We start from the raw sequence: 126,470 nt of genomic DNA, 5'->3' as shown, positions 1-126,470 counted from the left end.
ATGACCTTTGCTTTGAACAGCCCCCCCCCCATGTCCATCCACAGACCCACACTTTTATGCTTCCCTTGGTAACGGAAGAGGGGAAAGGACTCTGACTGATTCGCTAACTCTGCTCTGTCCTGTTCCCCCTTCGTTTCTCTTTAAGCCAATTCACAAACCAACAACTCACATTCTGACCACTAATAAGGAACAATATGTTGCAGATATTCCCGCAAACTTATTGTGCTCTTTTCGGGATGCAGAAATGGCATGAGAAGATGTGGTCTATATATTTGCATCATTTATTACTCGTGATAAAGATAAAGAAGCTATTGCACTGCGCTGGAAAGAATATTACCAACATCTCCGTAACTGCAATTCCCCCGCAGCTGCTGAGGTCCTCTCACAAATTCCTCAAAAACAAGTTAGAGATGAGCTTGCAGTATCTCCACATCTGGGAGAGTTGTGCACAGCTATTAACCAAATGAAAAACAACAAAGCCAGCGGACCTGATGGGATACCTGCCGAGGTCTTCAAAGTGGGTGGAATTGGACTTGCACAACAACTTCACAAGCTCATCGAAAAAATCTGGGAGAGAGAAGATCCCAGCAGATTTCAGGGATGCCAAAATTATCAATCTCTTTTAAAAAGGTGACAGAAGTGATTGCGGAAACTATCAAGGCATCTCTCTATTAGCTGCGGCCAGCAAAATTCTTGCAAGGATCTTAGTCTCTTAACAATACCCGAGGTGACCCTTCCTGAACCCCAAAATGGTTTTTGGCCTTCTAGGGGGACAGTAGACATGAATTCCATCGCTCGACAGCTTCAAGAAAAATGCAGAGAGCAAAACCAAACTCTGGATATGGCGTTTATTGACCTGACTAAGGCTTTTGACACTGTAAAGCGTAATGCCCTGTGGACTGTCCTTCTGAAAACTGGCTGCCCAGATAAATTGTGGACATCATTCGGCTCCTCCATGATAATATGACAGCAACAATCGCAGATAACAATGTCTCTCAAAGTAAACCATTCGAAGTGGGATCAGGTGTTAAACAGGGTTGTATTATCGCCCTAACTGTATTTACTATTTTCATTGCCATAATCCTACACTTTGTCAAAGGGAAACTCCCCACTGGAGTAGAAATCATATACCGAAGAGATGGAAAGCTCTTCAATCTGAGCAGGCTGAAAGTAAAGTAACTTCCGTCCTAGAGCTTCAGGATGTGGAGGACAGCGTAGTGTGCGCACGCTCAGAGGATGACCTCCAAACAATCCTAAATATCTTCACAGAAACTTATGAAAAGCTTGGCCTATCGCTCAACATCCAAAAAACCAAAGTGCTGTACCAACAAGTACAAAATAACATTTCTGCAGCACCATAAATACAACTCAATGGCGTAACGTTGGAAAATGTTGATCACTTCTCCTACCTGGGCAGCTATCTTTCCACAAGGGCCGACACTGATGCCAAAATCCAGCATCACCTGAGCTCTGCGAGTGCAGCTTTCTCCAGATTGAAGTCAGTGCTGGATTTACATATAAGACAAACAAGCTATAGCTTAGGGCCCCACTCAAAAAATTTAAAGGAAAAAACCCTGGATGTACATTTCCAAAATATAAGATAAAAACCAAATGTAATAAAACCTACATACAGCTCCTTTCTAGATATAGAGTGCCTACATTCTGCTCTTTATAATTATTAGTAGTTTGCATCATATGATTGTTTCACATTATAGCAAGTTTCTAGAGCAGGCATCCCCAACCTGCGGCCCTCCCTTGATCCCTAGCTAACAGGACCAGTGGTCAGGGATGATGGGAGCTGGAGTCCAAAACATCTGGAGGGCTAAAGGTTGGGGATGCCTGCTCTAGAGACTAAATAATAATAATAATAATAATAATAATAATAATAATAATAATAATAATAATAATTTATTATTTGTACCCCGCCCATCTGGCTGGGTTTCCCCAGCCACTCTGGGTGGCTTCCAGGCTTCCAGCAAAGATTAAAAATACATTAAAATGTCACACATTAAAAACTTCCCTGAACAGGGCTGCCTTCAGATGTCTTCTAAAAGTCTGGTAGTTGTTGTTCTCTTTGACATCTGGTGGGAGGGCGTTCCGCAGGGAGGGCGCCACCACCAAGAAGGCCCTCTTTGTAAATGGTGTTTCTAAAGGAACTTTTGTTATTGCCAAATGCCAATGTGTTTGCATTATTAAGTTTGTTATGAATAAAAAAATCATTTTAAGTTAGAGCTTCATAATTATTTGACTCTTAACATGCTTCTTAATTGTATTTGACTCTTAATATACTTCTTCTTAGTTGTATTTCAGTTCAACAATGACTTTGGTAAAATACATGTTTTGTGATGTGCCTTAGATACCCATTACGCCAGGGGTCAGCAAACTTTTTCAGCAGGGGGCCGGTCCACTGTCCCTCAGACCTTGTGGGGGGCCGGACTATATTTTGGGGGAAGAAATGAACAAATTCCTATGCCCCACAAATAACCCAGAGATGCATTTTCAATAAAAGGACACATTCTACTCATGTAAAAACACGCTGATTCCCGGACTGTCTGTGGGCTGGACTGAGAAGGCGATTGGGCCAGATCCGGCCCCCGGGCCTTAGGTTGCCTCCCCATGCATTAGGTCCATCAATGATCATCTAGTATATATTCAACACACAAAAACAGCGGCAATTTGTTGTGGGCAAAGGACAGCTGGACATAGAAAGGGCCCCATTCCCTTCAGGAGTTCCTGAGGGCCACATCCAACCTCAATCCGGCCCTGACTGAAACGCAGAGCATTTGAGGACATTCTCAGGGAAACCGCAATGCACCTTTACCAGGCTATTGTGCTACTCACCTGAGTGTCTACTTGTGAAACATGGACCACTTCTGAACGCCATCTCCAGCTCTGAAAGATCCCGCCAACGTTGTCTCTGAAAGATTTGCCCGGTCCAACGCCAGGTGTCCGCCATTCCTGAGGGGGGCAGGCAGGCTCTCCCACCTGCAGCCAGGGATGGCGGGGTCTTCATGTTTCTCTCTCTCTCCGAGAAGGAGAAAGCCTTCCTGGAGGGCCAGTTTGATGAGGATCTCCCTGTCAGGAGTTCAGCCTACACTCGAGTAGGACCCTGGCAGAGACACCTGCCCGACTGGCATGTTCCCTCCCTCCTGGTCGATTGTTCAGGAGCTTCATAAGCTTTATTCTGCCCGAACATCACAGCGACCAATGCCAACAAACATCGGCACACTTAGGGATCCGCAGAGTTTGCGCATCATGCGCATGGCAGACCTCAGCTGTAGCCTTTCTAGGCCTTTTAAACCATGGGTAGGAAAATGTTGCACCCGAGCAGGGACGAAAAGGAGCCAAACGACACCAAGGGGTTAAATCCAGAGAAAGAGCGTTTTATTCTGCCAACCTGGGTGGGCAGAGGAGCAAGTGTGATAAGTCACAAAACCAGCACAAAGTTCACAGCCATTGCACATAGTTTATATCCCCTTCCAGTTCCCTCCCCTTTTCTCCTCCTTCTTCAAGAGTCCTGCCCATGAGTTCCCCTGAGCATGAACAGAAAGCTCCTGTCTTGGGACCATTTTTGGACTTTTCCCAGAAAGGGGGTGAGAGGGTTTCAGTGTGTTCCAGTTGTTTCATTCTTGCGCTTTGGCATGGTTCCCCGACAGAAAGCAAGTTGCAGTGCGGTTCTTTAGCAAGGCCAAAGGCTCTCAGAAAGGCCTGAGAAGACAAGGGGCTCTGTTCTCTACCTTGTTGCAATCTTTTTTTTTTAGTTACAGCAAGCGCGGAGTGCTTAGCTAATGCTTTTTGTCTTAGAGGAAAATGCAGTTTTTCAAATGCTTGAGGCGAGGCTTTTGAGGCCTGGCTGGGGGCGGGGAATTCAAAGACAGTTTTAGGGCTTTTTGGGGTAGCAACTCATCATTTTGGCTAATCTACTTTATCTACATCTAAACACACAGGGAGCACTGCAACATGGCTCCCTCTCTCCCCAGCATCAGACAGCAAAGAGAAAAAGGACAATAGTCCCACTTCATGGAACACAAACATGCTGTCTCCGTCCCTTCCCACTCGGTGGAGTCAAAACATATAATGTCATGTGAAAGGCAACAATCCCATGACTGCAAACATGGAGCAGGAATTCTAACACTCCCCTGGGCCTGGGCCTCTCCTTCGCCCGGTTTCCTGAGGGAGTTTCCCTCTTGGCTGCTCCCCCTCCCAGCTTCTCCTTCATTTCTCTTTCTCTCCCTCTTTCTCTTTCCCTCCATTGTTTGGGGGCAGCTGGATTCCCCCCCTGGCCAGGCCGGCCAGGAGGAGCCCAGAGAGGCGGCAGGGCCAGGAGGTGGCCTTTCCCGCCCTTTCCCGAAAAGGCGGGAAACGCCATTTTGTTTCTTCTAGAGATGTGATGGCGGCCCCTGTGGGCCTCGTGGCTCCTCTGTGCTCTCTCCTCCCGGCTGAATGATGGCGGCACCTTCGGGTGCCAGCGCTCCTGGGGTGTCTGGCCGCCTGGCCGCCCTCCCTCGGCATCTGCGCGCAGGATGGCTTTGCCTCAGGGGGCACCTCTCTCCTCGCCATGTTGGCACAATGGAGGAGGCCGAGACCCTTGGAGATGCCAGGCCTGGGGGGATCCTCCATGTTCTGCACCAGAAGAGGCAGCGAGGAGGGAAAGGCCCTCTCTGAGGCCTAAGAGGGATAATAATAATAATAATAATAATAATAATAATAATAATAATAATAGGGCCCTTTTCTCCTCAGAGGCGGAGGGTTCTCTCAGGGGAGTTTGACCCCCAGACCCGCTCCCTTTGTCCCACCAGAGTCAAGGCAAGCCAGGGCCGAAAGGGGGCTTTCTGTCCCCGGGGTCCAAGGCCCAGTTGGGCACCCCTGGGTGCGTCTTTGCGCCCATACACACGCAAAGAAACACCCCGCAACACGTTTATTCGTCAAGGGCGTAAAAAGGAGGTATATCATCTGAGTACAAAGGAAGCCTCGGAGCAAAGGGGAAGTGAGCATCCCTTCCAGGCAAAGCAAATTGTTTGTCCAAAGGAGAACTTCCAGGGGCAGTAAAAGTCTATCTGAGGTCAGGTTTCAAATGGGTTTATTTGGTCACAGGATCCTTAAAAGACGCCATTTCTCTCAGATCAGCCAAGACCCTCTGGTCTCCTTTTAAAATGGTTCCCCCCCCCCTCTGAGGCTTTTTGCCACCCCCCCCCCCTTTGTTCTTCCCTTTCAAGGAGTTTTGGCGTGTAAATTTACTCCCAAGTAAGCTTCACAAGCTTTATTTTTGTCTGATTACGCGTTTGAGGAAATGATAGTTTGGTAGTCCTTTGCGGTTCCACGTGAGGCGAAGAAATGCTTTTTGTGAGTCTGAAGCAGGAAGGGCCCTTTGGTCCCAGTCCTGGCTGGCCAGGGATCTGCCTGGGGCAGGGAAAAGGCTCTCCTGCGGGTGGATCACACAGAGCCTGTGAGAGGGCTCAAGCTGAGCTCCTGAAAGGGATCAGAGAATGGCAGAGCCGGAAGGGACCCCAAGGATCAGGCATGTCCAACAGGCAGAGTGCGATCTACTGGTAGATCTTGGGGTACTCCTGGTAGATCCAGGACGATCTCTGGGCCCTCAGCGATCTTTTTTAAAAAATGTTTATTTATTTATTTATTTATTTTTTAAAAAAGCTCAACAAATTCAGCTTCCAAAAATTATCTCAACCCCAAAACAGATCACTGCCAGTTTTTGTTCTTTCAATGGGTAGATCACTGCCAGTTTGTTTGTTTGTTTGTTTGTTTGTTTGTTTGTTTTACAATGGGTGGATCACTGCCAGTTGTTTTTTGGTTTACAATGGGTGGATCACTGCCAGTTTTTTATATACTGTGAGTAGATCGCAGTCTACTGGGATCTGGACGTGGCTGGTAGTCCAGCGGATTCTCTTCCTCCGTTCCCCTCCAGAATCTCTTTCTCCCGCACAGTAGCAAACCCACAGGGGATCCCGTCTTCAGTGGGAAGAGCCATGCAGCCGGGAGAGAAACCCTGGCTAGACCCCGACCCCCCAACCTTCAGGCGTAGGGGAAAGACAAGGCTGGATACTCCCCTTCAAACTCGGGGTCCCAGAAGCCCTTTCTCTGTTCCTCCCACTCAGGTGGTAGTTCAACAGGAGAAGTCGCTCCCGCTCCTCATCCCAGACCCTCCCAGTGTCCCCATTTTCCAGGGATGTCCCTGATTTAGAGAAGCCGTCCCAGTTTCTGATTTGATCCCGGAATGTCCCACTTTCCCTTAGGACGTCCCTATTTTCATTGCAGAAATGTTGGAGGGGATGGAGTTATCTGACCCCCTGAGCCACCCAGAGTGGCTGGAGAAACCCAATAAGATGGCTGGGGTATAAATAGTAAAATGATCATTAGGGATAATGTTTGATGTTTTATTGTGCTTTTAATATTCTGTTGGGAGCCGCCCATACTTTATTGTTATTATTTATACCCTGCCCATCTGGCTGGGTTTCCCTATTTCCACTGGAGAAATGTTGGAGGTATGTAATCCCTCCAGGTCTCGGGGGGCCACTGCAGCCCAGTGGGGGGACGGGACTCTGGGGAACTGGCATGGGTTGTAATAATAATAATAATAATAATAATAATAATAATAATAATAATAATTTATTATTTATACCCCACCCATCTGGCTGGGTTTCCCCAGCCACTCTGGGCGGCTTCCAACAAAATATTAAAATACAGTGGTCTGTTAAACATTAAAAGCTTCCCTAAACAGGGCTGCCTTCAGATGTCTTCTAAAGGTCTGGTAGTTGTTGCTCTTTTTGACATCTGGTGGGAGGGCATTCCACAGGGCGGGTGCCACCACCGAGAAGGCCCTCTGCCTGGTTCCCTGTTACTTGGCTTCTCGCAGTGAGGGTTGCCATATGTTTGTATTTTCCTGGACATTTTAGCAATTTCCACCCAGACTCTGTTTCTGAATGCCAATTCTGGCTATGTCCGAGAAATTTCAGACATATGGCAGTTCTAATTTACATGTCCCTTTAACATTCAAACTTGGTTGGCAGTTTATCTGTTCAGGCTGGGTCACATTCCACTAAGGAGTTGGGTTTCCCATCAGGCTATGGCGAGTCTGATCTTTCTTCTTCTCTGGCGATCCCTCATAGATGAGTAAAATGGTCTTCCATGAACATGCTTGTAACAGTAAGTGACTGCGGAGGCCAATTCTGGATCCACACGTCCTTCCACTGTGGGGACACAGGTTTCCGGGTGGGAGTTGATCACATGGGTTTGCCAAGCGTGTGTTCCTCTTAGCACATTTCTGTCTTTCGGCCTGAGTTCGAGCGTCTTCAAAACCCACGACACCTATGACACCTTTGGTAAAGGCTGTTCTTCAATTGGAGCACTTGCAGCCCAGTGTTTCCCAGTTGTCGGTGTTTATACTACATTTTTTTTAGATTTGCCTTGAGGCAGTCTTTAAACCTCTTTTGTTGACCACCAGCATTATGCTTTCCATTTTTAAGTTTGAAATAGAGTAGTCGCTTTGAAAGATGAAAATCAGGCATCCGAACAACATGACCAGTCCAACAAAGTTGATGTTGAAGAATCATTGCTTCGACACTGGTGATCTTTGCTTCTTCCAGTACACTGGCATTACTTTGCCTGTCGTCCCAAGTGATGTGTAACATTTTCAAAGACACCGTTGATGGAATCTTTCAAGGAGTTGGAGATGGCATTTATAAGTGGTCCATGTTTCACAAGCAGAAAGCAAGGTTGGTAGTACAATAGCTTTGTAAACAAGCATTTTGGTTTCCCTGCGAATGTCCCAGTCCTCAAACACTCCGCACTTCAATCAGGAGAAAGCTGCACTCACAGAGTTCAGGTGATGCTGGGTTTTGGCATCAATGTTGGCCCTCGTGGAAAGGTATCTGCCCAGGTGGGAGAAGTGATCGACATTTTCCAACGTTACACCATTGAGTTGGATTTGTGGCGCTGCAGAGGGGAAATTTTGTACTGGTTTGTGCAGCATTTGATTTTTTTTATGTTGAGCGATAGGCCAAGCTTTTTGTAAACTTCTGCAAAGATATTTAGGATGGTTTGGAGGTCATCCTCTGAGCGTGCAAACACCGCATTGTCCTCCGCATCCTCAGGCTCTAGGACAGAAGTTATGGTAACTTCACTCTTTGCTTTCAGCCTGCTCAGATTGAAGAGCTTTCCATCTGTTCCATATATGATTTCTACTCTGCTGGGGTAGGATCAACAAAGTGTAGGATCATAGAAATGAAAATAATGAATAGAGCTGGGGCAATAACAACCCTGTTTAACACCCGATCCCACTGTGAATGGTTCACTTTGAGAGCCATTGTTTTCTGCTATTGTTCCTGTCATTATCACAGAGGAGCCAAATGATGTTCACAAATTTATCTGGGCAGCCAAATTTTAGAAGGACAGTTCACAGGGCATTACGCTTTACAGTGCTTATGATGGAGGAGTCCAATGGCTCATTTAGGCCAATGGCTCATTGCCATTCCTCATCCTGTTCTCACAGTGAACAACCCAATGTCTCCATCAAAAGCCCTGGCTGGACCTGAGCACAACAGCCCTCTCCCCTGTGGAGGCAGAGCAGGACTTTGGGGGCTTGTAGCCTTTTCAAGCTTTATGCACCCCAGTTCTTTGAGAAGGTGTGAGCAGCTCCCTTGGGACCCTCCGGTCCTGCTTCTCTAGTTTCCCACTGTGAGCTACAGGGTGTTGGACTAGTTGGGACTTTGGTCGGATCCAGGTGCAGGTCTCTCTCCGGAAGTCCTGTGCAAATTTTCAGGCCAAACATGCCCCCCCTATTGATTTATGCCAAATGTTAGAGCAGCATTGCAAACATGTTTTCCTCCAGCTCTGCAGCTGCTGCTTGAGGATTCAAGACGCCAGAAAGTTATCTAGGTGAGATTTCTTCCACTTATAATTATCAAAATCATAGTGATTTCTTCTTCTAAAAGCCCAAGAGATGTTTCTGGAGATTGCATCAGAAGCACCAACAGCATGACATTATTAATTGTACCGTGAGTGAAAAAGAAAAAGTTCTTGCAGATAGTATTTCCTGTGTTGGAGACAGACTGAGTGAAGACTGGAGCAGGTGAAGGGCTGGGGGGAAGAGGGAAGCCAGAGCTGAGCCCCACCCACCCCAGGAAAGCCACTGCAACTTTGGTCTTGCAAGGGTCTTGTGATTCTCCTGCTTGGCTGGGTCAGGAAGGAAGAGGAGCCACACGTAGCAGATGTGAAGGAGGCAGAGCCAGGATGAGATCCCTGCTGCTCCTGCTGCTAATTCAGTCCCATGGAGTTTGTGTGAAGCAGAAGGCAAAATGCCCCTTGAATCTGATCAGCGATCAAACTGATGCTCACAATTACTTCCGGCCTGGAGACTTTCTCATTGGTGGAATCGTATCTCCAAAATATTTTCAAGAATATGATCCCTATGTCTTCTCCCAGACACCCTTCACCAGGATTGTGAAGTAAGTAATTCTTTACAGAAGGATGTCAAAGTCCTTAAGCATCCCTGGTCCCTATCTCTGAAGGAGAGAGCCCCTTTCTCAAGATTGAGGAGTCTGGGGTCCTCCAGAGATCACTGGATTACAACCACCTCTTGCCTGCCTGATCCTTGGCCTTGATGGCTAGGACTGATGGGAGTTGGAGTCCAGGAAAAGATTTCCCCCAAAGCCTCTCCCAGTTCCTTGCATCTTCCCAAGTAAAATACTCTCCTTCTCATGCTACTGGATTGCTTTTGGAGGTTGGTGACACAAGAATGCAAGAGAATCAGGTCAGGGATCACAGGGATCCCCTGAAGTTTCCCACCTGCAGGAAGGAGGTGAGGCTGGCATGAAACTCAGGCGGTATTCAAGGTTCCAATATTTGATTTATTACTATTCTATTGGTACAATTTATAAACTGCCTAGTCAGAATTGCTTTTAAGGGATGCAGTTTTGAGAATGAAATGTTAAGATCCTCTGGGTGATGTTTGTTGGCTGAAGAGAGGGAAAGATATGCTTTCTACAAAATGAAGAAATAAAAAAAATAAAAGCCAGGAGACTCCCATGCTATGGAGTCAGATCTCTTAAACATGAGCAATTCTTCTTCTTCTTCTTCTCCTCCTCCTCCTCCTCCTCCCCCCCCTCCTCCTCCTCCTCCTCCTTCTCCTTCTCCTCCTACTTCTCCTTCTTCTTGTCTCTAATTCTCTCATCCTCATTTCTAAGTAAAGAAGTTTTGACATCCTGGACTCATATTGTGCCTAAGCCACTGGTCACCCTGGTCAAAACACACCCCCTACTTGACCCCCATTATGCCTTCTGAATAAGAGCTGGGGAATGTGTACAGCCCCCCTTTGAAGGACCCAAACCCCTGAGGCAAAAGAACAGGCAAAACATTTGCAGCAACTTCCCAGTATTTCACAAATTTGGGGGGAGGGAGATTCATTTTCTTACTCTGTTTTATTCTCTCGAGTACCTCTACACTCCTGGATTGGAGAACAAATCTCCAAATCTTTATTGTATAATGGGCAGGAAAGGGTTGGATATAAATGCAATAAGATAATTTAATAGAGACTAATCTTTGTGGATAATATTTTGTTATCATTCACCTGTGAAGAGGGTTTCAGTCTTTTAAATTGGTCCATTCATTGCAGCGATGCATCTAAGTTCTACTGGCACATCTTCTCCTTCCTGTTCACCATCCAGGAGATCAACCAGGATCTCAGGCTCTTACCCAACACCACCCTTGGCTACAACCTCTATGAGAACTATTTTGATGCCAGGATGACTTCAGATGCCATGCTAGAGCTGCTTGCAGGCAGCGGAAGAAACATTCCCAATTATCACTGCGGAGAAGAGAATCCCCTTCTGGCTGTTCTTGGAAGGAGTGATTCTGACATCTCAAAGGAGATCTCCACCATGTCAGGCATCTACAAAATCCCACATGTATGAATGGGACAGAGGGCATGGAGGGACAGAGTAGGAAACTCTACTTTCTCCTGGGGGGAGTTAAGGGGGGAAACCCTGAGCTATGTGCTGGCCATCAGGCCAAGGCTTCTCCCACCTGCCTTGCCCCACCTTCAAGCCCTGAGCTGCTGCCATGGACATGATCTGCATGTGCCTTTTAGTGAACTGAAACGAGAGAGAGATCATGAGTCATGCGGTGGGGAGACTGGGTGCATGAATTCAAGAGTGCTCAGTTCATTTCTGGTTGCTGGTTTGTTGAGAGTATTAATATTGTTCCATAGATTATACATACGGTACTATTTTGTTAACCATATAATGTTACTTTTGTTGAAATTGTACTGTTGTTTTGTTAAGAGTGTCTTATAGAATATAATTGTTTTACTGATGATTTGTAAATTATTTTATATTAATTATGTTGCATTTGTGATGTTCTATTACGTTTTTGCTGTTCATGAGCCGCTTTGTGATTTTGTAAATGAAAAGCAACACAGAAATATAATAAATGAAGTGAAATCCAACACTCTTTTTTGAATGTACTGAGCCTTTTCCTGCTTGGCCCCCACCTGACAGGGAGGGAGCTGACAGGCAAAGTACTGGCAAGGGGAACCAGGCAGGCAGGGAGCATCTTTATCCCTTCACTTCTTAATATCAAACGAAAGAGACAGAGAACCACAAAGTATGTTCCCTCCCGGCTGGAGCTGTTGCCCAGTGTGCCCCCTCCTCCTTGCCCCAGCTTGCATATCAGACCCCTCCTGCTGCCTACGGTGGCGGCCAAGGGACCCCTTCTGCCCCCTTCTGGGTCGTTTTCTGCTCTGTGATGTGGGTGAAACGCCTGGTTTTAGAGGAAGGAGGAAGATCTAGCAGGCTCCCAAGGGACCTAGTCTCAACTGGCTCTGATCTTGTCTCCATTGCATCTGACTCCTGTCTCTCTTCAGGGCTGGTGAATCTGCTACCTTGCCCTTCTTCCTCACCTCCCAACATTCCCCAGCTCTTTTCTTCTTCTGGGCTGTGTCCTTTTCCCACCACCACAAACCTGGCTCCATGCTGTCTTCCTCTGCCCCCTCCCTGGAAGACTCTTGAGGGTCTCCACCTCTTCTTCTCATCTGAACAGTTCCTGACACCACCAGCTGTTTCGGAATAAAATTCGCATTAGCCCCACCAGCACAACTGTGGTTAGATATTAATCATTTCAGATTACTAAATATCTACTCCCTTCCTGAAAGCAAAACAATTACTCTTTCCTTTCCTCACCAGCTCAGTTATGGCTTCAGAGCCCAGGTTCTTGAAGATAAAACACAGTTCCCTTTCCTCTACCAGATGCTCCCCAAAGAGGAAAGTCAGTACCAAGAAATAGTGGAGTTGCTCCTCCATTTCAGATGGACGTGGGTTGGCCTCTTGGCTCCAGAGAATGACAGTGGAGAAAGGTTTGTGAGCATTATGACACCTTTGATGATCAGAAGAGGCATCTGCATTGCCTTGTCAAAAATATTTGCAGAAGAGAATTTAATTCCACTGATGAACCCAAGTGAATCTTTTTCCAGATGGAGACAAGTTGGGGTATTTGTTTGCTATGTAACTTATACAGTGGAAATGTTATTAATAATAGAAGTATGTACGGATCATGAGGAGGAAATAGGGGGGAAAGTCTGGATCACAACAGCTTTCCTGGGCATCAGCACTGGCTTGACTTTCCCTCCTACACTCTTCCAGCACATTCATGGCTCTCTCTCTTTTGCAATTAAGACCAGAATAAGTAGCACCAAAAGTGGTTATGATGAATCCCTGTCCAGTCTTCTTATCCATTTTTTGGATGAAGCATTTAACTGTTCATATGCAAAGCATGTTTTATCCCTGAAAGGCCGGATAAGATGCAGAGAGATGGAGGAACGGGGGGCTTTGCCCCAAGGGGAGATTGAGAGAGTCCTGTCTGCCGACAGCTATGGCACTTACATCAATGTTCAAGCGGCAGCCCAGGCCTTAAATGCTGCGTTTTCATCTAGACCACGGCGGATGCTGATGGTGGGAAAAGGACCCAAATGGGAACAGGGAAGGCTTCAGCCATGGCAGGTATTTCCTTAGGCAATTTGTTTTTTAAAAGGAAAATTATTTTATTGTATTAATCTTATTTATTATTTGTATTAATTTTATTTTGAAGAGCCACTTGCTCCAAGTGAGGAACAATAAATTGCTTCTGTTTTCCCAGTCATTCCAGCTCCACCCTTTCTTAACAGAAATCCAGTGTTTGAATACCTCCAGGGGCACAATATGTTTGGATGAGAATTGGGAGCTGCCTCCTGACTTTGATATTCTGAATTGGGTGATGTTTCCCAATCAGTCTCGTGCTCTAGTGAAGATTGGCAGTATAAGGAGAGAGGCATCTACTGGCATCAAGTTCACCATCAACCCAGAAGCCATTGAGTGGCCTGAGAAGTTTCACAAGGTAGGGGATGTTACCGAGGAAGAAGGCTAGGAGATCCTGCTCATGCTCTTCCTGGAGCCTCTTTTGCCAAATGACCTTATAAGGGGGACCAATGGTGTCCTTTCCACCCAGTTTCAGCTGCCAGCGCTGCTCCTTCTTGCCACAGCAGCTGAGAGGGGAGAGGAATCTGGAGGCTCAAGAATGTGCTAGCGCCCAGGCATCCTGAGAAAAGGCAGACTATGTTTCCCAGCCAGGTCCCTCTCAGTCCACCTGGGGAGGAAAGAAAGCAGCACCCAGCTCTCTTCTCTTCTCCTCTTCTCCCTCCCCCCTCTCTCTTTCTCTCTCCTTCCCACACCTTCCACACACCCCAGCATCAAAGGAGGCAGGTTTTTTGTAACCCCCCAAGTCTTACATCCCGGCGTGTGCACCCTGTGGTTTGACATGTGGGAGAATCCTAAGTTTGGCAAAACCACATTAGAGATCTAAACAGCCAATAGGTACAATAAAACCTCAAATATTTAATACTTCTCTGTACCAGGCTGCCTTCTAAATGTCAGCTAGTTATTTATTTTCCTGACATCTTATGGGAGGTTGTTCCACAGGGAGGGCGCCACCACCGAGAAGGCCCTCTGCCTGGTTCCTTGTAACCTTGCTTCACAGGGAGTGAAGCGTCATAAGGCCCTCGGAGCTGGAACTCAGGGTCAGGGCTGGAGAATGGTGCTTCTATGCAGAAAGTGGATGAGGCCAGGGGGACAAGAGATCCTATTGGGTGATTACCAAACTATGTGGGTGAAATCCAGACACACAAATACCCCTAACACTTTCTCCGCAATGCATCTTCTCCCCCTTCCTTATAATTTTATTGATTTTCCATGCACCTTCTTATCTTCATGGTTAGGCCGTGCCTCGTTCCAGATGTAGCAAAATATGTCAACCTGGATTTGCAAAGGTGGTTCCAGAAGGAAAGCCTGTTTGCTGCTATGCTTGTGATCCTTGTGCGGAAGGAACCATGTCCAACCAAGAAGGTGGGTGAGAAGGATTACAAGAGAGGGACCATTTTGATCTCACTACCGGGAGCATTGCATGGAAGCAACAGAAAACTGTTTGCCTTAACAAGGTCAAGTTCAAGAGGTGTTTCTTCAGGATTATGCAGAAAACATAGAACGCAGTTGGTGTGGAGAAGTCTTTGCCTCTCAGTTGATCCTAGATGACCATTTGTCAGGGCCTGGGCAGAGGAGGAATGGTGGAGACTGCCTCCCCCTTCTGACCAGAGAAGATGAAGACAGTTCAGAAGGGACCTCAGAGGCAGATGAGGGGGAAAGCTGGGAAAGAAGGGGAGAGGAGGAGGAAGGGGAAGCACCAGGAGGGTGACGGCTGATGGACACAATGTTTTTAGAAAGCCTTCCTGAACCCCCCTCTACCAGAACCCAGCAAGCCTTGAAAGCCGGAGAGCAAAGAGCTCAAAGGCAGAGGGCAAATATCAGGACCTGTAGAGTGGAAGAGATGGGGGGGGTGGAGATTCACTTGGGATGATGCCTTTATCCAAGAGGCTGGGTTCTATAGCCTCTCTCTGTATATACTGAATAAAAAATGGGTGGTAGGAACATCCCTTGTCTTTGTATGTTCCTGAGCAGAAGGAGTTGCTGGCAGCCGCCTGACACAATGTTGCTGCAGTGAGCATAATGAGAAAACCTTTGTGCATCACCTCTGCCTCCTTTGAGGAAATGTAAGATGTAAGGGTGCCCTTTGCAAAAAGGGAACAAAGAATTTCTTGCCACTCTTTACCTCTGTACACATTCTTATTTCCAGAGCACAGGTGGTCATGGATGTAAGGGATGCTGAAGCCACTCTTTTCCTCTCCCTCAGATGCAGAACATTGCACCAAATGCCCAGAAGATCAGCATCCAAACAAGGACAGAGATCAATGTGTCCCCAAGATTGTGACCTTCCTGGCTTATGAAGAACATCTGGGGATCACCTTAGCTTCCATCATCCTCTTCTTATCTTCTACAGCAGGCATTGTGTTAGGAATCTTCATTAAATACAAAGAAACCCCAATAGTCAAAGCCAACAACCGGGACCTCTCCTACATCCTGCTTGCCTCCCTTCTGCTTTCCTGTTTGTCCTCCTTCCTCTTCATTGGGCAACCAAGAATAGCGACCTGCCTTCTCCGACAAACGGCCTTCAGCATCATCTTCTCCGTTGCTGTTTCTTCTCTCTTGGCCAAGACCATCACGGTGGTGCTGGCCTTCCTGGCCACAAGGCCAGGGAACAGGGTGAGGAGATGGCTAGGGAAGAGTCTGGCCAACTCCATTGTCATCTCCTGTTCTGGTGTGCAGGTTCTCATCTGCACCATCTGGCTGGGCTCTTCTCCCCCATTCCCAGAGCCCGACATGCACTCCCAGGTGGAAGAGATCATCTTGCAATGCAACGAAGGCTCTGTGGCCATGTTTTATGTTGCCCTCAGCTACCTGGGCTTCCTGGCTGCCATCTGCTTCACGGTGGCGTTCCTAGCCAGGAAGCTGCCTGGCTCCTTCAATGAAGCCAAGCTGATCACCTTCAGCATGCTGGTCTTCTGCAGTGTTTGGGTGTCTTTTGTGCCCACCTACCTGAGCACCAAGGGGAAGTACATGGTGGCCGTGCAGATCTTCTCTATGTTGGCCTCCAGTGCTGGGCTCCTGGGCTGCATCTTCCTCCCCAAGTGCTACGTTATTGTGCTGAGGCCTGATCTGAATACAAAGGAGCACCTGGGAACAAGGACTTAAGATGTCATCAGATTTGTATAGTATTCCATGATGATTCCATGAAAGGAAACACACATAGTTGTTTTTGGATTAACGTTCCATCGATATAAATCTCTTTTAATTTTGCATAAATCATGAATGATGAAAATGAACCTATAATAACTGCTATGGCTACAAGCTCCTTGGACTTAAATCAGGAAGGTGGGAAGAGTGAGGCCAATGTTGGAAAATTCTAGAAGAAACATGAAAACAGTCTTAAACAAGTTGCTAGGCAATGGAAAATTTCCCCAACAACTGTTGTCCTTATTAGGGCATGTGGGTCTGGGTCAGTGTAAATGAGCAAGTGAATAGGTCAGCATTCGGTCTCTAGCTGGATGGCTAAAAGAAGAAAAGATTATATTGCTTTATTTGTTTTTATTTATCAGTGACCAGTGTAAATAGAAAAGACTCTGAGAAACAGAACCAAATGGTGTCTATTCCTGTAATGAGAATTTCTCTAAAAGATAGCTGGAATGCTGCTGCTGCTGCTACTGTAAAGAAGTAAAAGATGCAGAAAAAAATTTCTGTAAAAGGAACTCTGCTGCAGAAATGAAAACCCAAGAGTAGATGCTCACGCACCAGCAAGGTTATGGGCCCAGTTCCGAATCTTCCAAATCCGAATGTCCCAGAACCAGATGTCTCAATACTGGATGTTCTAGAACTACATGTTCCAGAGAATCCAGAGTACAGAACTGTGTGAGCTCTACATGGGGTGAGCTTTGTGGTTACAGAAAGTCCTGCTTGCTTCAGTTCCAGCCTCTCAGGTTCTTTCTCCTGTCTCCTGGTCTGGAGCAGCTGAAAGAGTTGCAAAGACGGCTCAAGGTCCGCAAAACACTCAACTTTTTTTTAAGAGTGTGTCAGGGACTGGGCAGGGGCATGGAAGGGAGGGATGGTGGAGACCAACTCCTCAGGCTGAACCTTCCAGAGAAGAAGAAGACAGTTCAGGATTAACAGAGTTTGAGGGCGATCACAGCTCAGAGGCAGATGAGGCGGAAAGTTGGGAAATAATGGGAGAGGAGGAAGAAGAAGAGGGGGGCAGCTAACAGACACAGTGTCTTTAGAAAGCATTCCAGACCCCCCCTCCCAGAACCCGGCAGGCATTGAAACTAGGAGAGCAGAGAGCTCAGAGACAGAGGACACATCTCAGCAACCGTAGTGATGATGCACAGTGGGAGAATGGGGAGGGGGTGGAGACTCATTCGGAGCAACACCATTACTCCAAGCGGCTGCGTTTCTAAGCCTCTCTGTGTGAATTACTGAATAAAAGCATTGGAAAGAACTTTCACTCTCTCATTTGTTTCTGGCAACCTACCGTGGGGGATTGGAACCTCGGGTGCCTGACATTTCCTGCCCTTTAGCCGGTTTCTGGAGCACCTCCTCAGTTTCCTGTGCATCAATGCAGCTATTCTCCCCTGTGCCATGTGCTCTTCTGTCGTCCACAGTGTCTCTCTCCCCCTCAAGTTCTAGTTGGAACCTTTCCTGAACAGGTCCGCAAGACTCTTAGCAAACACATTCTTGCCTACTGCTTTGAAGCACAGCCTTGAGTCCTACCTCAAGGAAGTGGAGACCATGATCCTACCGGCCTAATTTATCTTAGGGCAATTCTATATTCTTATTCACATTTCTGTCTTCTAAAAGGCGTTCATGGTAGCAAAACACGGCACAATTCTGAAATCAAAACACAGTAACACTAAGAAGAGCCAGCTTGCTGGATTAGGCCAATGGCCCCTCATCATCCTGCACTCTGTGCTCACAGTGGCCAACTGATGCCTCAGCTGAGAGTCCTGGCTGGACCTGAGTGCAACGGACTTCTCCCTGGGGAGGCAGAGCACAGCCATCTTGGTTAGGAGCCTTTTAAAGCTTTAACAACCCCCCAGCCCCGTGAGAAATTGTGAGCAGCTCTGGGGAGGCTCCTGTCCTGCTTGTCACATTTGCAACTGTGAGATGCAGTGTTGTTCTAGTTCAGCCTTTCTCAACTTGTGGGTCCTCAAATGTTGTTGGACTATAACTCCCTTCACCCCTAGCTAGCAAGGCCAGAGCTCAGGGATGATGGGAGTTGTAGTCCAACCACATCTGGGGACCCACAAGTGGAGAACCTCCGATACAGCTGCAGGGCTCTCCTTAGGTCCTTGTGAGCAGTGTTCAAACTTCCCTCTCCCAAACACAAACATTGACCTATGCCAAACTTTGGAGAAACATATTGCAAACATGTTTTTCTCCAGCTCTGCACCTGCCGCTTGAGCCAGACAAGAGGCTAGAAAGTTATTGAGGTCTTGAACCGTCTTCCACTTATAATGATCATAATCATAGTGATTTCTTCTCCTCAAAGCTCAAGAGATATTGCTGGAGATTGCCTAAGCATCAGAATCCTGTATAGGGAATTTTTAAAATGTTTTATGCTGTATTGTTTTTATAGATGTTGGAAGCCACCCAGAGTGGCTGCAGCAACCCAGTAAAATAGGTGGGGTATAAACAGTAAAGGGGAAATGGGACATCCCTATTTTCATCAGAGAAATGTTGGAGGGTATGTAATCCCTCCAGGTCTCGGGGTGCCACTGCAGCCCAGTGGGGAGACTCTGGGGAACTGGCTGAACTGGGGTCCTTCCAGTCCAACCCAGACAAGATATAGAGGGAGCTCTTGGAATGAATGGAGTGAATGACAGTCTTTTCTTTCCTTTTTAGGCTTTCTGGGTGCTACAGTGGCCTGAGGAAGAGACAGCCCCCCCCATCTCCTGCAGGGCCCTTGAAAGAAAAACCATGTAAGCTCTTCCTGCCGCAATAGCTAAGCCTGCCTCGGTTTCCTTCCCCGAGGCCTTTGAGGAACCTGGGGATGCGGAATGGGGAACCCCAAATAGAGCTTAGGCTTCTGGCAGATGGGGAAAGAAGCATTACATGGTACCGTATTTTTCGCTCTTTAAGACACACTTTTTCCCTCCTAAAAAGTAAGGGGAAATGAGTCTTATGGAGTGAATGCAGGCTGCACGGCTATCCCAGAAGCCAGTATAGCAAGAGGGATTGCGAAAGCAGCGATCCCTCTTGCTGTTCTGACTTCTGGGATAGCCGCGTGAAGCCTCTTCAGGGCTCCCCCTGCCCTGAAGAGGCGTGGTGTTGCTTTTGCTGAAGCCAGAACAGCAAGACGGATCGCTGCACAGCGAAAGCAGCGCTCCCTCTCGTTGTTCTAGCTTCTGGCTTAGCCCCTCAGTCCCTTCCCCCACCTCCCAGAACAGCCCCCAAGAGCTATGTTCCCTTTAAAGAGTTGTGCGGAGTGTGTGTGCGGCTCTTGGGGGCTTTTCCCTTCTCCCTCAAGGGGAAAAGCCCCCAAGAGCCGCACATACGCTCCAGGTGGCTTGTGAAAGGGAGCGCTGAGCAGAGCCTGGGATGCATACAGGCTCTGCTCAGTGCTCCCTTTAAAGAATATTTTTTTTCTTGCATTCCCCCTCTAGGTGCATCTTATGGAGCGAAAAATACGGTATCTTTCCGGAGAAGTTTATGAATCGCCTTGAAGGTCCAGTGCTTGATCCACCATGGAACCAGGGGGCGGGGGCCTAAAAAAAGGAGTGGAGGGAAGCTGAGATTCTCTTGGTCCTCAGAGGACAAACATTGGTGTGTGCAGAGACGCCTTGAGAGGAGATGGCACCATGGAAACCCTACCGGCCTTGGGGGGGCCCTTGCAGCTGGACTGCATGGATCCAGACCCCTGCCAATGGGTCCCTGGAAAGGAGCTCTTTGTGTGGGTTGGGGTCTCTTTGCCCCCTTCTTCCCCCTTGCCCTTCTCATCACCACACGGCATCTAGACCTCATGAGCCTCTCCCCTTGATCGCTATTCCCGTTCCTTTTCTAAAACCTCCCATTTCTTGAGATGCTGATTTAGCCTGATTGGAAATTTCCAACCCATAGAGCTACGGTGCCTTTGTTGGGGTGGGAAGAGGACAGGACGACTCTGGTTTGGCTTCCTGCGCTTTGGGCTCCGCTGGGAAACTGCCCTCTGAGGAGGACAAATCCTGGGGTCTGCTACTTAAAGCATTTCCCAACTTTGCCAGAGTCTAGCCCTGCAGATCCCTGGATCAGTCAGAAAACAAGAGATTTCAACCAAGCCAACCAAGCAGATCTGCAGCCAGAGGCCTAAACCTTTATTTGTTGCAACAAAGGTCTCAAACTCGAAGGCGAGCAAAGCCCAAAACAAAGATTACATGAGATTTTTTAAGTTCCCCCAATTTCCCATAATACATTTCACACAGTGTCATCAAAACATCATGGATATGTCACAGAAGAGGAGTGATGTCAGGCAGAAATCTGAGGTCCAGACATGCCCTTCTCAATCACACGTTGTTACAACACGTATCTCACAAAGACAAAGTATTTACATCAGGATTGCCATATCTCAAAGAGTAAAAATCCAGACACAAAAGCTATTGAGTTTGTTTTGCAAAATCTCAAAAAAATGGAAGTTGGAAGCTATTTTTAAGGAAATTTGCCAAAATCTACACTACTGACACGGGTTCCCATATGTCCAAATTTTCCTGGACATTTTAGCAATTTCTGCCCGGACGCTGTTACCGAATGCCAATTCTGGCTATCTCCAAGAAATTTTGGACATATGGCAGCTCTAATTTACATGTCCCTTTGACCTTCAAACTTGGTTGGCAGTTTATTTGTTCAGCCTGGGTCACATTCCACTAAAGAGTTGGGTTTCCCATCTGGCTATGGTGAGTCTGATCTTTCTTCCTCTCTGGCGATCCCTCATAGACGAGTAACATTGTCTTCCATGAACATGGTTTTAACAATGAGTCCATAAGTGACTGTGGAGGCCAATTCTGGATCCACACGTCCTTCCACAGTGGGGACATTGGTTCTCGGGCAGGAGTTGATCCCGGTGAGGATTTGCCAAGCGTGCCTTCCTCTTAGCACGTTTCTCCCTTGTGTCCTGAGTTCGAGTGTCCTTAAAGCCTATGACAGCTTTGGTAAAGGCTGTTCTCCAACTGGAGCCCTCGCAGCCCAGTGTTTCCCAGTTGTTGGTGTTTATACTACATTTTTAAAGATTTGTCTTGAGAAAAAATAAAAAAATTCCTTCCAGTAGCACCTTAGAGACCAACTAAGTTTGTTATTGGTATGAGCTTTTGTGTGCATGAACACTTCTTCAGATGCATGCACATGAAAGCTCATACCAATAACAAACTTAGTTGGTCTCTAAGGTGCTACTGGAAGGAATTTTTTTATTTTGTTTTGACTATGGCAGACCAACACGGCTACCTACCTGCCTTGAGAGAGTCTTTAAACCTCTTTTGTTAACCACCAGCATTACAATTTCCATTTTTAAGTTCGGAATAGAGGAGTTGCTTTGGAAGACGATAACCAGGCATCTGATCAACATGACCAGTCCAACAAAGTTGATGTTGAAGAATCATTGCTTTGACACTGGTGATCTTTGCTTCTTCCAGTACACTGGCATTAATTCGCCTGTCTTACCAAGTGATGTGTAACATTTTCAAAGACACCGTTGATGGAATCTTTCAAGGAGTTGGAGATGGCGTTTATAAGCGGTCCACATTTCACAAGCATCCAGTAAGGTTGATAGTACAATAGCTTTGTAAACAAGCGTTTTGGTTTCTGTGCAAATGTCCTAGACCTCAAACACTCTGCACATCAATCAGGAGAAAGCCGCACTTGCAGAGCTCAGGCTATGCTGGATTTTGGCATCAATGTTGGCTCTTGTGGAAAGACAACTGCCCAGGTAGGAGAAGTGATGGACATTTCCCAGCGTTACACCATTGAGTTGCATTTGTGGTGCTGCAGAGGGGATATTTTGTGCTTTTTGGTGCAGCACTTTGGTTTTTTGGATGTTGAGTGATAGGCCAAGCTTTTTGTAAGCTTCTGCGAAAATATTTAGGATGGTTTGGAGGTCATCCTCCGAGTGTGCGCACACTATGTTGTCCTCAGCATACTGAAACTCCATGATGGAAGTTAATAATAATGATAATGATAATAATTATAATTATACCCCACCCATCTGGCTGGGTTTCCCAAGCCACTCTGGGTGGCTCCCAACAGAATAATAATAATAATAATAATAATAATAATAATAATAATAATAGCAATAAGAGATCAGACATTAAAAACTTCCCTAAACAGGGCTGCCTTGAAAAAATCAGGTAAATTTATTTCTTTGACACCTGATGGGAGGGCGTTCAGCCTGCTCAGATTAAAGAGCTTTCCATCTGTTCGATATATGATTTCTACTCAAGTGGGAAGTATCCCTTCAACAAAGTGTAATCTGGTCCCTCTGTTGGGACCAGGACACCTGGTTTGGTAACTGGGAGGGGTATCCTGAGTACGCGGTGGTCCATCTCAGAGATTATGGCAAACTGTAAGCTGCCCATGTCATGGTTCTTGTCTCCTCCACCACTGGAATGAGGTGAATCGGTCTAATGGGTTTTTGTGTTAATTTATTCAGTTTCCCTGTAGACTAATCTTGTACAATATTGGGTGATATTGTGAACTGCTATTTTCCTTTAGTTCGCTTTAGGCCATGGCGGCAATTATCACCTCACTGGGGAGCCACTTGCCTGGGATTTGCAAGGTCTGGGCTCAGGTTTTGCAGATGCAACGGTTGCAGAGCCTGCTAGAATTAATCTTCTCCAGTCGTGGCCACTCTTCTGTAGGCAGATCTCATATGTGATTGGCCAGCTGTCCATTAAATTTTGTTTTATTTAGTTTTCAAAAGGTTACATACTTTACCATCAAGAATATTTTTAATTTATCCATTGACCTGCTCTCCCTTCCTCCATGAAGTTCCACGTTTATCCTTTAATGCTGCATATTTTAACTTCTAACACTCCACATGTACAACCTGAGTTATTAGCCTTAATGTCTTTCTACTGTTGCTTATATTTCAAATCCTACTCACGTTTTCATGCAATTATAATGGTTCTTTCGCTATTCTATGAAAGATTTCCCATCCTCAAAGAATGTTTCATCTTTTAAGTTTTGCTGTTGGCTTTGCCAGTTCTGCACACTCCCATCATTCTAATAAGCCATTCTTCCTTTGTTGGAACAACTTTCTCTTTCCATTTTTGAGCATAAGAATGTATGTCATTGCATACATAAACAAATTAACCAACTGTTTTGGTATATCCTAACAGTTTCTATAATCCCTAAAAGAAAAGCTTTTTTGCAAGTCCACCACATTTGGAATGTTCTTTCTGTTGTTTTACATTTCCAACACACACTCAACTTTGTTTTATACATTTTGGCTAATTTATTTGCTGTCGTATACCATCTATAAATCTTCATATAATTTTCTCTTAGAAGTATAGCAAGCTGTGAATTTCCCACAAAGCCAGTTCTAAATTACGTCTTAAGTCTCTTGCCCAATGTATCATTACTGCTTTAACCAAGTCATCCTTGGATTCCCATTCCAAAATTATACATTTTTGAAATTAACTTCTCATTATCTTCCAATGGACTCCTTTCAAGCCATTCACGATACCTTTCTTAAATATTTTGTTAGCTTGATAATATTGGAAGCAGTCTTGTACTCAGTCCTTGATATCTTCTAGTTTAAAACCAGCATCAGCAAAAGTCAATATATCTCTAAAAGTACCCCGTTTCCTTTCCATATGAGTTTCCTTTTGGGTACTTGCTTTGATGGGGGAGAGCCATGACAGTGTTTTTCTTCCCAACAAATTCTCACCCAAACACCATAGAGACCATGGGTAGGCAAACTAAGGCCCGGGGGCCGGATCCAGCCCAATCTCCTTGTAAATCCAGCCTGCAGACGATCTGGGAATCAGTGTGTTTTTACATGAGTAGAATGTGTCCTTTTATTGAAAATGCATCTCTGGGTTATTTGTGGGGCGTGCCTGGTGTTTTTACATGAGTAGAATGTGTGCTTTTATTTAAAACACATCTCTTGAGTTATTTGTGGGGCATAGGAATTAGTTCTTTTTTTCCTTCAAAATATAGTCTGGCCCCGCACAAGGTCTGAGGGACAGTGGACCGGCCCCCTGCTGAAAAAGTTTGCTGACCCCGATATAGACTCTTTCTTATACTATGATTCAAAAAGTCTTTATGAACCTTTATTTCAGCATGCCAGTTATGCATGTCATCCAAATTGCCTACTGTATCCTTCCAAATCTAACAGCCTGACATTTTTAGATGTTACCCATTCTGTTAGCCAACACAAACAGGAGGCTTCATAATATAATCTAAGGTCTGGCAGTCTTTGAACACTTAGAAAAGCATGGCTTTCTCAAAAAATAAGTCATGCCAGATGAATCTCTTTTCTTTCTTTTTAATAAAGAGTTACAAACTTGGCGGATCAGGGGAATGCTGTAGACATAGTGTATCTTGATTTCAGTAAGGTTTTTGACCAAGTCCCCCATGATATTCTTGCGAGGGAACTGTTAAAATGTGGGTTGAACGAGGTAACTGTTAGGTGGATTTGTAGTTGGTTGACTGACCAAACCCACAGAGTTCTTGCTAATGGTTCCTCATCATCCTGGAAAAGAGCGACTGGTGGGGTAACACAGGCTTCTGTCCTGGGCCTGTTGTTGTTCAAAGTCTTTTTAAATAACTTGGATGAAGAAATTGAGCAGATGCTTATGAAATTTGCTGATGACAAATCTGCCTTAGTCAGACCACACCTGGAATATTGTGTTCAATTCTGGGCACCATGATTTAAGAAGGATGTTGACAATCTGGAAGGTGGGCAGAAGAGGGCAGCCAAGATGATGGAGGGTTTCGAACTAAGCCTTACGAGGAATGGTTGAAGAAACTGGGTATGTTTAGCCTGGCAAAGAGGAGAATGAGAGTAGATATGATAGCCATCTTCCAATATCTACAGGGCTATCTCGTGGAAAAGGGAACAAGCTTGTTTTCTCCTGCTCTGGAGGGTGGGACTCAAACCAATGGCTTCAAGTTACAAGAAAGTTCTTCCTGGTGTTAAAATCTCCTTTCTTATATTTTTGGGTCCAACCCTGTGGAGCAAGAGAAAACAAGGAGAACGAACCACCAATTTGCAACTTGGAGGCTTTTGAAGTGGAAGTATATGAATTGCTTGCCAACGTCTTCCAAGCATCAATAGCAACCTCATCATTGTTTCCAAATTGCTATTGACCCTCCTCCCAGACGTGTCAGGGGAAAGCTATTCAACATCTATGCCAATGACTTGTACCTTGCGTATATAGTATGAAGAAATATTGGCCCTGAGGGTGGGCTCCATGGTATTGAGCAAAGGTTGACTTATTTGCTGGGATGCCGAAGGACAAGAACACTGCTGCAATCCTCAACTGCATACTAATTAAAGTTTCTTAGAATTAATTTCATACACAGCCATCGTTGGTTTTCTCCCTGCTGTGAGTTATCTGGTGAGCAGTGAGATGCGACTTCCGACGGAAGCTCTTTCCACATTCCAAGCACTGGTACGGTTTCTCCCCTGTATGAATTTTTTGATGGGCCATGAGACTTTGCTTCCAGGTGAATCTCTTTCCGCACTCTTGGCACTGAAATGGTTTCTCCCCGCCATGAATACGTTGATGACTATTGAATCCTGTGCTTGTATTAAAACTCTTTCCACATTCGAGGCATTGATATGGTTTCTCTCCGGTATGAATGGTTTGATGGCAAGCAAGATGGTGACTGCGATTGAAGCTCTTTCCACATTCCGAGCACTGATAGGGCTTCTCCCCTGTATGAATTCTTTGATGGGAAGTGAGTTGGCTGCTCTGACTGAAGCTTTTTTCACAAAATGAGCACTGGTAGGGTCTCCCCCCTGTATGAATTCTTTGATGGGAAGTGAGATGGCTGCTCTGACTGAAGCTCTTTTCGCAAACTGAGCACTGATAGGGTTTCTCCCCTGTATGAATTCTTTGGTGGAAAGAGAGACCGGTGCTGTGACTGAAGCTCTTTCCACATTCCAGGCACTGATACGGTTTCTCTCCTGTATGAATTCTTTGATGGGTAATGAGACTTTGCTTCCAGGTGAAGGTCCTTCCACATTCCAAGCATTTATACAAGTCTTCCCTGCTGTGAGTTCTTTGATGGTCAGAGAGAGTGGCGCTCCGATTGAAGCTCTTTCCACATTCCAAGCACTTGTAGGGTTTCTCCCCTGTATGGATTATCTGATGGGCAGCGAGATTGGACCTCTGACCGAAGCTCTTTCCACATTCCACACACTGATATGGTTTCCCCCCTGTATGAATTCTTTGGTGGGAAAGAAGATGGGCTTTCTGACCAAAGTTCTTTCCACATTCCAAACACTGATATGGTTTCTCCCCAGTATGAATTCTTTGATGGGCAGTGAGATGGCCACTTTGACTGAAGCTCTTTCCACATACCAAGCACTGATAAGGTTTCTCCCCTGTATGAATTATTTGATGGGCAGTGAGATGGGTGCTGTGACTGAAGCTCTTTCCACATTCCAGGCACTGATAGGGTTTCTCCCCAGTATGAATTCTTTGATGGGCAGTGAGATGGGAACTCTGACTGAAGTTCTTTCCACATACCAAGCACTGATACGATTTCTCCCCTGTATGAATTCTCTGATGGGCAGCGAGGTGGGCACACTGGCCGAAGCTCTTTCCACATTCCAAGCACTGATAGGGTTTCTCCCCTGTATGAATTCTTTGATGGGAAGTGAGATGGTGGCTGTGACTGAAGCTCTTTCCACATTCAAAGCACTGGTAGGGTTTATTCTCAATGAGATTTTGATGGGAAGTGGAATTGGAGCTCTGACTGAAGCTGACTTCACACTCTGAATATTGATATGTCTCCTCCACTGTGTGGACTTTGTCATCGTCTTCCTTGTTCTTAATTTCTAATTCATCACCACCTGCAACGAAGAGAGAAATGGATTAGAACCTCAGGAAGACAAGGAGCCCTGAACTTCCGGTTTACCGCGTAATGGTGATGGATGGCGATTTCGCTTTCTCCTAAGCAGCTCACTCGTCACGAGAGTGTTGGGAAACGCACTGGGGCACTGTGCATCCCATAAACACCCAAAGGATTTATTTAGGTTCCGAAGGGTCCAGCATTGGATGCGAGCTCTCTCTCCTGTTTCTCAGCTCCGAAAGAAGTCGGGGGTGGGCTGAGATCGAGGCGCAAACACAAGGCAGGTGAGAAGCCTTGAGCTCCATCCAGCAGCGGTAAATCTTCCATTTAACTCCTAGCAGATTGGCAAAAATGTATAAATAAAAAAACTCATGCTGGAAAAGTAAAGAAAAAGAAGGTACTTTTACCATATGTGGGGGTCTTGTAAGAGAGTAAAAGCTTACATTGAAAAAAATGTTTACGATAACTTTTAATAAAAACCCAGCTGCTTTTCTTCTAGGGGTAGTAGGCACTGAGGTTCCAAAAGACCAAAAAAATTGCTTATGTATGTCACAACTGCAGCTAGAATTGTTTTTGCCCAGAGATGGAAAGGAGATGAAGTGTCAGCCAAGAAAGATGGCTGAATTAATGGACTATGCCAAAATGGCAAGGTTTTTATTAAAGATTGGGGGAAATTTGTGGAATATCTGGAAATAATAAGCTCACTAGCAGGGTTATCGCAATACAAGCAGTTAAACATATTAAGAGAAAATAAAGAATAACTAAAAAATGGAATAATGTAGAAAATGCAACATGAAAATTAAAATTAAAAAGGAACCACAAAAGGGGAGGAGGGAAGTCAAATATATGCATATTGGAAATGTATGTGATTTGTGTTTTGTCCGCATAGTTAAAGCTATGGTTTTCCCAGTAGTGATGTATGGAAGTGAGAGCTGGACCATAAAGAAGGCTGATCGCCGAATAATTTATGCTTCTGAATTATGGTGCTGGAGGAGACTCTTGAGAGTCCCATGGACTGCAAGAAGATCAAACGCATCCATTCTTAAGGAAATCAGCCCTGAGTGCTCACTGGAAGGACAGATCGTGAAGCTGAGGCTCCAGTACTTTGGCCACCTCATGAGAAGAGAAGACTCCCTGGAAAAGACCTTGGTGTTGGGAAAGATGGAGGGCACAAGGAGAAGGGGACGACAGAGGACGAGATGGTTGGACAGTGTTCTCAAAGCTACCAGCACGAGTTTGACCAAACTGCGGGAGGCAGTGGAAGACAGGAGTGCCTGGCGTGCTCTGGTCCAGGGGGTCACAAAGAGGCGGACACGACTAAACAACTAAACAATAAACAATCTGTATGTCTGTGAATTTTTGAAAAACCGAAAAATGAAAATTATAAAAAATACAATTTAAAAAGAGGAAAACATGGAGCCCCATATCAATGAACGATGCTTATTAACATGAATTGTGATAGAGGAAGAACAAAGGAGTTAGATGCAGAGTCTTTCTACAGGGTTGACGGCCTTTGCTGACTGGCATTAATAGGCAAATCTATGGGAAACTGAGATTTGAAAAGCCAGGCTCTTATCTGGGATGGATTTTGTTTGGCCCAGTCATGGAATTCAAGCCATCTCCAATATCAATCATGTCTTTGGCCAACCAAAAAACTGGCAAGAAGAAGCAGCAAACCCAGGAAACCAGACAGAAGCTGCTTCAAGTTCCCTCACCGCCCTGAGGCCTATCTTTAAAAAGGCCTGGGCAGTACAGACCAGCCTGATCATGGTTTAAAAAGGCAAAACTGGAGGAAGAAGATGACCAAAGAGTGGATACCCCTCCATTCAAGGTTTGATGTGGGGGTGTCAGCATCCCAGATTTTCACAGGGGGAACTGTGGAGCTCCAGCAAAATCTGGGGAGTTCATCACCTAGAGATATGTATGGAATTTCAAAGCGGGTATTGTGATCCATCAGGGGGCCTTACCCAGAGAGTCCAGGATCCCATGATGTTCCTCCATGACTTCCTCATGCAGAGCTCTCTGGTCAGGATCCAGCAACGCCCATTCCTCCTCTGTGAAATGAACAGCTACGTCTTCAAAGCACACCAGACCCTTTGAGGAAAAGGAAAAGGATCTTCCTCTTAGACAGCACACTGATTATCGACTACATATGGCTGTTTTCTGCCTGATCATTGCTTTGTTGTTTTCATGGAATTGCTTCACATTTCAATTATGCTTAATGTCTTAGAACAGGGGTGGGCGAGGTTTACCGGCCAGGGGCCGGATCACTCCCACGGAGACTGTCTGTGGGCTGGACTGGTGCATCACGACGCCGGAAATCGCGTCTGCACATGCCCAGACGCCGAAAATCGTGCCTGCGCAGAAGCAATTTTCAGCGTCTGGACATACGCAGACGTGATTTCCAGTACCTGCGTGTGCGCAGACGCAATTTCTGGTGTGCTTGGCGAGTCCCCGCACTGCGCTGGTTTAGCGCAGCGTGCGGTGCACTCGCTAAGCAGGCAGCTCCGTTCAGGGGCGGCTTGTGGGCCAGTAAAATGGTCTTTGTGGGCTGCATCCGTCCCATGGGCCACACGTTGCCAACCTCTATCTTAGAATCATAAAATCATAGAGTTGGAAGCGACCCCCAAGGGTCCTCTGGTCCACCCCCTGCAATGCAGGAATCTCAGCTAAAGCATCACTGGCAGATGGCCACCCAACCTCTGCTGAAAAACCTCCCAAGGGAGACCAGTCCACTGTCCAACAGCTCTTGCTGTCTTAATGGAATTCATTTATTGTGTGTTTTAATGATGGGTATTAACCTTTGTGGGACGCGGGTGGCGCTGTGGGTTAAACCACAGAGCCTAGGGCTTGCCAATCAGAAGGTCGGCTGTTCGAATCCCCGCGACGGGGTGAGCTCCCGTTGCTCGGTCCCTGCTCCTGCCAACCTAGCAGTTCAAAAGCACGTCAAAGTGCAAGTAGATAAATAGGTACCACTCCAGTGGGAAGGTAAACGGCATTTCCATGCGCTGCTCTGGTCCGCCAGAAGCGGCTTAGTCCTACTGGCCACATGACCCGGAAGCTCTCCGCCAGCTCCCTCGGCCAGTTTGAGCGAGATGAGCGTCGCAACCCCAGAGTTAGTCACAACTGGACCTAATGGTCAGGGGTCCCTTTACCTTTACTAACCTTTGTGTAAATGGGTGCAACTCCACATTGCCTTCTTCAAATCATTCTGCCTGCGGAAGCATTGCTAGGCGGAAAGATCCCCCCTGTTTTTGGAAGGGAGGGACCCTTCCAAGGAATCGGGGGACACAGGCAGAGGGCGGAGAGCAGGGGGAGCCCCGTGAGGGGAATCTGGAATCCCAATTCTCTTCCTTATTCTCAGCACAGAAACCTTTTCAAATGGTGTTTTCATCCTTCGTTGAGGGCAGTTTTGACAGAAGCCAAGAGGAGGAGAGAGATTCGTTCCCCTGGCAGCCCCCCCCCCCCGGCCTCTTTCCCTGCAAGGCTCCTTCCTCTACCTGATCTGTTTCCACAGCCGCTGCCTCCTCTCTGCTGCCAGGAGAAGATGGACTTGGCGGTCTTGCTGGCATCCTTCTGTCACCTGCGAGAGAGCAAGGTAAGTGGAGAGCCCTGAATCTGTCTCTCTCTCTCACTTCAGACGGGCCTTAGAAAAAGAAGTCTCCCCTGCTGACTGCATTTTGACGTTTGCACCCACTTCATATTTTAGTTGGGCAAAACTAGCTCTCGCCTCCTTTGGGCTCTTGGTCCCAAGCGTCTTCCACAAAAAGATTAAAAGAACCCACAGATTAGTTTCAAAAGCCACAGAATGTGACCAAACAGGGGGACAGGAGACCCTGATTTCTCCTTACCCAATGGCCTCTCTCTGTTGTCAGATGGAGTCCTCTCTGCCTCAGATGAGTCTTTTCCCTGAAAGAGCAGGAAGGGTTCAAAACAGAGAATGGGGAGAAGGATTAGAAAAGGAACAGCAGAAGCAAACAATTTAGGGGTATCAGATATCATTCCTTGAACGCTTTCCAAAAAAAGGATGGGCCATTAGGAGAGAATTTGGGTATACTCTCCCTCCTGTTCAGAGCCCCTTGGGAGTATCCAGAGGAAAGTCTCTCTCACCTGCTTCCTCTCCTCTGCCTGACTCAGGAGGAAACCTTCAGCCAGGGCCACCGCCTGGGAACTGGTCTCTGCTCCACATTCCCTCACCCAGCTCTCCATCTCCGCTGGAAGGACAGCCAGGAACTGCTCCAAGATGACCAGGTCCAGCATCTCAGCTTTGGTGTGCCTTTCTGGCTTCAGCCACTGATGGTAAAGGCGGTAGAGTCTTTTGCAAACTTCTTGGGGTCCTTCAGTCTCCTGGTAGCAGAACTGCCTGAACTGCTGGCTCTGGAAATCTGAGCTGTGGGGGTTCTCCTCATCCAGTATCTTCTGCACTGAGGTTTTCCACAACCCCCCATTTTGGATGGCCTGGCCTCTTCCTGCTTCTGGGCCAGTTGACTCTTGCTCATCCAAGAAGTCTCCAAGAGATCGGAAAGAATCCCTTTCGTCTTCTGCTAAGTTCCACCTGTCCAAAGGAGATGTGCTACCAAATCCTACAAAGCAAATACATTGTTCTGTTCTAAAACCGGTACATGGTCAGGAGAAGAAAAGTGTTCTCTCAAGAAGCATTGATGAGTCTTGAGGAACCAGGGCTGGACTGCACCACAGCCAAGAAGAAGAAGAGGAGGAGGAGGAGGAGGAAACGTAGAAGGGAATTTATAATGCAAAACGCAGAGGCAACTGAAGGGATTTCTGTGAGGTGACACAGCCTAGTTGCTCCTGCCTTTCAGTGTTTTCAGTCAGTGAATGAAGTCAGAACAGTGACTGACGAGTTAGTCATTTGCACCGATTGTGCTTCATTTCCTAGCACCTGGAATCCCCAACATTCTCAATATACACTACCGGGGTGAGGTCCCTTTTTCTTTATTCTGAGGGCTATATATTTAATTTCTTAAGGGCCATGTGGGCGGGGCCAAAGCAAGTACAGTAGGAGTCGCCCTTCTTTATGGGCAACCAAATTGGCTTTAGCATAATAACCCAATTTTTATGCTTATCAAGTGATCTACAAATGACATGAGAAGACTCGGTCTATTTATTTGTATGCTTTATTCGTCTTACGACCCTTGTTTATAAAACCCAATAAAAAGTGTGGTTGTTTTTTTTCTGAAAAGAAAAGAAAAGGACAAGACAGACACCCCCAGGCCGCACCTGCACTGCATCTGCAAAGCAAGATCCACTCGCTTTAAAGAGCCATGGAATTCCTCCAAAGAATCAAGGAATTGTAGCTTGTTAAGGATGCAAACAAGGGACACGGGTGCCGCTGTGGTCTAAACCACAGAGCTCAGGGCTTGCCGATCAGAAGGTCGGCAGTTCGAATCCCCGCGATGGGGTGAGCTCCCGTTGCTCGGTCCCTGCTCCTGCCAACCTAGCAGTTCGAAAGTACGTCAAAGTGCAAGTAGATAAATAGGTACCACTCTGGCGGGAAGGTAAACGGCGTTTCCGTGCGCTGCTCTGGTTTGCCAGAAGCGGCTTAGTCCTGCTGGCCACATGACCCAGAAGCTGTACGCCGGCTCCCTCGGCCAATAAAGCGAGATGAGCACCGCAACCCCAGTCGTTCGTGACTGGACTTAACTGTCAGGGGTCCCCCCCCCCCGAGTGGGTGAGCAATCCGTCCTCCTTCTCAGGGAACTCTGGGCAGAGGGGGCTTGTGGGAGAGGGTCTCCCTGTAACTTAGCACTGGGCAGGGGCTGCCTCTCCCCCCCCCACAGTACAGCTTTGCTTCCTTCCCCCCTTGGGTGGCGAGGCCTCCAAAGGTTCTCAGCAGGGCTTCCTGCTCACTTTCAGAAGATCCTCTGGACACCTGTGAGGCTGCATGTCTGAACGGGAGCAGATGCACCAGCCAACCACATTTTAGTTGTGCAAAATTACATCTCGCGGGATTCCTCTGAGCTCTTGGCCCCAAGGGTCTTCCCACCAAAGAGTAATCCAGGGATTAGTTTCCAGAATGTGACCAAACTGAGAGAAAAAACCTCATCCTCCTTACCCAGCGGCCTCTCTCTGGCGTCCAACGGAGTCTTCTCTGCCTCAGAGGAATCCAGGCTCCTTTCTGCAAACAGATCCTTTCCCTGAAAGAGCAACAAGGATTCAAAACAGAGAACAGGGAGAAAGATTAGAAAAGGAATGGTAGAGGCAAGCACTTTAGAGTTAACAGACATCATTCCTTGGATGCTTTCCAAAAAATCAGTAGAGGATTTTGGGATATTTGCCCTCCTGTTCAGACCCCCTTGGGAATATCCAGAGGACAGTCTCTCTCACCTGCTGCTCTGCCTGCTTCCTCTCCTCTGCCTGACTCAGGAGGAATCCTTCGGCCAGGGCCACCGCCTGGGAACTGGTCTCCGCTCCACATTCCCTCACCCAGTTCTCCATCTCCGGTGGAAGGACAGCCAGGAACTGCTCCAAGATGACCAGGTCCAGCATCTGATCTTTTGTATACCTTTCTGGCTTCAGCCATTGACAGTCAAGGCAGTGGAGGCGGCTGCAAACCTCACGGGGTCCTTTGGCCTCCTGGTAGCAGAACTGCCTGAACTTTTGTCTCTGCACATCTGAGCGGAGGGTGTCCTCCTCACCCAGGATCTTCTGCACAGAGTTTTCCCACAATCCTTCACTGCTCCCAGTGTTGATGGCATGGCCTCTTCCTGCTTCTGGGCCAGCTGAGTCTTGCTCATCCATCCTGGCTCTCAGGAAGTCTCCAAGATATCAGAAGGAAGCCCTTGTTCTTCTGTCCAGTTCTATCTGCAAATCCTACAAAGCAAATACACGTGAAATTGAAACACGGTCAGGAGACGAAAGAGGTCCTTTGAGCAAGCGTGGATGAGTCTTGCTAGGAACCAGGGCTGGGCTGCAACACAACCCAGACTCTGAACTTTCTTTTACAAAAAGGGAAAAGGAGAAGCCAGCATCTAGCTCTCTTAGAAGTAAAGTTACTATGCAAAATGTGCAGCAAACATAGGGAATTTCTGTCAGATGAATCCGCCTGGTTACTCCTGCCTTTCGGTGTTTTCTCCACCGTCTCCACCCCCATCATTCTGCCCGGACGCTGAGGTCCAGCGCCGAGGGCCTTCTGGCGGTTCCCTCATTGCGAGAAGCAAAGCTACAGGGAACCAGGCAGAGGGCCTTCTCGGTAGTGGCGCCCGCCCTGTGGAACGCCCTTCCAGCAGATGTCAAAGCGATAAACAACTACCTGACATTCAGAAGACATCTTAAGGCAGCCCTGTTCAGGGAAGTTTTTAACGTGTGATATTTTACTGTATTTTTGGTTTTTATGGAAGCCGCCCAGAGTGGCTGGGGAGGCCCAGCCAGATGGGCGGGGTATAAATAATAAATTATTATTATTATTATTATTATTATTATTATTATTATTATTATTATTATTATTATTATTTTCTGTCAATGAAAGAGGTCAGAACTGTGATTGACAAGCGAGTCATTTGTACAGGATGTGCAGGACACTGGGCACTAGGCTAGAGGGGGGGTCCTAACCCTGGAGTCCTTTAGGGCTGCTCTCCCTCCCACCCCCTCCCGGAGGCTCATTTCTTTTCTTTTCTTTTTTGTTTTAAAATAGATGCATTTATGCCAGGAAAGCAAACAAACCAACAATCAAACATACAATCAAATAAACAAACTATAAATTGACAGACAGTAGCAATATATGAAACAACACAATTCTTATAACTAACATCCTTTGTACTCCCAATTATGTGAACGATTGTAAAACTTGTAAAACAAGAAATTGCAAATTACTTCCAATTAGTCTCGCTGTACTTTATCTGTATACTGCACAGTTATATATTTCTTATATAGTTTCTGTTAACTTCCCTACAAACTTATATTTATACAATGCAAGGTTCAGTCTAATTCTGCCAAGAAGTTTCCTTTTATACCGTAATTTTTAAAGTATTCTTTAAAAATTCTCCAATCCTTATAGGCTATTTGTTTTGTTTGGCCTCTTATCCTTCTTGTTGTCTTTGCTAGCTGCAGGTATTCTCCCATTAGGATTTGCGTCCGCCGTGTTAGGTATTGCTCTATTTTCCCAATTTCTTGCTACTAAGATTCTGGCCACTGTTATCCCATACATGAACAAAGTTCTTTTCGATTTCCCTTTTTCTTTTGGCATTATACTTAATAGAAATATTTCTGGCATTTTTTAAATGTAAATTTGAATAATTTTTAAAGTTCTTGATATACCGTATTTTTTGCTCTATAAGACTCACTTTTTCCCTCCTAAAAAGTAAGGGGAAATGTGTGTGCGTCTTATGGAGCGAATGCAGGCTGTGCAGCTATCCCAGAAGCCAGAACAGCAAGAGGGATTGCTGCTTTCGCTGCGCAGCAATCCCTCTTGTTTTCCTCCTCCAAAAACTAGGTGCGTCTTGTGGTCTGGTGCATCTTATGGAGCGAAAAATACGGTATGTTATTCCAAAATACGAAGATGTCTGTACACTTCCACCACATATGCAAGTAAGACCCAATTTCTCTATTACATCTCCAACGTATAGGTGATCTATTCTTGTACATTTTAGCAAGTTTTTCTGGAGTTTGGTGCCATCTGTACATCATCTTCATTATATTCTCCCTGAGGCCGTAAATTTTATATCTCCCCCCCCATAATTTCCCCATTGTTCCGTGTAAATATTATAACCCAGGTCTTGTGCCTATTTCAGCATTACTGCTTTCACTTGCTTGTCCTTTACCTCCCATTCTAATAGTAGATCATATATCCTTGAGATGTATTTTCCTTTACTTGGTATCAATTCTTTTTCAAATTTTGATGTTTCTTTTGTAAGACCTGTTTATTTATCCATGATTAATCTCTGGTGTATTTGAAAATACTGCAGCCAATCCGTCAAATACCCTTTAATTTCTTCATATTTTCTCAACGTGGGTTCATCCTGCTGTCCTTCTAATAATAACTGGTATGTGGTCCATTCTCCTTCCATATTCTTTTTCTTAACTGCTTCTGCAGGTGAGGTCCACAGGGGGATCTTGAAGGCTCATCTCTTTCCTGCTTCCGTCTCATTTTCTAGCCCTGGGAATCTCCAGCACATTCAAGACACACTACTGGGGTGGCATCCCTACTCTGAGGGCCAGATAAGAAGCCCCCGAGGGCCAGGCCAAAGGGCAGCACGAAAAAGCGGGTGCAGAAGGGGCTCACATTCCCACTGGGATTGCAAGTGACCCTTCCAGCTCCGGCTCCTTTGCCAGCCAGTCCCCTTGGCTGGGTTCCCTTTCTTTATGAAGGGCATTTCTTTCCCCCCCTTTTTCTCCAAGGAGCACCCAAGGGTCTCCCCCTCCTCACTGAATCCCACCCCCATTACAACCCTTGAGAACACATTTAATTCCTGTTTCAAAACAGCTGCATTGGTGGTCCCTTCATTTCCAGGTCCAATTCAAAGTGCTCACAGGAGGACTTCACTGAGGCCCCCCAATATGTGAAGAATCCCCTTCTTCCCTACAGATCCTTTTGGCTGTGAAATTTGGCGGGGGGGGGGGCTCTTGGTAGCTTCACCCCCTTGAGAGTCTTGGTTGGCCCAAGAGAGGGCATCCTGGGGGCAGACCCCCCGTGGGGGATTCCCTCCCCACACAGGCACCTCCCCCTCTTTCCCAAGGCCTCTGACAACGGAGGACCCAGCCTATTCCGCTGATTATTATTTGTTTTGACCTTTAAAAATATTTTAAAATGGTTGCAATCTGCTCTGGAACAGTGGTAATAGTAGTGAAAATACCAACAAACAATAATAATAGTAACATAAAGCCTCGAGCATGGAAGAAAATAAATAAAGCCTCAGGCGTTTGGCTGTGCGATGCTCAGTGTTATCTGTTAACTGCTCTGTCCTGTTTGCCCTTTTTCTGCTTTTGCTTAAACCTAATCATGAAGCAAGAACTCAGACACTGCCTGACCTCTAATAATGAACTATATGTTGCAGATATTCCCATAAAGCTATTGTGCTATTTTTGTGGTGTGCAAATTACAACAGAAGAGAATATTTCTTTGTATCCTTCATTTGTCATGATTCCCTTGAACCTTGCTATAAAGCTCAATTAAGTTATTCCAAAAAGACAACACACACTGCCAGCCCCCCCCCCCCGGGCTGCATCTGTAAAGCAGGATGAGACCCCTTTAATGAGTCCATAGAACCACAGGAACCGTAGTTTGTAAAGGGAGCTGAGCGCTGCTGGGAGAGGTTCCCTTGGAGTGGCTAGGCAACCGTCCTCCTTGCCAGGGAACTCAGGAATTATAGCTGGTGGGAAGAGGGTCTCCCAGTAACTCTCAGCACTGGGGGGGGGCTGCCCCTTTCACCCCCATCCCTCCCAAGGTTCCCTCCCTTCCCAGCAGGTCTTGGATTCCTTGGGTAGGGAGACCTCTGGTGGTTCTCTGTTCAGGGCTTCCTGGTCAGTCTCAGAAGATCATTTGGACACCTGAGAGGCTGCATGTCTGAACGGGCGCACCTGGGTCAGCCAGGAGTCTGGATAAGACCCCTGCCTGATGAATGGGTGGTGGGGAAAGATTTCCTTCTAACTGGAGGACAAGGGAGGGTTCGCTTACAACCGGAGGAACTCTGCATCAGAACATGAGCCCTACAGGATCAGGCCAAAGGGGCCCCCTCTTGAGTGCCCCCTCCTGTTCTTACAGGGGCCTCTTCTGGGAAGCCCCCCCCCCCGCAGGACTGGAGTGCAAGAGCCCCTCTCCCCCCCCCCCGCCTGGCAGAGCCTGGCCCTTGTGCTTTGCAGACCCCCAAGTCGCCCTTTCCTCCTCCATCGAGTTCCAAAGGTTTAACTCTGCCCTAAAGGAAGCAGCTCTTTCTGTTCTCCATCTTCCAACAGCCTTTCTCGACTGACTGCATAGGGGGTTTTATTCTTGCGTATATTTTATGTCCAGTTGTTTCTCTCCGGCTTCAAATGCCGTTCATAAATGTGACAATGCCAATAATAATAATAATAATAATAATAATAATAATTAATAATAATAATAATAATAATTTATTTATACCCCGCCCATCTGGCTGAGTTTCCCCAGCCTATTTCTGAATGGGCTTCCTTTCCTGCCGCTATCCGCCCCCCCCCCGAAAGATCCCTCCCCAAAGGGGCCAGCAGCAGCCTCTTTCTCGATTCCCAGGCAGACGAGGCTGGCCGATCTGCTGCCCCTGACTTGGGGGTCTCCCCATGCATGAGATGGACGCCCCCCCCCGCCATGCATCTTCCCCTGGGACCCCCCCTCCCCTCTCCCCAATGCACCCAAAAGGGGAGCAGAGAGAAGACTCACCGGATCCCCGGAGGCGCCTCCTTTGCAGAGGAGACAAACCCACCGCCGCCCCCCCCTTGCAAAAAGGGACTTGGCTGGGAGGGAGGGGCTGTTGCTTTGGAGGACCTGCCCCCCCCAGCCTTGACTTCCTGTCCCCTCTAGGAAGGCAGCTCCGTTCCTCTTAACCCTTGCCAAGCCGTGCGCCCTCAGATCACCCTCCCGGGCGCGCAGCCAGAGGAGGGCATTCATTTTGGGTCAAGAGAAAGACTTGCGACCAGCTCAGCATCCCTGGGCATCAAATTATGCCAACCACAGGAATAATCACCCATGTAAAAACTTCAGATTACACCCCCCCGGCCCCCTTGGCAGCAGCTCCTGGTGCCAAGCAGAGGTGGTGAAGCTGCGTGCCCGGTTCAGCTGGGTGCCAAGGGCAGGCGGCTGAGGATGCTTGGAGAGGGAGGAGGAGGACCCTCATCCACTCACCTGCCCCAGGAAACACCTGCCCCGGGTTACCTGGCAGCTCCCCCCTACCTGGAACCCCTGGGGAAAGACCAAAAGCTTAAACCCAGAAACAATTCTAATGCCAAGGGCCGCTCCGGAGCATGTGCAGAGTGCGGAGCCTTTTCACCCACCCCTCGATCACCACCGGCCCTGCGGGTGGGGAGCCAGGCGCCCTCCTGGTAGCTGGGCTACAGCCGCCATCCCATCCCTGGAGTTGGGAATCTGAAGCAGGGGGAGGGCGCCGGTTGGGCAAGGCTGTCCAGGTCTGCCCAGCAGCCACGCAAAGGCACTTTGCCCACCCCTAGAGGCACTCTCTTCCCGCTCCTGAGCCACAGTCGCTGCTGCCCAGTGCAGGATATGGCAGCTGCTCTTGCGCTTGCCCCCTCCGGCTCTCCGAAGCAGCGGGTTGGACTAGATGACCCCCGGGGTCCCTTCCAAGCCGGCACTTCTGCAGACTCCCCCCTGCAGCCCCGGGCGCGCCTTTCTGCCCGCGCTCTTGCGCACGGAGCGGCGCCAGCCGGGAACTGCAGTCCGTCTGCGGGCACGAGCGGGGAGGCGCGGGGGCGCGCTTGCAGGGGGGATTCTGGGAATTGTAGTCCCAGCCCGGCCGGGAGAGGAAGGAGGGCGGCTGCCTCCAGCCCCCCGGGGTCCCAGACGGAGAGCCATGCAGAAATACGAGAAGCTGGAGAAGATCGGAGAGGGTGAGGAATTGGGGAGGGGGCGCGCAGCCGGGGGGGGGGTGCATGCAAGCGGGAGGGGGGGCGTGCACCCGGGAGCAGGAGAGGGCGATGCCGGGGGCTTCTCCTTGGGAGGTTTGGGTGGGGGGGCTGCTTCTCTCCCCCCCCCCGCGATCTGTGCTGCTGGTGCCGGGTGGGGCGAGGAGAGGACTGCTTTGAGCCTGGGGGTGGCGGCCTCTGCATGCATGCAATGCACCCCCCCCCCGAAAAAACCCCTGGAGGAAATTGGGGGGTGTCTGGTGCAGGCTGGGGGTCCAGCGGCAGGAAGGCGTGGCAGCTGCGCCCCCGTCCTGGCCAGGGGGGCTCCTCTGCAGGGCTGGGGTGGGGGGGGGGGCCTGCAAAGCGCTTGGCTCCAGGAATCAGCGAGACCCTTTTGTGTTTCTCCCCCCCCCCCCCCCGCCAAAAAAAAGGCACCTACGGGACGGTGTTCAAGGCCAAGAACCGGGAGACGCACGAGATCGTGGCGCTGAAGAGGGTGCGGCTGGACGACGACGACGAGGTGGGGAAACCCCCGCGACCCCCCCCCCCCGTCCAGCTCGCCTGCGCCGCCCTTGGGAGCCGGGACTACAGCTCCCATCATTCCCCGCGCGCCTGGTCAAGGGCGGGGGATTGTGGGAGTTGTAGTCCCGCAGCCTCTTTCGGCAGGGGATGCTCTGCGCCCTCCTTGCAGATGCTGCGGGGGGGGGGAGGCGCCTCGGTCCTTCTGCATGCCGAGCAGATGCTCTCCCCCCATGAAAGGAGAGTGGGGTGCTGGGCGGGGGAAAAGCGCCCCCCGACTCCTGGGATTTGCATGCTAAGGGACCCCCTCCAGGGCAGCTGCATTCTGCAATAATAGGGCCTTCGCGGGGGGTTTAGCCTGGGCTGTCCGCACATCCTTCTGCTTTGCTGGTGATTCGGTGAGAATAAAACGTAGCATTTGCGTAAGAAAAGGGGCAGGATCCTTGCAGGAAGTTCCTTGACTGGAAAGGAAGCAGAACCCCGGAATATTTGCAGGAGTAATAGTAATAATAACAATAACAATAACAATAACAATAATAATAATAATAATAATAATTTATTTGTACCCCACCCATCTGGCTGGGCTTCCCCAGCCACTCTGGGCAGCTTCCAACACAATATTAAAATACAGTAATACATCAAACATTAAAAGCTTCCCTAAAGAGGGCTGCCTTCAGATGTCGTTTAAAAGTCTGGTAGTTGTTCTCGTTGACATCTGGTGGGAGGGCATTCCACAGGGCGGGTGCCACCACCGAGAAGGCAAACAACACTGAGCTTGGGGGTCACATTTGAGCACCCCAATAGCATCCCAAATGCTCAGCAGAAAGGGTGTTGGGGTGGGGCTGGGGGGTGGAGGCCCCCACACATGCTCCCTGCATTGCCCTTGGCAGAGCAGCCTCGCCCTCCAAGGTTTGGGGCAGGTTTCTGAGAAGAGTTCCAAGTTCCCTTGTTAGTTCCCAAACTCCCTTGCTTGGGAGCCATAGGAAAGGGAAGTAAGATGTTCCTTAGCCACTTCTGGTGGGTGGGGGGGATTCCCTGTCTTCCCTGTCCCCCCTCCCTTGCCTGCCCATTGTGAATGAATCAGGGGGTGGGGGTTGAGGCCGGCAGTGCCCCCTGACTCTTTCCCCTCCCTCCTCCTCCTCTTTCAGGGGGTCCCCAGCTCTGCCCTGCGGGAGATCTGCCTCCTGAAGGAGTTGAAGCACAAGAACATCGTCAGGTGAGCCGGTTGGGGGGCTGAGGCTCAGCTCTGGGGTGGAGAAGGGCAGGGGGCCGTTTCAGAGCTTATTCCTTGCACTTAAAGACCACCTTTTCCTCTCCAAAAAGCTCAGGGTGGTGCAAATGGATCTCCTGCTCATTTACCCTATTTTTCGCTCCATAAGACACACCTGACCATAAGACGCACCTAGTTTTTTAGAGGAGGAAAACAAGGGGGGAAAATATTCTGAACGAAACAGTGGGTGTATGATTTTTGTGGTTCATGCTTTGGCCACAGACGTGTGATCTGATGGTGAGTTTGGGGTAGCCCAATGCAAAAATTCTGAGGATCCATGTGGATCCGTGCTTTGTAACCACGTTTTCGCACCATTGCAGCCCCAGGCAACAGTAGGTGGGTGTTTTTTTAGTGCAGGCTGTAGCCATGGACATGCAATGCGATCTGATGGTGAATTTGGGGTGACCCAATGCAAAAATCCTGAGGATCCATGGGCTTTTACCTCCCCCCTCCCAGGCAGCCTCCGCTAGTGTCCCTTATCTCTCTTCCGATTACACCAATCAGCTGTTTCCTTTCAAGACCCCCTTCCCTCTTGTTTGCCTTATTGTCTTTTCCTTAGCTGGAGCAGTTTTTTGCTCCTCCTTTTCTTCTAATTTCTCTCCTCATTGATATAGTCTTTCTGTCTCCTCTCATTGCAAGTTTGCTGTCTTTACCTCCCCAGGCAGCCTCCTTTATCTCTAGCGTCCCTTATCTCCCTCTCGATCGCTTGCCAATCAGTGGCTTTGTTTCAACACCCCCTTCCCTCCTTCAAAAAAAAAAGCATGATCTGCCTTTCTCCCCTGGGCAATTCGGCTCCAGGGACCACACATTTGCTCCATAAGACGTACAGACATTTCCCCTTACTTTTTAGGAAGATAAAAGTGCGTCTTATGGAGCGAAAAATACGGTTATCCCCAAAACAGCCCTGCAAGGTAGGTTAGTCTGAGAGACAGGGGCTGGCCCCCCAAGTGACCCACTGAGCTTCATGGCCGAGTGAGGGGATTTGAGCCCTGGGGTCCCAGTAAAATGCTCTAACCACTGCACCACACTGGCTCTGAAAGAACCCACACCCTGGGGCGCTCCCTCATTTTGGGCTCAGCTTCCAGGGCTGACTCAACTCTGGGCTTGAAGCTCTGGGTGCCTGTGGGTGGGGGGCGAAGGAGGGGCCTGAGACCCCGGCTGCATGTCTTAGAGGGGGTGAGCTGATCATTTCCCACACAGATCCCGCATGGAATCCTGCCTGTGTCATTTACGCCAGTCACAAAGAGAAGCATTGAATTGTTGGAAGGGACTCTAGGGGTCATCTAATCCACCCCCTGCAAGGCAGGACTCTCAGCTGAAGACTCCATGAGGACAGATGCTTAGAAACCTCCAAGGAAGGAGAGCCCACCATCTCCCGAAGGAGACCATTCCCCTGTCAAATCTCCTTTCCTGCAACTTGAAGCCATGGCTTCGTGTCCCACCCTTCAGAGCAGGAGAAAACAAGCTGGTTCCATCTTCCTTGTGACAGCCCTTGAGATATTTGAAGATGGTTCTCAGTCTCCTCTTTTCCAAGCTAAACATCCCCAGCTCCTTCAACCGTTCCTCATCAGGCTCAGTTTCCAGACCCTTGATCACCTTGGCTACCTTCCTCTGCCCACATTCCAGCTTGTCAACATCCTTCTTAGATTGTGGTGCCCAGAACTGGACACGATATTCCAGGTGTTTGTCTGATCAAGGCAGAATAGAGTGGGACTATGACTTCTCTTGAACTGGACACTAGACTTCTGTGGATGCAGCCCAAAATAGCATTAGGGTTTCTTTTTGCTGCTGCATCACACTGTGGACTCATGTTAAGCTTGTGGTCCACTAAGAGCCCCTAGATCCTTTTCACAGGTGGTAAGCCAGGTGTCAAGGTCCGTATAGTTCAAGCTATGGTTTTCCCAGTAGTGATGTACGGAAGTGAGAGCTGGACCATAAAGAAGGCTGATGGCCGAAGAATTGATGCTTTTGAATTCTGGTGCTGGAGGAGACTCTTGAGAGTCCCATGGACTGCAAGAAGATCAAACCTCTCCATTCTGAAGGAAATCAGCCCTGAGTGCTCACTGGGAGGACAGATCCTGAAGTTGAGGCTCCAAGACTTTGGCCACCTCATGAGAAGAGAAGCCTCCCTGGAGAAGACCCTGATGTTGGGAAAGATGGAGGGCACAAGGAGAAGGGGAGGACAGAGGACAAGATGGTGGGACAGTGTTCTTGAAGAGACCAGCATGAGTTTGACCAAACTGTGGGAGGCAGTGGAAGACAGGAGTGCCTGGCGTGCTCTGGTCCAGGGGGTCACAAAGAGGTGGACACGACTCAACAACTAAACAACAAGAAGCCAGGTGTCCTCCATTCTGCATTTATTCCCCACCCTTTTCATCCAAGGAGCTGCAGGTGGTGTCCGTGGTTCTTGTCCTCCTCCTCCACATTTAACCCCCCCAACAATCCTGTGAGGTAGGTCAGGCTGAGAGTAAGTGAGTAGAGGAAGCGCACACCATTCACTGGAGCCCCTGTTTTCTCTGCCCCCCCCCAGGTTGCACGACGTCCTCCACAGTGACAAGAAGCTCACGCTGGTCTTCGAGTTCTGTGACCAGGTAAGGAGGGAAGGGGCAGGTGGCTGTGCTCAGATTTCGCAGGGAGAGCCCTGCAGGGCTGGCTCCGTCCTGTTCCCACAGTGGACGGGCAGGTGCCCCCCAGGGAATCCCCCAATCAGGAGAAGGGGACAGGATCCTGCGGGGCTCTCCCTCGGTCCTCCTGTGTGGCGAGAGAGAGGCAGCAAGGGCATCTGGGGGTCCCCTCTTCATCCTGAAAATTTGGGGGTGCCTCTTCCTGGGAGACCAGCCTGTTTGGGGGTCTCCTGGCCCTGCTGCTGACCCCCTGCCTCCCCCTCCTGCTTTCTGCTCCCCCCAGGACCTGAAGAAGTACTTTGACAGCTGCAATGGGGATCTGGACCCAGAGATTGTTAAGGTGAGGAGGGCACAGGGTGGCCCTGGCAAGGGGCTGAGTGGAGGGGTGGGGACAGGCGTCCTTGTGGGGGGCAGCTGGTGCTCCGCCCATCCCCCATGGCCAGGCTTGGGGTCCTCACACCAGCCTCCCCCCCCCACTCTCTCCGCAGTCCTTCATGTACCAGCTGCTGAAAGGTTTGGGGTTCTGCCACAGCCGGAACGTCCTGCACAGGGACCTCAAGCCCCAGAATCTCCTGATCAACCGGGTGAGTGTTGGGGGGCCACATTGGGCAGGCAGGGGGAGTTGGGGGGGGCAAGACCCAGCGTGGCTCCTGCAAAGACCTGCCTGTTTCACCTTTCCAGATATGGGGGAGACCTGGGAGGGGCTGTGCCCTTGGACTTCCCAAAGGTCTCCTTCGGTCTGCTTATTATGGGTTGCCATCTTAGCTGTGTTCCCTGCATGGCAGGGGGTTGGGCTAGATGACCCCCTGGGGTCCCTTCCCACCAGCAAAAAAACCCAGGATTGGTGCTTTCTAATGTGCTCATAAAAAATAGGAGGTTTGGGATGAGCAGCGAAGGGGCCAGATCTGCCCACGATCCCATTTGATTTAGGGGGGTGTCAGGGTACACAGTGGGGGGGGGGTCGTCAAGCTGCAAGGGACTTCCAGGGAGTCTCCAGGTCTAGGGAACATTGTCGGTTTGGGCACCATGGGGATTTCCCCTTCCTTCCCTGGGGCCTGGGCAACGTTGCCCCTCGTCCGGCTCTTTTTCCTCCGCTGACCACCTACCTTTGCCAACAGAACGGGGAGCTGAAGCTGGCAGACTTTGGGCTGGCGAGGGCCTTCGGGATCCCCGTGCGCTGCTACTCGGCCGAGGTGAGGAGCAGGGCTGGGCGGGCAGTGCCCGTCCGTTGGCACAGGGGACAGCGGGACCTGCCCCCTTCCCTCCCTTCCTCGCCCCTCCTCTGGGCCACTCGCTCTGCAGAGCCTCCAATTCTCCCTGATTTAGAGAAGCCGTCCCGGTTTCTGATCTGATCCCAGAATGTCCCACTTTCCCTTAGGACACCCATGTTTTCATTGGAGAAATGTTGGAGGGGATGGAATTATCTGACCCCCCACCTGAAGGCAATCCTGTATAGGGAAATTTATTTCATGTTTAATGATTTATTATGTTTTTATATGTGTTGGAAGACGCTCAGAGTGGCTGGGGAAACCCAGCAAGACGTGTGGGGTATAAATAGTAAAATTATTATTATGGAATGGGACGTCCCTATTTTCATCAGATAAATTTTGGAAGGTATAGCTCTGGTCTTTCTTCCCCAGCCCAGCCTGCAGAAACCAATTAACCTGTGGCCTAATAATAATAATAGTAATAATTTATTATTTATACCCCACCCATCTGTCTGGGTTTCCCCAGCCACTCTGGGCAGCTTCCAACAAAATATTAAAATACAATAGTCCTTAGATATTAAAAGTTTCCCTAAACAGGGCTGCCTTCAGATGTCTTCTAAAAGTCTGGTAGTTGTTTTTTCCTTTGACATCTGGTGGGAGGGTGTTCCACAGGGCGGGTGCCACCACCGAGAAGGCCCTCTGCCCTGTTTCCTGCAACCTCACTTCTCGCAGGGAGGGAACCACCAGAAGGCCTTTGAGGCCGTTTAGGGCTTTCAAGGTCAGCACCAGCACTTTGAATTGTGCCTGGAAAGTACTGGGAGCCAATGTAGGTCTTTCAAGACCGGTGTTATATGGTCTCAGCAGCCGTTCCCAGCCCCCAGTCTTCTTTGATTTTCCTTCCACCCGATTCCTGCATCGCAGGGGCTTGGACTAGACCAACCCTTTGATTCTCCCTGCTGCCCCACAGGTGGTGACGCTCTGGTACCGCCCCCCAGACGTCCTTTTTGGGGCCAAACTCTACTCCACCTCCATAGACATGTGGTCTGCTGGCTGCATCTTTGCAGGTAAGGGGGGTGCCTTGGCACGGGGGGTGGGCAGAGGGGGTGGGCAAGGGCTCTGGGGTGCCACTGACCTCTTCCTCTCTCCCCCCCCAACAACCCAGAGCTGGCCAATGCTGGGCGCCCCCTCTTCCCAGGAAATGACGTGGATGACCAGCTGAAGCGGATCTTCCGATATCCTTGGCACTTGGCATTGCAAGGGGGTGGAGGGGGGGCAAGTTGGGACTGAATTCAGGGGGTTGAACTAGATGACCCCTGGGGATCCCTTCCAACTCTCATTCTATGGGTCTATGATTAGGGAAATTCCCCACTGGACTAGAAATCATATATGGAACAGATGGAAAGCTCTTCAATCTGAGCAGGCCGAAAGCAAAGTGTGAGGCTACCGTAACTTCCCTCCTAGAGCGTGAGGATGTGGAGTACAATGCGGTGTTTGCACGCTCAGAGGATGACCTCCAAACGATCCTAAATATCTTTGCAGAAGTTTACAAAAAGCTTTGCCTATCGCTCAACATCCAAAAAATCAAATGCTGCATCAAAAAGCACAAAATATCCCCTCTGCAGTACCACAAATCCAACTCAATGGTGTAACGTTGGAAAATGTCGATCACTTCTCCCACCTGGGCAGATACCTTTCCACAAGGGCCAACACTGATGCCAAAATCCAGCATTGCCTGAGCTCTGAGAGTGCGGCTTTCTCCCGATTGAAGTGCAGAGTGTTTGAGGATCGGGACATTCACAGGGAAACCAAAATGCTTGTTTACAAAGCTATTGTACTGCCACCTTTGCTGTCTGCTTGTGAAACATGGACCACTTATAAACGCCATTTCCATCTCCTCGAAAGATTCAATCAACGGTGTCTCCGAAAAATCTTACACATCACTTGTGAAGACAGGCGAATTACTGTATTTTTCACTCTATAAGACGCACAGCGATCCCGCATGCTGTCCTGGCTTCTGGAATTCAAAAAAAAATTTTTTTTTCTTGTTTTCCTCTTCCAAAAACTAGGTGCGTCTTATGTTCTGGTGCGTCTTATAGAGCGAAAAATATGGCAATGCCAGTGTACTGGAAGAAGCAAAGATCACCAATGTCAAAGCAACAATTCTTCAGCGTTAATTTTGTTGGAGTGGTCATGTTGATCAGATGCCTGGTTACCGTCTTGCAAAACAACTCCTCTATTCCAAACTTAAAAATGGAAAGTGTAATGTTGGTGGTCAACAAAAGAGGTTTAGAATCATAGAATAGAATCATAGAATCATAGAGTTGGAAGAGACCACAAGGGCCATCGAGTCCAACCCCCTGCCAAGCAGGAAACACCATCAGAGCACTCCTGACATATGGTTGTCAAGCCTCTGCTTAAAGACCTCCAAAGGAGGAGACTCCACCACACTCCTTGGCAGCAAATTCCACTGTCAAACAGCTCTTCCTGTCAGGAAGTTCTTCCTAATGTTTAGGTGGAATCTTCTTTCCTGTAGTTTGGATCCATTGCTCCGTGTCCGCTTCTCTGGAGCAGCAGAAAACAACCTTTCTCCCTCCTCTATGTGACATCCTTTTATATATTTGAACATGGCTATCATATCACCCCTTAACCTCCTCTTCTCCAGGCTAAACAGGCCCAGCTCCCTTAGCCGTTCCTTATAAGGCATCGTTTCCAGGCCTTTGACCATTTTGGTTGCCCTCCTCTTAAAAACTCTCTTAAGGCAAATCTTAAAAATTGTAGTATAAATACCAACAACTGGGAAACACTGGCCTGCGAGCGCTCCATTGGAGAACAGCCTTTGCCAAAGGTGTCCTGGGCTTGGAAGACGCTCGAACTCAGGACGCAAGGGAGAAATGTGCTAAGAGGAAGGCACGCTTGGCAAAACCACACTGATAACTTCTGCCCGGAAACCAATGTCCCCACTGTGGAAGGATGTGGGGATCCAGAATTGGCCTCCAAAATCACTTATGGACTCATCGTTAAAACCGTGTTCATGGAAGACAATCTTACTCGGCTGCGAGGGATCGGATAATAAAATAAAAGGGAAAGCCCAGCAAAGCTGTGATTGGCCAGCTGGGGACGGGGGTGGAGAAGGTGTGGATCCAGCCCTCTTGCCCTGGGCGCCTGTTTCTTGGCCTCAGGAGCAAGCAGGGGAGGGTTTTGCAGAATCGTGGAGTTGGGAGGGTCTCCAAGGATCATCTAGTCCAACCCCCTGCAACCTCCTCCCATCTGGGACAGGCGTCAAACAGAAGCCCCGCCCCTCTTCCTTTCCTTTGAGCAAGCGCAGAGTTCTGGACACACAGGCCTTTGCGCTGAGGTTCCTGCACCACAGCGGGTTGGACTAGATGACCCCTGGGTCCCTTCCAGTTCTGCCATTCTGTGATTCTGTGGGGGGTTGGGAGGGGTACATGGCTGAGCCGGGAGATGCAGAGGGGTCTCCCAGTTGGCAAGGGGTCCTTAACTCTCCCTCCACGCTGCTGGGGACTCCGACTGAGGAGCAGTGGCCGGGGATGACCAAACTCCCAGACTACAAGGTGAGAAGACCCTGCTCCATCGCCCTGCTGGGTGGGGGTCCACCCCCATTGCACACCTCACCCACTTTCTCCCCCCCCCCAGCCATACCCCATGTATCCTGCGACGACTTCCCTCGTCAACGTGGTGCCCAAGCTGAACACGACTGGACGGGACCTGCTCCAGGTGAGTGCTTCTCCCCCCCTTGCCCCCTCCCTCCCTGCAGGGGGCTGGAAGGGGGTCTCTCCTGCCGGCATCTCTCTTCCCCTTCCTTGCAGGTTTTTCTGCCCTCCATCAGGGATCCTTGAGCTCCCGCTTTGAGGGGGTTGGACTGGATGACCTTGGGGGGGCCCTTTCCAATTCCACGATTCCTCAGAGGGTGGCGCCGGCCTCTCCTTCCATCTAGGGCTCTCCACAGAAGTGGGGCAGCCGTCCCTCAGGGATCCTTCAGCTGAGATTCCCGCATTGCAGGGGGCTGGACTGGATGACCTCTGGGGGTGCTGTGACTCTGAGCTCCCCCTCTTTCTTTGCCTCTCCAGAACCTGCTGAAGTGCAACCCGGTGCACCGGATCTCGGCAGAGGACGCCCTCCAGCACCCCTACTTCACAGATTTCTGCCCCCCCTAAGGGGCCGGCGTCTGCGTGTGTCTGGTGTGGCCAAAGGGTGGGGGTGCATGCAGCCTCCCCCCCCCCGCCAGTGTACCAGTCCCCCTGCTGGAACTGCTGGTGCTGCAATCCTCACGGGACCATTTGGGATATTGGGGCGGGGGGGGGGGAGGCTGGCCCGGTTCTCTCCTCTTCCTCTTCCCGCCCCCTTTGCCTGCCCCCCAGCACCCTCTAGTGGGGGCCCTGAGCAGCCCTGGAGGACTGGGACACCTGTCTCACCCTGTGACTCTTTTATGACTCCCATAAAGCTCTTCTTCTCTTTCTCTTTCTCTCATCTGTATTGCGACCCCCCCAGCCCCACTCTCTGGGCAGGGGGCCTCCCTCCCCCCTTCCTGGGGCAGCCAGAAGAGGGCTCTGTGTGTTCCCCCTGGGTGGGGGGGGACTTGCTTTGCCCCTCCCATCTCCAGTGTCACCCTTGGGGGCTCTGCCTGGAGGGGCTCAGGGCAGCGTTCATGGGGAGGGGGGAACAGAAGAAAGGCTGTGCTGGATCAGGCCGGTGGCTCATCAGGTCCAGTCAGAACCTCGGGGTCCAGATAGACTGCCCCTGGCCCTGGAGGTTCCACACAAACGTCAGAAGAGCCTGAGCACAGGATCAGGCCAAAGGGGGCCCATCTGGTCCAGCCTCCTGCCTGCTCTCAGACAGACCAGGTGCCTCTTCTGGGAAACCAGCAAGCAGGATTCGAACACAAGAGCAACTCTGGGCCAGAAGGCTTTGATTGCCATCTCCTCCACCAACTTGGCTTCAAAAGCCGATGGAACAAATTCATGGAGGAGAAGGCTATGGACGACTATTAGCCACTATATTATTATTATTATTATTATTAATTATTATCATTATCATTATTATACCACCCTTCACCTGTGCTCTGCCTCCAAAGTTGGAAGGAGCAAATGCTGTGCATTCCAGTTGCTGGAAACCCGAGGACAAGAGCGCTGCCCCTGTGTTCGAATCCCGCTTGCAGGTTTCCCATCGTGAGCACCTGGGTGGCCCCTGGGAGAAGACGAGGCTGGACTGGACGCGCCAGACTCTTGCCACAAATTCCCCATGAAGGTGTCCAACCCTCTTCTAATGGCCTCCAGGTTTGATGGGCATCCCTGCCTGCTGTGGCAGGGAGTTCCACCGATTAACTCTGCCATTCTCTCCCAATTCTTCCACCTTCATGGGATTCCCATGGGAGTTTTCGCGTGAGGAGAGAGGGAGAGAGCTTTCCTCCTTGCTGTGTATAATTTCCTAAACTTCTCCCGGGTCCCCTGGATTCTCCGTCCTTGGAGATTTTTCAGCAGAGGTCGGAGGTCCAGGATTCTTCAGCTGAGATTCTTTCCTTGCAGGGGGTTGGACTAAATGCCCTTTGGGGGTGCCTTCCAACCCTACAATTCGATTCCCTTGCCTTTTCTCTCAGCTAACCCCTCCAACTACCCCTGTGGCCCCCTTTCCCCTCTGGCTTCTCTCAGTCCACACACAGAGCCCCAAAGCGCAACACAGACACGGAGCGCCCCCCGCCCCCCCTTTGACGCAGCAAATTGGCACAGCCAAGAGGCTCTTTAATGGTACACAGGGCAAAAAGGGTGGGGTGGGGTTGGGGGTCACACGGAGGTACAAGAGAGGTCGGGGGGTCTCAGCAGCGTAGGGGGGGGGCAGCAAGCACAGACGACACTCAGACACAGATACAGGAACCGACGGACAGACAGGTGTTCATGCAGGTGAGCCATCCCTTGACCTAGAGATTCCCCACCTGGCGGAGGGGGAGACCGCAGGGTCTTTTCCACAAGGCCCCCCTCCTTCCTGAATTGGGGGTGGAGGGACTGACCATAGGGCCCCCCTACAAATAACCACATCCTGCAGAGCGTCCAATCTGGGATTCTTTTAATGCTACTTCGCATTGTTTCGCCCCCCCCCAGTCCCAGGCCGGAAGAGCCCCCCCCCCACACGGTCAAGCCCTTCTATTTGGGGTGGGGGGGATGTTGGGGGGGAGAGCAGGTTCCCTCTGGCTGCCGTCCTCTTGGTCTCCTCTGTGCAGAAAGGGAGGAGGAGGAGGAAGGAAGGGCGTGTGCGTTGTTGGGGGGGCGCCCCCCCCACCGGAAAATGCCAGGCTGCTCCACTCCCCGCACTGCGCTGGGTCCTGCAGGAGGAGGCGCCTGGTCCATTTCGCCGGGAGCAGAGGAGAGAGAAGGAGGCGCAGGTTTCTTTTGGGGGGGTCCGCTTCCTTCAGCAGGCGAATTCCTCAAAGTTGCCTAGAGTCGGGTGACGAGGTAGCATGTTCGGGGTGTATCCAACACTGTCCGAGTGACTGCACAGCGTGTGGCAGGTGCTCTGGGGGGGGGGCAGAGAGATGGGGGGTCAGTTAGCAGCAGCTGGGGGGCAAGGCTATCATCATCACTGTCTCCCCCACCCCCCAAGGCAGGGAGCTGAGCTGCTTTCAGAAGCCCCCTCCCTGAGGCTTTGGGGTGGCCTGGAGGGGTGCAATGGAAGCCACACACCCCCAATGAAACATCTACGCAGGTGAGATGGAGATGGAGGCTGAACCTCCCCCCCCAGGGGAAAGGGGGCTAGGATGATGGACCACCCCCAGGTAACCATTTCCTGGCCAGGCCCAGAACAGATGGCTATTGACGGAGGTGGACAGACAAGGAGGGGGCCAAGGCTGAAGTTTTTCCTTCTTGGCTCCCAGGGCAGGGGGGAGATCACCCCCCCCCCCGAGGCAGCTTTGCATGCCCCCTGCTTGCCTGTAGACCGAGAAAGGGGTCAAGGCTTGAGTGTGGGCCTTTTCAGTTGTAGGTCCAGACAGGGGAGACCCCCCCAAAAAAACCACACCCATGCCCTGCAACTGCTCTGAGCAGCTTCCGTCATCCAAGAGGCTCTTGCCAAAAACCCCTTTGGCCAAATCTGCGCTTTGGGGCAGGGGCAAGGGGCTGCCCCCCCCCCCCCGTTGCAGCTCTCCTGAGCACCTGGGGAAGGTATTTTGCTCCTGTATGTGGAAGTTCTACCATGACTAATAGACCCAGGGAAATGTCTGTGTGTGACTCAGTGGCCCCTTTGGGGAGTCTGCGGTTAATGCAGCACCACTTTTGGGGGGGAGAGAGCAGGAGGAGGAAGGAGAGCCCTGGAGATGGACCAGGCCCGTGGCCCCTCTGGCCCGGCATCCTCTCCTGGCAGCAGCCAACCAGATGCCCATCATGGGAAACCCAAAAGCAGGATTTGAACACAAGATCCATTCTCCCCACAGTTTCCTGCATCTGGTATTCAGAAGCATCCCCTGGCAGCCTTCGCCTCGGGAATTTGCCTGATCCTCTTTTAAAGCCAGCCAGGGGGGTGGCCATCCCTGTGGCAGGGAGTTCCAGAGTTTAACTGCGCTGCATGAATAAGTCCTTTCCTTTAGCCTGTCCTGAATCTTTCAGCTTCATGGGACGACCAGGAGTTAGGAGACAGGGAGGGAGTCGTTTCTCTGTCTGCAAATCTAGCTGCCTTTTCCCAGGGCAGACCAGCTCCATACTGCCTGCTTTCTCTCAGGTGCGTTTCCTTAAAATACTCTTCTATTGGAGGGCACCCCAGGGGTCATCCAGCCCAACCCCCTGCAATGCAGAAATCAAATCCACTTTATCTGGGCAGCCAGATTCTGGCTGCAGCCTCTCCTGGCTCCCTGAAGCAGCAGCGCCTTGACCCCCCTGTGGAGCAGGCCAGTCCAACGGCCCAAGAGAGCCTGGCTGCCAGGAAAACGGGGTGGGGGGTGGGGCGATTCAGAAGCGGGCCCCTGAAAGGGCTCCTCTACCTGAGAGGGCGAGGAGGCAGCTGGGTGCCTGGGCTGCGGGGGAGGTCCGTGTGTTCCTGGTGCAGGTGAGATGCCAAATGGAAAGGGGAAGGAGATGATGAGACAAAGTGGGTCAGGGTGGGGAGGCACAAAGAAGGGGGGCAGGGAGGGGGGCAGAAAGAACAATGAAGCAACACTCGAGGCAAATGGTCCCAATGGGGGGGGGGGTAGAAGATGAAGTCAGTGGAGAGGGGAAGGGGTCCCTGGGCATGCGCAGAGAGCTTTTCCATCCCACCAACAAAACCCCAGCTCTCCACATTTGGGTGGGGGGCCATGTACCGTACCCAAAAGGCCGATTCCCCACTGCCTGTACCCCTCCGCGTTTGGGAAAGGTGCAGATGGGGGGATATGATTTTATCCCTCAGGCCACCCCCTCCCCAGCCACCACCTGCCCCCCTTTGGGCTCTCCAAGGGAGACGGGGGAGGTCTTTAGGCAGCCTTGGTTCGCAAGGGCCTGAGCCCAGGGGACTTGGGGGGGGAAGCGTGGGGGGGCGGGGCGTTTGCCACTTTACCAGGTTGTCGCTGTTGCTGCGATCCGCCTGCTTCCTCGCCTGGTAGTAGCTGAGAAGTTTGTCTCGCAACACCTGCCAGGCAGCAGAGGGGGGGGGGGAGAGAGGCAGAGAGTGGGGGTCCCTGGCTGGCTGGGGGGTGGTTGAGAACCTAAAAAGAGCCTGCTGGATCCGGCCAACGGCTCACCTGGTCCAGCCTCCTGTCCTCAATGGCCAACCTGGTGCCCATTATAGGGAACCAGCAAGCAAGATTCGAACACAAGCCAAACTTTCCCCTCCTGGGGTTTCCAGCAACTGAGATTGGGAAGCGTCTCCTGCCTCCGACTGTGGGGACAGCGCAGAGCCACCCTGGCCAGGAGCCATCAACAGCCCTCTCCCCCTCCATGCCTGTGTCTGATCCTCTTCTAAAGCCCTCCATGGCCTCCTGTGGAAGGGAGTTCCACAGTTTAACTTCCCTTTAAAGGAAAAGGGACCCCTGACCATTAGGTCCAGTCGTGGCCGACTCTGGGGTTGCGGCGCGCATCTCGCTTTATTGGCCAAGGGGGCCGGCGTACAGCTTCCGGGTCATGTGGCCAGCAGGACTAAGCCGCTTCTGGCCGAACCAGAGCAGGGCATGGAAACGCCGTTTACCTTCCCGCCGGAGCGGTCCCTATTTATATACTTGCACTGGCATGCTTTTGAACTGCTAGGTTGGCAGGAGCAGGGACCGAGCAATGGGAGCTGACCCTGTCGCAGGGATTCGAACCGCCGACCTTCTGATTGGCAAGTCCTAGGCTCTGTGGTTTAACCCACAGCGGCACCCGCATCCCTTTAATCTGTCCTAAACCTCCTGACACTCAGCTTCACTCTCCTTGCATTCTAGTGAGAGAGAAAAATCTCTGTCCAGAATGCGCAACTTTACAAACTTCTATCCTGTGTGGCCTTTTCTCCAGCCTCAAAAGCCCCAAACTCTGCACGATTTAATCCGAATCCTCCTGAGCAGCCGCAGAGTGCCTTCCGCCAGCAATGGCGCTTCCAGACCCACCCCCCGGCCTCTCCATCCCAGCCTCTCCCTGCCCCCCCCTGGCCTCTCCATCCCAGCTTCTCCCTGCCCCCCCGGCCTCTCCATCCCAGCTTCTCCCTGCCCCCCCGGCCTCTCCATCCCAGCTTCTCCCTGCCCCCCCGGCCTCTCCATCCCAGCCTCTCCCTGCCCCCCCCCCAGCCACCACTCACCTCATACAGGTAGTCGAAGATCTCCAGGATGGTGAGGAGGCTGGCGCCAATGAAGAGTCCCATCTGGCCCCCAATGTCCCCTGGGGGGAGGCAAACAAAGAGAGGTCACTCTGCCTGGACCCCCCACCCCCCCTAAGTCCTCCCCGCTCCCTCCCTGGGGCCCCTCACTCACCCAGCAGCCCAGCCACTTCGTAGGCCTTCTTCTGCTCGATGGTCTCGTAGTTCAGCGCTTCAAAGAAGATGTCCAGCACCAAAAGATTCTCCCTGAGCACCAGATGGGGGGGGTCAGAAGAGGCAGGCAGGGGGGAGCCCTGGGCTTGGCCAGCCTCCATGGGGGCCCCCCCAAAGCCCTTGGGAAGCGCCCAGGCAGGGCTGGAAGGGGACGCCATTGGGCTAGACTGCCCCTGCACATGGGGTCTCCATTTGGGGGCCATTCATTAGGGGACGGGTTGCGTGGAACGGAAGTGTCCATGTTGCCCGACTGTGGGAGAGCGTTTGAGCCTCGATGCCAGAGGTTTTGATGGATCTTGTGATAGGAATTTTATGGTCTTAGATATATGGTAATGTTCATAAGTGTACGAACCAAGCGCATACATAGATCAGCACAGGAAGACCAACCTGGAACCATTTTGATTCCTAAACTGCCTAAATCTTTTCTCTGCAAGGTCAAAATGGAAAAGCCTCCCCATTGTCTTTTCCTTCACAAATCCTGTCTTAAGGGTATGTCTGTGTTTGAATAGGGTGTGAGCCTGTGACCTGGCCCAGGAACAAAGTATTTATCACTACAAAAGACTGGCCAGGCTCCCCAGGCAATCCAGTCAAGTAACCTGCCAGACAGGAGAAAAACAACATCTAAATTTCTGTTTTAGACCGCCTTTTCTGTGTTGTAGGTGTGATGTATCTGAGGGGTGGTCTTAGGTTACACCCCTTCTGTGTTGTAGGTGTGATGTTTCTGGGGGTGGTCTTGATCTACAGGGTGGCAATTTCAAAAGTCTTTATAAGGCCTTGCGCACCATTTTTCTGGGTCCTTCCTCTCTCCTGCAAGTGAGGGGAGCACCCTGTTGCAACAGATCAATAAAGGCCAAGCCCACAGGCTGCTGTTTTGCTCCAAGTTATCCTGGTTGGTGTCTTTGTTTTTGTCCAAGGGAGCCCTCGGATTTTTCCGTTAACAATCTGAATTTAATTTATACCAAAAAAATGACCAGCTAAAGCAGCTCTTTGCTGGAGATGTCATAAGGACAAAGCCTCTATAGGCATGGACTTTGGACAAATATATTGGTATTTGGAACGAGTTGATGTGGAATGGAAGGGGTTATTAGCAACCATATATAGATTAGGATAAAAGGGACGCAGGTGGTGCTGTGGGTTAAACCACAGAGCCTAGGACATGTCAATCAGAAGGTCGGCGGTTCAAATCCCTGTGACGGGGTGAGCTCCCGTTGCTCGGTCCCTGCTCCTGCCCACCTAGCAGTTCGAAAGCACATCAAAGTGCAAGTAGATAAATAGGTACCGCTCCAGCGGGAAGGTAAACGGCGTTTCCGTGCGCTGCTCTGGTTCGCCAGAAGCGGCTTAGTCCTGCTGGCCACATGACCCAGAAGCTGTACACCGGCTCCCTCGGCCAATAAAGCGAGATGAGCACTGCAATCCCAGAGTTGTCCGCGACCGGACCTAATGGTCAGGGGTCCCTTTACCTTTACAGATTAGGATAATATCACTTATGTTCCTTTTTAACCAGGCCTTTGGTTGACCTCATCAACATCCCATACCCTTTTAAAATGTGGCTCTTGGGGGGGTATTATTGGATCATTGCTTTTATTTTTATTTTATATACTGTGATCTTTTTATGTGAACCGCCCTGAGACCCCCGGAGATAGGACGGTATATAAATCCAATTAATAATAATAATAATAATGAATACCACATTTATAAATGAAAATCTTTCCACAAAGTACCAAGAGGAAGAAAGAAGGGGGCTGGTGCAGCTGGGGGTCTCTTTCCAGAGGGGGCCCGCCGTAGAGGGGGGGCTCTACTCACGCGATGTACTGCTCGCTGCGGTTGTACTTCTTGGCCAGGTACTTGGCGGAGGCCTTGCTGGGGATCTTGACCACGGAGAGCTCCTTGCCGTAGCGCACCGTCTCGCAGGGAGTCTGGCAGGAGCAGAACTCGTTGTCCTTCTCCACCAGGAAGTCTGGGGGGGGCAGATGGGGCAGGTCAGGGCTGGCCGGAGAGGGACAGGAATCTCTCTCCAGCCCCCTGCCCAACCCAGGGGTCCAGAGGGGGGTCCATGCTTACCCAGGGCCGGGTCGGCACACTCCTTGTACTGCTCCGGGGTGCAGAGGTTGGCGTTACCTGGGCACGAGGAACAGCGGTTGAGGCAACGGAGGCACAGTGGGCAGCACAGCACCCGCTTTCCTGCATCTCCTTGTGAGGGTGCTGGTCATTCGAGGTGCCCTGTAGGGTGGGCACCTGGGCCAATCAATGCCAAGGGCCTTTGGGGGGTCCCCTTGACCCACTGCCGCCCCCCAAAGTGCAGCGGGCATTGCCAGGGCCAACGGGGTGTGTGTCCCATTGCAGGGAATTTGACTCGATGATGTTTGGGGACCCTTCCAATTCTACCAGTTTACAATTCATTGGAGGTTTCTAAATGGAGGTCTGGGTTTCCTAAGCTGCGATTTCCGCATTGCAGGGGGCTGCCCTAGATGCCCTTTGGGGGTCCCTTCCAGCTCTCCAGATGGAGATGCCAGAATGACCATGCAATGACAGGTCAACCTGAGTATGCGGACCCCAGGAGCCTGCCTGGGGCCACAGCCTCCCACGTCTCCAGCAGCCCAGATTTGATGCCCGTCTCCCCGCCCCTGCCCCCGACCTGGCATGTGCACCATGCGGCAATTGCAGTTCTCGGCCAGGTAGCGCGTCTCGCAGTCGATGCGGCAGGCGGCCATGCTGTAGTTGGCAAAGAAGGCCGACTCCACGGGGTTGGATTTGCAGTCACCCCACGGCGGGGGGAGGTAGAAGAGCTGCGGAGGAAGTGGGGAAGAGGGGGGTTGGCTGACCCCTCTCAGGACCTCTGGTGTCCGTCGTCACCCCAAGACCAAGCCCCCCTCTCTGCCCCACAGATGGGCTGCCGGGCAGCGCTGGGCGCATTCCTAGAGAAATCCCATAGGAGACGGCAGGAAAGGCTGAGAGAGCCAGGAAGCCGGCCCTGGGAGTGGGCAGGGGGATCTCACTGCCCAGAAAGCCCGGCGCACAAGAAGGGCACATACCCTTTGCTGCTGGCACGAGACGAAGGTCTGGAAGCCGGGAGCCACGCCAAAGCCCAGCTGGTCGATGGAAGGGGGCTCGTTCTGACTGTGGATCTGCACCTTCACCCCAGCTTCGTAGGAGGTCTCATCTGCAGCACAAACAGAGGCGCATTGGGGAGAAGGAAAGGGCCGGATCCTGAGTGCGGGGACTGGTGCTGCTCCTTTCCTGTGTGTGAGGGGAGCACCCTGTTGCAACAGTTCAATAAAGATCAGGCTTACTAGCTGCTTTGCTTCTCAATATTCTCTGGTTGGCCTCTGTTATTTTCTCCTACCAATAGGGAACCCACGTAAGGACTCTGTACGGGCTCTTGGATACCCCATAATGGAAGAGGTGCAGATTTTTATCATTTAAAACATGAACCACCCTGAGATCTGCAGATGTGGGCAAGCAAATTTAATAGTTAACATGCGGAACTCCCTTCCACAGGAGGCGCTGATGACCAACAACCTAGATTAAAAGAGGATTAGGGAAAGTCATGGAGCGGGAGGAGAAGCCAATCAAGGGCCACTAGCCATCATGGCTACGATCTGCCTCTATGGTCAAAGGCAGCAGCGCTTCTGAGAACCATCTACTGGAAGCCACCGGAGAAGAAAGGTCTCTTGGGCTCAGGTCCTGATTGGGCCATTGGCCAGATCCAGCAGGATCTCCTTCTTGTCTTCCGTCCCTGGGCTCTGTGCTACCCCTGCTCTGCTTTCTCTAAGACAACCCACCACCCGACCCTCTGCCTCTTGTCTCCCACCCTTTTCTCCACCAGAATCTGCCCAGCCCCACTCAACTCTGCCCTAAGCCGGAGGTCAAAGAATAACAGAATTGTAGAGCTGGGACCCCAGGGGCCATCTAGTCCAACCCCCAGCAATGCAGGAATCTCAGTTCACGCATCCAGGACAGATGGCCAGCCAAGCTCTGCTTACAAACCTCCAAGGAAGGAGAAACCACCACCTTCTTCAGGAGACCATTCCACTGTGGAACAGCTCTGCTTGTCAGAAAGTTTTTCGGTATGTTTAGTCAGAATTTCCTTTCTTGTAACTTGAAGCCAAGGGTTCGAGTCCTTCCCTCTGGAGCAGGAGAAAACAAACTTCCTCCATCTTCCATGTTACAGCCCTTGAGATATTTGAAGGCGGCTCTCATTTCTCCTCTCAGTCTGGAGATACGGGCACAGCAAGTAGCCTGAGAAAGTATCACTTCCAATGGGCCCCCTTCTCTCAATGGAAGGGCCGATTTATCAATGAACAATACTTCATTCAGATAGGATTCTAAAACGTGAATCAAACAAATATTCTGAACAAAACAGGCTGTGGTTCACCTCTGGGAGACCCTCTCAAGTCTAGCAGGAAATTCTGGTGTTTGACAAGTATCTGTTGACTGGCCCAGCAGGGCAGCTTCCCTGTATGAATGGGGGGCTCTGTGACAATGGATTCTGGAGGCCAGGCATTCACCATAAGGATGTCTCAGTCCTGTCGTTCTCAGGTATTGCCAGGCATCTACAGGAACGCTGAGCCTGACCCAGTTTACATAACCACCATTTATGTTTGCATCTTTTGGGAGAGGACTCTCAATCACAGGGTCATGGGTTTGAGCCCCACTGTTACGGAAATTATGGGGGGGGGGTTACATCTTTAAAGTTGTTAAATGTTACAAATATTATGCATAAATGTATCCTTTCGACTTGACATCTCAGGGAAGTTACCTAGCTTTAAAAATCATATAAAATCAACTCCTTTGCCAGTTTCCTTCATTCCACCGCCAATCTGCTTCATTGGCCAAGGACTTGGAAACCCCTCGGTCCTCCATAATCCCTCAAGCGGAGGTCACGTACTCACAGGAAGGTACTCATAGGTGTCAATCGCTGGGCAAAGGCACTCCTCCGGACTTGCCCAGGTGGCAGACTAGGCAAACCAAAGTTCTCTTGTCCCTTTGCTATAGGTGCTCAGAATGTACTTCCCAATACATATCCTGTATCGGCCTGTTGCCCCAACACCTTCCTCCTGTGTTAATCGTGTATAACCCTTTCCTTTTCTGATGTAGCAATGATGTAGTGATGATGCTCAATGAACTGTATGCTGGGATAAGATGGAAAGTTTTAAAAGTCCTTGTCACCCCATCCTCGGGGTTCAAAATTCCTCTTTCAACCTGTTGCGCAATAAACTTTGGTCTACAGCTATTTGCTCCGGTTGGTGCCTGGACTCCTCCCTTTATTCCGCAGGGACCCGCGGGCTCTGCCCGACCAGCTGGGGGACTGACCAGCCTCACACCTAGATTTAACACCCACATTGGACGAAAGATTCCTGCATTCCAGGAGGTTGGACCAGTTCTATGCTTTGATGATCTTGGGTGGTCTTTCTCTTATAATTTCTGAATGCACAGTGTTCAAGGCTCCTCTCCTCCTTTTGCAACAGACCAATAAAGGTCAGCAGCTTGCTTTGCTTCCTTGGTGTCGCCTCCATTTGCATCCCTGACCGATAGCGGACCTCAAGGGGTCCCTTGGTGGGGAGTTGGGCTGTAAAAGCCAACCTCCCATTTTTTCTTATACACTAACAATAATAAAGGTGAAATGGGAGTTTAGGAGCAGAAAGAGGAAGAAGGAAAGGGCAGTCTGGAAGCTCCCGGAGGCTGAGAGAGCCCAACACCCCTGAACCCCACAGAGGGGGCAGAGGAGAATTCAGCCGGGCTTGGGATATTGCTGCTGCAGGATGAGCCCCACTAGACAGGAAGGAGCAGATCCTGAGTAGCTCTCAGTGGCTCTGAGGTCCCCAGAAATTTCTCCTGTGGGAAGATCTGCAGTCAAAATGACAATTAAGTTAGCTATATAATCATAAGAAAGGGTGAAGACTCTTGGACAAGGGCAGGCAACCTAAAGCCCGGGGGCCGGATGCGGCCCAATTGCCTTCTCAATCTGACCTGCAGATGGTACGGGAATCAGCGTGGTTTTACATGAGTAGAACGTGTGCTTTTATTTAAAATGCATCTCTGCGTTATTTGTGGGGCATAGGAATTCGTTCATTATTATTTTTTTAAATATAGTCCGGCCCACCGCATGGTCTGAGGGAGGTGGACCGCCCCAGCTGAAAAAGGTTGCTGACCCCTGCTCTTAGAGTTCCTGTATTCCCAGAGAAGACAGATCTGTGGTGTCATATCCCCTACATCCCGTGGCATCTTAATTTTAATTTTTCCTCCTTCCTCCTTGCCTCAGTGTCTCTCTTCCTTTTGAAGCCAGCAACTGAGCAGAAATACACGCCTGGGGTTTGCTCAAAGCTCAGACTCCGTTTTGGAAACAAATTTTGTCTTTTGTAAAGACATATTTTTACCCGCATACTGTTTTGATGCATTTGCTGCCTGCATTGAAATGTAAGTAAACCTTTTCATTTATCTTACAATTGTGTGTGCTTCACTCTTAGCAATATAAACAAATAAACAGGGACAAAAAGGTGTATTTGACTAATTCCTAGCTTCCAGTAAGCTGCAAAGCGCCTAAGTGGTTTTACTCTGCTAAAAGGGCTTCACAGCCTGTTTACTCTCATATTTCTAACACACGTGCGGGACAGGAGATTTAAATTTTAATGGACAGATTTAATCTTCAATCCACCTCCATCGTCTCCTGGGATCAATCAGGGCCCATCCCCAAGAAGGACCCCCGTGCCCACCCCAAGCCCTCCTCCGACCCCTCACTCACCCGTTTCTCCCCAGACAGGCAGGTACTCATCCTGCTGGATGTTCAGCATCAGTTCCAGACCGTTGCCCGTTCCGCCCTTGACCGTCGTGAGGAGTTCGTGGCCGGGAGCCCCCGAGTTGAAGGTGTAGCACTTTCCCAGCCGGGTGAAGATCTGCAGGAGGGGGGAGGAGAAAGGGGTGGCGTGAGGAGGAAGCTGCCTTGCACCAAAGCCAGACCATGGCTCCATCCACCTCAGTATTGTCTACACTGGCTGGCAGCTGGCAACCAAGATGATCAAGGGTCTGGAAGCCAAGCCTTATGAGGAATGGTTGAGGGAGCTGGGTATGTTGAAGCAGACAGAGGGCCTTCTCGGTAGTGGCACCCGCCCTGTGGAATGCCCTTCCTTCAGATGTGAAGGAAATAAATAAATATCTTTAAAAGACATCTGAAGGCAGCTCTGTTTAGGGAAGTTTTTAATATTTAATGCTGTACAGTGGTACCTCAGGTTACATATGCTTCAGGTTACATACGCTTCAGGTTACAGACTCCGCTAACCCAGTAATAGTGCTTCAGGTTAAGAACTTTGCTTCAGGATGAGAACAGAAATATTGCTCTGGGGGCACAGCAGCAGCAGGAGGCCCCATTAGCTAAAGTGGTGCTTCAGGTTAAGAACAGTTTAGGTTAAGTACGGACCTCCGGAACAAATTAAGTACTTAACCCGAGGTACCACTGTACAAGAAAGGAGATTCTGACTCAATATCTCTCCCCTGAGAGGTTGTGGCCTCTCCTTCCTTGGAGGCTTTGAAGCAGAGGCTGGACGGCCATCTGTCGTCATGGATGCTTCAGCTGACATTCCTGCCTTGCAGGGGGTTGGAATAGATGACCCCTGGGGTCCCTTCCAACGTCACAATTCTACGCTTCTATGGCCACCAACTTGGACAGCTTTAAAAGAGGATTGTGCAAATTCAATGTTCATTTTGAAGGCTCCCAGCCAGGGTGACTCTTCTCTGCCCTCCACCGTCAGAGGAAGCAATGCTTCTGAATCCGTTGCTGGAAACCCAGAGAGTTGCTCTTGAGTTCGAATCCTGCTTGCTGGTTTCCCTTTGGCCACAGCAAGAACATGAGGCTGGGCTGCACATGGAAGTTGAGAGGAAGCAGTGGGGAGGAAATCGATGACCCAGGAGGGGCTGGACGGCCCCAGAGTCTCCTTCAGCCCCCAGCCCCGGTCCTGGAGCAGGGCCTTCCCAAATCTTGCGCAGGGCCGTTTCTGCGGCATGAGAGCCTCCCCTCTGGCCCCCGCTGACCCAAAGCGCACTGCCCCCCCGTCCTCCACGCCATTGTCCGTCTCGGGTTGCGCTGACGCTGCTCCAGCCTCTCGCAGGAGACATTGGTCGAAGCGGCAGGCCTGGTGCAGCTCAGCGCAGAGTAACAGGAGTGGCCTTGGGGACCAGCTGGGCTGGGGGGGCAGGAGGGGGGCAGAAGGAGAAGCAGGAGAGGAGATTGCCAGGAGAAGGGAAAGATGACCGGGGGGGGGTGAGAAGCGGGAGGGGGCATCTCAGGGGTCTCCCTAGGCAAGGCCTGCCCCCCCGCCTCTGGGCAAGCCCCCCCCCAATGCCCGGCCCTAGACGCAAACCTCTGGTGTGCATTAGAGACTGAGATATCCTCCCTGAGAGAAAAGGGGGTGATGCTCATCTTTTGACCCAGATGTGGGGGGTCTCTGGCTAAGTGGCTTCATTAGTCGTCGTCCCCCCAGGCCTCCCCAAGTGACCCCCCCACCCTCTGCTGACACCCCACAGAAACGGACCCCAAATAGTGGCTGCCCCATCGGGCATTTCAATTCCAGTCTTTTGAGGCCTGCTCTTATTTTTCTCTCAGCCTCTGACAGACTCATGGAGCTGTAGCATTGCAAGGACCCCGAGGGTCATCTAGTCCAACCCCGCGCAAGGCAGCCATCGCAGATAAAGAATCTCTGGCAGACGCAGAATCACACAAGGGACTCCCAAAGGGCATCCAGCTGAACCCCAATGTGGCTGCCATTAGGAGGTATGAAGCTGGGGGGCTCTGAGGGTCCCCAAATTGGGGTGGGGGGTTGGGGGAGGCGCAGGCCCAGGAGAGGGGACTCACGGCGGTGAAGTTGTGGGGCCCGCACTGCCGGGTCCCGAAGCGGCAGTCTAGCAGCATCTCCTCCAGGCTGTGGGCCGTGCGCTCCACAAACTCCTTCATGTCGAAGCGGGGGGTGGGGTAGAAGCCGAGCCCCCCCTCGTCCGCCCTCCCCAGGGCCCTCAGGTACTCGGGGAAGGCGGGGGCCTCCACGCCCAGCAGCTCCTGGCCCACCCAGTGCAGGTCGTTGCGCGTCAGGCGGGAGCGGCGGACGCGGTTGAAGTTGCAGAGGGTGACGGCCGGGAAGAGCAGCAGCCGGCCGGCCTCCTCGTCCAGCATGGTGACGTGGTGGTACTCCTTGTAGTACTGCACCCGCTCGCCCACCTGGTACAGGAAGATGCCCAGCGCCAGCAGGACGGCGCCCGCCCAGGCCGCCCGCCGGGGGGTGAAGGGGCCCGGCAGGAAGACGTGGGCCAGGCCGTGCAGGGTGCAGCTGCCGGCAAAGGCAGCAAAGTCGGAGGGCCTGGGGGCCGCCTCGTCCGCTCCGGGCTCCTGCATGGCCCTCGACGGTCGGGAGCTGCTGCGGGGTTGTGTTTCAGGCCCCGGAGGGAAGGTCTGGGCAGCAGAGGAGGAGGTGGCAGCTGATCCCGGGCAGGTGATGGAGGAGGAGGCTGCTTGGCCCAGGGCCAGGGGGGCAGGGAGGGAGGGCCAGCAGCATCCTGCCACTGGGAGGGCAGGCCGGGAGCCAGGGAGCTCCGGGAAGGAGGGGAGCGCCTGGGTGCTGGGGGTGCTGCACTCAGGCCCCACATGGAACCCTAGAAGGGTGGAGCTGGAAGGGACCCCCAAGGGTCATCTAGCCCAGCCCCCCACAAGGCCAAAGGACCGCTGACAGACAGCCACCCAACCTCTGTCTAAAGACCTCCAAGGGAGGAGAGTCCATTGGTTCCTGACAGTGATTGGCTGGATGCAGAGGTGTTACAGGGATTTATGTATAGGTTGGGGGAGTGTTGCCCCTCCAGCAGATACCATGCACATGCAGCCCACTACCAAAATCAGCACAATCGCTTTTGTGACTTTTGTGACTTGTCCCCACAAAACACTTCATCACAGTTTCTTCCTATCTATTCAAAGGGCCTCTGCTGCATGATACCAAATGTAAGAATTCACTGATAAATGCATCTATGTACTGTCTCACTGGGAAAACTTCAGAAATTCATACAGACCTGTGAGCTCAGCTCCTCAGCAGCCCCTCTGCCTGAGGGATAATCCCTGGCATCCTGAGACCTGAGTGCCAGACAGGTAGCCCTTCCAGAAATAAACCCAGATGAAGACAAAAGGGTGTGATGAACTTGGCTGGGAAGCAGGGAAATGTAAATGTCTCTTTTGTTCCACTTGATGGGTGTTTGGTGGAGGGCAAGGGGAACCATGGGGCAGGGTCCAGGATGCTCAGATTAAGCAGGGTCCAGGATGCTCAGATTCCGGCCACCAGACCTCCCCAGCACAACGGCTCAGAGCCTGGGAAGTGGGGGTTGGGGAGAAGACGGGGGGGGGGGGAGAGTCAGAAGCTGACGAGGAAACAGGGCAGGCGCTCTGGGTTGCACCCAACATTGTGGGAGCCCGGAGTACATGTATGACATCATGCACACATGTGAAGTCACATGCCACCACAGCCGGAGGGCCCGACAGAGCTTTCCACCACGGTGGGAAGGCCCCATGGAGTCGCCCCTCAGGGCACCCAGAGTAAAAAAAATTGTGGGTGCCTCAACACCCCCAGAGATGGTGCTTATGTAACAGGGTCTAGTGAGCCGGAAGAGGCTGGGGCAGAGAGGAGTGCAGATGCAGAGAGAGAAGCAGAGGCTGGAGAGGAGGGTGGCCAAGAGGGAGACATGGGTCTGTTGGTGAAGAGGCATGGCTGTCTCTCTCTCCCCCCCCCCCCCCCTGCAACAAGCTCTCCTCCCTGCTGGTCTCCCAGGACCAGGAGAGGGGTGAAGAGGGTGGAGCAGAGACAGACTGGGCATCTGAGTCTCCAGTTGCTTGGGAAGGACCACGTGGGGAGGAGACTCTGAAGGCTCATTGGGGCAAGATCTACCCTGAAGAGTTCCTGGGATCACTAGGCCTGGCCTGCTTTGTCTCGGAATAAAGAGTTAACAGAAGTCTAGTGTCTGGATCAAGGGAAGTAATAGTACCACTCTCTTCTGCCTGGATCAGACCACGCCTGACAATACTGTGTCCAGTTCTGGGCACCACAATTTAAGGAGGATGTCGACAAGCTGGAAGATGTGGAGAGGAGGGAGACCAAGAGGATCAAGGGTCTGGAAACCAAGCCTGATGAGGAGCAGTTGAAGGAGCTGGGAATGTTTAGCCTGGAAAAGATGAGGCTGTGAGGAGATCTCAGAGCCATCTTCCAGTATCTACAGGGCTCTCACTTGCTGGTTTTCTCCTGCTCTGGAGGGCAGAACTCAAACCAATGGCTTCAAGTTGCAAGGAAGGAGATTCCGGCTAAAGAGTCAAAAAACCTTTCTGACAGTCAGAGCTGCTTGACAGTGAAGCAAAAGGGGATGAACTCTCCTTCCTTGGAGGTTGGCTGGCCTCTGTCAGGGATGCTTTTGTTGACTGGATGAGCCTTTGGGTCCCTTCCAGCTCTCTGGTCCTACGAGATGACTTCCCTGACCCCAAGTGAGGAGTTCTTGCTCCCAACGGTTCCATTCTAGCTCTGACCATCAGAAAGTTCTTCCTGCTGTTGAGCCAGACTCTAACCTTTGTGGCACCTGAAAGGCTAACATGTTTACTAACTGCATAAGCTCCAAAAGGCAACACCTGAGCCCATGCAACTCTCAGCACATTGTAAAATGAAGAACAGAGCATGTGCACTTATTGTCTTTCACTCACTTCCTGCTTTCACCCAGTCACCAACTTGCAACCTAACCTCCTTTGCAGGACTGTTGTGAAGATATAGGAGGTGTAAAATGGTCCTTATACCATAGAAATCAAATTGGGTTTCCTTTAACAAGATTGGTGCATCTTTGTTCCATAACAGTGGACTCTCGGGCTGCAAACGTGATCCGTGTGGGATGCACATTCACAACCCGCAGCATCCACAACCCACAGAGGGGTGTCTGCACATGCGCAAAGCACGATTTAGCGCTTCTGCGCATGCGCAACCGCCGGAACCCGGAAGTAACCTGTTCTGGTACTTCCAGGTTTCGGCGGTCCCAAAAAAACCCAAAAAAACCGCAACCTGAAGCATCTGTAACCCGAGGTATGACTGTATATGTTTCCAATACTTCCCACCCCCTCATGCAAATAAGTATGGGTTCAAAGCGGCAACCAATCTTAATCTGGTCTGTTATTCCATGTTAAAGTCCAGTTAAAAAAAGGAAAAGTTGCTCCCACTTTCCAAAGGCGGCTCAGTCAAAGTAAAATTTAAACCTACATTCAGCAATAAATTTCACTGGGCATTCTGCCACATTCTTTCTCTCTCTCACACACATACACAAAAGCACACATGTTGTTGACAGTAAAAATGATGCACACGAGAGGAAGTCTGAGAGCTAAACAAAGGCTGAAGGGAGGGGGGATTTTCAAGGTGCAAATGACTCAGATTCTCAAATATTTGGGCTGCAGTCCTAACCCCAACCCCACATACCTGGGGCTCTGGAAGTAAGCCTTGCTGAATTCAATGGGACTTACTTCTGAGTAGGCACAGGAGTGCACTGCCAATCACTGTGAAAATGGCATTTCAGAAATATGTCTAGTGGGCGGTTGGTGAGAAAGACAAGGGAAGGTTTATGGGGGGGGGAGGGTTTAAACACAGTAAAAGCTCTGCAAATCCATGGCTGGATTGCACAGGCAGAATCTGCACACAAGATGGGGGAGAGACGCCCCCGGCCTCCTCCTCCTCCTCTTCCAAAGGACAAGGCAGCAAAGAGGGCCATTGCCACCCCACCTCTTCCCCCCTCCCCTCTGGGGCAAAGCTGGAGAGCTGCTCCCCGCCAGCACCCAGGCAGGAGGGCCCCCCTGCTTCTCCTTCGCCTCTGTCCCCAGTAAAGATGCAAGCCGCCCCCAGCGCACAGGTGAGGGGGCAAGGCAAAGCCAGGGAGGAAGCCCCATCTCCTGTCTTTTTCTCCCCCCCCACCCAAGAGCCCTTCCAGACAGCAACACATGCCCCCTGCCCCCAATCTGCTGCCATGTTCTGCCCCCAAACACCCTCCGCAAACCCCTCAAAGACAGAAAGCAGGATGGCCTCTGTGTGCTGCCCCCACACCAACCCCAAACAGAAGCGGAGAGGGGGCTGCACAGACAGTGTGAGGGGAAGGGTCCCTTCCAACTCCTGGACCTGCTCTGAAGAAGAAGAGGAAGCCATCGCGTCCTGGAGAAAGTCTGCTCTCCAGTCAGGTGGTTGCCCTGCACAGTTTGATGCCTAACTTTGCTTCTGGGTGGGCTGCAGGCGGATGTTTTATTCATTTCATTTTTTGAAAGAAAGCTCAGGCTCTGGGGACTCGAGTCCTGGCGCCCTTGCTCCAGCTGCACCCCGGACGATTCAGCTTTGGGGAGGAGGCAGGGAGAGGCCTCCCAAGGACCCAAGAAGAGCCTGGTGGATCAGGTCCAGCCACTCAGCAGTTAGAGCACAGCCATCACAGTTCATAGCCATCGGTGGCCTTTTCCTCCTCCATGAATTTGCCTAACCCCCTTTAAAAGCCATTCAGGTTGGTGGCCATATCTGCCTGCTGCGGGAAGGAGCTCCACAGTTTAACTCAGGAAGAAAGGCTCTCTTTTCTCTGTAACTGAGGTCTAGAAGGTGGGAACGAGGCCAGCTTTTGCTTAAAAACATGCAAAAACAGCCAATAACGGTTAGCGTACCAGACTAGGACCTGGAAGAAACCAGGGTTTAAATGCCCACTTGACTATGAAGCGAGTGGCCGTGAGGGCCATAGTTGAGTCAGATGCTTCGGGGAGAAGTACCGTATTTTTCGCTCTATAAGACACACTTTTTTCCTCCTAAAAATTAAGGAGAAATGTCTGTGCGTCTTATGGATCGAATGTGTAGTCCCTGGAGCCGAATTGCCCAGGGGCAAAAAGCAGATCATGCTCCCCCCCCCTTTTTTTTGAAAGAGGGAAGGGGGTGTTGAAACAAAGCCGCTGATCGTTTACCGATTGGGGAGAGAGATAAGGGACGCTAGAGATAAAGGAGGCTGCCTGGGAGAGGGGAGGTAAAAGCCCATGGATCCTCAGGATTTTTGCATTGGGTCACCCCAAATTCACCATCAGATCACATGTCTGTGGCCACAGCACGAACCACAAAAATCATACATCCACTGTTTCGTTCAGAATATTTTTTTTTCTTGTTTTCGTCCTCTAAAAACTAGGTGCGTCTTATGGTCAGGTGCGTCTTATGGAGCGAAAAATATGGTACTTCTTTTTAGAATACAGAGAGTTTTATGATGGCAGCCCAGAAACAGGCTGTTGCCCAGCTGCCTCCCGGGGGGGGGGCTACTCAGCAACTTTCCTCCTCTGAAGTGGCAAAACTTGCAGGAACTATTCAAGGTAATTGAGTCTCAATCCGTCTGCAAGGAATCCAGGCAGGCAGAGCGGAGGAGGAGGAGGGCAAAGCGAGGCTCTGGGATGAAATGGCTTAATTGTGCAGGGAGCTGATTTGCTGGGGGGCAGATTAATCCCCCCCCCACTCACCCTTGAGTCTGGAAGGATCAATAGTGCAGAAACACAGAGCAAATTGCAGCCGGTGTGTTGGTGTGTTGTTTTGTTTTTTTAAAAAAGCAAAGGGTGTTTGTGAGAGCGAATATTGGGGAAGGGCGTCTGAAAACACCCCTGCAGAAATCAACAAATCAATGGCCTCTTCTGCAGAGAAGAGCAGAAATGGGTGAGGGGGCCAGATGAGACCAGGAACGGCCCCCGGTTTCTCAGAAGGAGAGATCCAGAAGGGCAGGTGTTTTCTTCCTTTTTTTGGCTAAGGGAAGAAACTGCCGTTTGTGCATGTGTGTGTGTGTGTGTAAAACCACACTCTGGGCACCTTCCTTGGCAGGCTGCCCCTCTCGTGAGATGCTTCCCCCACACTGGCTATCCAGCTGGAGCCTGCAGGACCCTTCCCCACAGGCGACCCGGGGGGGGGGAGGGAGCAGCTGCTGCCCTGGCAACAAGCTCAGTTGCCTTGAAGATGGGCAAAGTCACCATGGCAACGGATTGTCCCAGGAAGGAGTGGATGTTGTCAAGGCAACAGGTGCTTTGGAGGAAGTGAAACAGGGGGGAGCCGTGGCCAAACTGCAGAGGGCCCCCTGGCTGTGGGGCAGGAGACTCTGGGGTCTCCTCCACTGAGCCGCCTGCACCTTGTGGGCGGCTTTTGATCTGGGCAATCCAGACGGAAGGAGAAGCTTCTTTCAAGGCAAACTCAGGGCCCCCTGAGCCCCCCAGCCCCCAAAGTGCACACCAAAGCAGTTCTCCCCCCCTGCTCTTTGGCCTCCCCACATACAGTCATCCGAGGTAGACTGCCTCTTGCCATGGAGGGTCCGTTTCCAATTGTCGTGGCCAATGGCAATTAATAAACCTGTTGCCCCAAAAGGGAGACTTTGCATGCTGCCCCCTGCAAAGGAGTCCCTGGTTGCCCCCCTGGCAGAAGGGGCCCCTGGACTAGGCCAGGTGGGGGGGAAGGTTTTCTAAGAGGTGGGCAGAAGAGGGGAGGAATTTGGGGGTCCAAGACAGAAGCAGGGTCATTCCTCTGGGGCAGGTGGGTGTCCCAGTGGCAGGAAAAACAGAATCATGGAACTGAAGAGTTGGAAGGGACCCCCAAAGGCAATCTAGTCTTCCCCTACCAGCTTCCAAGCCTCAGATGTTGGGGGGGGGAGGAGCAGCAGAGGAGCGGCTGTCCTTTCCACCCATTCAACTCCCCTGCCCCCCACTTTCCAAGACCCCCCCCAGCCTCCTCGGGGCATGTGAAGCTGTGTGCAGGGCCAGCGTTTCATCGTTTTTTGGGGTCGTGAGAGATTTGCAGCAATACCCTGGGATACGTTTAAGATGAACTGGAAAGCTGGAGTGTGAGGGGGGGGGTCTCTGTGAGGAAGAAGAGCTGCCCTCTCCCTGGCCCAACCCCCCCACAATCCGACTGGCTTCACAGCGAAATTTTGTAACATAAGATTTTAGGCCACCCTAGTCCAGCCTCCTGTTCTGACAGGGACCAGGCACAATGGGAGCCCCCAGGAGCAGCCCTCCCCCCTCCTGCGGGACTGGGAGACATTGAATGTGGAGGCAGAGCAGAGCCATCCTGGATGGAGCCCCCAGAGCCCCCTCCCCCCCGCATGAACTGGCCCAGTCCTCCTAATGCCACCCTGACCACAAGTGAGAAGGGCATCAGCTTAATGGGCACCCAAGTTGAGACCCTCAGATGCCCTGGAAGCCGAAATGAGAGCAGTTGAGCCCCAGCCTCAGAGAACCAGACCCAGCAGGAGCCTTGATCCAGACCCTGATTTTAGGGTCCATAAGCCCCTAAAACGGTCAGGGAGCCCCAGGAAGGACAGAATAGCAGGTGCTCCCTAGACCTTTTGAGTCCCATGCAAACCCCATTGGGGTCCCACTCAGTGGTGCCAACTCTAGGGAGCCCTGGGTACCTGGGCACCCATAATTTTTGTGGGTGCTCTGACGGGGCTTCCAGTTTCTACCAGAAGTTGTGTCAGAGGCCTGATGCGATGCCCAATGCAACCTCTGAGGTGACGTCGGAGGCCCTGTGAAGTCACATTATGTCGCGGGTGCCATTGGGCTCCCATAATCTGGGGCCCAAGTTAGGGGTGCCCGTGGCCCCGCTTCTCCCAGCTGTGCTCCTAGACTGAGGGATGATGGCACCAGGTTGGCTCTGCTCTGTGCCCAGCCTGGCACAAGGGGGGGTCCTGCAGCCCTGAGGGGGCCCCATTGAGGAATCTGCTTCTCCTGGCCCTAGACTGGAGCCTCCCCAGTCCCAGACAGGCAGACACCCCACCCCCTGCACAATGCCTCTCTCCATAGGAGCCAAACCCTGGGGGCCAAGGTCCCTTCTGCCCCCCAAACTATCTGAGGGGACCAGCCCCCCAAAAGTTAATGAGCATTGCCATTCAAATGGTGTGCCTGCACTACGTCTTGCGACCAATTATACGGGGTGGGGTTTACCTGCCCCCCATATTTTATTCAAGCTGCCCCCCCTGCCCCCCACTGTGGCCTTAGCAAGGCCCTGCCCATCCCCCTCACTCCTGCTCTCCCCATAGCTCAGCTGACTCCCCACGGCCCTGGCCTCCTTCTGGTGTCCTCGCGCCCTCTCCCTTAGCTTCCTGGGCCTCTATGTGCCCCCCCCTGAGTTCTGTCCCCCACCTCTTTCGATCAACCAGCCTAGCATCCCTCACCTCCTTGTGGGTGGAATGGGGGAGGGGAGGCAGAGGATCACACTCCGCAGCCCCTGAAGTGAGGGAACCCCATCAGGTATCCATTGAGACAAAGCAGCCCCCACAACAGCCCCCCCCCCGCAGTGGAAACAGCTCTGCCCCTCATAGAGAAACCCCCATAGGAGCCAACTCCTAGGGGAGGCCGGGGCCCCACAAAACTGGTCTCATTGCCATTCCAATGGGGTGCATCTGTGCCATGCCTTGGAATCAATTATGTGGGGCAGAGCTTACCTGGCCTCCCCCAATATTTTATTCAAGTTGGCACCCCGTTTTGCATATTCAGAATCTGGGGCCCGTGCTGGTTCATGAGATGGGGCTTTTGCTCATGGGGGGCTGATCTCGCTCCACTGCAGGGAATGAGGAGATGGGCCTGAGCCCCCCAGCCCCGGGGAATGGCTGCCTTCCCGCCTCTCCCCACCAGAAGACCCCCTTCCTCTCCTTGACAGCTGCTCCCTGCAATACCCTAAGCAAGGCAGCCCTCTCTGCTCTCCTGTTCACCCCCAGCTCCCCCACAAGCAGACCTGCCTCCTCCTGCAGCTGCTCCCAGGTGCCCCATTGCGCCAGGAGCAGAGGGGGGTGGCCGTGGCCCCCCTGCAGGGCTGCTGTGCTCCCTTTTCAGCTGGGGACCCCAAGGGACCTGCCTCAAGAGCTCTCAGAGGAGAGACAAGCCCAGCGCTCACTGTCTCCAAATAGCCTTGGTCCAGCTAAGTCAACCATTGCACACTGATGCCCACTTGTGCTCAGGGTGGGACAGGGGCAGGTAGATGCCTGCTTGCGCCCAGAGCTGGTTCGCTAGAAGCTCTCAGGCCAGTTCTCTGTCTCCAGCTAACCAAATCTTACAGCTCACCCCCAATGAATGGGGCTGTTCATGCTGCCTTGCTAAATGCAGGCTTCTTCCTGGGATGGCCCCTCTCCCCGCCCCCCTCCAACACCCCACTTGGGATCCTACCTGGGCCCAGAAGAGCAAAACCTCTGATGGCACAGGGCAGCCCCAGGCGCAGGCAAGGAGGGCCCTGGAGCAAGTGCCCAGGATGGAAGAGGAAGAGAGGAGGGCAGGGTTTGGGGAATGCCGACTGAGGTGACGATTTGGCTCCCCAAATCCTGAGTTGTGCTGAAAGCCAGGAGTCCTGGGTTCAAATCTTCCCTGGTCAGGCATTTGCTGCTCTTTGCTGGACAAGCCCCCGCCCCCAGGGCTGAACCACATTTAGCTGCCTGAGGCGAAGGGCAGGATGGCAGCCCCTACACCCCCCCCCCAGAGAGAAGCCAATCCGAGCTGACTGCTGCCCTGACCTCACGCTGAATTCAAGGTGTGCATGCGGTTCCCCCCACATAGTGCTGAGCCCAAAATTGAGAAGATCTATAACTGAGAACATCCATTTGGGCGTCCCAAATTTTGGGCACGCTGAGGTTCCCATATTATCAAAGATGTCCAAAGTCTGCCCCTTCCTGACCCCAAACCCTGGGAAGAGGAGAGCGTCCCCCGCCCACAAAAGGCGACAGGTGTGTCTCTCTCTTCCAGCAGGTGGGACCCGAAGGAAGAATTGCCAGAAGGATCCCTCGCCCCGGACCTTGCCTTCCTCTGCCCGACGGTAGGACCACTCTTCCCAGCAACCACGCATAAGGAGAGCCTCCAGCTGGATCCGGCCCGCGGGGGGCAGCCTAGTCCCGCACCCCGTTCCCTCGGTGGCCACGCAGCCGGCTCCCTCCGTGGGAAAGGCGCAAGCCGGACGGGAGCGCGGGCGCTGTGCGGTCCCCTCTGAGCCGCCTCCCCGGTGCCCTGCCCGCCCCCCGAGGCGGGTCCGCCCCTCTCACCACGGTGAAGTTGCTGGCGCTGCAGTTGGCGCCCCGGAAGGTGCACTGCCAGAGCATCTCGGCCAGGTCGTGCCCGGTGCGGTTGTAGAAGTCGGCCATGTCGAAGGGGCGCGCCTTGAAGCCCCTGAAGTTGGCCCTGTCCCGCAGGGCGGCCAGCAGCTGGGGGTCGCCCAGCGGGGCCACCTCGTGGCGCGCGTCCAGCAGGGCCAGCAGCTCGCCCACGTGGTAGAGGTCGTTGCGCGTGATCTTGGAGAAGCGGAACTGGTTGAGGTTGCAGAGGGTGACGGCGGGGAAGGTGAGGTTGGGCGCGGCCACCTCGTCCAGCTTGGTGACATGCGGGTAGCTGAGGAAGTAGGCGACGCGCTCGGCGCAGACCAGCGCCAGCAGCGCCAGGGAGCCCCCGAAGGCCAGCGCCCACAGCAGGCGGCGCAGGGAGCGCGAGCCGTGCGCCACGAGGTGGCTCAGCCCGTGCAGGGACGAGCCGCGCGCGAAGGCCTGCAGGCCGGGCAGGCGCTCCCCGCGGGCCATGCCAGCCCCGGGCACCTCCCGCATCATGGCATCTCCCGGAGGGGCGCAGCCTCCGCGCGCCGCGCAGCCCCACCTGCTGCTGCTGCTGCTGCCGCCGCCGCCGCCGCCGCTCAGGCGCGCACCCCCCGCTGCCACGCGGCGCGCTCCCCGCTGGCCCGGCGCCCGTGGCCGGGGCGCCCTGCGTGGCGCTGCCGGGGGGCTCTCTCCGGCGCAGCGCCCATCCCCGGGAGGCGAGGCGAGGGGGCGGCAGCGGTGGCGACCCCTCCCCAGTCACCGCGGCGGGCCGGGGGTCCTCCGAGCGCAGCCTCGCCCTCCTGCCGGAGAAAGGGCGCAGCAGGCGGGCGGGCAGAGGCGCAGCGCGGGGGGCTCTGCAGTGGATGCGGCAGGCTCAGCTGCGCGCCTCATCGGCTCACTGCCTGCCGCCGCCGCCGCCTCTTTCGCAGTCTGCGGCTCCTGCTGCTGCGGAACCGGCTCCGCGCGCGCCCCGCTCCGGACCACGCCGCGCAGGGAAGGGTCCTCGGCCAGCCCCCTCCCCGCCCAGCCGCCAGCCAGGCCCGCCCCCCCCCAGCCCCAGCAGCAGCCGGGACTCCAGAGCGCCCTCCTTCCCCTCCGAGACGGGGGTCTGGCAGGGAGCAGGGGGGCCCAAGGCGGCTCTGGGCCACTTGGGCTGGAGCGGCGGCTCAGAAGAAGAGAGTCGTAGAGTTGGAAGGGACCCCCAAAGGTCGTCTAGGCCAACCCCCTGCAATGCAGGAATCGCAACGCCAGAGCTCTCCAAGTGAGCCAAGGGCTCCCCGACACTAAGCTGCCTCTGTGTGGTGCCTGGAACTGGGGGCAACTTCCCTTACCTGGGCCTCTCCCTCAGATTCCCAAGACTGCCCCCCAACAGGTGGCCCAGGAGGAAGCGGGTGCCAGAAGGGTGGTTAGAGGCACCAGCAACAGGCCATGCAAAGGGAGGGGCGGAGAGAATTGCTCTGCCCTCCCTCCAGGAGTGTGGACTGAGTGCGAATTTCAACTTCTCACTTCTGCAACCTTTGCAGAACCTTCTGCTCCCCACGGCCAGCCCAATCCCTCCTTGGATGGCCCACTAACGCCTCTCTTGCCCCTCCACTGGAGGGTAACTGGCCTTCAGAGGGTCGGCACCCCTCATCCTGGAGGCAGCCATTGTGCTAGCCGCCTGCTCCCCCAAAGCTCTGCCCAACCTTTTAACTCTATCTAAACTGGTAGCCATCGTGCCATCCTGTGGCAGGGAATTCCACTGGTTAACTATGTGCACTGCAGCGCATATTTTAGGGGGCAGGGAATGTGGGATCAGAAAGGTTTCACAATAGCCTGAGGTGCAGAGAAGAGGAGGAGGAGGAAGGCCGTCTGGCCCTACTCTGTCTGGCCCTGGAAGAGGGGCAGCCCTGGCATCGTTGACTGGGCACCACCCCAAAGGCTTTGGGGCCCCCAGCATGGCCAGTGGGGTGATGGGGATCATTTGGAGGGTCTCTGGAGGCTCCCCACCCCGATCCAAGTCAGCGAAACATTCAGAGGCAACACAATCAGGAGACCCGTCAATGTTTCTTTATTGGAAATTGTTAAGGCACAAGCTGCAGAGAAGTTTTTTCAGGAGTTCCGCGTCCCATTTGCCCCCCCCCCCCGCCCCCCAGGACCCCTCTGGGCCTCTGCTGGGGGTGGGGAAGGACTGCACCCGTTTGCGTCAGGCATCTTCAGAAATGGGGGGGTCCCCGGCCTCCTCCATCCCAGACCCTCTGCTCCCCCTTCCCCCCTCCTTCTCTGCCTCCCCCAGGAATTAAGAGCCTGGGTTTTCAAAATGGATTTCTTCTTCTTCCTTTAAAAAAGAAACACCCATCGTGCAGCTACAGGTGAGGGAAACAAGAAGTCAGGCTGGAGACCGGAAGACGAGTGAAGGACAAGCCTCGTCCGCGGAGGCAGGCTTCCCAGCGGACCTGGTGCGGTGATGACGAGGGCGATGAGGCCGTGGGCGACTCCGAGGCGGAAAGTCCAGCCCTGCAGGGAGCCCGACCCCGCCAAACCCTCAGAGACGCGGGAAGAGAAGGGGGGGGCAGAAGAAAGTGCGCCATGCGTCGAGGGAGGGGCCGGGGGGAGGAGGAGGAGGCCTTGCTGGCCTAGCCGGGTCCTTCTCCTTCTTCGTCCGAGACGTCCTCCGAGGGCAAGGTGCGCAGGTGGCTGGCACGGATGCTGCCGAGGGCGGGGCAGGCGGCCAGGAGGACGGCCACCCCCTCGGGGGTCACGCCGGAGCCGTCCAGGTTGAGCTGCACCAGGGGCACGTGGCGCAGGAAGCGGAGCCCTGCAGAGAGACCGGAGGGGGCAAAAGGCAGCTGGGCAGGAGCTGGGCAGGGACAGGCTCTTCCTGCAGCAAACTCTCCACCCTGGCCTGGCCTGTGGCCCTCAGGGAGGACTTAGGGCAGAAAGAGCCTTGGAATCATAGAATCACAGAACGGTAGAGTTGGAAGGGATCCCTAGAGTCATCTAGTCCACCCCCGGCAATAATAATAATAATAATAATTTTTATTTATACCCCACCCTCCCCAGCCAAGACCAGGCTCAGGGTGGCTAACACCCAATATTAAAAAAAATTGATCGAAATACAACTTAAAAACAAGATTAAAAAACAACATTAAAACATTAAAATACAGCCTCATTTCAATGGAAACTCAATCAAAAACTTTTTGGGGGATAAAAACGTCAAGTCTTCACCATGGCCAACTATCCAGACTGGTCCTACGTGGGCCAGAAAAAAGCCAGGGAAGTCTCCAAATAGATCTATCACAGAAGGAGAAAGGAAAAAGGAAAGAGGGGAAGGGGATCAAGCTGATTCCAAGCCAAAGGCCAGGCGGAACAACTCTTGTCTTACAGGCCCTGTGGAAAGAAATCAGATCTTGGAGGGCCCTGGTCTCACGAGGCAGAGCGTTCCACCAGGCCGGAGCCAGTGTTGAAAAGGCCCTGGCTCTGGTTGAGGCTAATCTGACTTCCTTAGGGCCTGGGACCTCTAGGGTGTTGCTATTTATGGACCTTAAGGTCCTCCGCGGGGCAGACCAGGAGAGGCGGTCCCGTAGGTACAAGGGTCCTAGGCTGTGAAGGGCTTGAAAGGTCAAAACCTTAAACCTGACCCTGTACTCTACCGGGAGCCAGTGCAGCTGGAAAAGCACTGGGTTCTGCTTGGTTGGAGGTTTTTCAGCAGAGCTGTCAGGGACGCGGACATTGCCAGGGGTTGGGCTGGATGACCCTTGGGGGTCCCTTTCCAACTCTTATCATTCTGGTTCCATTTTCTGCACCCCCACAGAGAATGGGGGGGTGTCCTCTGCTTCCCATCTCTGTGCCGGCAGCTGGCACCCCAGGCTGGCCCCCCGCCAAGCTGTTCTAGAATGGCGTCCCCCAAAGTGGCAGTACCAACCCTGGTGGGCGGGGAGGGGGCAGCTCTGGAGATGCCAACGGCTGGGGGCTTTGGAGAGCCAGTATCTCCAGATCAAGCTCATCTCCTTTGCCAAATTAATTAATGGAACTAAAGGGCTTTAATCGGATTTTGAGTGAATGTGCAATCAACCGTTGCGGTTTCAAATGTTGCTGCATTTTGCCTCTCTTAGTGGGCCGTGAAAACTGCTGCTCTGGATGCCGCTTCTGGCCAGGTGGGGCTGGCGGCCAGAAAAGCCTCGGGGGCCAGGACTCACCTCGGTCCGTCAAGCGGGTGCGGCTCAGGTTCACCTTGAGCAGCTGCTTGCAGCGGGAGATGCCCAGGCGCGCCACTGTGTCTCCGACTGGCGTGCTGGCAAGACTCAGCACCTGGGGGGAGGGGGAGGAAGATGACAAAGTGGGGGGGCAGGTCCCCTGGGGCCTGTTGGGATATTCCGTTCCACCTTATGGGACAGACGTGTGGAACTGTTTTATGTCCCATGTCTGTTTACGCTCCAGCCCAGCTTGCTGGGAACTTCCGTTTGTGTACAGCTTTTTCTATAGCGTCTTGCTTTGGACACGAAGGGGATCAGACATGTTCCCTCTTGTCCTAATGTACGCTGCATAAACTGCTTGTAAATAGGCTCACACAGCCTCTCCTGCCACTTCATAGCTGTCAACCTTCCCTTTTTTGCGGGAAATCCCCTTATTCCAGCGCTGCTTCCCGCTGCTATCCCAGATTGTTAGATATCCCGTAGACTGTCCCTGGGACAGGTGAGGCTGCTGATCCCTTATTTTTGAGGCTGCTGACCCTTATTTTCAAATCTGCAAGTTGCCAGCTATGCTTCTGTTGTGTAGCATTTACTCTGCTGAAGTAGCGTGTCTCAGCTTCTGAAACTCAGGTCGCAGTTGCTGCACAAAGGACTGGAGATTGCCCAGCACACCGGCCGGTGGGCTGGAGCCACCTGGGGGCCTGCCAACTGCCCCTGTTTCCTCGGTTGCATGCCAAGAGAGTTACCATTCCTGCCCTGCCCCAGGTCTCTCCCTCGCTCTGTCTCTGCAGCTGCCCAAAGAGAGGAGCTTGGAGGAGGGAAGGAGCCCTTGGCCAGGGCCTGCCGCTCCCCCAAGGGCAGAACCTGCTGAGCCCCCCCCCCGGGCGCTGCTCCCTTCCCGGCCGTACCTGCAGGTGGGGCAGAGTGACGATGCAGCGCGCCACCCCTACGCTGGAGACGTTGAGGCGGTCCAAGCACAGCTCCTCCAGAAGCGGCAGCCCCTGGACGTGGCGCAGGCCAAGGTCTGTGGCCAGCGTGTTGCAGAGAGACAGGCGGCGCAGCCTGCGGGGGGGGCACATGCAAGAACCGCAGAAGAGCCTCAGATCGGGCCATCGGACCCCCCAGTCTAGTGGCCAAAGACGGCCTCTGGACCCCACAGCCCAGATTGTTCTGCCTGGCCACTGAGGTCCAGTACTGAAGGCCTTCTGGCGGTTCCCTCATTGTGAGAAGCCAAGTTACAGGGAACCAGGCAGAGGGCCTTTTCGGTGGTGGCACCCGCCCTGTGGAACGCCCTCCCAGCAGATGTCAAAGAGAAAAACAACTACCAGATTTTTAGAAGACATCTGAAAGCAGCCCTGTTTAGGGAAGCTTTTAATATCTGAAGGACTATTGTATTTTAATATTTTGTTGGAAGCTGCCCAGAGTGGCTGGGGAAACCCAGCCAGATGGACAGGGTATAAATAATAAATTATAAACTATTATTAGGTATTCTTTTTCTCTTATTTAACTGACTGTAATACTCTTAATAAAATAATATTTTTTTAAAACCCTAATTTAATTTGTATACTTTCCTATACTTTGTAGATCTCAGGGCGGTTCACAACATAAATATCTCTGCCGTTTCTCAATCAAATTATTCCCACAGTGGCTTGTGAAGAATCAGGAATAATGACGACACGGAGGAGCGTAAGAGACTGTCACAAATGCATCTTAAATCATATATTCATCAGGGAAACCATTTCAAATATTATAATAATGATAATATCATCATTATTATTATTAATGGCTAATGCTAGCCTATCAAAGCCTCCCTTTTTAAGCTGCAAAGGGATGCCCTCTGCTCAACTCCCAAACGTGAGGCAGGAAGGATAATTATCTCTAAGAAACCCACCGTCTCCCAGCATCTATCCCCAACCCAACAGCTTGGACTGCTGCTGCTGCCGCCCGGCAGGTGAACCCCCCTGGCCCCTGGGAGCAAGGCCTGCCAATCAGGGGGTTTGGGGGCTGGAGCGCAGAGCCCGGCCTTGCTGGGGGGCAGGATCCGTGCGCCCATTCCTCACCTGCTCAGCCGGGGAAGGTGCTGCAGCCCCTGGTCGGTGACGTGGCTGTAGTCCGTCAGGTCCAGCTCCAGGAGCCCTTCCAGGCGGCAGAGGGCGGCCAGGCCGGCGTCAGTGACCGTGTGGCGGCTGGGCAAGGCCAGCTGAGAGAGGGCGGGCAGACCTGAAGAAAGAGCCCCGAGGGGTGGGTTGCCACGTGGAAGCGCCTCCAAGCCAGCCGGGAACCCCAGCGCAGCTCCCCCCAAAATCAGGGGACTTGGGGGCCACCGCTCCAACAGACTCCCGGACAAGGTGGCAAGGGAAGCCAAAACCTGAGCGGGTGCCAGGGGCCGCTCCTGGCTCTGTTCGTGGCCTCTGCAGCACAGGGTCCTTTTCGGCAGGGTTGCTCGCCTGGAGGACACGGCTGCTCGCCCCAGGCGAGTGCCCTAGAGGTGGGCTGCAGGGGAGCTTTGGGTCAGAGCCCACAGACTGGGCTGGGCTTGGAGAGGCAGCTTTCCAGGTCCCAACCCACGACTCCTAAGGTGGCTTAACATGCTTTTTCTATCTTGCACAGTCAAACCTCAGTTCCGTTTCCAAACCTTTCGGCTGCCAAACACTGAAAACACGGAAGCAAACACTCCAGTTTTCGGAAGCTGAACGTCGGATGCGGCTTCCGCTTGAGTGCAGGAAGCTCTGGCAACCAGTCGGAAGCTGCGCCTTGGCTGTCAAACGTTTCGGAAGCCAAACAGGCTTCCAGAACGGATTACGTTGCAGAACCGAGGTTTGACTGCATTTTAAATTGTTGCAGCCTGGGACCTCAGGGTGAGCAAAACGTTAACAGTAATAATTCCAATTATAAACCAATGCTAATAGTAAGCCACGCGTCCTGCCTCAGCTGCCAGCGAAGCTCTGTGCTCTCACTTCCTCTCCTGCATTTCATTCCGGGTTGGTCTAGATGACCGTTGGGGGTCCCTTCCAAGTCTAGAAGCCGGTGATTCTAATGCGCCCTCGCTGCCCAGAGGAAGCTGTTGTGGGGGGAACTGTCGGCCAGGGGGCGTCTTCCGTGTGCCCACGGCAACACCACCCCCTGCCCCCCTGGTGCCAGAATCGCCTCTCCAGCCTCTGCTGGCAAACCTTCTCAGGCCGCACTTCCCCGGGTGGGACAGCAGCCACGGGCAAAGAGACAATGGGGCCCTTTCCCAAACGCCTGAGGGGCACAGCCCCCGCCCCGCACCTGAGACCAGCTCCAGGGCCGTGTTGCCATCCACCGACTGGACCCCCGAGAGCGTCAGGGTGCAGAGTGCCGGGTGCGAGGAGAGCGCCCGCAGGGAGGCCTCGCTCACCGGGGTCCCGTCCAGATGCAGCGTCTGCAGAGCCTCCAGGCGCCGCAGGGCTGATACGTCCACCACCTGCGGAAGCAACACAGCGCGGCCGGTTGAATTATTATTATTTATTGAATTTATATATATCCTATACCCGGGGGTCTCAGGGCGGCTCACAGAAATCAAGACATAAAACCACAAAATGCCGAATAAAAATAAAAGAACAACCCAATACCCCCAAAAAACACATTTTAAAAGGGCAATATTTCACTGCGCTTAAACCCCGAGGAGCTTGAGGCGACTTCCAAGGTCTTCCAAGAGTGTCACAGTCTCCCGGGCCCAACGCTCTACACCACACTGGGGTGGTTGGGAAAGCCCACCCCCCCATCACACACGGGACCAAGAGAGGAGACCCCCACCCACCCACCCCCAGGTGCCAGCCGGCTGCACCCGTCCCATGCTCCCCCCCCGGAGAAGGCCCTTTTCCAGGCTGCGGGGGCCACTTACGCCCGTCTGCTTGATGCTGAGGGTGCAGAGGTGGGGGGCGCACTGGGGCAGCAGGCCGAGGGTGCCGTCCGTGACGCCCGTCTGGTTGAGGCTCAGGTGGGTGAGGGAGGGGGGCGCCGAGAGCAGGAACTCGCCCAGGCCCCGATCCGTCACGTGCGTCTGGTCCAGCGCCAGGTGAGACAGCTGGGGGAGCCCTGCGGGGAGAGCGGGGGCCAGATCCATCACACGCCCATTCATTTCTCCATCGTTCTTCCAAGGCATCCATGCCAATCTTTTTGCCGGGCACAGAAAACCCAGCGACACGGAGCAGAGCAACATGGCAACTCTTGCAACCCAGGAACAAATTGCTTTCAATGATTACCATATGGACAAAATTAACGATATTTGGAACGTATTTATGAAAAACACAGTGACCCATGAATTGATGTATACTTGAGGGAAACAATAAGCTTAACCGTTCACATATATACAGTATATTATAATTTATTTATAATTATATTTATGATGATACCGAATTATAGTTCTGTCACCTTAATTATATTTTATTGCCATGTTGTTACTTTCCTCTGCCTTTTTTAGGTATTCTTTTTATCTTTTCTTTTATTTAACTCACTGTAATATTCTTAATATTCTAAATAATTTTTGTTTAAAAAAGTCCTATTGATTAATTGATTGTATTAAATTTGTATACCGTCCTACACCCTGTAGTTCTCAGGGCGCTTCACAACATAGATTTCTCTGCCATTTCTCATTCAAATTATTCCCACAGCGGCTTGCAAAGAATCAGTAATAATAACGGCTCGACAGAGCGTACTAGAGCGTCACAAATGCAACTTAAATCACATATTCATCAGTGAAACAATTACGTTCTATAAAACACTGCCTTAATAGTGACAAGTGAAAAATAAGCTAAGGGTCACAATTAAAGCCAAAATCTTATTCTGTGATCAGCAAGTCAATAAAGCAGAATTGTAATTTTATGCTGTGAACCGCCCTGCAATCTATGGGTCTAGGGGGCAGTATACAAATTTAATAAATAAATGCAAACGCAAAATAAATGCCTAAGGGCGAGAGGCCCCTTTTTTCACGGGGAGAGCTGAAAGCGAGTCCTCCTCCTTGCAGCGCAGGGTTAAACTATGGAACTCCCTGCCACCGGAGGCTGGGATAGCCAGGAACTTGGGTGGCATTTGAAGAGGATGAGATAAATTCATGGAGATGAAGGCTAGCTCAGATTATTATATATGTACAGGTAAGGAGGGATGAAACTGGATTGAAGGTATGGAATATAACATCAAATGGAACTGTCTGTGCTAAAAAGAAAAGGAAAAAGGGAGGAAAGCTCTATTTTGCAAAAGGCTTACGATGGAAACTTCCCATCCTTTATTATCTATGGAGCTGGAATTTAATTTAATTGGGAGTATAACTGCTCATTTATCTTCAGTCGGACGGAAGGATGAAAGGAGCCTGCAAACTTGCCAAGGAACTGATAAGGTTCATTATTGAGTCATCCGCAGTTTGACGGACCGCTCTCCTTCCAGGCAGAGAGGGAAAATAGCCTCTACAAGGCTATTTATTGGGACAGAGTGATTTTTGAGGTTGCTGTTGAAAGTTGCAAAACAATGGAGCCCAGGACAGAGCGATGGAGAATTTCTGCAACTACAATGGGATATCAGCTGCGCTTCAAAGCAGAGAACAGCAACAACTGGGAAAATATAGACATAACATTTTACAAGGACAGGAAGAGATATCACAGAAAGAATAACTGCCACACACAGGAAGAATAAGAATATAGTTTGAGTGCCTCACTTGTAAGTTTATACATCATTTCATGTGTCAATACGAAGGGAAGTTGTTAATATTGCAAGGATTGTTATCTAGACTGGAGTGTAATTGAAATTACTATGATTTTGGAACGCAGAAATAAAGTCAATCACCAAACCATTGATTCTAGCACATGGGGGCGGGGCACCTCAATTATATAACTTGGTACCTGAATGATTGGTATTAGTAATTGCATTGTAATTTGGCATTGTTATAATGAGGTTATTATTGGACTGTAATTGAAAACTAATACAGAATATTATTTCTTTATTTCTTTAACATAAATTCCTGGAGAAGCCCAGGGCTCTGCCTCCGCAGTCAGAGGCCGCGATGCTTCTGAATCCCCATTGCTGGGGGCTGCGGGGGGGGGGGAGGGGAGAGGAGGCTGGACTAGGTGGGCCATGGGGCCTGATCCTGCAGGCTCTCATGGGCTTAATCCTGCAGGCGGAGAGGAAGTAGCCAAAAGAGCAGGACGGGGTGTGTGTGTCCGTGACGTACCCTTCAGAAACTGCAGGCAGTTGTCGGTGAGCTTCACGCAGGCCGAGAGGTTGAGGTGCTGCAGGCGGGGCAGGTGCTGGACCACAGAGACGCCCTGGTCTGGGGGGGGGAGAGAAATGGGGGGTCAGCTCAGGGGGAAGAGAGCACAGAACCCGCCCGCCTCCCACAGCTAAGCTCTCAGGTCCCGTGGAGCAGCCTCCTGCCCAGACCCTCTCTGCCCCCCCTCGGTCAGCAATGCTTCAGCTCTGATCCTGTGGGGGGCTGGGATGGATGACCTCTGGGGACCCCTTCCAGCTCCACAATTCTATGCTTCTTTAGCTGGGATCCTGCACTGCAGCCGGCTGGATGACCTCTGGGGGCCCCTTCCAGCTCCACAATTCTATGCTTCTTTAGCTGAGATCCTGCATTGTGGGGGGGTTGGGCTTGATGACCTCTGGGGGCCCCTCTGCCCATCCCGCTCCCGCCCCACTCACCGGTGATGACGGAGCAGGCGAGGAGGCTGAGGTGGCGGAGGCTGGGAAAGGCCCGCAGCTGGCCCAGGAGCTGGTTGGTGGTGTAGGGGTAGCAGTCGAGGCGCAGCTTCTGGAGGGGGCAGCCGAAGAAGAGCTTGAGGCTGCGGGGGCTGAGCAGGCCCTGCTGCACCAGGTGCCCCAGGAGGTGCTCTGCCAGCACCGGCGTCACCGAGGCCAGGCTGCTGCAGTACTGCTTGCTGGGCGCTGCGGGGACAAAGCCGACGGAAACGTTGCAGTCCTGAGTTCGGATCCCGCCTTCCCCCCTGAGCCGGGAGCCCAGGCAGCTCACCCAAAGGAAAACCACACCACAGGAGAAGCCACAAGAGATCATCGCCAGAAAGTAGCTGAACTCTAATCAAGCTAAAACAGGAAATCTATTAAAGGGCAGAGAGTAAAAACAGCACAGCACCATTGGAAAGCCATTTTCCTTTTTGAAAAAAGTCAGGACAAGGAGGACAGCGAGGAGGGGGGCTTCTCCAGGCAGGGAATTCCAAAGTTGCCTAGGAGCAGCCCCCACTGGAAAGGCCCCTCCTGCCTCCCCCAGCAAGGGACTTGGGAGGGTGGGGGGGGCAGAAAGCCAGGGGGGTTCTTCTGGGGAAGGTGGTCTTCCAGATAGCCTAGACAGAAGCCATAGAGCAGGGGTCAGCAATGTGCAGCCCATGGGCCGGATGCGGCCCATGAAGACCGCTTTACTGGCCCTCGAGCCGCCCCCGAACTGAGCCACCCACTTAGCGAGTCCCCCCTGCGCTGCGCTAAACCGGCGCAGCACGGCATGTGGACTCGCCAAGCGGCACCACAAATCGCGTCTGCGCAGCTGCAGATACCGGAAATCACATCTGTGCATGTCTAGAAGCCAGAAATCGCTTTTGCGTAGGCGCAATTTTCAGCATCTGGGCATACACAGAAACGATTTCCGGCACTGCGGACACATGCAGACGCGATTTCTGGCGTCGCACTGCGCCAGTCCGGCCCACAGACGATCTCCGTGGGAGTGATCCAGCCCACGGCTGGTGAACCATGCCACCCCTGCCAGAGAGGGCTTCGAGGCCCTTTGAACTGTGTCCAGAAACAGCGGCTGGAGCAAAGGGTCATTGGCCCCCCTTGACCAGCCTGAGTCTGCAGTCCGGCTGCAGCGCTTTGAGCTGGTTGGCCTATTTATAAAAATATTTTTATCCTGCTGAGTCCTGGATATATATCAGAGCGGTTTAGAACTACAGAACAACAAAATCACAGACTAAGAGCATAATAAAACATGAAAAGCCAGAGAGCTAAAAGCAAGCCTCAACTAACTATTGCAGAAGGAGGTCTTCTTAACTGAAACGTTTTCAGCAGGTGTTTAAAAAGTTGGCACAGAAGGTGCCCAGTGGCAGAGAGTTCCACAGGACTGGGCGGATGATACTAACGGCTTGGTTTCAGTTGTTGTCCAATGGGCCCCAGAGAAGGACCAACGATCTCTGTGACGCAGCTGCCATATTCTACGGGTTCAGGGGGTCCCTGAGGTGCCCCAGACCCAAGTTCTTTAGGGTTTTGCAAACCGTTATGAGGACTCTGGGAGGAGATGGGAAGCCAGGGAAGATGCTTTAAGCAGATGAAGTTTCCCAGAACTTTTCCTCCTCCTCTTCCTCATCCCTCGCCTTTGGAGACAAAGGCACGTGCCCTGCTCTCCCCAGAGAGGCCTGCCGGGCGCCTTCATGAGACACCTCTAGGCGCATTCCTCTTCTCCCAGACTTCTGGCCATTAAATCTTCTCTGGCCGGAGACCCCCGTCTTGCAGGGGCTTAGCTGGGCAGTATCAGGCTCTGCATTACGTTGCGCAAATCATGCTCTGAATGTTGCACATGGTCCTGGGACCTTTGGGTTAAGAGAGATATATACCGTATTTTTCGCTCCTTCGGACACACGTTTTTCCTCCTAAAAAGTAAGGGGAAATGTCTGTGTGTCTTATGGAGTGAATGCGTGGTCTATGGAGCCGAATTGCCCAGGGGCAAAAAGCAGATCGTGCTTTTTTTTTAAAAAAAGAGAGAGAAGGGGGTGTTGGGAAGGAGATAAGGGACTCTAGAGATAAAGGAGGCAGCCTGGGAGGGGGGAGGTAAAAGCCCATGGATCCTCAGGATTTTTGCATTGGGTCACCCCAAATTCACCATCAGATCACATAGCATGTCCATGGCTACAGCCTGCACCAAAAAACCCCGCATCCACTGTTTTGTGGGGCTGCAATGGCACAAAAACGTGGTTACAAAGCACGGATCCACATGGATTCTCAGGATTTTTGCATTGGGCTACCCCAAACTCACCGTCAAATCACATATCATGTCTGTGGCCACAGCATGAACCACAAAAATCATACATTCACTGTTTCGTTCAGAATATTTTTTTCCCTCCTCTAAAAACTAGGTAGATCTTATGGAGCGAAAAATACGGTAAGTCGAAATGATATTAAGCAGCAGCAGCAGGAAGGAGGAAGCTGCGGTGAGAAGCCTCTACCTGTGAGGAGGGCTGTGGCCCCTCGCAGGGACAGCTGGAAGAGCGGGGGCACTGCGGGGGCCGTGCGGCCTGGGGGGGACGTGGCGGCCGGAGAGGCCTTCTCATCGCCTTCAGGGCCCTGCGCATTCACCCGCTGCAGGCGCAACTCGGCCGCCTGGGCCACGGCCAGAGGGAGGGCGGGCGCTTCGGCTCGGCTTCCGTCGGCCGTCCTGGGGGGCAGAAAGAGACAGGCGATGAAGACCCCCAGGTGCCCCCATTCGCTTTGCTTCACGCCCCCCTTCCACGTTCCCAGCCAGCCTTCCCCCGCCCCCTACAAAACAAGCGCCCCCAGATAGCCCAGGCTGGGCAAGGCCCCTACCTCAAAAGGTTGCCCTCCGCCGGCCACTGGTGCCGAGACCCCGGGAGGCCCTGAGCGCGTTCCCCAAAGGACAAGGAGCCTTCAAACAGAAAGAAGACCCCCCCCAGCTTAGGATCAAGGTTCTTTCCTCGCCCCCACCCAACCCCACCCTTCTGGCCTTCTTTCTTCTCTCCAGAAGTTCCTCCCAACCTTCAGCGAGGGATCTCCCTCCTCAAGAGTAGACCCACTTCCCCCACAAACCAGGGGACCCCCCCTCATCTTGGCTTCCTCGCCCCCACCCCACACTGTTCCCCACCAGCCAAGTTTGCAGTGCTGATACCCAAGGAAGCGTCTCGAGGCCCCCCCAATTCACACTCCCCCCATTTTAATGAAGTATATTTAAATTTATACTCTGCCTGGCCGTGATTGGGGACAGGAGGGGAGGGCGTGCTGCTGCCTCTCCTTCCTTGGAGGTTTCCAAGCAGAGGCTCCACCATGAGATTCCTGCCTTGCAGTGGGTTGGGCTGGATGACCTTTAGGGGTCCCTCCCAATTCTACCGCGACTCAGGCAGGCCAGATTTTGGAGCCTCCTCCCTCCTGGCGCTGGCCTCCCCCCTTCCTGCCCCTGGTGCTGACCTGGCAGAGGCGGCCCCCGGCCCCCGGAAGCCTCTCCTTCCCTCAGGGTCGCCGAGGACTCCTGCTCCATGGGCTCCTCCACGTCCATCCTGTGGCCCCTCCCTGCGGGGGGACAGAGAGAGCACTTTGTTTCGGACTTTTCTGCTTGAGGGGGCACATCCAGTTGTTGTTCTCCTCCTCCTCTTCAGTTAAACCCCACAATGACACCCCTACAAGGCAGGCCAGGCTGACAGGAAGGAAGCGGCCCCCAAGGTCACCCAGCCAGCACCATGGCTGAGTGGGGATTCGAACCCAGGTCCTTGCCCAACACTCTATCCGCTACACCCCCTGGCACAGGCCTGGCAAGGAGTCAAAGGCAGCTCTGATCTGGCCTGGGAAGGGGCTTATTGCCCGCCCACCCCAATAGGTGTGTCTGCAGGGAATTAATAGGAGCCAGGGTGGATGAAAAATCAATGATTTAACAACAAAAAATTGGATTTTTTAAACTTTAAATCAGATTATTTAAAATTTAAATTGGATTTTTGAAATAAAATGCTTTATCTTTCTAAAGATAAATTTTCCATTTAAGTTATTGCTATTAAGGAAATGATTATTTTTCTCCTTCCAATAAAGTACAGCAGAAAAGTTGTCCAAAATTAAACAGTTAACATATTAAACCTCACAATAATTTCTAAGTATTTCTAATAGTATAACCAAATCAGCAATTTTTGATATAACTGTAAAAACTATTCTGAAAATTTATTATTTCAAAAACGAAACCTTCATCTGGTTGCAAATATTAAGATTATACCAGCAAGAATGAGTCTTTCTGTAAAGAAATGATTGAAATCAAGTGTAATACTGACTAGTGATTTAAATTGTGATTTAAATCCAATCCAATCCACCCTGATAGGAGCCCAAGGCACCTGCAGAGAAGGGAGGAAGACCGGGGCTGGGGGGAAGCCACATCCTCTGCCCACAGACGTGCTCCCCCCCCCGATGGAACTGGGGATGGGGTGGGGGGAGCTCCAGGGAGGAGCCCCAAATATACATCGCTTGGGGGGCAGAGACCTGCCTGGCATGCAGAAGGTGCCGGGTTCAATTCCTTGCTGGCAGCCTCTCCAGGCAGGGCTGGAAGACCCCTGGAGAGTCTCTGCTGCCAGTCTGTGCAGGCAGCACTGAACTCAAGGAGCCCAGAGCATCTCTGCTCCTCTTGTAAAGGACTGGCAGCTCAGCAACAGAGCCCTGCCTGGCATGCAGAAGGTGCCGGGTTCAACCCCCTGCTGGGAGAGGCCCCCTGCCTGAAGAGAGACTCTGCTGCCTGCAGAGCCTGACGGACTTCTGCCATGTCCCCTGACCTGGACTCAGAGTCCAGAGGACTAGAACAATCTTCATTCCTAGGGGGACAAGGGCTGGGGCTGAGCGACGGAGCCCCTGCTTGGCAGGTGCAGCCCCCCAGGGCGTCCCCAGGGAGGGCAGGGGACAGGGGCTCCCTGGCTGCCACCCAGGGGAGCGCCGCTCAGTGGGCGGACGAAAAGCAGAGCAGCTTAGAGGCATACAGGGGTAGTGGCGCCCGCCCTGTGGAACGCCCTCCCATCAGATGTCAAAGAGATAAACATCTACCTGACATTTAGAGAACATCTGAAGGCAGCCCTGTTCAGGGAAGTTCTTAATGTGTGACATTTTAATGTATTTTTAATCTTTGTTGGAAGCCGCCCAGAGTAGCTGGGGAAACCCAGCCAGATGGGCAGGGTACAAATAATAAATTATTAATTTATTATTATTATTATTATTATTACTACAGCAAAAGGCCTCTTCCTGAATACTTACCCCAGCGGTGGGGCTCAGGGAAGGCCAGCTCCCCGTGGCCGTGCAACCCCGCAAAGTCCCCTGGAGTCACCCTCTGCGCCGGAGAGCGGAGGACGGAAGGCAGGTGGGCCCCCTGAGCAAAGAGGCCTCTCCCCTCTGGGGTCGGGAGACCAGGCCCTGCCATCCCCTCTTCCTCCTCCTCCTCTTCTTCCTCCTCGTCTTCCTCCTCCTCCTCCTCTTCTTCCTCCTCCTCCTCCTCGTGTGGGGTCTGCGGTGGGGACTCAGGCCCCGCCACGCCCTTGGAGGCCGGGGCCTGGGGTGCCGGGGGCCCCACCACGCAGAGGGTGGCGCTGGGGGCCAGGCCCAGGTCCCCCAGGGAGCGGGGCAGGTCGGCCGGCCCAAAGTGGCGCTTGGGGAAGCCCTGCAGGAGGGAGAAGGCGGGCAGCAGCTGCGGGTGAAGCTCCAGGAGGCGCAGGCGGACGGCCTCCAGGGGGGATGCGGAGGGGAAGCTCTGGCGCACGGAGTCCCCCGAGGGGAGGCGGATCTGTGGGGAGAAGAGGGGCAGCCATGGGCTGGGTCTCCCACTGCGGGGCATTGCTTGAAGGCATCCCCTAAGGGGCATCTGGCTGCCCTGGGATCCGGCCCGGCCCTTACACTCCTCAGGCCACAATGACCTCCCCCTCCCCAGCCAAGAATCACAGAACTGTAGAGTTGGAAGGGACCCCTAAGGCTCATCTAGCCCAACCCCGGCAAACAGGCAGACACCCTCTGTAGGGGTGCAAATATCCAGAGTGGGGGGGTCAGGTGGGATTGCTTTGAGGAATTATGAAATATGGAGCAAACCATTGTGTCCGCGATGAAAGCATGGCGTTGACTGGGTTTGATTCATTGACAATGGTTTCTGATCGAATGCCACAAGCCTCTGCACCTCTGCCATTTGCTTTCTCTACACCTGACAGGCACATATAAGCATTCTGAAACACAGGCCAGTTGCTTCACCAGGCATCCTCAGTACATAAAGTCAGTAGGTTACTTTGACATAGTTTCATCTTTAGATAGATCTTAAGGGCCAGGAAGAGAGTTCACAAGGAGATGGCAAATCCTGCCATCCTGTCTCTCCTGCTTATTCCTGTTTATGACCTCCGGGGTTTTGCTGAATGCCGTCCTCCTTTTATTCCTATTTTATTTACTCTGGACTACTGTGCATGCTCAAGTAGGAAATAGTTTCTTTGTAGTTAAAAGAATTTCTTCTGATCTGACTTTGTCCCACGTGGGGTTTTTGAAATGCTCAGAGGGAGTCTGAATGGTTCTTAAGTACAATGTGTAAAAAGTTCTTTTGTGAATAAAACGACCTGGGCCGAGGGGGGGAGAGGAATTACTATACGCAGCCCTCCCAGAGTCTTGCTGGTCAAGCCTCATGTGTATTCTATTAATCAGAGTCCAATCCTTCCTTGTTTTGGTAACGCTACAACCCTCCCTCCTTGAATCAAGCCCCCCACCCAAGACTTGCAATTCCCTCCTCTCTTCCCTCCTGGCCCCCGGGGTGGGGAATGGCCCCTGAGGGAGCCTATGGCTGCTGCTCTTCCTCTCACCCTAAGCAGGCACTGCCCGTCGCTGGGGGGCTGCGCTCTCTTCTCCGAAGGGGGGGCCTCCTGCGCCAGCTGGGCCTTGCCCTGGATGCGCCGCCGGTCGTCTGCGATTCTCTGCAGGGCCAACTCGTGCTCCTGGGAGGAAGGAAGGGAGCCGTGAGGAGGGAAGGCGGGGCTGGTTCCTCCCCAGCAACAGCTGCAATGAGGACCCTCCACCTTCGGACGCCCCCCCCCCCCCGGAAGCTGGCTCACCCGCCGCTTGGTCCTCCTCTCGGCCCTCAGCTCCTCCGCCAGCTGCTCCCGCTGCTGCTCAGCAAAAGCCTGGCTGCTGGCTCTCCCGGGGGGGTCCTTGGCGGCCACCTCTGCCCTGGTGCCTGGGGGGAGAGGAAAGAGCATGCTGGGAAGCCCACCCCAAAGGGGAGGGTGCAACAGGCCCACCCAGGCTGCCTCCCTGGGCCTCCCCTGCTGTGGGGGGAGAGAGAGGCTGCGGACAGGGAGCCTCTTCTTCACCTGAGGTTGGACAGCCCAGGCTGGCAGCTGCTGGCCCCGACGAGGCCTCCTGGACCTTCCTGGGGGGGTTGAAGGCGTCCATCGCCCTGCAGTCCTTCAGTGCTCTGGGAGGCTTGCTCTGGGGGGGCGGCGGCTCTTCCACCCTCTCCTGCAGCAACCTGGGGAAAGAGAGGAGGAGACGACGAGGCCGTCAAGCAGGAGAAGCCCCAGCGCCTTGCGCTGCCAGGGAGTTCAGGGCTGGTCAGGGGAGAGGGGGGAGCACCGCCGGGAGCGCAGCCGGCAGAACTGTCTCCCCCCAGGGCAGGGGAAGGGGCTGAGGGGACCCTCGGGGTCATCTAGCCACTCACCAATTGGCAGCCTCCGGGGCGCTGAGGCAGCCGGCACGGAGGGCATCGCGCACCTGCCGCTCAGTGAAGCCCATCTCATAAAGGGTCAGGAGCAGATCCCCCAAGGTCTGTGGGGCAGAGAGGTCAGAGGATGAAAAACTTCTGGGAAATGATATATAATGAGACGGACAAAGATGATGAAATATACATTTATTAAGACACCAGAAGCATTTTTACTTGGCATTGTAGGAGATGATATAAACAGAAAGGATTGTAAGTTGTTTTTATATGCAATGAAGGCAGCAAGAATATTATTGGCACAAAAATGGAAGCAAGAAGAACTACTGACGAAAGAAGAATGGAGGATGAAATTGATGGACTATGCAGAATTAGATAAACTAACAGGAAGGATTCGAAACCTGCGGGACAAGAGATTCTCAGAAGACTGGTGTAAATTTACGGACTATTTGAAAAGTAACTGTGATGAACAGATTACGCTAGTAGGTTTGCAAGAAGTTTTGTGAGGTGAACTATTTGAAATAATGCTAAAAAGACAATGAGAAGAATTATTAGTTAAGGATATTAAAGGTAATATGAAATTAAGAAATGCATAATATGTGATAAATAATGGAAAACCATCAGAGGCGTTGACGGAAGTCCAAAAATATTGTATAGGATGAGAAGTTATGTTGTATGACTGTTGGAATTAATATGTTAAAAAATTAATAAAAATGTATTTAAAAAGAGAGAGAGAGAGAGAGAGAGAGAGAGAGGTGTCAGAGGAACATGGAGGAAAGAAGACTTTCCCTCTAGCTCAGCCTCCTCTTCTCTCGGGGGTCGGCCAGCAGGATCCTCCCCTCCTGTGGTTCAATTTTGACAGAAATGATAAACGTTGCTTAGAAAACTATTGCCTGCTGTCCAAAATTGAGATTACAGAGTAACTCGCCTCAAACAGCCCCAAGTCTTACACTGGATGCCTGGTTCCACTCACTCTGGAAGAGAGCTTTCTATCATGGAAAAACACAAATGTAATTTGAGATTTTGACAAGGCCTGGAACCTTCCGACACTTTTTATACAATTTGGGACTCTTTCAGGACATAGACGACGGAACCATCATTTTCAAGCCTGAAAAAACCTGGAATTTTTTTTGTTGATCTGATACAGTCAACACTCTGTACTTGCAATATTGTTAATTTAAGTTACATGCAACTTTGTTATCTCTCTTTTATATACATTATAAAACAAAATGATAATAATATAGGAAGAGCCAAATGCCTTTGGCCCCTGAAAGCCTTAATTCAGTGGAGTCCCATAAATCCATGCCCAGTGCCCTGTAAAAAGCAATATTTAGAGTAGCGGTTTGCACAACCCACAAAGGAAGACAAAATTGATCAAATGATGGATGGCATGGAGAAGATGGATACAGAAAAGTGTTTTTTCTTCCCTCCCCTCTCTCTCTGTGGGCATCCCACAAAGTTGAGAGTTGGAAGATTCAGGGCAGAGAAAAGAAAGGTCTTCCTCTTCTTCATGCAACGCCGAGTTAAATGGTGGAACTCCCATCCACAGGAAGCAGGGTGGTGGCCGGGGGGGGGGGCTTTAAGAGAGGAGGAGACCCTGTCGCCCCAGCATCTTCTGGGGAGGAAAAAAATGAAACAGGGAGCAGAGTTGCCAAAAACAGACCAGAAGCAACTAATGTTTCTTCCATCCAGCAGAGCTTTACTGCTACTGAAGGCAAATGAGCATCATGGTCACAAATCCAATACATTCAGGATTGGCCCTGTCCATCAGAAATCCAGTTGCAGCAGACTTCATTTAAACTAACTTACAAGCACTTATAAACCTATAATAAGACTAAGCCTTAAGACTAAGCATCCTCTGCACAGAAGATCAGAAGAAAGAAAGAGAAAGTGGGAGCGAGAGCCCAGTCTCCCCCTGAACTGAGAATAATAGCAGGACCTTGACGGAAGAGATAAGAGAAGCAGTTCCAGGCAGAGGGAATAACCCTGAAGATGAGGCGCCTTCTGCCTGCTGCTTTCAAACAGAGAAGCTTCCAGCACTCTCTGGAATTACATTATTTTTCTGCATATAATAATAAATAAATAAATAAAAATAATTTATTATTTATTCCCCAGCCACTCTGGGCGGCTTCCAACAAAATATTAAAATACAGTACGTACAGTAAGTCCTTAACTCAAGGTACCACTGTAATGCATCAAACATTCGAAGCTTCCCTAAGCTGCCCCCCTGTATAAGACGACCCCTACTTTTGGGGACCCCAAATTTAGAAAATGGGCATATGCACTATCCGTGTATAAGATGCCCCGGGACTTTTAACCTTTTAAAAAAAGTAATATAACCTACTCATATACACGGAAAAGTACAGTAAGTAGAATAGGAAAGATCTCTACACATCAGATCAACCCTTTCTGCACCAAGAAATACAAACTGACAGAGCCATCCAGGGGGGAGTGCGAGGGGAGTCCCGAGGGCCCCACTTTGCGCTCCCCAATTTGGGAATCGGATCCTGCCCCTTGCTCTCCAGGAGCACCTGGGGGCGGATCTGGATTCCTTGGGGCAGGAGAGACCTGGGAATGGGGCCCTTTCTATGTCCAGCTGTCCTTTGTCCACAACAAATGGTTGCAGTTTTTTTGTGTTGAATAGATGCTATATCAGGGGTCAGCAAACTTTTTCAGCAGGGGACCGGTCCACTGTCCCTCAGACCTTGTGGGGGGCCAGACTATATTTTTTTTGGGGGGGGGGAAATGAACAAATTCCTATGCCCCACAAATAACCCAGAGATGCATTTTAAAGAAAAGCACACATTCTGCTCATGTAAAAACACGCTGATTCCCAGACCATCCGCAGGCTGGATTTAGAAGGCGATTGGGCCGGATCCGGCCCCCGGAGCTTAGTGTGCCTACCCATGTGCTATATGGTAACTTATGGATCTAAAGCCATTAGCACATAACAAAATATGTCTTTTATCAAAGTAATTGTTGAATTGAAATACAATGAAGAAATATATTAATAGTGATTTTTTGGGGGGGGCCCAAGAGAGTGGGGCCCTAAGCTATAGCTTGTTTTGCTTATACTAAATCTGGCCCTGGCACAGTTAGGGACGGAGAGCCGTCGCCAGGGGTGCAGGCGAGTGGGGCGTGTGCAAAATCAGCTTAAAAATGTCCATAAATATATAAGTATTGATTATTGCCTCATGAGAAGAGGTTTTAATCAGAGGGTGACCTGCATGGGGTGGGGGTGGGAAGAAAGGTGGAAATAAGAGCTCACTTGTCTTGGCGGGGGGGGGGGGCAATCTGGACAGTTCTGCCAGGGGCATCATCATCATCATCACCATCATCATCATATATTTCTACCCTGCCCATCTACCTGGCTCCGGCTCAGCTGGTCTGGCCAGAGGAAGGGGACCCTCGCGGGCAGGGGGGCCCCAGCAATGACCCCCCCATGGAGTCTCCTGGGGGTCCTTCTCCCCCCCCGGGCTGCCTTCCCTCCTGCCCCCCCCGCGCCCCTCCCCTTGGGGTCCCCCCCCCAGGGGCACAGTAATAAGAATACTACTACTCCACCCCGCCCCGCCCATCTACCCGGCTCGGCAGGTCTGGCCAGAGGCAGGGGGCTTGACCCCCCCAGCAATGCCCCCCCAGCCCCCCCCCCGGGCTGCTTTCCCTCCTGCCCCCCCTCCCGCCCCCCGGAGACGCCCCTCCCTGGCGGGTCCCGGGGGGGGTCTCCGAGGCGGGTCTCCCCTCCCCCCTCCCCCTCCTCACCGGGGGCTCCATCTCTCCGGGGGGTCCAGACGGAGGCGCCCCTCCCCCTCCCCTCGCCCAGGCGGAAGCGGCGGCGGCGGCGGAGACGCGAAGCCTGGCGATTGGCCGAGGCGCGGGAGGTCAAAGGGCGCCAGGCTCCGCCCTCCCCTCCCCGGCCCCGCCCCCGGGCTGGAGGGAGCAAAGAGGGGATCCCCCGCCGGGCGCCCGGCACTTCCGGCTCCCCTGCGCCGGGGGGCGGACCCCAGAGAGAGCCGGAGAGAGGCCAGCAGGCCTAGTGGGGGCAGGGGAGGGGCCAGCGCCTCCCTCCCGCAGAACCCCCCCCGCGCACGTCAGAATCCTCACCCAGAACCCAGAGCCGTCCTCTGTGCCTCCTTCCTGCCTTGCAGGCGGGCTGGACTAGATGACCCGGGGGGGTCCCTTCCGCCTCTGCAATTCGAGGAAGTGAATTGAGCGCCCCTTCCATCCCCAGATGGGGCAGCCAGGGCCGGATTCACGTATAAGCTCAACAGGCTCTAGCTTAGGGCCCCACTCTCTTGGGGGGGCAAAAAATAAAGGGCCTCTTATGGGGGGGAGAGAGGGGCTGCCAGGGGGCGGACCCCAGAGAGAGGGCCAGCAGGCCTAGTGGGGGCAGGGGAGGGGCCAGCGCCTCTCTCTCGCAGACCCCCCCATGCACGGCAGAATCCGCACCCAGAACCCGCCTTTTAAAAAAAAAAAATTTATTGATTTTAACATATAAATTATAAAATGTACCACAAAACTTATCACTTATACAATCTTTTTAGACTTCCATCAGCACCTCTGATGATCCACCGTTTTAACCACTTCTTATGCATTTCTTAACTTTATATTGCCTTTACATCTCTTAACAAATCCTCCTCCCCCTTCTCCATTTTTACAATACTTCCAATAATCTCACAAAACTTCTTGCAAACCTACAAACGTCGTCTGATCTTCACAAATACTTTTCAAATAGTCCGTAAATTTACTCCAGTCTTCTGTGAATTTCTGGTCCCGCGGTTTCAAATCCTTCCTGTTAGTTTATCTAGCTCTGCATAGTCCATGAACTTCATCCTCCATTCTTCAATCGTCGGTAATTCTTCTTGCTTCCATTTTTGGGCCAGTAATATTCTTGCTGCTGTTACTGCATCTAAAGAGAGCTTACATTCCTCAGAACCCAGCGCCTTCCTCCATGCCTCCTTCCTGCCTTGCAGGCGGGCTGGACTAGATGACCCGCTGGGGTCCCTTCCGCCTCTGCCATTCGAGGAAGCGAATTGAGCGCCCGTTCCATCCCCAGATGGGGCAGCCAGGGCCGGATTCACGTATAAGCTCAACAGGTTCTACCTTAGGGCCCCACTCTCTTGGGGGCCCCCAAAAATATGAAAGGGGAAAAAACCCCTGGATGTACATTTCCAAAATATAAGATAAGATAAAAAGCAAATAAAATAAAACCTCCATCCAGCAGCCGTGTTTTGTGTTGTGTGGGCTCCTCCTTGTTACCGGTATGTGCAAGTGGCTCCAGATACCTATGAGGTCCATATGGCATCTATTCCAACACAAAAAAGCGACAATTTGTTGTTGAAAAAGGGCAGCTGGATATATAAAGCCCCCCATTCCCTTCAGGAGCCCCTCAGGGCCTCATCCAACCTCAATCCGGCCCCGGGGGCAGCTGCCTATTCCCGCCTGGCCGGGGTTGGACTAGATGACCCGGTGGGGTCCCTCCCGTTCCCCCTCGGCCCTTCCACAGCCCCCTTGACTCTCCTCCCCCTCCGGCGATTGGAGGAGGCGCCCTGGCCGCGTTAATGAGTGCCAGGTGTGGGGTCAGCGCCCTCCTCTTCCTCCCGCCCCCCCAGTGGCCCTGCTTCGCCCCACGGATCCCGGGCGGCCAGGAGGATGTGGGGGGGCGTCTGCTGGCTCGTGGCCGCCTTGCAGGTGGGGCTGGGGGCCGCCTGGGGGTCGCGGGCAGGTAAGTGGCCCCGGGGGAAGGGGGCTGCTGCGCTCCGGGAGGGGCCTCATCCTGCAGCCTCTCCCGGGGGGCTTGGGGGGCTCGCTCAGTGGGGCAGCCTGCCTGCCTGCCTGCTTGCTGGGGGGCAGCAGCTGCAGCCCCTGGAGGGGCCCTATCCTGCCACTCTGGCCTGGACCTCCTCCGCTAGGGAGAAGGGAAGAGCTCGCTTGTGTCCCTGGGATGGAAAGACAAAAAGTGAACTTTAATCTGCATTAATTCCTGGTTTTAGGATTCCTGGTTTGGGATTTGAAATCCTCCAGAGGCTGAAAGTCCCTCCAGTGAGATGGTCCCCCCTTTTTCCCCTTCTTCTTCTCTCTCTCTGGATGGGTTCCAGCTTTTGAGCATTACCTCTGAGGAACCAAATGCGGGTTATGCAATCCAGCTCTACGTCAGCTGTTCCCAAGCTTTTTTGGGCCGCCGCCCCCTCAGCTCCACCAACTCACCCCCTGTGCCCACCGCCCTATAAAAAGCACTATTCTCAAGAGCGGTCTGCATAACCCACGAAGAAGGATAATCACACGACTGTAGCATTGGAAGGGGACTAAAGGGCCATCTAGTCCAACCCCCCGTGAAATTCAAAATGGTTGCAATTATTCAAAGTCCAGTTAAAGATTAAATCAGCAGAATGTATGATCTTAGTGCTGCCAGCTTGCCAAAGCCTGATAGGGGCATGGATACATCTTGCCAAGGGTGCCTGGCTGTCGCAGAGCTGCTGCCAACAAGCTTCCATCTCTTTCAGAGCCCAGTACAGCCAACTGGTCAGCAGGATCAGACCCTCCCAGCTCCAACCCTCCGACATGGACCACGCCACTCCCCCGGTCAACGGCCAGCAGTGGGGCTGCTGCCCCGGGAGAGCAGGGTAAAGCTGAGCGGCTCTTTGCTTGGGGGCGAGACTTGGGGGTGCAGTTAGAGAAACCCTCCCCAGCCTGGGTGCCATGCAGTCCTTTCACACTACAACTCCCATCAGCCCCTGCCACCTGCCTCCATGCTGGCTGGGGATGCTGGGAGATGTAGTCCCAAACACAGAATCCTAGAATCGTAAAGTCGGAAGGGACCCGCAAAGGCCATCCAATCTCCACTTAAAAACTTCCAAGGAAGGAGAGCCCACAAGCTGCTCCACCGTCAAACAGCTCTTGCCCGTAGGAAGCTATTCCTAAGGTTTAGTCGGAATCTCGTTTCTTGCCATTTGAAGCCATGGGTTCGAGTCCTGCCTTCTGGAGCAGCAGAAAGCAAAAATTGGAAGGTGGCTCTCACATCCTCTCTCTGCCTCCTCCAGCAGAGATGCTCCCCCCTTCGGTTTGATCAAACTCGGGTGAGGGGAACCTTTGGGCCTTCCCCTGTCCCCGAACTACAACTGCCAGCAAGCACAGCAGGGGAGTTGTAGTTCAGCAGCGCCTGGAAGAGACTCTCCAGTGTTTGAACTTCCCTTTCCCATGGGGGGGGGTCTTCCTGTCTTCTGACTCTCTGTGTTCCCCCAGAGCCCCCCGCCTGCAGGGGAGAGGAGGACTGCCCCCCTTGGAGCAGCTGCGAGGAGCAGGCCGGGCGCAACTCCTGCCGCTGTGGGCTGGGCTACCACCTCAGCCCCACCCTGGGCTGTGTGCCAGGTAAGGGGGCAGAGCTTGGGTTCGGGGTTCGAATTGTGTGTAGGGGGTGAGTGGGCTGGCCTTTCTGAGCACCCTTACCGAGAAAGAGCGGAGCAAGGGCCCTCCTTGATTGATTGATTGATTGATTGATTGATTGCCTTTATATTCCACTTTTTCTCCAAATAATAATAATAATTTATTTATACCCCGCCCATCTGACTGGGTCTCCCAGCCACTCTGGGTGGCCTCCAACCAAATATCAAAAACAATACAGCATCAGACATTGAAAACTTCCCTAAACAGGGCCACCTTCAGGTGTCTTTTAAAAGTAAAATAGTTGTTTATTTCCTTGACATCTGACGGGAGGGCGTTCCACAGGGTGGGCGCCACTACCGAGAAGGCCCTCTGTCTGGTTCCCTGTAACCTCACTTCTCTCAATGAGGGAACTGCCAGAAGGCCCTCGGACCTGGACCCCAGTGTCTGGGCTGAATGATGGGGGTGGAGACGCTCCTTCAGGTCCACTGGGCCTTTGAGGCCGTTTAGGGCTTTAAAGGTCAACACCAGCACTTTGAATTGTGCTCGGAAACGTACTGGGAGCCAGTGTAGGTCTTTCAAGACCGGTGTTATATGGTCTCGGCGGCCGCCCCCAGTCACCAGTCTAGCTGACGCATTCTGGATTAGTTGTAGTTTCTGGGTCACCTTCAAAGGTAGCCCCACGTAGAGCGCATTGCAGTAGTCCAAGCGAGAGATAACTAGAGCATGCACCACTCTGGTGAGACAGTCCGCAGGCAGGAAGGGTCTCATCCTGTGTACCAGATGGAGCTGGTATAACATTGCCCCCAGCTCCCAGCCCCTCTAGACGGTCCAGAAGGCTGTTATGGCTGATGGTATCAAAAGCCACTGAGAGATCCAGCAGAACTAGGAAACAGCTCTCACCTTTGTCCCTCCAAAGAGCTGAAGGTGACTGCTTCTTGATCCCCACAAGAGCCCTGCAAGGTAGGCTAGGCTGAGAGATAGTGACTGGCCCAAGGAGCGAACCCCTTCCTGCTGCTTAAGTCCAGGGGTCAAGTAAAGTCACAGAAAGCCAAGGGGGTCTCTGGGATCATAGAACCGGAATTAACAGTTGGGAGGGCCCTCCAAGAGTCATCTAGTCCAACCCCTGCAAGGCAGGAATCAGCTAAAGCTGAAGGCTGAATGTGGGCCTTGCTGCTTACACTCACAGAATTATTGTAGAGTTGGAAAGGCTCCCAAAGGTCATCTAGCCCCCTCCCCAAATAAGATATTTTACTGTTTTATCACTTGCTGCTTCCCACCCTGGTCTCCTTTGGGAGGGCGGATGGGTTTAAATGTAAAATGCAAAGAAATTATGTCCTGTAGGGACCTCTGGGACAGTCTCTCCTTCCCTGGAGGCTTTTAAGCAGAGGTTGGATAGCTGTCTGTCAGGGATGCTTGAGCTGAGATTCCTGCCTTGCAGGGGGTTGGACTGGATGACCACTGGGGGTCCCTTGCCATGTGACCATTCGAGGATTCTGTGAAAAATCGGGAGCATCAGGGAGGACAACTGAATGACAGGCCTGTGGCTTGAGATGGAGGGGAGAGCGATGGCCTCACCTGTCCCCTAGAGGGCGATGGTGGTCCTCGCCTTTTCCCGATGGGGGAAAGTGAAGTTTGGAGAAACTGCTTTTCCTCTCTCTTGTGGGGCTGCCGAGGCTCCCCCACCCCCTTCCTCTGCTTCCAATGGGCTCCCCCTCCTGGTATGGAGAGCTGGGCATACATGGCGTTGGGCACAATCCAATCCATTCTCTCCTGTAGCTTCATGAGAAACAAGTATTTTGAGGTGCTTCCCCCAAAAAAGCTACATCCAATCTGATTTGAAAATGACAGCCATATGAAGACCTCTGTGCCCCTCTCTCCACCCACGGGGTGGGGGGACGGACGACAGACAGATGGATGGCGAATGTGTCCAATGACACGGAAATGCGATGGGGAAAGGGACCACGAATGGGTGTGCAGCCTCATTCTGCATGTGGACACATGGCTCCGCCTTGTGCTACAGCCTCTCCCCCCCCATAAATATCCCCCCACACTGACGTCCGCTTGGCTCCATTTCAAAGGATGGGGGGGTTGGACTAGATGACCCCCAGGTCCCTCCCAGCGCTACGAGTCCGTGAGCAGCCTTTCTCCAGCCTGGTTGAAAAGGCAGCAATAAAAACAAAAAAGGAATGGCAAGACAAACTGTAAGAGTCTCTTGAGCTGGCTGGATTAAGAGAGGCAGTGAGAGATCACACTGGACAAGAGTTTCAAAAAGCCTGGGGGAAATGCAGAGAATCCTTCACAAAACAGTGCCCTAAAATACGTACCTGGACTTGTTTCGATCAATGTCTGCAGGAGACTTTGTGGATATTTAAGTTATAATTAGAAAAATCTTAATGATCATTCATAAAGGAAACAGCTTATAAGAAGTAAATAAGGAGGCCAGGTACAGGATAAAGGAAGTCTTTTATTGGGTTGGTTGTATTGTTGTATGTTATGCTTATTGTATTTCTGTATTGGGGGGGTGGAGGGTTTATGTTACGTTGTAAATAAAATTTCCATTAAAAAAAGGGAAAATAAAGAAAAGGCAGCAATAAGGACCGTGCTAATCTTCTCTGTATCGTTCCAATTTTAGTAACATGCTGCATATACAGAAACAATGTACTGTAATGACCTCACTTGCAGGATTTGATTATGACACTTAACAAATAGAAAATATAAATAGGAGGGTAAAACGTTAAGAATATGTCAATAAGGTAGGATTTCAATTTCAATATACAAGGTGTAGAAAATTACATGCAGAAGAAATGAATAAGTGATAAACCAGAAAGGGAAGTTGGGGAAAGGGGAATAGAAATGTAAAATGCAATTTGTGTTTTTATTTTGTTTTTATTTAGTATTGATTATTGTAAATTTTGTTGGAAAACTTTTAATAAAAATAATTTTGAAAAGAAAGGAAAAGGCAGCCTAAGGAGAGCCAGCAGGATTTGGCCGATGGCCCACCTTGGCCAGCACCCTGTTCTCCCAGACGCCCAGGATGGGGAACCCCCAAGTGGGATCCGAGTGCGAGAGCACCCCTCTCTCCTCCTGGGGTTTCCATAGACGGGATTCAAAGCGTTTCTGCCTGCGACTGGGGAGGGCAGAGCGGAGCCATCCTGGCCAGGAGCCATCAAGAGCTGCCTCCACAAATTTGTCCGCCCTTCTGCTGAAGCCACCTAGGCCTCCTGTGGCAGGGAGTTCCGCAGTTTAACAATGTGCTCTGGCTTCTCCTCCCCCCCTGCCTTGTTCTGATCCCACTTCTGCCCCTTCCCTCTCTCTCTTGCCAAGTCAAGGCCTTCCCCGGCCGGCTCTCGCTGTGGGATTCGGGAAGCCCCGACTGGTCGCTGCCGGGCATCACCTCAGCCGAGTCGCAGCTGCCGTGGGTCACCCTCCAGATCCAGAGATTGGTAAGGGACGCCCCCCTCCCCAATTGGCTGAAGGCTCTATGGGTCCCCATTTGCAGCAGCCAGCTCCTTGTGTGTCCCCCCCCCTCCGGCCTTCGTGGTCAGCGGCTTTTAGGGATTCTTCCCCCACCTTCTGCCCTCCCCACCAAGTCCTGGATTATTCAATTGTTTCATACAATTCATTTTTTTTTCTTTTTAAAGCCATTCTGGGGGGCTTTCCCCTTTAGCTCAGAGGAAGAACAGAATAGAATAGAATAGAATAGAATAGAATAGAATAGAATAGAATAGAATAGAATAGAATAGAATAGAATAGAATAGAATAGAATTTATTATTTATACCCCACCCATCTGGCTGGGTTTCCCAACAAAGTATTAAAATACAGTAGTCTGTTAAACATTAAAAGCTTCCCTAAACAGGGCTGTCTTCAGATGTCTTCTAAAAATCTGGTAGTTGTTTTTCTCTTTGACATCTGGTGGGAGGGCGTTCCTCAGGGCGTGTGCCACTACCGAGAAGGCCCTCTGCTTGGTTCCAGGTAACTTCACTTCTCACAGTGAGGGAACCGCCAGAAGGCCCTCGGAGCTGGACCTCAGTGTCCGGGCTGAACGATGGAGGTGGAGACGCTCCTTCAGGTATACTGGACCGAGGCCGTTTAGGGCTTTAAAGGTCAGCACCAACACTTTGAATTGTGCTCAGAAATGTACTGGGAGCCAGTGTAGGTCTTTCAAGACCGATGTTATGTGGTCTCTGCAGCCGCTCCCAGTCACTGCCTCATTCTGGATTAGTTGTAGTTTCCGGGTCACCTTCAAAGGTAGCCCCACGTAGAGCGCATTGCAGTAGTCTAAGTGGGAGATAACCAGAGCATGCACCACTCTGGCGAGACAGTCCGCAGGCAGATAGGGTCTCAGCCTACGTACCAGATGGAGCTGGTAAACAGCTGCCCTGAACACAGATTTGACCTGTGCCTCCATGGACAGCTGTGAGTCCAAAATGACTCCCAGGCTGCGCACCTGGTCCTTCAGGGGCACAGTTACCCCATTCAGGACCAGGGAATCCCCCACACCCGGCCGCCTCCTGTCTCCCCAAAAACAGTACTTCTGTCTTGTCAGGATTCAACCTCAATCTGTTAGCCGCCATCCATCCTCCAACCGCCTCCAGACACTCAAACAGGACCTTCACCGCCTTCACTGGTTCTGATTTAAAGGAGAGGTAGAGCTGGGTGTCATCCGCATACTGATGAACACCCAGCCCAAACCCCAAGATGATCTCTCCCAGCGACTTCATATAGATATTAAAAAGCATGGGGGAGAGGGCAGAACCCTGAGGCACCCCATAAGTGAGAGTCCAGGGGTCTGAACACTCATCCCCCCCCCCACTTTCTGAACACGGCCCAGGAAGGAAGAGGGGGGAGCCAGTCCATGGCAGGAGCCCCTTTGCTGAGAGCAGTGGTCTGGGACTTGGGGGGGGGGCATGGTGGGAATTCGGAGCTCCATTGTTGCCTGCTTCTCCCCCCCCCACATTTCCAACTTTTTCTCCCCAGTTCCAGCACATCCTGGGGCACCTCGATGGCTACCTGGGCTCTTCTGCCAGAGACCTGAAGTAAGTGAGGGGCTGGGAGGGGGGTTGCATGTCGGGGGGGTCAGGGTGCTTGGGGTTGGGTTCCTGCCCCCCACCTCTAAAACCAGGTGTCCATGTGCATCCACCTGCCTGCTTGCCACTGTGGGGGGGGGGATCACGGCAAGACTGATATCATAGGATGGTGGAGTTGGGGCCCCAAGAGGTCCTCTAGTCTAACCCGCTGCGATGCAGGAATTCACAAGGAAAGCATCGCTGACAGGGTCACCCAACCTCTGCCTTAAAACCTCCAAGGAAGGCGAGTCCACCACCTGCACTATCAATTCATCATTTTAGTTTTTTAAATTATATTTCTGCGCCATTTTTCTTTCAGATGAATCCCAAAGCAGCTTACAAACAATAATTAGCAATGACAGGGCGGAGCACCACCGATCCACATGAATCATATAGAATAATCAACAAATCTGCCAGAGAAACACTTGCAATCTATAATTCGCTGCTAACAAAGCAACGACTCAAAAATAAGCTAAACGTCACACAGCCCTGTCATGTGGTTAACAAATCAATATAACATTTATGCTCTATGAAACAGTATTAATGACATTAATGGAATAGTGGCCAGGAGATAAACTAAACACACTCCCTGCCCCACGGCTCATAATATTCCACTTTTCAGCGCATTAAAATACCCATAGCCAGGTGCCTGTGGCAGAGAGACCCCTGAAGGCTCCTGAGGCTGGAGGGGGGGCAGCGCAGGTGAAACCAACCCCCCCCATGGCAAACGGAGTCTCTCTCACCCCACATGCGCCCCCTTGACCGCTGGGATCTGCTCCAGATGCCACATCCTGCCCTTGCCCCGCATTTCATGTGGCAGCGCCTGCCCTGGGGAACTCCCTGCCTCTTGACCTCAACCAGTCGCCTTCCCTGTACTCTTTCCGGCGCCTGCTATTGACAGGCCACTCGGATGCCTAGAACATTGAGGTGGCTTTAATCTGTTTTAGTATTCTAATTTTCGTATGTTTTAAAGTGTGGCTGCAATTTTTTCGTTTTGAGTTTTGCTTCCCCCCCCCTCCAGTGAAGCAATGTATAAATTTTACGAAATAAGTAAAGAAATAAATAAGTTAAATTTTTTTTGGGGGGGGAAATTTATTAGGCATATCAACATAACATTTTATCCAAAATACATCATACTCATTCCCCCAAAAATAAAAAATCCAAGAGACTCAGTTCCTCTCTCTGGTTTCTCAGCGCATGTTATTTTCTGCATGTTATAAAATTGTAAAAATCCTTAATTGCTCTATCAATATATTAGTAAAGAAATAAATAAGACCAGGGGAGATGGCAGTCCCAGATCATTGCCTCCCTCTGCTTCCCCCGTATCCACAAAGCACATTTTCTGGGCGCCCACAGAGCTTTGTAAACCCGGCGACAGCCCTGTAAGGTGGGCTGGTTTGGAGGGCGGCTGTTCACCCCGGTGAAAGTAGATGATGGAGGGGGAAGGAAGGGAATGGGGAGGTTGGGGCTGGGGCAGGCGGACGCCCCCCTGACCCCACCTCACCTGTCACTCCCCAGGTGGCCCAGCTCCGAAGTGACCCTGTTCCACCATTTCTCCGCACGGGCGCCAGTCACCAGCCGGCAGGTGGCAGAGGCCGTGGCCACGTTCCGGGCACAGTGCCACGAAAGCAGCCACATGGGGGCCCCTGCATGTGCTCTCCTGCGCAAGGCGGGCCCCTACCAGAGTGAGTGGAAGGGAGCGGGGGGGGGGTGTCCCGGGAAAAGGTCCGGGTCTGTCAGGGCAAGGGAGGCGGGGGGGGGGGCTGGCAGGCCTGGCACTTGCAGAGGCAGGAGGGGTTTCCCCAGCCACTCTGGGCGGCTTCAAACAGAACACTAAAAGCAGAATAAAACTTCAAACATTAAAAAACTTCCCTAAACAGGGCTGCTTCAGATGTCTTCTAAAAGTCTGGTAGTTGTTCTTCTCTTTGACATCTGGTGGGAGGGCGTTCCACAGGGCGGGCGCCACCACCGAGAAGGCCCTCTGCCTGGTTCCCTGTAACCTCACTTCTTGCAGGGAGGGAACCGCCAGAAGGCCCTTGGAGCTGGAGCTCAGTGTCCAGGAAGAACAATGGGGGTGGAGATGCTCCTTCCGGTATACCGGACCAAGGCCGTTTAGGGCTTTCAAGGTCAGCACCAGCACTTTGACTTGTGCTCAGAAATGTACTGGGAGCCAGTGTAGGTCTTTCAGGACCGATGTTATGTGGTGTCTGCAGCCACTCAGTTCCCAGTCTAGCTGCTGCAGACTGTTGGGGGGTGTCCTCCCTGCAACTGGGCTGCCCTCCTTTAGAAAAGGACATTGCAGATTTGGAAAAGGATTGCAGAAGTGCCTGACTTTGGGGACTTTTAGTTTGGGGGAAAGGGTAGTAAGAAACACGCCATGATCGGAGTTATAACCCGTAAAATTCAGAGAAATAATTCGTAACACGGAGAAAGCCAAGAGGGAGAAGCTTTTCTCCCTCCTAGTGCTAAAAGTCTGGGGCATCCTATGAGCCAGATAAAGGAGAGCGGAGTTGAACTGTGGGACTCCCTGCCTCATGAGACGGGGATGGCTTCAAAAGAGGATAAGGTAAATTCATGGAGGAGGAGGAGGAGGAGTTGGAGGGGAGAGCTGCTCTTGTGCTGGGATCCTGCCTGCGGATCTCCCCCCGGAGGCTGGTCTCGCTGGGCCCCTTGGGGCCGGATCCTGCAGCCTCCGCTCAGCCCCGGCTGCCCTGCCTCTCTCTCTCCCTCCACAGGCCTGAGCCTCTGTCTCTTTGACGTCTGCGACTCCCTCTCCACCAGCTGCTCCTTCCAAGACGGCCTCGTCCGATGCACCTGCCAGCCTGGCCACTTCCAGGCGCACCCAGCCGACCGCACCTGCGCAGGTGTGGCTCCCCTGGGGGGGGGGAGGGAGGCAGCCTGGGCCAGCCCTCCAAGGGGTTTCCAGGCTCCCAGCCAGATGGGAGGGGCAGGGACCCAGCACCCCCCACCCCGAAACCCTGGGTGACGCATGGCTTGAGGGAGGCAGAGGAGACCCCCAGTCAGAGGTGGAGTGGGAGGGGTCCTCCCTTAAGGACGTGTGAAGTGGCCCCTTGCTCATCACTGCCTGGATGGGTGGGAAGGGGGGTTGTGGGGCAGAGCACCACTTGGGGGACACGTCAATTCCCCTTGTCTGGGATTCTTCAGCTGAGACCTCTGCATTGCAGGGGGTTGGGCTGGATGACCCCTGAGGTCCCTCCTGTGATTCATGCTTGTTCTCTCTCTTCTCCCTCCTGCGCCCCAAAGAATGCAGCAGTGGATTTTGGCTGCAGAACGGCACCTGCACCAGGTGAGTTTCCCGGGGGGGGGTGTCCCTGTGGCTACTTGCCAGGGGCGGGGGCACCTCCTTCCACCTCCCTCTGAAAGGGAGCCCCCCATAAGGGCCTGAGCACAGCGGCCCCCTCCCCAGACCCCCCCTCACTCATTGTGGCTGTTACTTCCCCCCACCCCATAAAAAAACAAGCCAGCAGCAAGCAGTGGCATAGCAAGGTCAGCTGGGACCCGGTGCGGAAAATTTATTGTCACCCCCACCCCACTTGAAATTATGAAAAGAAGGGAAAATAAGAGACTTGGGCAGGTGTCCCATTTTGCAGGAGGCGTGCGAGGCAGGCCTTGTCCCTCTTGGCCCCCCCCCGGGGGGGGGAGTTGTCCCTGCCTGCCTGCAGGACACAAACATCCCCCTCCTGTCCCAGGACAATGTCTGGGCCCCATCCAGACTCTTCCCTCAAGGGGTGCATTGCGAAGGAGGTCTGGGGGTGCCCTGGCTCCATCCCAAGAGGTCTCTGGCCATGTGCAGAATTCCTCTGGGGTTCCGGCCCAGAAAAGTCCCTGCAGGCTGCGAAAGGCTCCCTTTGAGGCGACCTTGGAGGTTTCTTGCAACATTTTATTGCCCCTCTCTATCTCCTCTGCTGAGGCGGCTCCTGGCTGGACCGCCCTGGGGGGCAAACTCCATCTCCCTGCCTTCTGCTCCTCCTGGCTTTTTCTTTGGGGGGGGGGCTACCAGGAAGTGCCTTTTGCAGCTGCTTCCATTTCTGGCCTCCTCTCTTCTTCTTCCTCCCTCCCTGAGCTGCCCCCTCCAGGACCAGGTGGGCTCCAGGGTCTGGGCAGAAGCCGCAGGGTCTTCTCCCACCTCATCCTTCCCCTGAGCCAGCGGCTGAAGGGGACCTGGAGGCCACAGGATCAGCCCCAAGGGGCCCCACCTGCTCCAGCCTCCTCTTCTCGTCCTTTTTTTTAAAATACATTTTTATCGGGTTTTTTAACATATCATTTCCAACAATCATATAACATAACTTCTTATCTTATACAATATTTTAGACTTCCATCAACACCTCTGATGGTTTTTCGTTCTTTATCACTTATTCTGCATTTCTTAATTTCTCTATTACTCCTAATTATCATTAACTAATAACTCTCCTCATCGTCTTTCTTGCAATATTTCAAATAGTCCTCCTTACGAAACGTCTTGCAGTCCCCAGCCTCCTCTTCTCGCGGGGGCTACTCAGATGCCCCCAAGGAAACCCCACAAGCTCCTGGCCACCCATCGCCCCCTCACAGAATCACAGCATTGTCCAGGTGGGAGAGACCCCCAAAGGCCATCTAGCCCTGCAATGCAGGAATCTCAACTAGATCACGCACGACAGGCGGCCATCCAAGCTCTGCTTCTCCTCCTCCTTCATGAATTTGTCTCATCCTCCTTTCAAGCCATCCAGGTTGGTGGCTATTACTTTCTCCCGTGGCAGGGAGTTCCACAGGTTAACTGCATTGCATGAAGGACTTTATTTTATCCATTTGAACCCCAGGTTCCCCTGTTATGAGAGAGACTCCTCTCTCTGCCTTCTCCATGCCATTCCTCATTTTGTAAACTTCTTTATTTTTATTTTTTTAAAATGCTTTTTATTGAGTTTTCTTTAACACAAACAAAACAAAATAAATGCACTGAAGTTCTACAATCCTATGTACACTTATTTTCCCAACGCTCTGCCGAGCACAGGCTTCCCTCCCTCCCTTCAACAAGTTTTCATAGTAATCTTTCATTTTTCGCAGGTTCTCCATAACATCCTATTCACATCATAAGATTTATTTTAATCCTACTACAGTTTTTAAACTTCTACAATTATTACGTATATAAACAAGACAATGACAATAATCCACCAACAGCATACAGATCAATATGGCTAACCTGATCCACAACACACACACACCTCACTCACACACGAAAACAAAGATCACCACAGCCAATCACAAGCAAACAATCACACCCTAGGCCAGCCCCAACCTCTCTCACCACCAAAGGAACACAAGTGAACAACACAAGCAACGCTGACACCAAACTCTACATACATTAAACATAATAGAAACACCGCCACCCGACCCCACCCCCATCCATCTTCCCTCTCTCCACCCCCCCTTTCTTTTTTCTTTCTTTTTCCTTCTCCCCCTAATGCCTCAACAAATGAAACGGATTTGTAAAAATGTTACATGGGGGGAAAAAATACGAGGCATTACACTTCTGTAAAACAAGAAAATCCTAAATAAAATATGGAGAAAAAAAATTATTACGTATATACTCCACAAATTTACTCCACTCACTTCTGAACTTAGTTTCCTCTTGGTTACGGATCCTGCGGGTCAGTTTTGCTAATTCCACATATTCAGCCATTTTTGTCTGCCAATCCACTAATGTTGGTATTTCCTGAGTTTTCTATTTTGGGGCTACTAAGACTCTGGCGGCAGTCGTAGCACACATGAATCCTCTCTGGTCTGCTTTTCTTATTTCATCTCCTATCAACCCCAGCAAAAAAGTTTCCAGTTTGGGGGGGAATGTATATTTGAACAATTTTTTCAATTCGTCGTAAATCGTATCCCAATTTCTTTTCTTCATTTTCTCACATGTCCACCCCATGTGAAAAAAATCTCCATCCTTCGCTTTACACGGGACCGCCTCTCCTGGTATGCCCCACAAAGAAACCTACGGTCTGCAAATAAAAACATCCTGAAGGTCCCAGGCCTCAGAGAGGTTAGGCTGGCCTCAACTAGAGCCAGGGCCTTCTCGGCTGCGGCTCCAATCTGGTGGAACGCTCTGTCACAAGAGACTAGGGCCCTGCGGGACTTGACATCTTTCCGCAGGGCCTGCAAGACAGAGTTGTTCCACCAGGCCTTTGGTCAGGGCGCAGCCTGACTCCCTCCTCTGGCAACCTGCACAGTTTTGCTTAATGGTTGCCATCAACTTGATTTTAATTAATTTTTATAATGAAATATTTTTAGAATGTTGGTTTATTTGATTGTTTGATTATTTGATTGTTGTTAGCCGCCCTGAGCCCGGCTTCGGCTGGGGAGGGCGGGATATAAATAAAATTTATTATTATTATTATTATTACATTTCCAACATATAAAATTCTTTTGATGAGATTTCTGCCCTGCGGGGGGGGCCTTCCAACCCCCCCATTCTATGACCTGCCTTGACCTTCCATCCCCTTTTGTCTCCCAGGTGTCCATTTGGGTTCGGTGGTGCCGGCTGCCAGGAGCGTAAGTGCCCCCCCCCGCCCCCTGCCCTCATGGGGCAAGTTGGTGCCCATTTCCCCCCACCTCCTTAATCCCCCCTGGGCAAAGGGGCATGAGAGGGGGGGCTGCAGTGGCTGGATCAGGCCAGAGGGACCCCCCTTGGCCAGCGTCCTCCCCATGGCCAACCAGTGGCTCCTCTCTGGGGAGCGTAAGAGCCCTTCGGGGGGGGGGCTTGGGCTCACCTGGTTCCCCTTTGGGGCTGACTCCTCTCTGCCCCCCCCCCAGCCTTCCTGCTGGCCTTGGTGGTCGTCTCTGGCCTCGCTGGTCTCCTCCTGCTGCTGCTCATCGCTGGGTCTCTTTCCAGGTAAGGGGGGGGTGCGTCTCCCCAGGAAAAATCCCGCTCTCTGGCTACAGTCCAGTTTGCCTCTTGCTCTCCCTGGAAGCCGCAGGAGGGGAGACAGCTGGTTCTGAGTGCGAATCCTGAGAGAGGGTTTCCCCTAATGGGCATCTGGTTGGCCCTTGTGAGGAGGCTGGACCTGATGGGCCTGATCCTGAAGCCAGGCTTGTCTTATGCTCTTTTTTTAAAAAATAAATTTTTATTAGTTTTACATGAAGGTTATACACCATAACCTTTCACACATTAAAAAGGGGTTCTTTCGAACCTTGAAACCTCCTTCCTTCCCTCCCTGGGTTCCAATTCTAAATTTTATTCCTGCATCTTTTGCTGAGTGCAATCTGTCTGTTATATAATCATAGTATCCAAAATCCATGTTACGTTACAAGTGTCACTGTATTGCTGCCAATGGTTTCAACTCTTTACAGTGATCTCTCAAATATGTTAGAAAGTTATTCCAGTCTTTTAAGAATACTTGGTCTTCCTGGTTTCTGATCTTTCCCGTCCGTCTCTCCATTCCTGCATATTCCATCTTCTCTGCTCGGTCTTTCTCCTTCTTTCCATCTCTGTGCTAAGAGCATCCTTGCTGCTGTCATTGCATACATAAGCAGTCTTTTATTTTCTTTTGGTAGTTCCGCACCTATAATGCCTAACAAAAAAGCCTCTGGTTTGGGGACAAAAATCATCTTAAACATTTTTTTCCAACTCATTATATATCATTTTCCAGAAAGCTTTTACCACCCCATCGTCTTGTGCTCTTAACTCTCCTCGTCGCTCTGATTCCTTCATTGCATGTTCTTTCTCCTCATGCAGAAGAGCACAACTGGCCTCCTTGCCTTGGGGAGGGTGGGGGCTTTTGGGGGGACATTGCTGGCCCCTACCCTTGGCCCATGAGGGGAGACTAAACACAGCATCAGGGTGCCCGCCTGGAAACCAATGTCCCCCCCCCCCACGTGGAAAGATGTGTGGATCCAGAATTGGCCTCCACAGTCACTTACAAACTCATTGTTCAAACCATGTTGATAGATAGATAATTTATTATGGTCATATTACTGCTGATAAAACACACTTGGGGGTTCAATCCCAGAAGGAAAACAAACATTTAAAACGATGTACAACAATAAATTTAAAATTTATAAATGCAATAAGCGTATAGACACTTAAAACTTTCAGATAAGCTACCGCAGAGAGATGACCCACAGTCACCCATGGAACCGAGTTTGGGGATTTTCTTAACAAACTCATTTGGGTCGGGGGATGGTCTGTGCCTACAGATCTGTACACAGAAGCTGGCGACCATCCGGGTCGTCTTCTGATCTTTGCCTAACAGGAAAAGGTCAATTTTTTGCTTTTGCGGGAGGTCAGGGAGCCTCAGCAGCAGGGGATCAATGGTCTCACTCGGTGCCTCTTCATAAAAGGGGCATCTAAAGAACAAGTGCTCTGGGCTTCCTCTCTCCCCCAATGAACAGGCGCAAAGTCTCTGAGCATGTGGGACTTTTTTAAAGGCTCCTTCCAGGACCGGCGAGGGCAGAACTTCTGGCGAGTGTAAAGGCCCTTCTTGCATTTTTGGATACGAGAAAGAAGAGATATGCTGCCGGTGTGGCTATATCTCTCTCGATTTCTCCAGTTTTATAGAACCATCTTACTCGGCTACGAGGGATCGTCAAAGAAAGAAAAAGAAGCAAATTGTCTCTTTTGGGGGGGGTGGAAAGAAAGACCCCCTTCTTGCCTAGCAAGCAATTGGGGGAGGCTGAGCTGGCCAGGAGCCTTACTCTGGAGGACATGCGGCTCCTCTTCCTCTTCCTCCTCCTTGGACCTCTCCTCCCTCCCCTGGCCTGCCCTCCCTCCCTCCCTCCCTCTCTCTTTCTCCCCTCCCCACAGAAGCACCCGGCCCCCCAAGGAGGACCTCAAGGAGACCCCTGACGCCCCGCAGCTTCCCCTGCACGCCTCCTCCACCTTAAGCCTGCCCCGCGTGAGGCCTCCGTGGACCCTGGAGGAGGCCGAGATGAGGAGAGGAGACCGCCTGTCCCTCTGGGGCCCGGTGAGCATTGGCTGGGGGGGGGTCGGGGGGTCTGTCTTCTGTAACTCAGCCAAGGGGCACCTGGTGGTCTTCCCTGCCTTGGTTTTCACAAGAAGGGCAAAGAAGGGGGCAAGGCAGAAACACTCCCCTCCCCACATGCCCCCCCCCTGTGCCCGAGAGGGGCAGGGTGCCCACTGCTAAGGGGGGGTGAACACTGGAGAAGCTGGTCAAGCAAGGATGGGGCCGCCAGGAGCCAATCCAAGACCCCCTCCCTTCATTTTGAAGGGAGCACAATTCAAAGTGTTGGTGCTGACCTTGAAAGCCCTCAAGGGCCCAGTAGACCTGAAGGAGCATCTCCATCCCGGACACCAGGGTCCATCTCCCAAAGGCCTTCTGGTGGTTCCCTCCCTGCAAAAAGTGAGGTTACAGGAAATCAGGCTGAGGGCCTTCTCGGTGGTGGCACCCACCCTGTGGAACACCCCCCCCCATCAGATGTCAAGGAAATAAACTACCAAACTTTTAGAAGACATCTGAAGGCTGCCCTGTTTAGGGAGGCTTTTAATGTTTGATGTTTTATTCTGTTCTTAATGTTCTGTAGGGAGCCACCCAGAGTGACTGGGAAACCCAGCTAGATGAATGGGGTATTATTATTATTATTATTATTAATAATAATAATAATAATAATAATAATAATAATAATAATAATACTTATACTCCACCCATCTGTCTGGGTTTCCCCAGCCACTCTGGGTGGCTTCCAACAGGAGATTAAAGGTAAAGGGACCCCTGACCATTAGGTCCAGTCATGGCCGACTCTGGGGTTGCAGCACTCATCTCGCTTTATCGGCTGAGGGAACCAGTGTACAGCTTCCGGGTCATGTGGCCAGCAGGACTAAGCCGCTTTGACGTGCTTTCGAACTGCTAGGTGGGCAGGAGCAGGGACCGAGCAACTGGAGCTCACTGGGATTTGAACCGCCGACCTTCTGATTGGCAAGTCCTAGGCTCTGTGGTTTAACCCACAGCGCCACCCACATCAGTCATTAAAAAACTTCCCTCACAGAGGGAAGCATTCTCCACCCCGCAGAGCCCATCGCCCAGCCCTTCCCAGCTTGCTTTTATTAGCCAGGATGGGCAAGGATCCAGGAGACAGGTGGTCGGTTTCACTCGTCCAAGCAGCCTGTCTGCAGCCTCGGAGGTAACAGGTTGGAATCGATCCCATGCAACTTGACTAGACAGGACTCTAGCACTCTCCTGTCCTGGCCCTGCTCCCACGGTGGACAAATAAAATAAATTATTATTATTATTTGAACACATGGGATGGTCCAGGCTAAGGATGGGGACCCTCTGGTCGTCTGATGGCTGGACCCCAATTTCCACCACCATCATCCCTGGGACGAATGGGGTGTTCGGAGTGGGGTCCTGCCTCTGGTGGGGGGCACACTGTGCTGCTTCTGGGGCAGTTTGCCCACCTCCCTCCTGCACTCTCTTGACACCTGTGGCTCCCGGAAGCTGCCAGCAGGTGACACTCCCAGAATGGCTGAACCAGGTGAAGGCAGCTGACGGGTCTCAGACCCAAAGGCAGTTTGGGACTTTGCCTGCGTGTGAAGACAGGCTCCAGCGGATGGGGCCCCTGAGGCCAAGAGGGGGCCCAGGGCTCAAGAAGGTGGTTTCTGCAAGTGGGGGGCAGGTGGGGCTCATCAATCTGGGAAGGGGGCCCATCTAGGAGAAGGAACACTCTGACCCTAAACCTCCACTGTCTTGTGGGACATCTTCAGGAGAGGAAAAGGCTCAGGGGTGAACCCTCCACAAAGGCAGAGTGAAGTCCCGAAGGCGGTTGGATGGCACCTTGTAATAATAATAATAATAATAATAATAATAATAATATATTTATACCCCGCCTATCTGGCTGAGTTTCCCCAGCCACTCTGGGTGGTTCCCAATCAAGTGTTGAAAAATAATACAGCATCAAACATTAAAAACTTCCCTAAACAGGGCTGCCTTCAAATGTCTTTTAAAGATAAGCTAGCTGTTGATTTCCTTGACATCTGATGGGAGGGTGTTCCACAGGGTGGGCGCCACTACCGAGAAGGCCCTCTGCCTGGTTCCCTGTAACTTGGCTTCTCGCAGCGAGGGAACCGCCAGAAGGCCCTCGGAGCTGGACCTCAGTGTCCAGGCAGAACGATGGGGGTGGAGACGCTCCTTCAGGTCTACTGGGCCTTTGAGGCCGTTTAGGGCTTGAAAGGTCAGCACCAACACTTTGAATTGTGATTGGAAACATACTGGGAGCCAATGTAGGTCTTTCATGCACCATCGACCATAACATCCTTCTGGACCGTCTTGAGGGGCTGGGAGCTGGGGGCACTGTCATACAGTGGTTCCGCTCCTTCCTCCTGGGCCATGTTCAGAAAGTGGTGGTGGAGGATGAGTGTTCAGACCCCTGGGCTCTCACTTGTGGGGTGCCTCAGGGTTCTGTCCTCTCCCCCATGCTTTTCAACATTTACATGCAGCCGCTGGGAGAGATCATCAGGAGGTTTGGGCTGGGTGTTCATCAGTATGCGGATGATACCCAGCTCTACCTCTCTTTCAAATCAGAACCAGTGAAGGCGGTGAAGGTCCTGTGTGAGTGTCTGGAGGCAGTTGGAGGATGGATGGCGGCTAACAGATTGAGGTTGAATCCTGACAAGACAGAAGTACTGTTTTTGGGGGACAGGAGGCGGGCAGGTGTGGAGGACTCCCTGGTCCTGAATGGGGTAACTGTGCCCCTGAAGGACCAGGTGCGCAGCCTGGGAGTCATTTTGGACTCACAGCTGTCCATGGAGGCACAGGTCAAATCTGTATCCAGGGCAGCTGTTTACCAGCTCCATCTGGTACGTAGGCTGAGACCCTATCTGCCTGCGGACTGTCTCGCCAGAGTGGTACATGCTCTGGTTATCTCCCGCTTGGACTACTGCAATGCTACCTTTGAAGGTGACTCGGAAACTACAACTAATCCAGAATGCGGCAGCTAGACTGGTGACTGGGAGCGGCCGCCCAGACCATATAACACCGGTCTTGAAAGACCTACATTGGCTCCCAGTACATTTCCGAGCACAATTCAAAGTGTTGGTGCTGACCTTTAAAGCCCTAAACGGCCTCAGTCCTGTATACCTGAAGGAGCGTCTCCTCCCCCATCGTTCTGCCTGGACACTGAGGTCCAGCTCCGAGGGCCTTCTGGCGGTTCCCTCACTGCGAGAGGCCAGGTTACAGGGAACCAGGCAGAGGGCCTTCTCGGTAGTGGCGCCCGCCCTGTGGAACGCCCTCCCATCAGATGTCAAAGCGATAAATATCTACCTGACATTCAGAAGACATCTGAAGGCAGCCCTGTTCAGGGAAGTTTTTAATATGTGACATTTTAGTGTATCTTTCATCTTTGTTGGAAGCCGCCCAGAGTGGCTGGGGAAACCCAGCCAGATGGGCGGGGTACAAATAATAAATTATTATTATTATTATTATTATTATTATTATTATTATTATTATTATTTCAGGACCAGTGTTATGTGGTCCCGGCGGCCATTCCCAGTCACCAGTCTAGCGGCCGCATTCTGGATTAATTGCAGTTTCTGGGTCACCTTCAAGGGTAGCCCCACGTAGAGCGCATGGCAGTAGTCCAAGCGGGAGATAACCAGAGCATGCACCACTCTGGCCAGACAGTCTTCCAGCAACTCCTGCAGCCCAGCTGGTGCCAAACGCCTTGCTCTGCTTTCCTTGGGACCCCGTCAGCCTGGCAAGAGGGGGGCCTTGCAATCTGGGCAGGCCAGGACCCCCAGGCCCCCTGCCCAGGCTTGCATCCCAGAGAGTTCACTCTGGGGCTGCTCATGCCACTCTTCCACCCCCAGAGGCACACTCCATTGTCCCTCGAGACAGAGGGATGCCGCCCACATCCCTGCCTGTGGGCCATGTTGCAGGTTGGCGTCGAAGGAAGTCAAGTTCCCCTGGAGGGTCCAAAATCTGCCCCCCCCCAAATCCTTAGTTTAGTCCAGAGGTCAGCCTGTCCCTGCGGCTGCGCAGGTGGGATCCTGGACAGGAGATGTGGGGCGCTGCCTGTCCCGCCCCCTGAGCCCCATTCCTCTTGTGCCTTGCAGGACGTGGGGCAGCGCCCAGCAAATGCCCCCCGGCTGAAGACGTTCCTGGGGTCCTCAAGCTCCCTGCCCTCCCCCCCACAGCCGCTGGGCGGCTGCCACAACCTCGTCTTTGTCAGTGACGCCGCCGAGGAGAAGGACAGGAGGAGCTTTTTCTGAAGGAGGAGCTGGGGTCCCCTCTCTGCCCCCCACCAACCTGCTCCTGGATCTCCCCGGACAAGGGGGCGCCCGCATCGGGTGCCAGGGCGGCATTCAGGCTTTCTGCTGCCAAGGGTTTCTTCCCCAGGAGGGTTTGGCTGCCCCAAGACCCACAAAGTGGCTGAGGGGCCTGAGCTGAGGGTTTGAGGCTTCAGTCTGGATGAAGGTCAGGGCTTTGAGTTATGGGGCAGCTGCGTTTTCCTTGCCCTGGACAGTTTGTTCTGGGGTGGGGTGGTTTTAAAAAACAACAACCCGAGAAATGGCCTAGGAAGCCGAGGCTGAGAAATGGCCGTGGGGCAGGGGCCACTTTGCCCTTCCTGCTTGTCCTCTCAGGTTCACCCCAAACCTGCTTTCCTCAATCTCTGTGGGGCAAACCGTAAAATAGGAAAAGTGGATTTTGGGGTGGGGGGTTGGGGGGGGCAAATGGCAGGAGGAAAAGGCCAGACACAGAGATTGCTCTTCCACTTCCAATTGCAGGTTTTGAGGCTGATCTTCCCTTTCCAAAAAGCCCCAAATAGCTGTCTCAAGAAATACACAACTTCCTGCTCCTTATAACTCGGTCGTCAGGTTGCCCAGGAGCTATTAGCCTTGTAGGACGCCCCCAAAATGCAGGGGGGAGACTTCTGCAGCTGTTTTTTGGCCCTGGGAAAACAGGGATCTAAAGAATTGCTGGAATTTTTTAACTGAAATCCTCTTTGCTGTTTATTCTTAGATAACCACCTGTGTTTTAAACAACCCTTTTCTGTAAAATGGGTACACTTAAATAAACATCTTCTTTGCCAGTGTGCAAAAACAACTCCTTTCCTTCTCTTGTAAATGGCTTTTGACCTGGAGATACTGAAAGATTTTTGGACTGCATTACAGTATGTGAAACGCAGCCTTGTTTTCCTGGCCAAATCCAGGCCTCCAGTTGCTTCATGTTCCAGGGGTTATTGCCACTAGATTTTGCAGATCGTTGACACGGCAATTAACCTGGAAGTGTGGCAATTGCGTTTGGAACATCCAGCCCTTCTTTGTTCAGTGCAGGGTTAGAACATTGCTTTTTTAAAAAGGTACAGAGATAAAGTTTATTACTTTGCAATCATGCATTAAATCAGTTTATATGTGATTGGCTAGAAAGAAATATGTAACGTTGTGTAGAGTCTTTGTATTCACCTCATTTATCCTGCCCATCTAGGAGAGGTTCTCCTTGAACCTTCCTTCAATTCCTGGTGTGTGTGTGTGTGTGTGTGTGCGCGCGCGCGCCCACCTCTCAAGGATGCTTCAGTGGCTGTGGGTCTCCTGTGTTTTGAGGAGTTGGACCAGATGACCTTTAGAGGCCCCCTCCTGACTTCATGAGCCGGCAATAATGGCATTCTGCCAACCCAGAGATCTCAGCTGAGTCAGACGAACTCCCAAAATCAGACGCACTTTTTCTCCTTCAGCCCCATCCTGCTCCAATCTGCTCTGATAAGTTCAGATCCATTCATCTCCGAATGGGCTTTATTAACTTATCACCGGGGACGTTCACAGAGTGATTAAACGGCATTCTCTGGATGCTGGGAAGAGGAGATAAGGAGATTGTAATGCGGAGACAGTATAAGTGGCGGGCGTGTTTTATTGATGCTGTTTTGACAAAACGCTCTCCCGCAACACACACACACACACACACACACACACACACACACACGTGCGATGTGCACCCAGCTTCATCATAGCAGCTGAAGATCTGAGGAGCAAGGGGGGCGGCAGGACTCTCCCCTTCCCCCCTCCTGCAGGTTCAGTGGTTTTGACACACATCCCTTAATCTCCTATGTCCCGCAGATCCCCCTTAGCCCAAGGCAGTCCATGCATCTTGTGAAAAGACTCCCTCCACACAGTCAGAGCAGGTCTGCAAAGTATAAAACTGTAGACTGCTGAGGTTTCCTGCATTGCTAAGATACTAATTTTATATATGTATGTGTGTGCAAATCTCTCTAGTACTGTCTTCTGTCTGTCCCTTTATAAATCCTCTTTTAAAGAAGCCACAAATATTGTTGTGTGCCCCCCAATCTCCAAGTAATGAGAAGCTCCAAGTCTTGCCCAGAGTTTGGTTTCCTTGGAATGAGTTCCTTGGAACTCCCTGCCACAGGAAACAGGGACGACTACCAATCTCGATGGCTTTAAAAGAGGATTGTGCTTCTGAATGGCAGTCACTGGAAGCCACAAGAGGTGAGAGGGTCTTGAGTTTGAGTCCTATTGGGGCACCTGGTGGGCCCCCGTGAGAACAGGATGCTGGACTGGATAGACCACGGTCCTGATCCTGCAGGCTCTTCTCATGTTCTTCTGCTTGTCAGCCCCAGAACCTGTTTTTCATGGCAGGGCTCAGCCTAGGATGGTGGGCAGTGATAATGAGAGAGTGGAGGAACACTGAGCATGCACAGAGCGTTTTCCACAACTGGCTCCACAGACGAGGAGGTCAAGGTGTGTGTATTACCTGAGAGACACACACCCCTTGCATTTTTCCAAAGCCAAGACCTCGGCTTACGGTTTTACATGTATGCTGTTGAGGACAAAATCTTGGGGTACGCTACTTAAGCCATCTCCCAACTTTGTCAGGGTCTAGCCCTGCAGGGTCAGAATCGGTCGGGTTCAAGAAGCCGAGCAACAGTTCCAACTCGTAAGCAAGAACAAGGAAGAAGAACTCCGAACAAAAGTTTACATGTTTTTTTAAAGTTCCCACACTTTCCCATAATATATTTCACACAGTGTCATCAAAACATCATAGGTATGTCGCAGAAAAGGTGAGGTGTCTGGCAGAAATCTGAGATCCAGACATGGCCCTGTTTGTTACAACATCTGTCTCACCCTGGCAGAAGAAAGGATTTGCATGTCCTTTTGTCCTCAAAACTTGGTTAACACAGTTGATTGAGGATGAATCCTGACAAGACAGAAGTACTGTTTTTGGGGGACAGGGGGCGGGCAGGTGTGGGGGACTCCCTGTCCTGAATGGGGTAACTGTGCCCCTGGAGGACCAGGTGCGCAGCCTGGGGGTCATTCTGGACTCACAGCTGTCCATGGAGGTGCAGGTTAATTCTGTGTCCAGGGCAGCTGTCTACCAGCTCCATCTGGTACGCAGGATGAGACCCTACCTGGCCGCGGACTGTCTCGCCAGAGTGGTGCATGCTCTAGTTATCTCCCTCTTGGACTACTGCAATACGCTCTATGTGGGGCTGCCTTTGAAGGTGACCTGGAAATTACAACTAATCCAGAATGCGGCAGCTAGACTGGTGACTGGGAGCGGCCGCCGAGACCATATAACACCAGTCCTGAAAGATGTACATTGGCTCCCAGTACATTTCCGAGCACAACTCAAAGTGTTGGTGTTGACCTTTAAAACCCTAAACGGCCTCAAAGGCCCAGTAGACCTGAAGGAGCATCTCCACCCCTATCGTTCTGCCCGGACACCGGGGTCCATCTCCCGAGGGCCTTCTGGCGGTTCCCTCACTGCGAGAAGCCAAGTTACAGGGAACCAGGCAGAGGGCCTTCTCGGTGGTGGCGCCCGCCCTGTGGAACACCCTCCCATCAGATGTCAAAAAGAGCAACAACTACCAGATTTTTAGAAGACATCTGAAGGCAGCCCTGTTTAGGGAAGCTTTTAATGTTTGATGTATTACGGTATTTTAATATTTTGTTGGAAGCTGCCCAGAGTGGCTGGGGAAGCCCAGCCAGATGGGCAGGGTATAAATAATAAATAATAAAATATTATTATTATTACTATTATTATTACTATTATTATTACTATTATTATTACTATTATTATTATTGATTTGCTCTTCCTGGATGTCCTTCCCCTCTGAGGATGAGTTTTCTGTCTGATGGTAACACCTGCTTGGGCAATTGGGGTTTGGGGATCCCCAGTATGTGGTTGTACATCTTGAGAATTACTCTTGTTCCTATTCATGCCCTGAGTCTACATTTCCATGACCTTTTGGTACCATTTGACTATTTTTTGTGAATTTCTGTGTTTCAGAAAGTGGGGTTTCCTTGCCTTACTATCACGTTGGGAGTCCAGTATAGGTTGTCTAATGGAGAGAAATGTACAGTGGCACCTTGGTTCTCAAACTTAATCCATTTCGGAAGTCTGTTCTAAAACCACAGCATTCTAAAACCATTTCCGCAGTCACACAATCAATCAATCAATCAATCAATCATAAAATGAAAAACAAGCCACAGACACAAAAATGAAGAAGCCACACAAACTAAACCACAAAAAATAGCAAAAACAAAAGCACCAAATATCACCTCAGAACACTGCAATCAGAAACGGAAGGCTTTAATTACGATGTGGCTTAAATTTGCTACTTAAGTGTTAAACGGGAGGAGAAAAACCTTAATTGCTATGCGGGGGACTCAAATTAACTGTGCAACAGTGAAAATGGAAGCTCAGGAGCACGAGTCAAAGTTCAAAAACTGGAGCACCTATTTCTGGGTTTGCAGCATTCGGGTTCCGAGTTGTTTGGGAACTAAGCTGTTTGAAAACGGAGGTACCACTGCACAGAAATCAGTGGAGTGTGTGCATGCAATGCGCAGTGAGTGGCGCAAGCTCCTTTGCTCTGGAGGAATGCTGTTGTCAAGTCCTTTCAGCGGCAGCGCAACACGCAAGCTCAGGAGGCCAGCACTTCCGAGGTGTTGGCTAGGTACCCCCCCCCACCTTGTCTGCCACAATGCAAGCTGTTCATAGGGCACAGAGGGGCTCACGGCATCAGCCCTGCCACAAACTGGCAGGATATTGAGGAGAGTGCAGCCCCGACTGGTACACATTGTGACAAGCTGAGGATGGAGAAGGGGAGGTCGGGGACTTAGGGGGCACTCAAGGGACACCGCAGGAGGTTGAAGAGGCAGAGGAGGGGGACGCATCACCAGAACCAGAGGTGCTGTCATCATCCCCACAGATATGGAGGGCTCTGAGGAAGGGCGCTCTAGGAGGAGGCTGAGACAGGCGAAGGAAGGCAGCCCAGCTCACTAGATCACCAGGGGAGATCATGGGGCTTCTTAGGTCTGGGGGGAGGTTGTGGTCCCTCAGCTGGATGAGTGAAGAGGCACAGCTGCTCAGCTGGAGCAAACTCCGGTACGTCAGTCAAGATGGGAAGGGGTAAAAGGGAAGCAAGGCAGAGATTCTGTCTCGGCTCAACTTTCTCTTTTGAGGGATCATGACTGCTTTGGGAACTCAGGACTGACTGCAGGTTTTCCAACCCTGAATTTTCTGCAGGCTCCTTTAGTACCCTTGGGTGCAGCTCACCAGGCCCTGGAGATTTGAATGAACTTATTTTCCTATCTTGGGCTGCAGCTTCCTCTCTCCCTCCATAATTCATTAAGTCCCATCCAGCTTATTAACATCTATCATTTATGAACTCCCATCCATCTTGGACTCCCTTCTCTTTTGAGTATTTCTGACCATGAGATCTCACCCAGTAGCTCCTTAACTTTTATGAAATTGGCCTTCTTAAAAGTCCAGAGTGTGTATCTGACTACACTCAGTTTCCCCTTGGAGAGCCAGTGTGGTCTAGTGGTTAAGAGCAGTGGACTCGTAATCTGGGGAACCGGGTTCGCTTCCCCGCTCCTCCACATGCAGCTGCTGGGTGACCTTGGGCCAGTCACACTTCTCTGAAATCTCTCAGCCCCACTCACCTCACAGAGTGTTTGTTGTGGGGGAGGAAGGGAAAGGAGAATGTTAGCCGCTTTGAGACTCCTTAAAGGGAGTGAAAGGCGGGATATCAAATCCAAACTAGTAATGGGGGACTTCAGTTACCCGGATATTTGTTGGATGTCAAACTCAGCCAAGAGCATAAGGTCAAACAGATTCCTCACTGGCCTTGCAGACAACTTCATTGTCCAGAAAGTGGGAGAAGCAACAAGCAGCGACGCGGACTTATAAAAAATATTGGGGGGGCCCGGGAAAGCTCATGAATAATAAATAAGCTCATGAATATGCAAATAAAGTGGCGCCGCCTCCTCGTGAGCGAATAGGGGAGAGCGTGCTGCGCCTATTAATCAGCTCCAAAGGAAATTGGGTGGAGCTTTTGCTCGGGAGGGAGGGCAGGAGGCATGCAGCCCGCCCCCCCTGTGCATTTTGGGCTGGGGGAGGGGCGGCGATGGCGCTCTGCTGGAGGGGCGCCGGAGATTATTGGGGGGGCGGAGCCCCCCCAAACGAATTTTTGAGGGGGCTCGGGCCCCCTCAAGCCCCATGGAGTCGGCGCCTATGGCAACAAGAGGAACAGCCATTTTAGATCTGGTCCTAACCAATGTTGATGACCTGGTTAATGGGGTAGAAGTGGAAGGATCATTAGGCGCGAGTGATCATGCTCTTCTGAAGTTTACTATACAGCGGAAAGGAGCAGCCAAGCATACTAGGACTCAATTTCTTGACTTTAAGAAAGCCGACTTCATAAAACTTAGGGAAGTGCTGGGTGAGATCCCATGGACAGTAATACTAAAAGGAAAGGGAGTTCATGATGGCTGGGAGTTTGTTAAGAGGGAGATAGTAAAAGCACAACTTCAGGCAATACCAATGAGACGGAAACATGGAAGGTGCCTAAAGAAGCCAGGGTGGCTATCTAAAGAACTTTAAACTGAGTTAAGATTAAAAAAGGATGTGTACAAAAAATGGAAAAGGGGGGAAACCACCAAAGAGGAATTCAAACAAATAGCCAGCACGTGTAGACACAAAGTCAGAAAAGCTAAAGCACAGAATGAACTCAGGCTTGCTAGAGAGGTTAAAAGCAACAAAAAAGGCTTTTATGGGTATGTCTGTAGCAAAAGGAAGAACAAAGAAACAGTGGGGTCACTCAGAGGAGAAGATGGTGAAATGCAAACAGGGGACACAGAAAGGGCTGAACTCCTCAATGCCTTCTGTAAAGGGAATTGGGGTTGCTTGTGCGTAAAGGGTGCTGCAGCTCTAGGCAGCGTTGCCTGGATAAACCTTTCCCTGGCTGGACAGCCCTTTCTCCATGACTGTCTCAGTCACTGGCAGAATCAGTCAGTGGGCGTTTTCTAAACTTCTTCCAACATAAAAATTCCTTCACTCCAAGTCTCCGCCTAGCCTCTCTGCGCGGAAGTCTCCTGCGCAGAGTGGGCGTGCCCAACGGAGGTCCTGGGCTCTCCCCGCTGGTCTCTGTGGAAGAGTCTCGGAGCCCTCCCTCCGCAGCCTCCTCTTTCTTCCTGGTGTCCCTCCTATTTCCTTCCTCCAAGGAAGCGCTCTCTCTCTCCCTGCTGGTCCCTTCTCCTGCATCGTTGGGGAGCCTTACCTCCACTTTAGGCTCCGATGGCAGTTCCCTGACACCTTCTTTGCCTCAGTCTTCTCCGATAAAGAAAACAATGCCCGACCTGAAGAATTTGGAGCAAATGATTCAGCAGAGGAAACACAGCCCAGAATAACTAAGGAGATAGTACAAGAATACTTGGCTAGTCTAGATGTATTCAAGTCTCCAGGGCCAGATGAACTGCATCCAAGAGTATTAAAAGAACTGGCAGATGTGATTTCAGAACCACTGGCAGTCATCTTTGAGAATTCCTGGAGAACAGGCGAAGTCCCGGCAGACTGGAGGAGGGCAAATGTTGTCCCTATTTTCAAAAAGGGGAAAAGAGAGGACCCAAATAATTACCGCCCAGTCAGTCTGACATCAATACCAGGGAAGATTCTGGAGCAGACAGTCTGTAAGCACCTAGAAAGGAATGCTGTGATCACCAATAGTCAGCATGGATTTCTGAAAAATAAGTCATGTCAGACTAACCTGATCTCGTTTTTTGACAGAATTACAAGCCTGGTAGATGAAGGGAATGCAGTGGATGTAGCCTACCTTGATTTCAGCAAGCCATTTGACAAGGTGCCCCATGATATTCTTGTAAAGAAGCTGGTAAAATGCGGTCTTGACTATGCTACCACTCAGTGGATTTGTAACTGGCTGACTGACCGAACCCAAAGGGTGCTCATCAATGGTTCCTCTTCATCCTGGAGAAGAGTGACTAGTGGGGTGCCACAGGGTTCTGTCTTGGGCCCGGTCT

At 51.8% G+C, this 126,470-nt stretch overlaps 6 protein-coding genes and 1 pseudogene across 14 annotated transcripts; 3 read left to right on the top strand and 4 right to left on the bottom strand.

Moving 5' to 3' along the window:
* Positions 1-10,142: 10,142 nt before the first annotated feature.
* LOC128424009 (vomeronasal type-2 receptor 26-like) lies at positions 10,143-16,136 on the top strand. 2 transcript variants are annotated; one of them, XM_053409757.1, is made up of 4 exons: positions 10,143-13,007; positions 13,153-13,380; positions 14,258-14,384; positions 15,226-16,136. In XM_053409757.1, exons 1-4 carry the CDS (start codon positions 12,258-12,260, stop codon positions 16,122-16,124), a joined length of 2,004 nt encoding a protein of 667 aa, XP_053265732.1. In that variant the 5' UTR covers positions 10,143-12,257; the 3' UTR covers positions 16,125-16,136. The 2 variants fall into 2 exon arrangements, with proteins under 2 accessions (XP_053265732.1, XP_053265733.1); XM_053409758.1 differs by lacking the exon at positions 10,143-13,007 and having other exon boundaries at positions 13,101-13,380.
* An 8,633-nt stretch (positions 16,137-24,769) lies between these two features.
* Positions 24,770-33,788, bottom strand: LOC128424004 (zinc finger protein 883-like). Its single transcript, XM_053409749.1, has 5 exons — positions 33,315-33,788; positions 30,821-30,878; positions 30,470-30,552; positions 28,937-29,063; positions 24,770-26,970 (listed from the first exon to the last, which is right to left on the bottom strand). Exons 1-5 carry the CDS (start codon positions 33,726-33,728, stop codon positions 25,463-25,465), a joined length of 2,190 nt encoding a protein of 729 aa, XP_053265724.1. The 5' UTR covers positions 33,729-33,788; the 3' UTR covers positions 24,770-25,462.
* A 5,581-nt stretch (positions 33,789-39,369) lies between these two features.
* CDK5 (cyclin dependent kinase 5) lies at positions 39,370-49,396 on the top strand. The gene is made up of 12 exons (XM_053409801.1): positions 39,370-39,497; positions 39,944-40,032; positions 41,180-41,247; positions 43,832-43,892; positions 44,209-44,265; positions 44,414-44,509; positions 45,044-45,118; positions 46,101-46,197; positions 46,296-46,365; positions 48,645-48,705; positions 48,788-48,868; positions 49,222-49,396. Exons 1-12 carry the CDS (start codon positions 39,461-39,463, stop codon positions 49,306-49,308), a joined length of 879 nt encoding a protein of 292 aa, XP_053265776.1. The 5' UTR covers positions 39,370-39,460; the 3' UTR covers positions 49,309-49,396.
* Positions 49,397-50,868: 1,472 nt separating this feature from the next.
* Positions 50,869-74,723, bottom strand: ASIC3 (acid sensing ion channel subunit 3). 3 transcript variants are annotated; one of them, XM_053409780.1, is made up of 11 exons: positions 74,156-74,723; positions 61,848-61,998; positions 58,138-58,265; positions 57,741-57,891; positions 57,167-57,223; positions 56,909-57,062; positions 55,047-55,138; positions 54,875-54,954; positions 53,666-53,737; positions 53,115-53,170; positions 50,869-51,658 (listed from the first exon to the last, which is right to left on the bottom strand). In XM_053409780.1, exons 1-11 carry the CDS (start codon positions 74,708-74,710, stop codon positions 51,580-51,582), a joined length of 1,575 nt encoding a protein of 524 aa, XP_053265755.1. In that variant the 5' UTR covers positions 74,711-74,723; the 3' UTR covers positions 50,869-51,579. The 3 variants fall into 3 exon arrangements, with proteins under 3 accessions (XP_053265755.1, XP_053265756.1, XP_053265757.1); XM_053409781.1 differs by lacking the exon at positions 74,156-74,723 and adding an exon at positions 63,951-64,499; XM_053409782.1 differs by lacking the exons at positions 53,115-53,170; positions 74,156-74,723 and adding an exon at positions 63,951-64,499.
* Positions 74,724-76,230: 1,507 nt separating this feature from the next.
* LOC128423994 (uncharacterized) lies at positions 76,231-96,548 on the bottom strand. 2 transcript variants are annotated; one of them, XM_053409720.1, is made up of 17 exons: positions 96,512-96,548; positions 92,756-92,862; positions 92,409-92,566; positions 92,151-92,272; positions 91,902-92,033; positions 90,331-90,853; positions 88,522-88,623; positions 87,907-87,985; positions 87,549-87,757; positions 85,027-85,269; positions 84,554-84,652; positions 82,235-82,428; positions 81,640-81,814; positions 80,430-80,589; positions 79,278-79,431; positions 78,376-78,487; positions 76,231-76,994 (listed from the first exon to the last, which is right to left on the bottom strand). In XM_053409720.1, exons 1-17 carry the CDS (start codon positions 96,521-96,523, stop codon positions 76,813-76,815), a joined length of 2,763 nt encoding a protein of 920 aa, XP_053265695.1. In that variant the 5' UTR covers positions 96,524-96,548; the 3' UTR covers positions 76,231-76,812. The 2 variants fall into 2 exon arrangements, with proteins under 2 accessions (XP_053265695.1, XP_053265697.1); XM_053409722.1 differs by lacking the exon at positions 88,522-88,623.
* A 1,750-nt stretch (positions 96,549-98,298) lies between these two features.
* On the top strand, positions 98,299-119,244 carry LOC128424021 (protein HEG-like). Of its 5 annotated transcripts, none has more exons than XM_053409791.1 (12): positions 98,299-98,440; positions 99,253-99,372; positions 99,992-100,117; positions 103,457-103,575; positions 105,111-105,169; positions 106,718-106,884; positions 107,935-108,063; positions 108,464-108,506; positions 111,705-111,742; positions 112,004-112,082; positions 113,994-114,153; positions 118,254-119,244. In XM_053409791.1, exons 1-12 carry the CDS (start codon positions 98,311-98,313, stop codon positions 118,407-118,409), a joined length of 1,326 nt encoding a protein of 441 aa, XP_053265766.1. In that variant the 5' UTR covers positions 98,299-98,310; the 3' UTR covers positions 118,410-119,244. The 5 variants fall into 5 exon arrangements, with proteins under 5 accessions (XP_053265766.1, XP_053265769.1, XP_053265768.1 ...); XM_053409793.1 differs by having other exon boundaries at positions 98,319-98,440; positions 103,462-103,575; XM_053409792.1 differs by having other exon boundaries at positions 98,320-98,474.
* Positions 102,693-102,785, bottom strand: LOC128398589 (uncharacterized; annotated as a pseudogene).
* Positions 119,245-126,470: the final 7,226 nt, after the last annotated feature.

This window comes from Podarcis raffonei, chromosome 12, assembly GCF_027172205.1.
Source record: "Podarcis raffonei isolate rPodRaf1 chromosome 12, rPodRaf1.pri, whole genome shotgun sequence".
NCBI lineage: Eukaryota > Metazoa > Chordata > Lepidosauria > Squamata > Lacertidae > Podarcis > Podarcis raffonei.
The sequence above is the reverse complement of the archived record's forward strand: the minus strand, read 5'-3'. Positions and strand labels throughout refer to the sequence as shown.

What these genes read in the sequence shown, in the direction of transcription:
- LOC128424009 (XM_053409757.1), top strand. Translation starts at nt 12,258, where the DNA reads ATGCTCCCCAAAGAGGAAAGTCAGTACCAAGAAATAGTGGAGTTGCTC. An exon ending in GAAGGCTTCAGCCATGGCAG is followed by an intron (nt 13,008 to 13,152) that starts GTATTTCCTTAG and finishes CAGTCATTCCAG; the next exon opens with CTCCACCCTTTCTTAACAGA. An exon ending in GGCCTGAGAAGTTTCACAAG is followed by an intron (nt 13,381 to 14,257) that starts GTAGGGGATGTT and finishes CTTCATGGTTAG; the next exon opens with GCCGTGCCTCGTTCCAGATG.
- LOC128424004 (XM_053409749.1), bottom strand. Translation starts at nt 33,728, where the DNA reads ATGGATGAGCAAGACTCAGCTGGCCCAGAAGCAGGAAGAGGCCATGCC. An exon ending in CGGCTGTGGAAACAGATCAG is followed by an intron (nt 29,064 to 30,469) that starts GTAGAGGAAGGA and finishes TTTTCCTCAAAG; the next exon opens with GGTCTGGTGTGCTTTGAAGA. An exon ending in TGGGATCCTGGACTCTCTGG is followed by an intron (nt 26,971 to 28,936) that starts GTAAGGCCCCCT and finishes TCTTCGTTGCAG; the next exon opens with GTGGTGATGAATTAGAAATT.
- CDK5 (XM_053409801.1), top strand. Translation starts at nt 39,461, where the DNA reads ATGCAGAAATACGAGAAGCTGGAGAAGATCGGAGAGG. An exon ending in AGAATCTCCTGATCAACCGG is followed by an intron (nt 44,510 to 45,043) that starts GTGAGTGTTGGG and finishes CTTTGCCAACAG; the next exon opens with AACGGGGAGCTGAAGCTGGC. An exon ending in CTGGACGGGACCTGCTCCAG is followed by an intron (nt 48,869 to 49,221) that starts GTGAGTGCTTCT and finishes TTGCCTCTCCAG; the next exon opens with AACCTGCTGAAGTGCAACCC.
- ASIC3 (XM_053409780.1), bottom strand. Translation starts at nt 74,710, where the DNA reads ATGATGCGGGAGGTGCCCGGGGCTGGCATGGCCCGCGGGGAGCGCCTG. An exon ending in CGCAGCGAGCAGTACATCGC is followed by an intron (nt 55,139 to 56,908) that starts GTGAGTAGAGCC and finishes TCTGGTGCTCAG; the next exon opens with GGAGAATCTTTTGGTGCTGG. An exon ending in CGAAGTGGCTGGGCTGCTGG is followed by an intron (nt 54,955 to 55,046) that starts GTGAGTGAGGGG and finishes GCCTCCCCCCAG; the next exon opens with GGGACATTGGGGGCCAGATG.
- LOC128423994 (XM_053409720.1), bottom strand. An exon ending in CGCCTGCTCCGTCATCACCG is followed by an intron (nt 84,653 to 85,026) that starts GTGAGTGGGGCG and finishes TCCCCCCCCCAG; the next exon opens with ACCAGGGCGTCTCTGTGGTC. An exon ending in TCAGCATCAAGCAGACGGGC is followed by an intron (nt 81,815 to 82,234) that starts GTAAGTGGCCCC and finishes TTGCTTCCGCAG; the next exon opens with GTGGTGGACGTATCAGCCCT.
- LOC128424021 (XM_053409791.1), top strand. Translation starts at nt 98,311, where the DNA reads ATGAGTGCCAGGTGTGGGGTCAGCGCCCTCCTCTTCCTCCCGCCCCCC. An exon ending in CACCCTGGGCTGTGTGCCAG is followed by an intron (nt 100,118 to 103,456) that starts GTAAGGGGGCAG and finishes TCTCTTGCCAAG; the next exon opens with TCAAGGCCTTCCCCGGCCGG. An exon ending in GCCTGTCCCTCTGGGGCCCG is followed by an intron (nt 114,154 to 118,253) that starts GTGAGCATTGGC and finishes TGTGCCTTGCAG; the next exon opens with GACGTGGGGCAGCGCCCAGC.